This window comes from Haliotis rufescens, unplaced genomic scaffold, assembly GCF_023055435.1.
Source record: "Haliotis rufescens isolate VD_foot unplaced genomic scaffold, xgHalRufe1.0.p SCAF_10, whole genome shotgun sequence".
Taxonomy (NCBI): Eukaryota; Metazoa; Mollusca; class Gastropoda; order Lepetellida; family Haliotidae; genus Haliotis; species Haliotis rufescens.
In genome coordinates this window covers 39,342,541-39,466,891 of record NW_025963780.1, presented here as the reverse complement: position 1 = coordinate 39,466,891, position 124,351 = coordinate 39,342,541, and the positions used below count along the sequence as shown (strand labels likewise).

Sequence of the window (124,351 nt, the reverse complement as noted above, 5' to 3'; positions counted from 1 at the left end):
TGCTTGTTACTTCTGTAGCTCGTGTGTAGGGCTGCTTGTTACTTCTGTAGCTCGTGTGTAGGGCTGCTTGTTACTTCCGTCCCTCATGTGTAGGGCTGCTTGTTACTTCTGTACCCCATGTGTATGGCTGCTTGTTACTTCTGTCCAACGTGTGTAGGACTGCTTGTTACTTCTGTACCTCTTTTGTATGGCTGCTTGTTACTTCCGTCCAACGTGTGTAGGGCTGCTTGTTACTTCTGTAGCTCGTGTGTAGGGCTGCTTGTTACTTCTGTCCCTCATGTGTAGGGCTGCTTGTTACTTCTGTCCCTCGTGTGTTGGGCTGTTTCCTATTTCTGTACCCCATGTATAGGGCTGCTTGTTACTTCTGTCCCTCGTGTTTAGGGCTGCTTGTACGTAGGAATGCGTGTTTCCTCTATCCTGAATATGTATCTTGTATCTAGGGCTCCGTGTATTTTCTATCCCATGAATCAAGTCTTTGAAAGCCATTTATGATAGTAAATTTGTGATACACATAAGGAAGAGAATTTATGGATGTCAACTTCATTATGAGGAACACAACGTTTCGGAGTATATGCTTACTCCTCCATTACTTCTGTACCTCGAATGTGGGGCTGCTTTTTACTTCTGTCCCTCGTGTGTAGGGTTTCCTGAAGAGGAACTGACAAAGCATAATATAACATAGCCATTATATGTAAGCATCACTACTTTAATTGTTTGATAAAAGAAATTGAATCCGTTCATTCATACGCTTGTAAAAGAATATTTGGTGTTGGAACATAGCACTTCTAATGTAATTGTTTATGATGAATATGGTCTCATACCCTTATATATATAATGAGAAAACAATATGTGAAATGCCGCACATCCTCACTGATAACATCTACGTCAAATTTAGGGGTGAGAAAAAGGCATCCCCATGGACACCAATTGTGCCTGCCTTCTTGCGGATCGGTTTCTTTATGCATTTGAATCCGAATTTCAGCTGGGATTGGAAAAGTCAAAACAAGGTAATGTGGCCAAGAAATTTAACTTAAGCTTCAAGCACATCGATTATTTGATATCGTTCAATAACAATCAAATTACCAATTCCTTTCCACTGATTTACCTACCTGAACCAGAAATAAAGGAGGCCAGTTACACCGCCTCATCTGTTTCATATTTAGATCTATGCATAAAGTTTCAGAGTGACACAACACTCTGCACAAGACTGTATGACAAGAGGGATAATTTCAACTTTCCAATCGTCAATTTTCCATTCATGTCGAGCAATATTCCAGCAGCTCCAGCCTTTGGTGTTTACATTTCACAACTTTTAAGATACAATCGAGCATGCTCCTACTATCAAGATTTCAAAGAGCATCATGCGACTCCTGTTCAGAAGTTGTTTGATCAAAGTTACAACATTCAAGACCTCAGTAAAGCTTTCAACAGGTTCTATAGTAGACATGTGGAGGACATTTCCAGATTTGATGCATCATTGGCAAAAATGATGTATTGACTTGTAACTTATGTTCCCGTGTTGTTTCAGGTAAACAGTTGACATGCCTTTGCATGTGTTTGTGACGGGTGCCACCGGTGGAGTAGGATACTTTAATTAAATATATATATGATGAATGTGGATTTGCTGACAAATACATTATTAATGAAACCTTATTGGAACAAAATGTTAATCATGGTATTCTTTTCCTCTGGGGGATTGCAATAATTATGAGTGGTTAGTTTGAAAATTAAAACTTAAAAACAATGTATTTCATAAAAGGAAAACTTGATTCATCAACATATGAATACCACTCAGAACCTACACCACATACACACACACGATACAGTATACGTAGTAAAACCCTTGTAAAGCATTAATGTGCCATTTTGTATTCCTTTGTGTTTTACGAGGGCTGTTCTAAGCCTTACAAACAAAACCAACAATTGTAAAAGTGTTTTTCATTTCATTTTTCAACATCATCTCGCTGCTTTTCAATACACTTCTATATATCGATAGTGAAGCTTTTCGAGTTCTAGTCAGGACGAGTGAGTGAGTAAGTGAGTATTGTTTTACGCCGCTTTTAGCACTATTCAAGCAATATCACGGCGGGGGAACACCAGAAATGGGCTTCACACATTGTACCCATGTCGGGAATTGAACCCGGGTCTTCGGCGTGACGAGCGAACGCTTTAACCACCAGGCTACCCGACCGCCCCTTAGTCAGGACGAAGTTTTCTGAAGCCACCCTGACAAATCCATTCACGGCAGCTTTGGGGTCATGGTGCAATGTCTGGCGAGTATGAAGGGTGAGGAATCTCTTGGAACCCACATTGTCGCACAGCAGCCTTTGCGAGTCGAGGTGTGTGAGAAGAGGCATTGTCATGAAGGAGTACAACTCCAGCAGTCAGCATTCCTTGCCGCTTTTCTTTGACATAATCTCTCAGGCGGTGAAGCAAATCAGCATAGTAGAGACTGGTATTCATCTATTGATTTTCTAAGTAATCAACCAGGATCATGCCCTTTGCATCCCAGAATACAGTGGCCATAACTGTCTTACTGATCTTGAAGACTTGAAGTTCTTTGGTGCCGAGAATTAGAATGGTGTCATTCCATGGATTTACGTTTCGACTCGGAGTCATAGTGGTGGACGCATGTTTCTTCATCCGTTACTAATCTCTTTTTGAATTTGATGAAATCCTCCTCAATAAGCTCTAAATCTTCTCTAGAAATGTCAGTTCTTTTTTCCTACAGATCAGAATTTAGAAACTTTGGCACCCAACGGTCAGGTGTCTTATTCATCTGTAAATGTTCATGAATAATACCTTCGATGAATCCATGGCTTAGTCCTGTGTCTTCTGTTATGGTAATACGTCTATCTGACAGTATAAGTTATTCTATCTCCTTGATTGAGTCTTTATTTATGAAAGTTGAAGGATGTCCATACCTAGGGTCATCATCATGTTCTACTAGCCTTTAACATAGCTGCCAAACGTTTAACAGCGGAAAGCAAGGGCACTTATCTCCATACACTTGTGACATGCGGTCATGAACGTCTTGGGGAGTACTTTTCTCTAAAGTAAAAACCTGATGACTGCTCGGCAACTCTTCATTTTAATTTCTGTGTCCATTTGGACCCCTATCACGTTCAACTGACTGTATTGTTTGTTGTTTAACGCCGCAGACAGTTGAACGTGATAGGTCCTCAACAGACCAAATACACTTGCAATGAACTACGCAAACAATGTACCGTATTGACTAGTTCACTTTATGGCCCATAGTTGAAAGTTAGTCAGGCTTATAACTTTTTTACCAGCCCTCGTATTATTTTGCATTCTTCCTTGGGGTGAGTCACTTGAACCTGAGTGGGGTTGATTTTATCCTGAAGGGAATGAGGTGGACTATAGGCATACAATAAATGGGGATATTAAAATTCAGGTGTTATTCATATAGGACGATTTATTTCAAGTGTAAATGAAAAGCAATAACTGCTAGCTAGCTTTTGAAAGGCTGAAGGTATTCCGTGTACGACGCCTGGCGAAGACGCCAGCATTATTCGTGTTGACAAAAGAGAACGCATCGAAGTTTTTTTTATTGTTGTGAATTTCACTCTTTGAAATGTAGCATGTTTACAACTTTACACATGCTTTGACATAATACCATTCAAAAGATTCATAATAGCAGATAAAGCTGAAACCATCGAACACTGTTCACATGTTTTGCTGTGACAACACCAACCGATTCAAACACCGTACTCGTATATCTCAAATGACAACAGACAAAGCTGCACGTCTGTCTGTGGGCGTGGTGATATTTGTGTGAGGTCGAGTTGTCTGCACATTGTTTCCTTCAAGGTTATATTTGCATATGACCCAAAATCTTCTGAATATAACGAATACTTGCTGTCCTTTATCGTGGTGTGCATGACTAGGACATAGCCCACAAGTAGCGATACGATTTCTTAATACAAACTTCATGAGAAAGAATAAATCAGAAGTAAAACCCAATACAGCCGCAACCAATCTATATATCTGAAAACGGTTAGTATTGTGGCTTACACATCTTCAGACCAGATCCGTATAGGAAACCCGATCCCATGTGTCCACATCGCCATTACTTCACAGTTTAAATTATCTTGTGTTTACAGTGGCTGTTCTGCCTTGGTTGTGTAAAGATCGAATAATACTTCTCCCAAAGAAAGTTGATTTGACTGATTCCCCAAAACTTTCGCTCTATTACTTGTCTGAATACACTGTAGAAAATATTTACAGGGTGTCCAACAGATCTTGTGCCATCATACTGCGCTTCCAATTACATTATTTACATGGAGGAGAAAGGAGCCAGAAAGGGCGGCTGGGGTTGTAAGGATCAATTGGTTCTTCAATAAATGATCCCTGAAGAGGCTAAAACCACCGCAACCACTCAATGTGTTGGATGTGTTTGGTTTTCTGTTTGTCACAAAATCCTTTAAGATTTTTGCTCAGCAAAGAGGAAGATTATCATCCTGGACCTCCTCAACACAGATACCCAACACCCCTTGCTCACCTCCTTTACATGGATGACCTTGAACTTGTTGCCAATGAAGGATCCACAGTAGAAGAATAGATTCTCCTTTGGACTTGACAAATGCAAGTTATTGAAAAAATCCTGGTATTGACACCCTAACGCGAAGGATAATATCAGACAATAGATCCCTACACTCTCGCCCGTCCCTCAATCGTTTTACGATACCAATTATACTGGGAGGGCGTGGTTTGATTAACGTGAAGGCTCTTCGTGATACAATTGTATTGTGCAGTTTTGAACACATTTATTTATTTATTTATTATTTATTATTTATTTATTTATTTATTTATTTATTTATTTATTTATTTTTCCTCTTGTAAAGCATGTCAAGAATAATGATGAAAACAAGACATTCGAGTTTTCTTAAACAAGCTAAGGATGTTTGACATAATCTCAATGTCAGTGTTGATTTTGTTGATAGTTCTGTACTGCTTGACGATACAGAAATGCGTATCAACCAAGCGAAGTGCCATATCAAATCGGCCCAGACCCAGTTATGCAAGGAGAGGCTATCTGAACGACCACTGCATTGAGTTTATGTGCAGTGTGTATAGATAAGCAACCCTGCAGAGTCATTGGCTTGGATGAAGTCGACTGGCCTGAAAAGGAAACAGAATGGTTTTCTGCTTGCTGCTCAGGACCAGTCACTTCCCAATAGAAATCGTCAATGTTTGATTTTGCATCAAAATGTAAATATGAAATGTAGATGATGCAATGAATCAATGAGACTGTCCAACACATTGTCAGTGGATGTCCAGCTTTGACACAAACACAGTATCTTAAGCGACATGATTAAGTGGCTCGATCATTTTATTACCGTCTTTGCAATGCTTGTGATTTTGACATAGAGGTCCATCAATGCTACGACCCAGAATATGTAGAGGGCGTCATGGAAAGTTATAAATACAAACATTATTTGGAATAGGCCCATATACAACCTCACACGTATCCAGGCCAACAAACCTGATCTTGTCCTTTTTGATAAATCCAATGAAATCATTTATATCATTGAATTTTCTGTCCTTTTGACACTAATGTGGTTGACAAGATTCAAAACATGGCAAAATATGCAGATCTCGCTTTGGAAATGTCAGGCTTGGATCACAAGTAACAAGTTCTCCGACTATCCATTGTTCTCGGTGCCTTAGGTTTGGTACCTCCCAATCTGTTGATAGACATTGGGAGAGTACCCGTGTTTGCTACCAGGAATACAGCCCTTCTGACAATCTGGGTAATGCAGAAGGCTATTTTCCGAAAGGTTCTGGGAGGATTTGACTAGGCAGCGCTTCCAGGGAGAAGTCCCATTCGCTGTCTGGACTGCGTGTAGAGGGGACAGGGGCCCTGAGCTGATGATGAGCCTAACCATCCTAACTGTGCCAGGATCACCCAAACCCTCTTTGCTGCATTTTTCATTTTAATCTGTACATGTATAGCCTGATATGTACACAAAAGGGAAGTAAACATATGACCAGCGAAGTCAGTAATATAATGAATGAGTGAGTGAGTATGTTTTAACGTCGCTTTTAGCAATATTCCAACAATCCCACCAGAAATGGGCTTCACACAAAAATAGAACCCGGATCTTCGGCGTGACGAACGAACGCTTTAACCACTAGGCTACCCGACCGCCCCTCAGTAATATAAGCAAAGGTTTATTACTGACTTCGCCGGTCAATATGTTTACTACCCATTTGTGTACCTAACACACTTCTCCATTCCAGTGTAACTACATCTGATATAAATCTACAGTATAAACACTCCCTCCTACCTGTATACATACTTGTCAACCATACTCTGTACATCACGTGCTAACGGTGTTAGAATCTACACCGAAACGGCGCTCCTAATTGTAATAAAGTAATTGTTCTTCCATAAATCTTAGCCCTAATTTGTACTTATACTTCTAAATGCTTCTCATAGAAGTTTCACAACACTGTTTTCAGTATCACACATCTTTTCCCATGGTATGGAAAGTTTATCACACCCCCATCATTGTTTTCCCTGTGTCTTTCGCTGCTTCCACTAGTTCACGACGTTAAGTGATTATTATTATGATTGTGTTTCACTTCGGCCCCTACTGTATGTAAGCATGTCAAATGCTCTTTTAATATCATGTTGGTCTTTGGCTGAATTTTCGAACTATTTATGGCATCACTAACGATTATAATTATATAATATATAATCCGTCAGGCGATGGTGAAGGGTTAGACAATAGGGATTAAAAGGTATTGCACAAGATTGTGTTATTTGCAGCAAGTTGATCAACTAATTTTGCATTAATCTACCTCTTGGACGTCTTGCGAACTTTTCTCTAAATCAGGCAGGTGTCTTGTTTAAACCGGATTAAGAGGGGGTCGTCTCCAGAGCAAATAGCAAATAATTCACAGTTCGCATTAGACGTGTTATCAAGTGCCCTACATAAGCGTACAACCCGTGAAGATCCGGGGTAGAATAGATTTTCATCGTATCCCAATTGCGTGGATTAATGCTCATGATGTCAATCACTGGATGTTGTGGTCCAGACTCGATTATTTACAGAGCGCCGTCAAATAGCTGGAATATTGCTGAGTGCGGTTTAAAACAACAAACAAACAAACATACGCAACAACATTGATGTACGTCAAAGTTCATTTTCAATAGTTTTTATTACAATATCCATATACAAATACACACCAATGCCGGCAAGGTACTGAACCGCAAAAGAAACGTCACCATAGATAGATTTATGAGCAACCTGATTTGTCCAAACATTGTAAACATACTTTGAAACGTATTGAAAAATGAAACGTGGCAAAACTGATCATCAAGGTTGAAATTAAAGTGTCAAATATTCTTAAAGTGAAACACAACACTTGTCTCTGAGAAAATAGCATCACAAGTCAGTATCTCGTGTGTCCGCCATGTGCATTGATCACTGCCGTGCAACGTCGATACATGGAATGGATGAGGCGGTTGATGAAGGCCATAGGCACTTGAGCCCACACTCTGAGGGACGCCTGACGCAGTTCAGCTGCAGTTGTCGGCCTTGGTCGGACGTCATTCAGCTGTCTTTGAATCTGGTCCCACAGGTGCTCAATGGGATTTAAATCGGGACTGACGTCAGGCCACTGCATGGTTCTGATGCCATTCTGCTGCTGGAAGTCTCTTGTTGCTCTCGCAGTCTGGGCATCATGCTGAAACTGGTGGTTGCGGCGACGTGCCAAATGAGGTATAGCGTGTGGTCTCAAGACTTGATCAATGTACCGACCTGCTGTGACACAAGTGCTTCTCCCTGGACCGTTGTTCTGGAAGACCACAGGGCCGACCCTCTGTGCAAGACCAATTCCACCCCACACGATGATGTCCGGACCACCCCACGAGTCTCTCTCAGCAACACAAGCATCCGAATAACGTTCCCCACTGCGTCGCCAGACTCTCCATCTGCCATCTGCTGTTGAGATACAGTAACGGCTATCGTCTGAGAAGAGGACTCTTCCCCACCGCTGATGGCGCCAATGCTGGTGCTGTGTTGCCTACTGAAGACGATCCCGGCGGTGCCGTGGTGTCAGAATGGGTGCTCGTTGGGGCCTGTGACAGTGGAGGTGTCTGCTCGTCAATCGTCGACGCACGGTGTCCGCACTAATGTGTCGCTGGTGTGTCCCAATGGTCTGTCGAGCAGTTTCCGCAGCAGTAACACAGTCTCACGATCCTGACGTCGGGTGGTGACACTTGGTCTTCCACTACGTGGCCGGTCATCTGTAGTGCTGGTGGTCTGGTACCATTGCTGGAGCCTGTATATGGTCCTTACGTGGATTTGAAATGCATTGGCTACTTGCCTGGCGGTTTGTCCAGCGTCCCAGGACTTGGTGTCGCTGATTTCTTGTCAATCTTGGCATATGGTGAGTGAGTGAGTGAGTGAGTGGGTGGGTGAGTGAGTGAGTGAGTGAGTGAGTGAGTGAGTGAGTGAGTGAGTGAGTGAGTGAGTGAGTGAGTGAGTGAGTGAGTGAGTGAGTGAGTGAGTGAGTGAGTGAGTGAAAAATTTAAGTCACAGCGGCAATATTTCAGCCATATCGTGACTATCAAGGGTTTGATATAATAAATACTATTAAATGTATAACAAAAACCTGCCAACGAAGGACAGTAAAAAAACTAGATTTATCACAGAAAGAGATATAAAACTAGTATGGAATCATAAAAAAAAGAACTAAAACGGGCTATAAATCGCCAGACACCGAAGGTAGATCACCACACTGGGGACCATGGGGACTTACAATACCTTTGCAACCTGCATGGACCTTGGCATATGGTAGTAATTCAATAACGAATGAATGTTTTCCGATCTTGGTGGATTTATATAGGGCATGAAATGGGGGAACGCATGTGCATTCCAGTTTGCACGGAACTCACATGCATCGGCTTACCATGACCGTAGCCGTGACGCGTTTGGGCGATCGGTTTTATTGTCATCTGCTTTTGGTTTTATTTCATCAAATTTCATTTTTCAGGACAAGGTAATGTTAAATTTCAGACACTTTGACACAAATTACCCAGATATTTAAATGACAACTTTTCATGCAATATTACTTGGGGTGACGTTTCTTTTGCGGTTCAGTATATATTTGATTAGTCTGTTATGGGAGACACTTTCAAAGTGAATATTTTAAATGGTAGTTTTCTTTGTGCTCGCAGTATCCAGGTTTTTCGATCTGGACCAGACAATCCAGTGATAGACCTCATGAGCATCGATCTACGCAGTTTAGATACGATGACATGCATCAACGAAGTTGAGCCTGACCACCCGATTCCGTTAGTCGCCTCTTACGACAAGCATGGGTTCCTGAAAGCCTGTTCTCTCCCCGGATCTTCACGGGTCAGTAAAAGAAGTAGTATTAGTTTTGTAATAGTGGCACCAGCTGTTAGGACAATATATATATATATATATATATATGACAGTTTGACATTAATTGATATAAGAAACACAACCACTAAAACCGCTCACTAGATGCCCCCACAGTTAAAACAACGGTTGAGCGAATTAAGCATCAAGGGATACTGCATTGGAACTTAATAATAACAAATAAAAGGGCCTGATTATAAGGGCCTGTCTGTGGTGGGCCTAGATAGGGAGGATATAATCCCCTGAACTAAACGTACATTACCAAGTTAGGACTAACTCCCCGAAGCTGGTTTACTACTGTGTTACAGATCATCGTCCAATTCTGCAGCCAAGTCAGCCTCCCGCCTGTACACACACAAACCAACCACACTGGAGATGGGACTTGTCACAGGGGGATTCACAGAAACCACGCAAGAATATCTTGGACGCACCAACTCATGATCAAGTCCACACTTCTTGAGTATGCGAAAGCAACAGGGTGGACAGCAATACCACGAGTAAATGGCAATATCTTTAAGCAGCATTGGGACAAAGACATGCAAATGTATGCATACCTGACAGAACAAAACATCCGTGACCAGCTCAGGGGAAAAAATGATATATGCTCTGTGATCCTGACGAGCTTACTGCCAACACTCGTCAGGCACCTTTGCATGAAATCCCAGGTCTAACAGTAGCAGACTCGAAATTGCAAATGGAAATTCGCATTACCTGATACAATTGTCACTGATGACCCATTCATTAGCTCACAAAATGAAATTCCTGATGGTGGCCACGAAGATTTTGAGTCTTCTCACGACTCCGACCCCTCTTTCTGATGATACGTTGTATATTTTGTTTGTGTTATTCTATAATTAAATCAGTGAATTACCGAATAAGAAAGGGAGGACAATTAAACAATTCCGATTCCGACTATATTATGAACGTGTGTTTATGAATCACTATCAAATATCAAATAGTGATGATACCAGGTGTTCGCGAAAAGGTGAGCGTATCCTGCCCCACCGGTGACACCCGTCACAAACACATGCAAAGGCAAGTCAATTGTTCACCTGGAAAAAACACGGGAACATATGGTTCAAGTCAAATAAGCGAATTGCATCCGACACCAAATTTGGAAATGTCATCCACATGTCTACCATAAAAAACTGGTTCCAGGTCAAACTAACTGAAAAACGTAAAGATGTGTCCTGGATAGAAATTTTCTTGAAATTACGTTTCTCAGGGCAATCAATGTCAAAACGTTAAAAGTCAATTTTGAAAAAGCTAGAAACAAAATATAAGACAACAGATAATTCTCAATCAAATTCTTGATTCCTTAAAGGCAAAGGAAAGGAAACTGGGACAAAAGAAATTTCATAACAAAATAAGCTGTTAAAAATTGATGAAACTGGCATTGATAAGGAAAGACCAACCGTGGATTCCATTGAAAGGTTTTGGAAATAGCCGTGGTCTATACCCTCGATGAACCAGGGGTAGTGGATAAAAATATTAATATATATGACAAAATAAGTCCACCATTGGAGTGTTTCAATACACACGACTGCCTTCAATAAGTTATTCAGACGTCTAAATCTAATACGGCGTCAGAATCTGATGGTTTTCGAAACTGGTATTGGAAAATGTTCAATATGTCCAAACACCTTTACTTCACTGTTTTAATTCGCTTGTGGATACAGGGAATGTTCTGCTTTGGTTGTGCAAAGTTCGAACAATACTTCTCCCAAATGAAAGGTGATCCCAAAAACTTCCGCCATATATTTGTATGAAAACAATTATATTATAAATATAATATTATAATATTTACATAGTGTCTTACAGATCTTCCAATGGCATTATTCACATGGAACAGAAAGGAGCCAGAAATGGATGTTCGGGCTGCTGGTTAAAATGATCTTTCAATAAATTCTAAAACTTACCAACTTCACCTCTCAATGTGCTTGATACAGAAAAGCCTATGATTCTGTATCTCACGATTGGATTTTGAAGTCTATGGAATATGTGATCCCCCATAGCGGCTACTTGTTTTACTCAAGTCTTTAATGATTTGCTGGTCATCTCAACTTGAGATGTATTCGCAAGGGCAGGTGGTAACTTCGAAACCCTATTTCCAATAAGAGATGAATATTTCAGGGCAATTCTTTTAGTCCTTTGTTTACTGTTTACACTAAATATTTTAAGTCTTTTGCTTAGCAAAGAGGAAGGTTATCATCCTGGACCTTCTCAGCACAGATCTCCAACATCCCTTACTCACATTCTTTACATTGATGACCTTGAACTTATTGCCAAAGGAGAATAAACTGAATACAAAACCAGATGCTCCTTGTCGAGTCCAGTAATATCGGCCTGTTCTTTTGACTTGACATATGCAACATTCTTCATCACAAACGTGGCAAGGTTGAAGAGGGAGGATCTGTCCGTTTACTTGGGGGAGATGTCATTGACGATATCGTGCATAGTCAAGCCTTTACTTTCTTAGTGATGCAGTTTAGATACAAAGTCAAAATTTAATCTGTTTATAAGTTTAATCAATCAGCCATCGCTTGTAATTCTGTTTGGCTGAAAGTATGATATATCTATACTTGTTGCATATCAGTTGGTGATTATAAGGGAGACAAATACGTGCAATTTGAACTTTGCTGTTACAAAAATGTAGGGAATCATGACACATACATTTTAATTCCAAGTATTAGAACAAGGATAAGCGTTGAACTACACAATAACGTTTATGTCTGTAAACCGTAACACCCAAAAACACCCGTTAGTGTGCCGACTCCTACGAATCGTCATATTGCCAACAACGACAATGGACAATGTTTACACAACGTCGAAACTGGGGTAATCGCTGCTCGTCACGTGCCATATTTCCCGAAGAGTCCTGATTCACTTTGCACTTCCTTGACAGGCGAGGTAGTGTCTTTCAATGTCGAGATGCACGTCAACCCAATGTCAGCCAATGTCCTTTTGTATTGGTCTTTATTCATATCAAACGGGCAGGCATTATATTCGTGTACAAGAAAGCTACGCGATAAATCGCAAAGGGCAAAGAAGATCGAATGGTGTTCTGTCATGACGTCATTTCTGGCGATTAGAACATGATTGTGCTCGCAACTTGATAACGTCGTATATTTACGACGTTGTCTTGGAGATGTAGATGTAGCTTGGCTGAGCAGATAAGCACAGTGGCCGAATATATCATCCCAAAGAGGGAGAGATATGCCAATAAGTATGAGGAGATACGGTACAGATAAAGCTTCAATTTCCGTGTCAGTGAATCAGTGAAACATTTGCAATCGTATATTGTTTTATTAACATTTATATCGAAATGAAGAAATAAATGAAGAACAGACTATCACCCAATGAGGATTAATTCTTTGAAACGTCTAAATGATATTGCAATAATGTTGTACCCGTGATTAATATTGGTAAGTAAGTGGTGGTTATGAGAGTGCCTCGGAATATACAGTAGAACCAATAAATCATTCTGCAGGTCTTTCCATTACAAGCTGTAAATCAGTATCTATAGATTACTTCATTAATAAGTATAAAACTCTTATTTCGAGGTCACAATCTCTGCAATGTAGTCTGTAAGACGAAACTATAGGTCATCATGCAACATTATAGAGAAACTGTATATCAACTATAAGTCAGAGAAATCACTCGAATCTAGGGCGCATTGCAAGCCACCAATCGCTTAGAGAAAGCAACTTACTCGCTCACACCGGGGTCTGCAACAGCTCGAAGCGCTTGCGCACTCTTCCAAAATGGCGGCGCAACAACCGCTTGGTTGCCTTGACGTAATGAAGAACGTAACAGAAGAGGCTCGATGACGAGCTGATCAAATTTATTACGACCTTGAAGATGTGGATCTGGCCGAGGATGATGGGGTGTCAGCTGCCTTTGCGCATTTCCTCGTTGATCCAGTCAAGAATTTCTTCTTCCGCGGTCAAAGTCAGCCGCCATTTTGGTTAGACAACGAAGCGACCTCAGCCAGCGATTGTTTCGCTTGTTAGCGGCGGAAAGTTAGCGCACTGTTGTTAGGCGAATCGCTGTACATCGCTTGCAAGCGATTGACGCTTTGCAACGCACCCCTAGATTCCAGAAGTAGTCTCAGACGTTTACCACTTCGGTGAAACCCACTAGCACGGGTATGGAGCTGACAAACCTAGAAACACAATCGGGGCGAACCGGGATTCGAACCCACAATCATAGGTTTCTGGCGTGCCCAAGGGACACAACTCAGCACAGCGAATCGTGGCGCCTTGGACGACATGTTGTTAGAAACGCTGAAGACACAACACATGATTTCTACCGCAGTACAATACCACTTGTTCAATAAAAGCTGCGTTCAACAGCAATCTAGGTGTAGTCAACCTGATCAAATAAAGACCTCTTATTCAATAAGAACTTCCTCAATTCAGCTTCCGAACGACACAGTAATATACGTCATGGAGTTTCTCGTATAAAAAGTACCCACACTCGCCTCTCTACAGTCGGTATATAGCCGCACTCTATTCAACAGTCTGTTGATACAACAGTGTTAGCGTCCGACGTATCGGGGGTGTTGAGGGCAGCTTGTGTAGAATGAAGATACACTTCCTTCTCTTGGTTGTCCTTCTGGGAGTACTTGTCAACTTCAGCGTCCAGTGGTCTGGGTAAGCGACTTTCAGAAATGCGATTCATTCACTACAATCAAATAATGGGACATAGTGGACTGTTCTGTTATTATGACATTGTAAATTCAATGAAACGCTTGTTTAATTTCATTATTATCAAACAAACGTTTGTCTCTTAACAAATGTAACGAGCGAAAGCATTATCTCATCGGGATGAGCGTAGTAATGTGAGGCGTATACCCTCTCGATGTCAAGTATTTGTCCGCATGTCCTGCATTTAATCAAAGCCAACTACATCAACCCACGGACTAATCCAAGCAAACTATCTTCAAATGCACGAATTTTCGAGTGAATTCATCGCTTGCGTTTCTTGAAAATCAGATTAGATTAGACAGTTTGTACAGATGCGCCGTCCTACATACATCCATATTAAAAGGAGCAGTTGAGAGTCCCAGCCTCTCGTTATGCATTTTAAGGCTTGACGTAGTATTTGGTGACGTTCGTCGGCTGATGAACAGGGTGATCACGCGAACAAATTCCATAATGACAAAGCAGGGTAACTTGGCAAAATAGCTGTATGAGTTCAGATCCTTGAGCTCCTTGAATGACTTGAATGAGTATATAACCTTAAATTGCCACATCCCTCTTTAACCTTGACGTCAGCTACTACAAACGTAAACTGAGTTTAAACATCTGCATGTTTTGTGAGCTCCACATGTATGATAATACTTTTTATCATATAATGGGTAGGTTTCTCGGCAGGATAAAGCCAACGGATAAAAACGATATCCGTTTGGGTCATATGCGGATAGAGATGCAAATATCAAAGGAAAGTAGGGACTACTTTCACTGTTTATGAACAAACATGGCGTCGCCCTCGTCATTAGGCGATCGAGTCAGAATTAACCCTCGGGAATCTGGATTAATTACAGGGATAATTGCTATCATTATCAAAAGAACAGTCTAATATACTGAAAATCAGTGTCTAACTGTGACGTAGCTCAGGCATTTTATATGTTTGGGCGACTTTTGAGATATAATTTCGAAACAATTTTGCGAGGGCACGAAGCCTAGCCAAGCGGAATCAGTAGCCATATCTACTATCATTCTGCCTGTCCTAAATCGCGACTATAATTTTGTCATGTGCCTCAAGTATTCCTCTCTGAAAACCCTTAGTGCTGCCTGTGGTATTTTGCAACCTGTCAAAGCTTGCACTTTGTACATTACCTAAAACATAGCAGGGAAAAGATGCACATTTGAATCCACAGAATGCCTTTCAACCAACCTGTTTACATATGGATAATTTCGCTCTCCTTTTTGTGATGGTATTATAAAATATTTTGACCTCATGACCGACTGTCGAGTTTGATGTTTTCACGTGTTAGGTTATCTGGTACACATATCTTCTCTGTATGGGAGTAGATGGGCTCTTACCCTATCAGATAAATAAAAGTGATAGGGACATGCATCATTTTGTTAAGTCCTCCATGTTTCAACCATAGAGCTCTTTGAAAGCTGTTCTGAAAACTTGAATGCTATAGGTCTGATCAAACAACTTTTGAGCTGGTCGTGTACCGTTCATTCAAATCTTTGTTTAAAGAGCATGCTCAATTGTACCTAAAAAAGTTTGAAATTTTAAATTCATCAAGCGGTCTTTTTCTTAATAGTTGGTTTCTGGTATGGACATATACTTCTTATTGTGGACATATACTTCTCACTTTGGACATATAAATCTCACTGTTGAAATACAGTTTTCAATGTGGATATACACGAGGGGCGTTCAATAGGTTTTGCAACTTCAATATAAGACCAAGTCGCAGAATATCTTTTGCACTTTTATTTTTCAATATACAGTAAACTACGGTTATAACGAACTCAAAGGGACTACTATTTTAATTCGTTATAACCGTATTTCGTTATAAGCATATATATAAGTTAGTTCGTTATATCCGTCAGTTCGTTATAAGCGTGTTCGTTATACCCGTAGTTTACTGTAATCTCCATTCACCTCAATGCACTTATTCCATTTGTCCTTCAAACTTTTAATATCACTTTTATAGAAATCCGCAGATTGGCCCTCTAACCTCTGCCGGAACAGGAAATAGTCGCTGGGGGCTTAGTCTGGGTTCGAACAGTTAAATCACCCACCCTACAGCCCAGACTTAGCCCCCCAGTTACTATTTTCTCTTCCGGCAAAATAAATCTGCCCTACGCGGAAGACGCTTCCAGGATGACGAGGACATAAAGGCTGCCACAGAGACGTGGTTAGGGGGCCAATCTGCGGATTACATAGAGGTGAATGGAGATAACATTGAAAAACAAAAGTGCAAAAGACTTGGTCTTATATTGAAGTTGCAAAACTTCTGACTGTGGACATATAAATCTCATTGATGAAATACAGTTCTCAATGTAGGCATATGCTTTTCACTGTGGATAAATACTTCTCACTGTGGACATAATTCCCACTGTGGACATATACTTCTTACTGTGGACATATACTTCTTATTGTGGACATATACTTCTCACTGTGGACATATACTTCTTACTGTGGACATATACTTCTCGCTGCGGACATGCACTTCTTACTGTGGACATATCCTTCTCGCTGTGGACATATACTTCTTACTGTGGACAGATACTTCTCACAGTGGACATATACTTCTTACTGTGGACATATACTTATCACTGTGGACATATACTTCTCACTGTGGACATATACTTCTCGCTGTGGACGTACACTTCTCACTGTGGACATATACTTCTTACTGTGGACAGATACTTCTTACTGTGGACATATACTTCTTACTGTGGACATATACTTCTTACTGTGGACATATACTTCTCCCAGTGGACATATACTTCTTATTGTGGACATATACTTCTTACTGTGGACATATACTTTTTACTGTGGACAGATACTTCTCCCAGTGGCCATATACTTCTTACTGTGGACACATACTTCTTACTGTGGACATATACTTCTTACTGTGGACATATACTTCTCGCTGTGGACATATACTTCTTACTGTGGACATATACTTCTCGCTGTGGACATACACTTCTTACTGTGGACAGATACTTCTCACAGTGGACATATACTTCTTACTGTCGACATATACTTCTCGCTGTGGACATACACTTCTTACTGTGGACATATACTTCTCGCTGTGGACATATACTTCTCACTGTGGACATATACTTCTTACTGTGGACATATACTTCTCGCTGTGGACATGCACTTCTCACTGTGGACATATACTTCTCACTGTGGACATATACTTCTTACTGTGGACATATACTTTTCACTGTGGACCTATACTTCTTACTGTGGACATATACTTCTTACTGTGGACATATACTTCTTACTGTGGACATATACTTCTCGCTGTGGAAATACACTTCTCACTGTGGACATATACTTCTTACTGTGGACATATACTTCTCGCTGTGGACATGCACTTCTCACTGTGGAAATACACTTCTCACTGTGGACATATACTTCTTACTGTGGACAGATACTTCTCACAGTGGACATATACTTCTTACTGTGGACATATACTTCTCGCTGTGGACGTACACTTCTCACTGTGGACATATACTTCTTACTGTGGACAGATACTTCTCGCTGTGGACGTACACTTCTCACTGTGGACATATACTTCTTACTGTGGACAGATACTTCTTACTGTGGACATATACTTCTTACTGTGGACATATACTTCTTACTGTGGACAGATACTTCTCACAGTGGACATATACTTCTTACTGTCGACATATACTTCTCGCTGTGGACGCACACTTCTTACTGTGGACATATACTTCTCGCTGTGGACATACACTTCTCACTGTGGACATATACTTCTTACTGTGGACATATACTTCTCGCTGTGGACATGCACTTCTCACTGTGGACATATACTTCTCACTGTGGACATATACTTCTTACTGTGGACATATACTTTTCACTGTGGACTTATACTTCTTACTGTGGACATATACTTCTTACTGTGGACATATACTTCTTACTGTGGACATATACTTCTCGCTGTGGAAATACACTTCTCACTGTGGACATATACTTCTTACTGTGGACATATACTTATCGCTGTGGACATGCACTTCTCACTGTGGACATATACTTCTCACTGTGGAAATAAACTTCTTACTGTGGACATATACCTCTCACTTTGGACATATACTTCTTACTGTGGACATATAAATCTCACTGTCGGCATATACTTCTTACTGTGGACATATAAATCTCACTGTCGGCATATACTTCTTACTATAGACATAAACTTCTTACAGTGGACATATACTTCTCGCTGTGGGCACATACTTCTTACTGTGGACATATACTTCTTACTGTGGACATATACTTTTTACTGTGGACAGATACTTCTCCCAGTGGCCATATACTTCTTACTGTGGACACATACTTCTTACTGTGGACAGATACTTCTCGCTGTGGACGTACACTTCTCACTGTGGACATATACTTCTTACTGTGGACAGATACTTCTTACTGTGGACATATACTTCTTACTGTGGACATATACTTCTTACTGTGGACAGATACTTCTCACAGTGGACATATACTTCTTACTGTCGACATATACTTCTCGCTGTGGACGCACACTTCTTACTGTGGACATATACTTCTCGCTGTGGACATACACTTCTCACTGTGGACATATACTTCTTACTGTGGACATATACTTCTCGCTGTGGACATGCACTTCTCACTGTGGACATATACTTCTCACTGTGGACATATACTTCTTACTGTGGACATATACTTCTTACTGTGGACAGATACTTCTCACAGTGGACATATACTTCTTACTGTGGACATATACTTCTCGCTGTGGACGCACACTTCTTACTGTGGACATATACTTCTCGCTGTGGACATACACTTCTCACTGTGGACATATACTTCTTACTGTGGACATATACTTCTCGCTGTGGACATGCACTTCTCACTGTGGACATATACTTCTCACTGTGGACATATACTTCTTACTGTGGACATATACTTTTCACTGTGGACTTATACTTCTTACTGTGGACATATACTTCTTACTGTGGACATATACTTCTTACTGTGGACATATACTTCTTACTGTGGACATATACTTCTCGCTGTGGAAATACACTTCTCACTGTGGACATATACTTCTTACTGTGGACATATACTTATCGCTGTGGACATGCACTTCTCACTGTGGACATATACTTCTCACTGTGGAAATAAACTTCTTACTGTGGACATATACCTCTCACTTTGGACATATACTTCTTACTGTGGACATATAAATCTCACTGTCGGCATATACTTCTTACTGTGGACATATAAATCTCACTGTCGGCATATACTTCTTACTATAGACATAAACTTCTTACAGTGGACATATACTTCTCGCTGTGGGCACATACTTCTTACTGTGGACATATACTTCTTACTGTGGACATATACTTTTTACTGTGGACAGATACTTCTCACTGTGGCCATATACTTCTTACTGTGGACACATACTTCTTACTGTGGACATATACTTCTTACTGTGGACATATACTTCTCGCTGTGGACATATACTTCTTACTGTGGACATATACTTCTCGCTGTGGACATACACTTCTTACTGTGGACAGATACTTCTCACAGTGGACATATACTTCTTACTGTCGACATATACTTCTCGCTGTGGACATACACTTCTTACTGTGGACATATACTTCTCGCTGTGGACATACACTTCTCACTGTGGACATATACTTCTTACTGTGGACATATACTTCTCGCTGTGGACATGCACTTCTCACTGTGGACATATACTTCTCACTGTGGACATATACTTCTTACTGTGGACATATACTTTTCACTGTGGACCTATACTTCTTACTGTGGACATATACTTCTTACTGTGGACATATACTTCTTACTGTGGACATATACTTCTCGCTGTGGAAATACACTTCTCACTGTGGACATATACTTCTTACTGTGGACATATACTTCTCGCTGTGGACATGCACTTCTCCCAGTGGACATATACTTCTTACTGTGGACACATACTTCTTACTGTGGACATATACTTCTTACTGTGGACATATACTTCTCGCTGTGGACATATACTTCTTACTGTGGACATATACTTCTCGCTGTGGACATACACTTCTTACTGTGGACAGATACTTCTCACAGTGGACATATACTTCTTACTGTCGACATATACTTCTCGCTGTGGACATACACTTCTTACTGTGGACATATACTTCTCGCTGTGGACATACACTTCTCACTGTAGACATATACTTCTCGCTGTGGGCACATACTTCTTACTGTGGACATGCACTTCTCACTGTGGACATATACTTCTTACTGTCGACATATACTTCTCGCTGTGGACATACACTTCTTACTGTGGACATATACTTCTCGCTGTGGACATACACTTCTCACTGTGGACATATACTTCTTACTGTGGACATATACTTCTCGCTGTGGACATGCACTTCTCACTGTGGAAATACACTTCTCACTGTGGACATATACTTCTTACTGTGGACAGATACTTCTCACAGTGGACATATACTTCTTACTGTGGACATATACTTCTCGCTGTGGACGTACACTTCTCACTGTGGACATATACTTCTTACTGTGGACAGATACTTCTTACTGTGGACATATACTTCTTACTGTGGACATATACTTCTTACTGTGGACATATACTTCTCCCAGTGGACATATACTTCTTACTGTGGACATATACTTTTTACTGTGGACAGATACTTCTCCCAGTGGACATATACTTCTTACTGTGGACACATACTTCTTACTGTGGACATATACTTCTTACTGTGGACATATACTTCTCGCTGTGGACATATACTTCTTACTGTGGACATATACTTCTCGCTGTGGACATACACTTCTTACTGTGGACAGATACTTCTCACAGTGGACATATACTTCTTACTGTCGACATATACTTCTCGCTGTGGACGCACACTTCTTACTGTGGACATATACTTCTCGCTGTGGACATACACTTCTCACTGTGGACATATACTTCTTACTGTGGACATATACTTCTCGCTGTGGACATGCACTTCTCACTGTGGACATATACTTCTCACTGTGGACATATACTTCTTACTGTGGACATATACTTTTCACTGTGGACTTATACTTCTTACTGTGGACATATACTTCTTACTGTGGACATATACTTCTTACTGTGGACATATACTTCTTACTGTGGACATATACTTCTCGCTGTGGAAATACACTTCTCACTGTGGACATATACTTCTTACTGTGGACATATACTTCTCACTGTGGACATGCACTTCTCACTGTGGACATATACTTCTCACTGTGGAAATAAACTTCTTACTGTGGACATATACCACTCACTTTGGACATATACTTCTTACTGTGGACATATAAATCTCACTGTCGGCATATACTTCTTACTGTGGACATATAAATCTCACTGTCGGCATATACTTCTTACTATAGACATAAACTTCTTACAGTGGACATATACTTCTCGCTGTGGGCACATACTTCTTACTGTGGACATATACTTTTCATTGTGGACATACACTTCTTACTGTAGACATATACTTCTCGCTGTGGGCACATACTTCTTACTGTGGACATGCACTTCTCACTGTGGACATATACTTCTCACTGTCGACATATACTTCTTACTGTGGACATATACCTCTCACTTTGGACATATACTTCTAACTGTGGACATATAAATCTCACTGTCGGCATATACTTCTTACTGTGGACATATAAATCGCACTGCCGGCATATACTTCTTACTATAGACATAAACTTCTTACAGTGGACAGATACTTCTCACAGTGGACATACACTTCTTACTGTGGACATATACTTCTCGCTGTGGACATACACTTCGCACTGTGGACATATACTTCTTACTGTGGACATATACTTTTCACTGTGGACATGCACTTCTCACAGTGGACATACACTTCTTACTGTGGACAGATACTTCTCACTCTGGACATGCACTTCTTACTGTGGACATATAAATCTTACCGAGGACGTATACCTCTCACTTTGGACATATGCTTCTTACTGTGGACATCTCAATCTCACTGTCGGCATATACTTCCTACTATGGACATAAACTTCTTACAGTGGAGATATACTTCTCACTGTGGACATATACTTCTTATTGTGGACATATACATCTCACTGCCGGCATATACTTCTTACTGTGACAATATACTTCTCACTGTGGACATATACTTCTTATTGTGGACATATACTTCTCACTGTGGGCACATACTTCTTACTGTGGACATATACTTTTCACTGTGGACATATGCTTCTTACTGTGGACATATGAATCTCACAGTGGACATATACTTCTTACTGTGGATATATACTTCTCATTGTGGACATATGCTTCTTATTGTGGACATATACACTACTGCCTAGAAGTTCATTCCCCTTACACGCATGGGCAACGCGTTACGCAACCAGTGTGCATCGGGTTGGTCACGCGTGTGAGACCCGTGTGCAACGCGTTGCACACGGGTGTGCACCCCGTCCGCCACTCGTGTGCAACGCGTGACACACTCATTAGAGGGGGAACAAACTTTTGACCAAAGGAGGACCCGTCTTAAGCTGAACCTGGAGGTGGTAACAAGGAGAGAAAATTTTGTTATCCTGACGAAAAATGATAATACACATGTATTTCCTAATGTCTCCTTTCTTTATGTGATTTTGTGGGAATAACATGAATACTGTTGCGATTAAATAGATCTGTTTTGTTTTATACGACCATTGCTTCTAAATCCGATGGTGTTAATTAAGAGAATACATGGTCCTGGAACATGTTATTGCAATTGAAATGCTTTTATTGTGATTTGACATTAACCGTCTGTAGTACGACTTTCAGTGATAATATGTATGAGGTTTGGCGGCGCATTGTTTTTATTGGACCCTGATTACTTTATGATGACTTGGACTCTTTATCACAGCTCCATAGCCGTGAGGCTGGAAAAGAGCAGCATGTAATTAATGAGGGTGGGTTATATCATTGAGGATACACTTGAGGGAGAGAATACTAATTACCGTACTACAGGAAGAGACCTGTAGACGTAAGCGCGGGGTTGTGTTTTAGCTGGCCGTTTGATAATGGCCGCCAGGAGAAGTGAGCTTTGCCTGCATCATCTAAAATAAATAATAAGATACAGCAGTGTTATTTTCACGGTCTGTTGAATAAACTCCCAGCGCAACGGTCAATGTATCTTCTACTTGATCCTTGATACATCATTTTGTCTTTCACAATATATAGTATTTCAACGTACAAAGGAGCACTGATCTAAAGCAATTCCGCGGGAGTAGTTGTTACCTGTGCATTACTGTATTTTCCCAGTGAGTACCCGGATGATATAGCAGAAATCTAGACTTGTTCGCGACCTGTGCTCGCCATTCGTAAGCGCATTTTAATTGAAAGTAGAAGGACGTATGGTCACACTGATCAACAAAAATGAAATACAGTTTTTGAAATGTAGGTATATTTGTGGGGAGCATCGGTAATGGTGATGCAGTTTTGATAAGTCACTTGCTTAGTAATTGTGCAATCTTCGTGTACACTATTTTGACTTGCAACACAGAGTAAATATTTCACTGAACATTGCTTATTTTACCGTGTGTATATGTTTACATTCAAAATGTAAACAGATTTCACTAAGGAAATGTATTAAAACGCCTAAATATTCAGTTTATTTCACAAATTAACTGAAAAATATGTCCATCTTTATTAATATGATAACGAATTCCAAATATGTTTAATACCATCACCAAGTACAGTTCTGTATTGTTTGGCTTCTTTTCTTAGCATAATTAATATATTGTGATGTGTTTAAGCTCTCTTGGTCGTCTTTATCATTTTTAGTCAGTCGGTTAAATAAATGAATGGATTATTCAGTCAATTTGTAAAATGACTGAAATATTTAGATATTTAATAAATTGCCTGAGTGAATCATATTTTACACATTGACTGTAACATATACACGCTTACAAAAGAAAATACTTGTGAAACACCGTCTATCGCGCATCGAAAAACTTCCCAACCAAACGGAAAGGAACAAGAATGATTCTGTTCAAAGCTGCAGCGAATGAATGAAAACAAAATGCAAATATCATTATAACAACCTACCAAAGTTATAATGTATCCGGGAATATCAACATACATGAACAATATCCATTGCGTCTGCAGCTGTACAAAAATACTTATTCGATGTAAAATGTCTTTGTGAGAATCAAATACTTTAATAATAATTATTTGGAAACAATATTTGGAAACAATATTTGGAATATATATGAAATATATTAAAATATTTAAATATATCGTTTTTAAACGTTATTTAAATGTATCGAATAGTATAACCCGTGTTTGTTTCTTAACTGATCACTTATTTTGTTTCAATTGTTTCACATAGGTGCCAAGTTAGCTGAGAAAGCCCACGTGACAACTATTTTTATAATGTCCACGGTTCTTAAAAACATACATTGAGTTAGATAACAATGAACAACTAGTCAGTGTATTATCGGTTACCCTTTGAACAAAGTACATTCGATGGTCCTTCAGCATCAACATTGTCGAGGTGTAATTTCATTTGTTTCTTATAATAAAGCTTGAAATTCTTTATGATCCTGGCATCTAGTGTTAATTGTTAAAGTTAATCTCTGCAGCCGGTGCGTGTCAAAACACGGGGTTGTGTACTCGCGGGCAGATGACCACGGAGTAAGCTGACCACTGTGTCGGATTAACGAGACTGATTAATGAGTGATTTCAGTAATTCGTTGCAAATTAGGTGTGTCGGAGTCGGAGTGCGAGAATGTCGGATTAACGGGACTAAATAGCGCTGAATCAATCGGTTCCCATCATTTGTGTCGGATAAAGCCGAGCGTCGGATTAACGAGTGTCGGATTAACGAGACTTGACTGTATGTTGTTTTAACATCTGTACTTCATGCCATGATATGAGTATTCCCTAGGTTTAGTAACCCTACCTTCACATGTAAACACTTACTTTTGACGTATCCACTGTGCAAGATAACAGTAATTAATCAATCAACGTATTTCCTGTTGATCCTTTGATGTCTGGGAATGATCAGTTGATTTACAAAAAAAGTAAAGCAACTGATCATACATCACTTGCTGGGCTGCGACGTGCATAACTCACATTCCACCTCACTTCAAACCTGGATTTAGATTAAATAATTACCCCACGTACAAGAAAGACCAAATTTGAACCTTTATCGGGTAATCTGAGTTGTGCTACAACTAAGTATACATGTTATAAATTCATTAACTGAGCAGCAAGTGAATTACGACAAATACACAAGTGTAGGGTTATACCAGAAAATGTGGATGACAACAAGGGAGTAGTAATTGTATCATCCACGCAATCCGAAATCCGCAAATGCTTTCACTCAGGGATACTTTTTTATTATCAAACTGTAACAATCAGGCGTATTTCCAAATGACGACATCCGATGAGCTTTCGCCGTTATTTGTCTGTTTGTTTACGCTGAAGAAATTAATTACCATGCGCCCTTTGTTGAAATCTTCATAGATCACGGGTAACCAATCAGTTTTCAAAAATGCGTAAGTTTATTTAGCTGTCCTTGCAGACTGGTAGCCCAGTCTCTTGTCACGCTCGGTTGCGTTAACGAGCAAATTGACTCACGGCAGCTAGTAAGCCCAAGCGGAAATCCAAAGGTCGTGCTACCTGAAGAATCAACCTTCATTTGCGAAATATCTACTGCTCTCAAAATCAATATTTCTCCCAATACTAAAAGTCAGAACTTTCTAACCAAGGAGTACCAGTTGAAACTGGTCGATGGCTGAACATTCCCAGGGAAGACAACCAGTGTCCACTCTGTGATTCTATCGCCGTGGGAGATGAATTGCATTACATCCGATGTGAAGCTTTTCACCAACGGCGATATGAACTCTTAAATAAGCAATATCTTAAGTTTCCAAACATTTAAGAAAATTATGACCACTAACAGTGTAAGAAATCTTAAAGGCCTATCTAAATTCCTTAACAATGTGTACAATACAATTGGTAAATTGTATTAGTATCCACGTATCCTATTTTTATTAAATTGTACATAATAAAAATTGTAGATAATTGTATGTCATGTTATTCTAAGAATAAATGAGTTTGAGTCCGACACCCGAGAAGAAGCCAGAGATTAGTGCCCCTTTTTGAATAGTTTACAATCATGTGTTTTACCGTTAGCTGTGTTGGCTTAAACGTATTTTTATTTCAAAAGAAATCTGTATCGGTAAAAAAGCAAAACATGCTTATGTAATACCTCTCCAGGTAACAACTTAACAACCGCTGGATATATATAAGAGAGTGATGAACATAAACATACAAAATGCACAAATGAAAGCAAGCAAGTGGTGTCTTTGAAATAAGGTAATGCAGTTTTCCTTTACTACATGCATAAACTTAAGCTACTCAAACCTTTTGCTTTTGACAATGATGTCATGAACTGATTTAAGAAGAGTCATGTTTGTAGAACTGCTTAACTACTGCCATGTAATATAATTTTTAGACCAAACCCATGTGTGTAGAAATACACAGTGTTTCTGATATTATCGTATTTTTTAACAGTTATAGAAAAAGTGAATTGCATCTTCAAGGTGATATCCACAAGTGCAGTCTGGTATGTCTGATACATGTCGTCTAAACTTATCAGCGTTTAAGTCACTGCAGCCGAGCCTAAGGCGACAGTGGACAATTTGGCATGATCTATGAAAATATTTGAAGTCAAAATTATTAATAATTGCATCAGAACGATTAATTAAGGATTTGATTTCTTTTAATGAGCGAGCATTAGTTACTTCATCGGATAGAGGGTTCCGCAGGTTGATCATATCCAGAAAAAATGATAATAAGCATAGGACTGTGTTCTACATTTGATTGTTTGTATGTTGAATCTTTTCCTAAGGTTATATTTCCTGTTATCAGAGAATTGAATATACACTTTTCAAATAATTTGGCTAAGCAACTTGTGAGTGCTACAAGTCTATAATTTGAGCATTCATGTTCATCGCTGACACTGACACCGCATCAGCCCGGCAGTGGACTTGACACAATTATTTGCGCACCGATTATATAACTCCTACAGACAGGTGGGGTGGTTGTTCAAAGCGAAACGGACGACCCCGTCTGTTATCTAATAAATGCTGTGCGGCGCCTTTGATCTTGCCTCCAACCATACACCTTATAGTAGTAAACGACGATCAGGATGGCCTGGAAATAAACACAATTCTGTCTGCCCGGTGCATCCACAATTAACTAGAATGCTTCATATCTACAAATATATATAGAAAATAGATTGCACTTCTTTATTTAATCATTACCCTTTTTTACCCTAATAGTACAAGTGCTTCCCCGTGTGCGAGATAGGCTTAAGTCGGAAAGCGCACGTTATATCTCCGAGGTACCTATCTACCAGAACTCTATTTGCTGTTCTGGCCATACATAAATATATGTAAGTTACGTACATGGGGAGGCTAGATTATTTACAGCTTACAGCAATATAGTGCAAATATTATGTTCAATAAAAGAAAACGTTGATAGATCTATAACACACTTTTTGTACTATTAAACCAACTGTGGACTTTTAAGACATTTTCGCTTATTGTAATAACATCTAGCTAACCAATCATGTCTATCTCTGAAATCCACAAGCATAGTTGCTGTCAAACCTAAAAAACATATTCAGGGAGGTCAGTTTTGATTTGCCAAGCACCTTAAGGTGAGTTTATTTTTAAACTGTCAAAAGCGATTGTCCCTTCAATACTAGTATATGTCTGGAAGCTGTCTCTCGGACTGTTATGGGTTATGATGTATTTTATGATATAACTGGGGAATGTTCAAATTAGTTACTGTCGTTTAATCCAACGTTCTAACTGTCAACTGTCTCAACAGGATCATAGGTTTGGTTATATATCTCCTCCCTGTCTCTATGTCTTAAGTTGTTAATCGGTAACTGCGGTCCAAATGTATCAACTTATTCATCTATTGTTGCAAACTTGACTGATTTAAACATATCTTATTGATCATGAACTACTCAGTCAGTCAAGCACCTGTATCAGAAATGTAAAACCAGCCATGTTTCATGTAGTCCCAATATCACTGAAAAATGCCGATGTAACGTGACAAATAAATTTACTCACAGGCAATATATTTTTCGTGAGAGTGAAGCACAATTTTATTAAAGTTTTATTAACAATTTCATAAACTATAATAATATTAATATTAAAATTCATCATCACTTGCCAAGTTTATGAAAATGTCCCCATTTGGGAGATGTCACATATAAACAAGGATTCGAACTAAGTTTGATCGTCTTTGACACTGAGGTTTATCCCCACTTTGCCAGCAAACTGCAGAAGATTAACAGTGAGTGAGTGAGCATCGTTTCTATGTTTATACAAGAAAAGATGTCATGCCAAAAACGCTCACAGTAGTTAGTAAGTAAACTCACGACCTGTCATGACCTGGTTGAGTGACTTCCTCAAATGAACGTGAAAGGATTACCCACAGAGAAAGAAAGGATTAAAGTCACCCATAAATCTTATCCTAACGTAGTACTCCAACTTCTAAATGCCTCTCAAAGAAGGATTAAAATCCTAAAGATATCCTATCTACGTGGTATAGGTACTCACAACCTCTAATAATAAACTGTTACGTTTGGTATCCCCAGCAATACTCACTATGGTAATTGGGCAAATGTAAAAATCACAAACCCTAACGAGATTCTGTCTACATGGTCACACCCGGTGATTGTGAAGATCTCAAATTTTATCAACTGTCAGACAGCATGGCTGTTCATATTCATTTACAACATCCTCTTATAATTAGTATAAAAGTGTCCCACACAAAACCTTCTTTTATTTATTTTTCAAAATACAACACAGAAAGTTGGGTGTGGGGAAATGGGACATATTCCTACGTGAAATAATAAGACATTAGTAGTGGTGACGGCTATGTCATAATTGAACTGTCTAAAGCATAAATTTGGCGAACGAAAAACGTTATATTTGCAATCAAATGGAATGACTCGTGTGGGCAAATGAATATGTTCGCAATCCACAAACAATTATTTTATTAATGGCGAACATTTACCAACCCGCGACAATCGTGTCAACACGGGGGTTTCTTAGCAATAAACTCGCATCTAAATTCACTACTGTTCTACTGTCGGCTAGCCACAATGGCTAGACTGGACCCTAGTGGAATGGTTCATGCCATAAAAGTCTAGCAACCGAACACTAATTAAGATGGGCCGACCTTGTATTTACGGTCTGGTGAACACAGCTCAATGGCCGCTCATTAACTCAAATTTCACATCTCACTGTTTTGTTTTATTTCACTATTCATTTGATAAATTTGTCAACTTCAACTGGAACCCGGTCCCGTGTTACACGCGTGGCACACGCGTGTGCAACGGGTTGCACACGCGATTCACACCCGTTGGACACGGGTGTGCAACGGGTGTGAATCGCGTGTGCAACCCGTTGAGCACCCGTGTCACATGCGTGTTACACGCGTTCTCAACGCGTGTTAGGGGAATGAACTTTTAGGCAGTAGTGTACATCTCACTGTGGGCAAATACTTCTTACAGAGGACATATACTTATCACTTTGGACATATGCTTCTTATTGTGGACATATGCTTCTTATTGTGGACATAGATATTCTTTATTTCCTCCAGATATTGAAGATACATATCATATATGATATTATGTATAATTACAGAGCTGTACAGTAGTACAATTGAACAATATTATTAGAAATGATAACTACAAAATGCATGACAATCAAGCATTCTTATAACTGTTTTGTAACAGATACAGCCATTTCCTACAATGTCTTGACACAATAACCATAAGGTCACCCCATAGACTTTGAGATAAAGAGCTAACACACTCAGGCATACCGCCTAGTAGTACAGACAGGATTATATCATCGTCCTAACTACATAGTCTTGCAAATGTAGAGACATCTATCACATCACAAATGATTTCAAATAGTTCATTTCTGTCATTCATATTCAATGTACAATACAAAAAGACATGCTTAATAATATCATGAGCTACAATTCCACATCGACATTCCCTGGATTCTATATTTATGCATCCCAGCCGTACAAGATGAGACAGGTTTGGGAACTGTTCAGGACGTTCAAGTGCAAGTAGCCAGAGTCTGTGTTCTTTATCATTACGTAGCGAAACATATCTATTTAAGTTAAGTCTAGATAGCAGCTTAGAGCATACAGCTTCCTGGTCTGCAGAAATAATCCTTTCCTTAACAATATCAGACCATGCCTTTTTACTTGGGAAGCTACATTTAATTAGATAATCTTCTATTTCTGCATTAAGATTGTATTTTTTGACAAGTCTGAGCATGTTATATACAGGTGACAAAGCACATCGTTTTTTGAGGTTATCCAACGCTATTTCGTATCTAAACTGCCCAAGGCGAGTAATGAATACCCTTTTAAAGATATAGCTGTAACTGGATCGGCATAGTTTTCCAAGTAGTAACAGTGACTGTTTGTCAATAAAGGATTGGAGAGATATCAAACCCATGTTGTCCACAGCAACAGTACCTGATGTACATTTTGGAAGGCCCTGTATTTTTCTACTGAAATAACGTTGAATAACTTCCAGCATATCGTATTCTTTGAGGGTTAATAGCCCCCAGACATTACATCCATAGAGTCCGCATGGGAGTATCCCTCGTTCCCAGATCCTTTTTGCTGGGATTGGATTCATGCCTCCAAACTTAAGTCCAGTATCATTATTACTATTTATTAACATTTTTAACTTTTCACAAGCTAATTGCGTTCGTTCTAAGGAAGACTTATCAGAGCTAATCCTGACACCTGCATATATTATAGATTGCTGAAGTGGAACACGCATACTGCCCAAGTACAGTGATTGAGAGCAGATAAATTTACGCTGCACATCAAATATTAGAACAGCGCTTTTCGTGACATTGTACTTAAGCTGCCAATTATATGCATACTGATTTACAACATTGAGAAGATCTTGAAGGCCTTTTGGTGAGCTACTAAATAGTGTTGTATCATCTGCCAAGAGCTGGCCTGGAGTATGTGCCCACGGCAGATTTAATCCTTGCTTAGAGCGTTCCAGCTCGCATAACAGATCATTTATATATAATGTAAAGAGCCAAGCAGATATAACTCTGCCTTGACCAACTCCTTGGCGTACATGAAACAAGTCTGATCTATAGCCTGCAAAGCTGACATAGGAGTACATAGACATATAAGAGCTACGTAGTATTCGCCATGTTTTACCCGTGATACCAAGGTCATAAAGTTTTAGAAAAAGGCCATCTAGCCATACCCTGTTGAAGTCTTTTTCATTATCTAGAAATGCACAGTAGACTGGAGAACTTCTTTCATTGTAATATGCTATTGCTTCTAATAGTGTGAGGGCCGCAGTGTCTGCACCTGCATTCTTGCGAAAGCCAAATTGGAGAAGATGTGGGAAATTACAGTTTTTAGTTACCCAGGATTCGATTCTGTTGAGTATGAGCCTTTCCAAAAGTTTACCAAAAGCAGATGTCATAGTTATTCCCCTGTAATTAGCAGGATCCGACTTGCTTTTACCATGACCTTTATGGATTGGGAGGATTTGACCTATGTTGTACTCACATGGTATATATTCATAGTGCACAATTGCATTGAATAAAACCATGAGATGGTGATGAATAGATCTACCTGCTTTTTTAATATGCTCGTTTGAGATTCCGTCATGCCCTGGTGATTTACCTGTTTTCGGGGATTTGACAGTGTCCATCAATTCTTCAGCAGTGAAGGGTTTTGAAAGGGGAGATGCTATAGCTACACCATTATTGTCATAAGAATCAGTGCTATCTAATACCTCATTTTCAAGGTCATTAACACGTTGTTTGACGTAAGAGGAAAATAGAACATCATGTTTCAGATCAATATCCGGGGCAGCTAGATTTCTGTAATATTCACCAAACATATCACATATATCCTTCGGGTCATTAGATGATTTATCTGAATAGACAAGTTTTTGAGTATGACCTTTGTTTTTACGATAACGTTTAGCTACCATGAAGTATTCGTGACCATCAACCTCAGCAGCTTCATAAACTTCTTTGTATCTATCATCTATCAGCTTTTGTTTTGAGATCCGATGCTGTTTTCTAAATAACCGTTTGGCTTCTTTGTATCTAGCAAAAAAGATGTTGCTTTTATCGCGAGTTTTACCATTTTCCTTCCATTCTGGACATATACTTCTTATTGTGGACATATACGTCTCACTGTGGGCACATACTTCTTACTGTGGACATATACTTTTCACTGTGGACATATGCTTCTTACTGTGGACATATGAATCTCACAGTGGACATATACTTCTTACTGTGGATATATACTTCTCATTGTGGACATATGCTTCTTATTGTGGACATATACATCTCACTGTGGGCAAATACTTCTTACAGTGGACATATGAATCTCAAGGTGGACATATACTTCTTACTGTGGATATATAAATCTCACTGTCACATGTTAGAATATAATTTACTTTCATCCTGGGTATGTCAGAATATAATTTACTTTCATCCTGGGTATGTCAGAATATAATTTACTTCCATCCTTGGTATGTCAGAATATAATTTACTTTCATCCTGGGTATGTCAGAATATAATTTACTTCCATCCTGGGTATGTCAGAATATAATTTACTTCCATCCTGGGTATGTCAGAATATAATTTACTTCCATCCTGGGTATGTCAGAATATAATTTACTTCCATCCTGGGTATGTCAGAAATATAGAATACTAAACGAGCTCCCGTGTAATACCAATTTTATGAAACTCGTGAATAGTTGTGGTATCTGACGAGCTTTCGCTCGGGTATGTGAGGATATAATTTACTCCTATCCTGGGTATGTGGGGGTATGTGGGGATATAAGGGACCTCTAGCTCCTATGTCACCACAGTTCCAGTCATCCAGATACATCGAGTAGTAAGATTTGTATTGTAAACAAAAACAAGCTGTTACAGCCCTCCTAATAGACGTTGCACACGGACAACAAACAAAACCTGAAGCATTCGTAAATGGAGACACGAGCACGGTTAAAGGTAACTAAATCATTCATAAAATCACTTTAGTCTGCATTCATCTGTTTTATTGCAGTCTTAAAATGGTACGTCTTGTTACCCTGTCTGACACTCGGCTTAAGAGGCTAAAACAAGGCATCGGAGTCGGTATACTTTGTCTGAGTGGGGTAATCATGTTAAACTGTACGCAGTGATACACATGTGCGCATCGTTATGTAAGTGCAAAAATCTTGGACGTTACATTAGACCCCATCTCACCTCACCTTACTATTTTGACAAGGAGAGGCTCTAGATAAACACCTTATGGAATGTAACATAATTTGACTGAAGTTTAGTCTGTATTCTTCTGTTATACTGTAGTCTTATAATGTTGGCACGGAGAGACTATAGGTTGTATTATGCTATGTAACATAATTTATGCGCAGAGTCATATAGGGTAAGGTCAGGGTTCAAAGATTCGGCAGCACGAATTAGGTCGTATCCTGTCAGAATAGAGATGACGGTCGGCGAGGAAATGTTTCTTATCTTCAAGAGCACCATAGCAGCTTGTACCGTATTTACATGTCCTTTGCATCAAAGGGGTGGGTAGCTTGGCATAGCGTCCGGTTTCAATGAAGTGTGGAAGGTAACCACACCTGATCTTGGAAATAATACTTATTTCGTCTCTTCGTTTAATACTTTTAAAATACGAGCTGGGAGCGGACTCAAATTTAAAACTTCTGAGTGTTGTTTTTTTCCCATTTACTTTTTCTTCTCTGTATTCCAAGATTTCAAATGACCACTGTTGTTTGTCTATATGACTCAGAAAATCTTTTAAGAACCTTACTTTCTGCTTAGAGCTCGAGTTCTCTGCTATAGTCCAACTTGTATCATATCTGTGCAGGAAGTTTATAGTTTTACAAGTCGCTTATTTCTGTTCTGATAATGACCAGGTGTATATTCTGTGAACAGGCTTTCCTCTGTTAGACTTTTCCCTTTTAATAATATAGTTCAGAGCCCTCACATGATTATGGAAATGGCATTGTCGCTTTTATTGTTCATAAATACACAAACATCCTTCACTTGTGTACAATGTCCCTGGTGCACGTGGACTTTGCTATTTTTTGTCTTCATGTCAGGATGACAAACAACTACACCTCATCCGTTGTGTGATAACCATATAAACGTACGTTCGTAATAGAGAATAAAACAATATAATTGAAAACAATATACATAGTTCATGGGAGGTGGGTTAGGTAATAGTAATGTTCGACAGAACGTAACAAATGACAGATCGTCGCAAGTTGCTGCGTTTGGGCGATGCTGCATAAAATGACCCTGTGAAGAACATTTGCAATAGTGAGGCATTATATTCGTGCACATAACAGTATTAAAACAGTGGCATGGCAAGCGAACGTTATCAGTCAACAGTAAAATACCAGCGAGCACTAATCGGTATACTTTCCAAACATCGTCAGTTTAGCTATAAAATGCCGAGCAGAATAAAGTAACATCGTTATCATGACACATATCTCATCAGTACGTTTCCTCCAGAAACTTTCCTCCTTCCCACTTCACCCGTATTGCCCTGTTCCAGCATTGACAAACAGGGTATATTGTCACTTTGAAGCTATTATGGAAATATCTGAATCGTGATTCATCGTATTTACCGAGGTGGATAACACAGTAAGGAAACTACGTCAGCCGCTTTTATGAAATGTCTGTATTATTTCTAAACGGTATAACTTGTCAATGCAAGAGAATATATAAAAGCGACAGAACACGTTCGATAATCATGAGAATCCGTTGTACACACAGTATACTCCGTGACACTGATATTCGCTGTGAGAGAGCTGGCAGACAGAGTAGCTCTTTTAAAACAACACGGTTTGTGAGACAGAATTGTTTTAACATTACGGACACAAATATCTTCACAGTTATGTCGATTAACCGACTGAACGTGTTTAGATATGAAGAAGTAAAGAAGTAATCCAGTAGAAAGTATGTGTTTGCATAAGTTATTTACGTTATAGTTTCAAAGAAGCAGTTACCGCGTGCGTGCGTGCGTATGTGCGTGCGTGCTTGCGTGAACGCGGCGTTTCAGAATCAATACTGGGCAGGAAATAAATAACTTCAGGCACAGGGGTGTTCATTTTCTGACGTTTCATGGTAGTTATCCTTCCAAAACTAATAACAGTTGATATACAACGAGCTGAACATTATTTCATGAGATATGTAATACCCGATTTGATTCTGAGTACCACCTAGCTGTACGGTACTTACTGAAAACCTGTGTTCAGTGCAGAATATCATAGTGCGACGTAATGCCGTGGAACTGAAACCTACACTCAGCGATATTGGCAAAACATGTATATGTATGTGACAAACTACCACGAGCAGGTGTCACTTTATACACCGACATCATATCGCACTGGAAACTACCTAAAATGACAGCATAAACTGCCTACGGAAAAGGTACAATGACTACAAGGACACTGTAAAGCAATGTCGGACAATTTATTCATAAATTCACAATGTGTATAGGCGTTGTTTCAGACTCTATTCAAGGCAGGATAATAAAGATAAGAAAGTCTGCCAGAGCGCTAATTGTTCTTCGAATGTTATTAACGGTTGATTTTAAATATAAACAGGATTTTATCAATATATTTCTAAATTGACTGTTTTCAATGACATAGCTTCCTGAATACCACACTGCGTGCGTGCGTGTTTGCTTGCTTGTTTGCCTGCTTGCTGACCCGTGAAGATCTGGGGTAGAATAGGTCTTCAGCAACCCATGCTTGCGGTAAAAGGTGACCATGCTTGTCGTAAGAAGCGACAAACGGGATCGGGTGGTCCGGATCACTGACTTGGTTGATGCATGTCATCGTATCCCAATCGCGGGATGGTATCAATGAACGTGTGTTAGATAAATATTACAATGCACATACACAATGATATCAGTATATGTACAGAATAACGATTGTCATGAAACGTGGGAATTTTGTAACCATGCACGTTTGTATGATAATAGAGGGGCATTGTGTAGAAGTCACAGTTTTTCCTTATAGAGTGTAACATTAACTTTCCTCCACGCACGCTGGCACGCGCCCCCTTAAGCATACATTGGGTAAGAGCATGCGTCCATACATACACAGCATAGAGGAAACAAGCAGCCCTACATACACAGCATAGAGGAAACAAGCAGCCCTACATACACAGGATACAAGTAACAAGTAGCCCTACATACACAGGATAGAAGAAACTAGCAGCCCTACATACACAGGATAGAAGAAACAAGCAGCCCTACATACACAGGATAGAAGAAACAAGCAGCCCTACATACCCAGGATAGAAGAAACAAGCAGCCCTACATACACAGGATAGAAGAAACAAGCAGCCCTACATACACAGGATAGAAAAAACAAGTAGCCCCACATACACAGGATACAAGAAACTAGCAGCCACACATACACAGGATACAAGAAACTAGCAGCCCTACATACACAGGATACAATAAACAAGGAGCCCTACATGCACAGGATACAATAAACAAGCAGCCCTACATACACAGGATAGACGAAACAAGCAGCCCTACATACACAAGATAGAAGAAACAAGTAGCCCTACATACACAGGATACAAGAAACTAGCAGCCCTACATAAACAGGATAGAAGAAACAAGCAGCCCTACATACACAGGATAGAAACAACAAGTAGCCCTACATACACAGGATAGAAGAAACAAGTAGCCCTAGATACACAGGATAGAAGAAACAAGCAGCCCTACATACACAGGATAGAAGAGACTAGCAGCCCTACATACACAGGATAGAAGAAACTAGCAGCCCTACATACACAGGATAGAAGAAACTAGCAGCCCTACATACACAGGATAGAAGAAACAGGTATCCCTACATACACAGGATACAAGAAACTAGCAGCCCTACATACACAGGATAGAAGAAACAAGCAACCCTACATACACAGGATAGAAGAAACAAGCAGCCCTACATACTCAGGATAGAAGAAACAAGCAGCACTACATACACAGGATACAAGAAACAAGCAGCCCTACATACACAGGACAGAAGAAACAAGCAGCCCTACATACACAGGATAGAAGAAACAAGCAGCCCTACATACACAGGGTAGAAGAAACAAGCAGTCCTACATACACAGGATAGAAGAAACAAGCAGCCCTACATAGACAGGATACAAGAAACTAGCAGCCCTACATACACAGGATAGAAGAAACAAGCAGCCCTACATACACAGGATAGAAGAAACAAGCACCCTACATGCACAGGATAGAAGGAACAAGCAGCCCTACATACCCAGGATAGAAGAAACTAGCAGCCCTACATACACAGGATAGAAGAAACTAGCAGCCCTACATAAACAGGATAGAAGAAACAAGCAGCCCTACATACACAGGATAGAAAAAACAAGTAGCCCTACATACACAGGATAGAAGAAACAAGTAGCCCTAGATACACAGGATACAAGAAACTAGCAGCCATATACACAGGATAGAAGAAACAAGCAGCCCTACATACACAGGATAGAAGAAACAAGCAGCCCTGTAGCTACATACACAGGATAGAAGAGACTAGCAGCCCTACATACACAGGATAGAAGAAACTAGCAGCCCTGTAGCTACATACACAGGATAGAAGAGACTAGCAGCCCTACATACACAGGATAGAAGAAACTAGCAGCCCTACATACACAGGATAGAAGAAACTAGCAGCCCTACATACACAGGATAGAAGAAACAGGTATCCCTACATACACAGGATACAAGAAACTAGCAGCCCTACATACACAGGACAGAAGAAACAAGCAGCCCTACATACACAGGATAGAAGAAACAAGCAGCCCTACATACTCAGGATAGAAGAAACAAGCAGCCCTACATACACAGGATAGAAGAAACAAGTATCCCTACATACACAGGATACAAGAAACAAGTATCCCTACATACACAGGATACAAGAAACTAGCAACACTACATACACAGGATAGAAGAAACAAGCAGCCCCACATACACAGGATAGAAGAAACAAGCAGTCCTATATACACAGGATAGAAGAAACAAGCAGCCCTACATACACAGGATACAATAAACAAGTATCCCTACATACATAGGATACAAGAAACTAGCAACACTACATACACAGGATAGAAGAAACAAGCAACCCTACATACACAGGATACAAGAAACTAGCCGCCCTTCATACACAGGATACAAGAAACTAGCAGCCCTACATACACAGGACAGAAGAAACAAGCAGCCCCACATACACAGGATAGAAGAAACAAGCAGCCCTACATACACAGGATACAAGAAACAAGTATCCCTACATACACAGGATAGAAGAAACAAGCAGCCCCGCATACACAGGATAGAAGAAACAAGCAGCCCTACATACACAGGATACAAGAAACAAGTATCCCTACATACACAGGATAGAAGAAACTAGCAGCCCTAAATACACAGGATAGAAGGAACTAACAGCCCTACATACACAGGATAGAAGAAACAAGCAACCCTACATACACAGGACAGAAGAAACAAGCAGCCCTACATACACAGGATACAAGAAACAAGCAGCCCCACATACACAGGATAGAAGAAACTAACAGCCCTACTTACACAGGATAGAAGAAACAAGCAGCCCTACATACACAGGATAGAAGAAACTAACAGCCCTACTTACACAGGATAGAAGCAACTAACAGCCCTACATAAACAGGAAACAAGAAACTACCAGCCCTACATACACAGGACAGAAGAAACAAGCAGTCCCACATACACAGGATAGAAGAAACAAGCAGCCCTACATACACAGGATACAAGAAACAAGTATCCCTACATTCACAGGATAGAAGAAACAAGCAGCCCTACATACACAGGATACAAGAAGCAAGCAGCCCTACATACACAGGATAGAAGAAACAAGTATCCCTACATACACAGGATAGAAGAAACTAGCAGCCCCACATACATACACAGGATAGAAGAATCTAGCAGCCCTACATACACAGGATAGAAGGAACTAACAGCCCTACATACACAGGATAGAAGAAACAAGGAACCCTACATACACAGCATAGAAGAAACAAGCAGCCTTACATACACAGGATACAAGAAACAAGCAGCCCCACATACACAGGATAGAAGAAACTAACAGCCCTACATACACAGGATAGAAGAAACTAGCAGCCCTACATACACAGGATAGAAGGAACTAACAGCCCTACATACACAGGATAGAAGAAACAAGCAGCCCTACATACACAGGATAGAAGAAACTAGCAGCCCTACATACACAGGATAGAAGAAACTAGCAGCCCTACATAAACAGGATAGAAGAAACAAGCAGCCCTACATACACAGGATAGAAAAAACAAGTAGCCCTAGATACACAGGATACAAGAAACTAGCAGCCATATACACAGGATAGAAGAAACAAGCAGCCCTACATACACAGGATAGAAGAAACAAGCAGCCCTGTAGCTACATACACAGGATAGAAGAGACTAGCAGCCCTACATACACAGGATAGAAGAAACTAGCAGCCCTGTAGCTACATACACAGGATAGAAGAGACTAGGAGCCCTACATACACAGGATAGAAGAAACTAGCAGCCCTACATACACAGGATAGAAGAAACTAGCAGCCCTACATACACAGGATAGAAGAAACAGGTATCCCTACATACACAGGATACAAGAAACTAGCAGCCCTACATACACAGGACAGAAGAAACAAGCAGCCCTACATACACAGGATAGAAGAAACAAGCAGCCCTACATACTCAGGATAGAAGAAACAAGCAGCCCTACATACACAGGATAGAAGAAACAAGTATCCCTACATACACAGGATACAAGAAACAAGTATCCCTACATACACAGGATACAAGAAACTAGCAACACTACATACACAGGATAGAAGAAACAAGCAGCCCCACATACACAGGATAGAAGAAACAAGCAGTCCTATATACACAGGATAGAAGAAACAAGCAGCCCTACATACACAGGATACAAGAAACAAGTATCCCTACATACATAGGATACAATAAACTAGCAACACTACATACACAGGATAGAAGAAACAAGCAACCCTACATACACAGGATACAAGAAACTAGCCGCCCTTCATACACAGGATACAAGAAACTAGCAGCCCTACATACACAGGACAGAAGAAACAAGCAGCCCCACATACACCGGATAGAAGAAACAAGCAGCCCTACATACACAGGATACAAGAAACAAGTATCCCTACATACACAGGATACAAGAAACAAGCAGCCCCGCATACACAGGATAGAAGAAACAAGCAGCCCTACATACACAGGATACAAGAAACAAGTATCCCTACATACACAGGATAGAAGAAACTAGCAGCCCTAAATACACAGGATAGAAGGAACTAACAGCCCTACATACACAGGATAGAAGAAACAAGCAACCCTATATACACAGGACAGAAGAAACAAGCAGCCCTACATACACAGGATACAAGAAACAAGCAGCCCCACATACACAGGATAGAAGAAACTAACAGCCCTACTTACACAGGATAGAAGAAACAAGCAGCCCTACATACACAGGATAGAAGAAACTAACAGCCCTACTTACACAGGATAGAAGCAACTAACAGCCCTACATAAACAGGATACAAGAAACTAGCAGCCCTACATACACAGGACAGAAGAAACAAGCAGTCCCACATACACAGGATAGAAGAAACAAGCAGCCCTACATACACAGGATACAAGAAACAAGTATCCCTACATTCACAGGATAGAAGAAACAAGCAGCCCTACATACACAGGATACAAGAAGCAAGCAGCCCTACATACACAGGATAGAAGAAACAAGTATCCCTACATACACAGGATAGAAGAAACTAGCAGCCCAACATACATACACAGGATAGAAGAATCTAGCAGCCCTACATACACAGGATAGAAGGAACTAACAGCCCTACATACACAGGATAGAAGAAACAAGGAACCCTACATACACAGCATAGAAGAAACAAGCAGCCTTACATACACAGGATACAAGAAACAAGCAGCCCCACATACACAGGATAGAAGAAACTAACAGCCCTACATACACAGGATAGAAGAAACTAGCAGCCCTACATACACAGGATAGAAGGAACTAACAGCCCTACATACACAGGATAGAAGAAACTAGCAGCCCTACATACACAGGATACAAGGAACTAACAGCCCTACATACACAGGATAGAAGAAATAAGTAGCCCTACATACACAGGATAGAAGAAACAAGCAGCCCTACATACACAGGATAGAAGAGACTAGCAGCCCTACATACACAGCATAGAAGAAACTAGCAGCCCTACATACACAGGATAGAAGAAACTAGCAGCCCTACATACACAGGATAGAAGAAACAGGTATCCCTACATACACAGGATACAAGAAACTAGCAGCCCTACATACACAGGACAAAAGAAACAAGCAGCCCTACATACACAGGATAGAAGAAACAAGCAGCCCTACATACACAGGATACAAGAAACAAGCAGCACTACATACACAGGATAGAAGAAACAAGCAGCCCTACATACACAGGACAGAAGAAACAAGCAGCCCTACATACACAGGATAGAAGAAACAAGCAGCCCTACATACACAGGATAGAAGGAACAAGCAACCCTACATACACAGGATTGAAGAAACTAGCAGCCCTACATACACAGGATAGAAGAAACAAGCAGCCCTACATACACAGGATAGAAGAAACAAGCAGCCCTACATACACAGGATAGAAGAAACAAGCAACCCTACATACACAGGATAGAAGAAACAAGGAACCCTACATACACAGGACAAAAGAAACAAGCAACCCTACATACACAGGATAGAAGAAACAAGCAACCCTACATACACAGGATAGAAGAAACAAGCAACCCTACATACACAGGATACAAGAAACTAGCAGCCTAACATACACAGGATAGAAGAAACTAGCAGCCTAACATACACAGGATACAAGAAACCCTACATACACAGGAGAGAAGAAACCAGCAGCCCTACATACACAGGATAGAAAAAACAAGCAGCCCTACATATACAGAATAAAAGGAACAAGCAGCCCTACATATACAGGATACAATAAGCTAGCAGCCCTATATACACAGGATAGAAGGAACAAGCAGCCCTACATATACAGGATACAAGAAACTAGCTGCCCTACATACACAGGATAGAAGAAACAAGCATCCCTTCATACACAGGATAGAAGAAACAAGCAGCCATACATACACAGGATAGAAAAAACAAGCAGCCCTACATATACAGAATAAAAGGAACAAGCAGCCCTACATACACAGGATACAATAAACAAGCAGCCCTACATACACAGGATACAAAAAACTAGCAGCCCTACATACACAGGATAGAAGAAACAAACAGCCCTACATACACAGGATACAATAAACAAGCAGCCCTACATACACAGGATACAATAAAAAAGCAGCCCTACATACACAGGATAGAAAAACAAGCAGCCCTACATACACAGGATAGAAGAAACACAGGGGCTACATAAACAGGATAGAAGAAATAAGCAGCCCTACATACGCGGGATAGAAGAAACAAGCAGCCCAACATAGACAGGATAGAAGAAACAAGCACCCCACATACACAGGATAGAAGAAACAAGCAACCCTACATAAACACGATAGAAGAAACAAGCACCCCACATACACAGGATAGAAGAAGCAAGTATCCATACATACACAGGATAGAAGAAGCAAGTATCCCTACATACACAGGATACAAGAAACAAGCAACCCTACATAAACACGATAGAAGAAACAAGCAGCCCTACATACGCGGGATAGAAGAAACAAGCAGCCCAACATAGACAGGATAGAAGAAACAAGCACCCCACATACACAGGATAGAAGAAGCAAGTATCCATACATACACAGGATAGAAGAAGCAAGTATCCCTACATACACAGGATACAAGAAACAAGCAACGCTACATAAACACGATAGAAGAAACAAGCAGCCCTACATACGCGGGATAGAAGAAACAAGCAGCCCTACATACACAGGATAGAAGAAACAAGCAGCCCTATATACACAGGATACAAGAAACTAGCAGCCCTACATAAGCAGGATACAAGAAACAAGCAGCCCTACATACACAGGATAGAAGAAACTAGCAGCCCTACATACACAGGATAGAAGGAACTAACAGCCCTACATACACAGGATAGAAGAAACTAGCAGCCCTACATACACAGGATACAAGGAACTAACAGCCCTACATACACAGGATAGAAGAAATAAGTAGCCCTACATACACAGGATAGAAGAAACAAGCAGCCCTACATACACAGGATAGAAGAGACTAGCAGCCCTACATACACAGCATAGAAGAAACTAGCAGCCCTACATACACAGGATAGAAGAAACTAGCAGCCCTACATACACAGGATAGAAGAAACAGGTATCCCTACATACACAGGATACAAGAAACTAGCAGCCCTACATACACAGGACAGAAGAAACAAGCAGCCCTACATACACAGGATAGAAGAAACAAGCAGCCCTACATACACAGGATACAAGAAACAAGCAGCACTACATACACAGGATAGAAGAAACAAGCAGCCCTACATACACAGGACAGAAGAAACAAGCAACCCTACATACACAGGATAGAAGAAACAAGCAGCCCTACATACACAGGATAGAAGGAACAAGCAACCCTACATACACAGGATTGAAGAAACTAGCTGCCCTACATACACAGGATAGAAGAAACAAGCAGCCCTACATACACAGGATAGAAGAAACAAGCAGCCCTACATACACAGGATAGAAGAAACAAGCAGCCCAACATACACAGGATAGAAGAAACAAGGAACCCTACATACACAGGACAGAAGAAACAAGCAACCCTACATACACAGGATAGAAGAAACAAGCAACCCTACATACACAGGATAGAAGAAACAAGCAACCCTACATACACAGGATACAAGAAACTAGCAGCCTAACATACACAGGATAGAAGAAACTAGCAGCCTAACATACACAGGATACAAGAAACCCTACATACACAGGAGAGAAGAAACAAGCAGCCCTACATACACAGGATAGAAAAAACAAGCAGCCCTACATATACAGAATAAAAGGAACAAGCAGCCCTACATATACAGGATACAATAAGCTAGCAGCCCTATATACACAGGATAGAAGGAACAAGCAGCCCTACATATACAGGATACAAGAAACTAGCTGCCCTACATACACAGGATAGAAGAAACAAGCATCCCTTCATACACAGGATAGAAGAAACAAGCAGCCACACATACACAGGATAGAAAAAACAAGCAGCCCTACATATACAGAATAAAAGGAACAAGCAGCCCTACATACACAGGATACAATAAACAAGCAGCCCTACATACACAGGATACAAGAAACTAACAGCCCTACATACACAGGATAGAAGAAACAAACAGCCCTACATACACAGGATACAATAAACAAGCAGCCCTACATACACAGGATACAATAAAAAAGCAGCCCTACATACACAGGATAGAAAAAACAAGCAGCCCTACATACACAGGATAGAAGAAACAAAGGGGCTACATAAACAGGATAGAAGAAACAAGCAGCCCTACATACGCGGGATAGAAGAAACAAGCAGCCCAACATAGACAGGATAGAAGAAACAAGCACCCCACATACACAGGATAGAAGAAGCAAGTATCCCTACATACACAGGATAGAAGAAGCAAGTATCCCTACATACACAGGATACAAGAAACAAGCAACCCTACATAGACACGATAGAAGAAACAAGCAGCCCTACATACGCGGGATAGAAGAAACAAGCAGCCCTACATACACAGGATAGAAGAAACAAGCAGCCCTATATACACAGGATACAAGAAACTAGCAGCCCTACATAAGCAGGATACAAGAAACAAGCAGCCCTACATACACAGCATAGAAGAAACAAGCAGCCCTACATACACAGGATACAAGAAACTAGCAGCCCTACATACGCGGGATAGAAGAAACTAGCAGCCCTACATACACAGGATAGAAGAAACAAGCAGCCCTACATCAACAGGATAGAAGAAACAAGCAGCCCTACATACACTGGATAGAAGAAACAAGCAGCCCTAAATACACAGGATAGAAGAAACAAGCAGCACTACATACACAGGATACAAGAAACAAGCAGCCCTACATATACAGGAAACAAGAAACTAGCAGCCCTACATACACAGGATACAAGAAACAAGAAGCCCTACATACACAGGATAGAAGAAACAAGCTTAAGCAGACCTACATACACATGATAGAAGAAACTAGCTGCCCTACATACAGAGGATACAATAAACAAGCAGCCCTACATACACAGGATACAAGAAACTAGCAGCCCTACATACACAGGATAGAAGAAACAAGCAGCCCTACATATTATAAATATTATTAATTATATATCAACCATAACATGGTTTAAGTCAGAGAAATCACTTGATATTCTATATTCCGGAAGTAGGGGCAACAGGGTATCATGATTTCTCTGTCACGAACCCAAGTGACGATAAGTTCATGTTTTATTCTCTCGCACAATGGCAACATGCAATTAGTATAGGGGAACGTTTCAAAGCTACTTGGCGACTTCATTCAACTTGACCGATCGCCCAACTTGAATATATATACCGACACTGCTTCATGCTTCACTCTACTTTACGTTCAACCGTATTTTTTTAAACTTTAAAACAGAGTGTTTGCTTTCTCTTTGGCCTACAGATATCATAGGTGTTGCAAATAGGTGTGAACAGGCTTTACATATCAATGTCATACAAACATTGTTTGTGTTTCTTTGTTTGCTGTTTAACGCCGCTCTCAGCAATATTCCATCTATATGACGACGGTCTGTAAATAATCGAGTCTGGACCAGACAATCCAGTGATTGGTATCATGAGCATCGGTCCACGCAATTGGGATACTATGACATGCATCAACCAAGTCAGCGAGCCTGACCTCCCGATCCCGTTAGTTGCCTTTAACGACAAGCATAGTCGCCTCTTACGACAAGCATGGGTTACTGGAGATCTATTCTAACCCGGGATCTTCATGGGTACTATAGTTAGATCGACATTTATATTTACATGTATATATATGCATCAGACATATTTTTAGAAGTCATCCATAACCATACAATACATCTAGTCTGTACTTACCTGTATGGCTCACCCTACAGATCATAAAGCGGAATGTGCAATAATTCAGTTGATTGAGTATGTCAAACTTTTCATCACCTTTACTGCATGTGACAATACTGAGTGAGAGTTAAACTTTAACGTCGCATCGGCATTATTCAAGCCATATAGCGACGAGACCAAGTTTAATATGTTAACAATTGAGTCATCTATGCAAAGTAATGTTTAAAATCAATTGTATGCTATATTTGAAAACAATTTATGAAACATATTTGAGCATAACAATATAATTCTATAATTTTAAAACACGGGCTATAGGCCACCAGTAACCAAAGCTAGGCCACCTCGCTGGGGATCATGGGGACTCACAGCACCTCGGCTTCCTGCATGATACCCCAGCAGGATTTACGTCATCACTTTAGCTACTGGTGGTTGTGTGTAATACTAACCAATATTAAAAAATGTCATATTAAATACATTGTATGTGATATAGCCAATACATTGAACGAGGTCGATGCCGCGTTTTTACCGCAGTCAAATGCCACGTGATAAATACAAACCATAGATACAACCAACCGTAATGCAGATCTAAATGTTTTCCAGCTGATAATATTGGATAGGGCTTCTACAATGTAGATGTGGCCGGAGTTTGTTTATCTTGAAGCATTGAAAGATATGTGAACACGAAATATTTCCACACCCCACAGTAATATACCTCCTGGATTGTCGTGTATAAACCACCCGCTATCGCCTCTCTCTCCAGTCGGTGTACAGCCGTTCTGTATTCAACATCCTGGTGAGAGAACAGTGTTAGCTTCTGAGGTATCTGAGGTGTTAGAGTCGGCTGGTGTAGAATGAAGATACACTTCTTCCTCCTGGTAGTCCTTCTGGGGATGCTAGTCGACATCAGCGTCCAATGGTCTGGGTAAGTGACTTCCGCCATGTTAATTTGTGTCTGTCACAATAAGGTTTATTCAATGAGAAATAGTTTGGGTGGCATTGTAAATACTGGGAAATGCTTGTTTAAATTCGTTTCTATCAAACAAACGAGTTTATATTACAACGAGTGAAAGGGAGTTGTAATTGCAATATTAATTAATGGGGATGAGTGTAGTAATATATTAATTATGTAACATTTCAAAGTTAAAAGAATAAGTGCCATCGAATTATTCAAACAACATTCTTATCAATTCTATAGGAGCAAATAACCCATCGGGTGCAAGAGAGAGAGAAAATTAATGTAACATTGAACACAAACATATTGAATTCCGGGGTAGAATAGGTCTTCAGCAACCAATTCTTGCAGTAAAAGGTGACTATGCTTGTCGTAAAAGGCGACTAACGGGATCGGGTGGTCAGGCTCGCTGACTTGGTTGATGCATGGCATCGATCCCAATTGCGTGGATCGATGCTCGTGATATTAATCACTGGATTGTCTGGTCCAGACTCGATTATATACAGATCGCCGTCATATAACCGGAATAATGCTGAGTGCGGCGTTAAACAACAAACAAACAAACCTTGCTTGCTTGCGGCGAAGTACCTTGGACGCTTAGCGGGTAATATTGGGTAAACAGTTGCATGTCTCTGGCAAACTGCCAAGAACTATTTTCACTTTATACACCGACATGAGATTGCATTAGAAATGACCTAAAATGGCAACATGAGCTGCCCACGGGGACAATGTATTTCAATTTCACAATGTGTTTATGGTTTTACCTTTGCAATGTGACCTTATCTACCTCTGCAGATAACAGCATGGTTATTGAATGTTAATTTCATGTTTACACTTGTCCTCTGTATCAATACAACGAGGACGGTCTTCCGTACACCAGGGGTGAGGAAAATTACAAATTTAACATTAACATAATGTACAGACGGATGTTTGAAAAAATAACGATGGTATCAATGACCTCGTGTTGTGATATTACAATACACATATACAATTATATCAGTATAAATATTATGATTGTGATGAACCGTGTGTATTTTGTAACCATGCACGTTTGTATGATAACAGCGCGGCATTGTGTAGGAGTCACAGTTTTTCCTGTTAGAATGTTATCATTAACTTTCCTCCAAGCACACTGGCACGCGCCCATGCTAGCATGCATTGGGTAAGAGCATACAGCTCTACAAACACACGATAGAAGAAAAAAGCAGCCCAACATAGACAGGATAGAAGAAGCAAGCAGCCCTACATACACAGGATAGAAGAAACAAGCAGCCCTACATAAACAGGATACAAGAAACAAGCAACCCTACATACGCGGGATAGAAGAAACAAGCAACCCTACATGTACAGGATAGAAGAAACAAGCAGCCCTACAGACACAGGATACAATAAACAAGCAGCCCTACATACACAGGATAGACAAAACAAGCGGCCCTACATACACATGATAGAAGAAACAAGCAGCCTTACATACACAGGATACAATAAACAAGCAACCCTACATACACAGGATAGAAGAAACTAGCAGCCCTACATACGCGGGATAGAAGAAACAAGCAGCCCTACATGTACATACACAGGGTAGAAGAAACCAGCAGCCCTACATATACAGGATACAAGACACTAGCTGCCCTACATACACAGGATAGAAGGATCAAGCAGCCCTAATTACACAGGATAGAAGAAACAAGCAGCCCTAATACACAGGATAGAAGGATCAAGCAGCCCTACATACACAGGATAGAAGAAACAAGCAGCCCTACATACACAGGATAGAAGAAACAAGCAGCCCTAATACACAGGATAGAAGGATCAAGCAGCCCTACATACACAGGATAGAAGAAACTAGCAGCCCTACATACACAGGATACAAGAAACTAGCAGCCCTACATACACAGGATAGAAGAAACAAGCAACCCTACATACACAGGATACAAGAAACAAGCAGCCCTACATACACAGGATACAAGAAACAAGCAACCCTACATACACAGGATACAATAAACAAGCAGCCCTACATACACAGGATACAAGAAAGTAGCAACCCTACATACACAGGATAGAAGAAACAAGCAACCCTACATACACAGGATACAAGAAACTAGCAGCCCTACATACACAGGATAGAAGAAACAAGCAACCCTACATACACAGGATACAAGAAACAAGCAACCCTACATACACAGGATACAATAAACAAGCAGCCCTACATACACAGGATACAATAAACTAGCAACCCTACATACACAGGATAGAAGAAACAAGTATCCCTACATACACAGGATACAATAAACTAGCAACCCTACATACACAGGATAGAAGAAACTAGCAGCCCTACATACACAGGATACAATAAACAAGCAGCCCTACATACACAGGATACAAGAAACTAACAGCCCTACATACACAGGATAGAAGAAACTAACAGCCCTACATACACAGGATACAAGAAACAAGCAGCCCTACATACACAGGATAGAAGAAACAAGCAACCCTACATACACAGGATACAAGAAACAAGCAACCCTACATACACAGGATACAATAAACAAGCAGCCCTACATACACAGGATACAAGAAACTAACAGCCCTACATACACAGGATAGAAGAAACTAACAGCCCTACATACACAGGATAGAAGAAACTAGCAGCCCTACATACACAGGATACAATAAACAAGCAGCCCTACATACACAGGATACAAGAAACTAACAGCCCTACATACACAGGATACAATAAACAAGCAGCCCTACATACACAGGATACAATAAACAAGCAGCCCTACATACACAGGATACAAGAAACTAACAGCCCTACATACACAGGATAGAAGAAACTGGCAGCCCTACATTCACAGGATACAAGAAACAAGCAGCCCTACATACACAGGATAGAAGAAACAAGCAACCCTACATACACAGGATACAAGAAACAAGCAACCCTACATACACAGGATACAATAAACAAGCAGCCTTACATACAGAGGATACAATAAACTAGCAACCCTACATACACAGGATAGAAGAAACAAGTATCCCTACATACACAGGATACAATAAACTAGCAACCCTACATACACAGGATAGAAGAAACTAGCAGCCCTACATACACAGGATACAATAAACAAGCAGCCCTACATACACAGGATACAATAAACTAGCAGCCCTACATACACAGGATAGAAGAAACAAGTATCCCTACATACACAGGATACAATAAACTATCAACCCTACAAACACAGGATAGAAGAAACAAGCAGCCCTACATACACAGGATAGAAGAAACTAGCAGCCCTACATACACAGGATACAAGAAACTAGCAGCCCTACAGAAACAGGTTAGAAGAAACAAGCAGCCCTACATACACAGGATACAAGAAACAAGCAGCCCTACATACACAGGATACAAGAAACTAGCAGCCCTACAGAAACAGGTTAGAAGAAACAAGCAGCCCTACATACACAGGATACAAGAAACAAGCAGCCCTACAGAAACAGGATAGAAGAAACAAGCAGCCATACAAACACAGGATAGAAGAAACAAGCAACCCTTCATACACAGGATACAAGAAACTAGCAAATCAAAAGATGGCAACTTGATCACTTTAAACCACTTTAACCTAGAACATGCGCTTAACGGCCAAAGGCATCAATAATCATAAGACATATCTGCAATTACGCCAAAATGATATTACGTCACGCTATTCTTTTTACATTTAGAGAACTAACGATTAGTCGGTATGCAATATTATAGAGAATCATATGTCAACCATAACATGGTTGAAGTCAGAGAAATCAATCGGAGCTATACTCCGGAAGTAGAGGCATAAGGTTCTCGTGCTTCCTCTAATACGAATCAGAGTCCATTATAAGATTCTGACTGTATCTTCACCATCTCTTAGAATATCAACTATGTGTCATCCAAGCGAATGAGTTCATGCAACATGTCATTAGCATTAGAGAAAGTGTCAAAGCTACCTGGCGACGTTATTCAACTTGCCTGATATCCAGACTTGACGTATATATTAACATTGCTTCATGCAGCAGTAGGAAAGGCAACTTACGTTCAACTGTATCGTTTGCAGACTCCAAAAAACAGAGGTTAGCCTTCAAATGATATAGGTGTGGCATATAGGTGTGAACAGGCTTTACTTAATAGTGTGCACGTACATGTAAATGTCATATATATTTATATTTATACATATGTTTATGCTTTGAACGTATTTGTAAAAGATACATGCAAAACCTAGACTGTACTAGCCTGAATAGCTCACCCTATAGATCATGTCAAACTTTCCTTATTGCTATCATCACCTTCGCTGCATGTAACAATACGGAGAGCCCTGTTATAGCATGGTATCTATTATACCATGGCACAAAGTCATATACACTGTATGTGATGTAGACAATACATTGAACGAGATGTAGTAAACATCTGATACACAGATCGATGCCGCGTTTTAACTGTAGTCTAATACCACATGTTCAATACAACCCATGCGCAATGTGGAGCTAAATGTATTCCAGATGATTAAATGACGACCTCTTATTGGATAAGCGCTTCTACAATGTAGGTGTGTCCTGAGCCTTTTAATATTTCTACACCACACTGTAATATACCTCCTGGATTGTCGTGTATAAACTACCCGCTATCGCCTCTCTCTACAGTCGGTGTACAGCCGTTCTGTATTCAACATCCTAGTTAGAGAACAGTGTTAGCGTCTGGGGTATCGGAGGTGTTTGGGCAGGCAGTGACGAATGAAAATACACGTCCTCCTCTTGGTAGCCCTTCTGGGGATACTTGTCGATCTCAGCGTCCAATGGACTGGGTAAGCGACTTTCCGAAATGAGATTCATTTATCACAAACAATTAATAAGAAAAAGTAGTCATTTCTGTGGCGATGATATGGTTGATAAAGCCAGATGCCTGTAAAATGGCATTAGTATCATATTAATGAGCGAAAGCGAGTAACAGAAACATCTAATCGGAATGAGCATAATAATGTAAATATTATTCAAGTATTTTAGCTAATATATCTTATCAAATAGACATTATCATAATTTCAACGTCACAAGGAGACGTCATTGGAAAACAGATGGTATGTGAATACAACATTTGAAGCTGAATCATTTAATCATTGCAAGAAAGTGCGTTATCTTCTCCGAGATCGATAAAAAAAGAAATGGCATAGATTCTGCAATCATGTTCATAATATCAGGACCATCGCTGGTGTAATTTTTCCCTCTTGTAATGACCAGCTGACAGTTCCGTCCGCTCGTGACTCTATTTAAGGATTGACGTTGTATTTGGGACGTGCATCAGCTGATGAAGATAGTGGATCACACGTACATAGTCCATGATGACAAAGCAGGTATCTTAGCAGAGTTGTTAGGAAGTTCAAAATTTACTAGAGTGTCTTGAACGGATATCTCAAAGATCATTTATATGAAGCTTATATAGGTGACTGTATGTATCCTTGCAACACCCCCCTTTCAACTTGGTACCAGCTGTACTACATTCATACAATGTAATAAAAAGAAAACTATACTCTTCCAAAAAAGAAACTTGACATAGATGTAAAACCACTTTTTGCCAAATATCTAAAATAATTACATTAAATGAGAACCAAATAAGTCAAACAGAAAGATGATGTGTCTATAATTCGCGAAAACACATGCAAAGCTCATAAATGTAGCGTTTGTGGATCAATTTTACAGCTTCATCCAAACGCTACCGCCTGTAAAAAACGTGCAGCACAGGATCCTGCATTTAGGCATGCAGGCCCCCCTTGTTGAATGGGTATAAAAATCCAAATCAACGGCTATTCATACAGTCCTTATAACGGCAGTAGAGGCGGTGACAGAATGCCAAGACTGAATGCAGCTCAACGGAACAACGCCATTGGGAGATTACAAGCTGGAGCAACTCAGCAAGAAGTGGCCAGGCGCTTTGGCGTATCCAGACAGACAATCTCCGCACTGTGGACCCGATACAACAACACCAACAAAGTTGACGACAGACCAAGGTCAGGAAGACCAAGGGTGAAAACCCAAGCACAAGATCGAAACATCCGGCTGCGACACCTCCGAGATCGCACTACCACAGCCACATCTACAACCACACAGATCCCTGGGATACGCAGAATATCAGATCAAACGGTACGCCACAGACTGAGGGAGGCTGGACTTTTTGCACAAAGACGTGTTCGACGTCATGTATTGACCCCACGTCATCTGGCGGACCGTCTGCTTTGGTGCCAACAGAGGGTTAGATGGGCACGTGCAAGGTGGAGAAATGTACTGTTTACTGACGAGTCCCGTTTCCTACTCACACGTGCTGATGGGCGCGCACGTGTCTACAGACGTCGAGGTGAACGTTACGCCCCCAACTGTGTGAAGCAGGTTGTCCCATTTGGCGGCAGGAGTGTCATGGTATATGGGCCGGAATTCATCACGGTGGTAGGACGCCTCTCGTGCATGTGGCAGGTGCATTGACAGGTGTGCGTTTCACAGACTTGATCCTACAGCCTTACGTTCTTCCTCACGTCAACGTTCATGGCGGACAGTTCCAGCAGGACAACGCTCGCCCGCATATTGCACGTGTTTGTCAGGACTTCTTACAGCACAACAACATCCAGACATTACCTTGGCCAGCCCGGTCACAAGATTTGTCCCCGATTGAGCATCTGTGGGACGAGTTGGGTCGACGCGTTCGCAGAAGAAATCCACCGCCCCAAACACTTCCGGCGCTTCTTGATGCACTTCAGCATGAATGGCAGCACATCCAACAGCGTGTTATTGACAACTTGATTGCATCTAGGGGTCGTCGGTGTCAAGCGGTGATTGATGCACGTGGTGGGCACAACCGACACTTACATTGTCTGTACCCCTGTGACATTAACTGTATCGTGTACGTGTGTCTGTCTAGGTGACACGATTAATGTTTTGAACATTGTGTACATTGATCTTCAAACAGTGTTTCAATCATGGTTTCTGTGTCCTATTTTAAAACAATCGCATTATATTACATTTTGAAAGTCAGTGTCAAGTCATTTTTTTGAAGAGTATATTATTCCCACATTATATCTTAAGCACGTGTTTATGAATCACTATCCAATAGCGATTATACCAGGTGTTCGAGAAAACGTGAACCTATCCTGCCGAACCGGCGACACCCGTCACAAACACGTGTGCAAACGCGAATCATGTGTCCACAGGACCAACATAGGAACACATGGTACAAGTCACAATGGGGAATTGCACTTGACATTATTTTGGTCACTGATGCGTTATATTTGGATGTGTCCTCTACATGTCTACCATGATTTCAACTTGCTTTCTTAGGCCTTAAATTCTGTAACTCTGATCAAACACATTTGCGGAAGAGTCAGTTGACGCTATTTGGAATCGAAGACAGAGCATGACCGATTCTACCTAAAATACCCAAAAACTGAAACAGCTGATATTTTGCTCGACATAAAAGGACACAGTCGCTCTTATCGTACAGTGATATGAATAGTTTCTTGTTACTCTGAACCTTTATGTATGCTAAATTTACTTATGAAACAGAAGAGGCGGTAAATTAATGACAGGGAATTGGCTGATTGATCTATTATTGAGTGATATTCGATCACCGATAAAACCGAAGCTTAAGTTAAACGTCTTGACCAAATTATCGTGTTTCGATATTGCAAATCCTAGCAGACATTCTTATTCATGTTCAACAAGAAGCAAAGCATAATTGGTGTCCGTTGGAACGCCAACACCTTGCTAAATGTCTTATCCCAATGTTGCACATATATCAGTATATTGTCACATATAGGTTTCTCGGGAAACTTCAGATGATGACATATGCTTTTATTTTCGCACAACGGCTTGACTGGTATTCCATTGGCAGAGTCAATACCGACCCAGTTCTGGTTAGGGACTACAGGGGTCGTACCGAACAATGGCTCTAGGGGGTTGTTCTAAAAGCGTTAGGTCCTGTGACTTACAAAGTTCAGGTAGATAACTTTGAGTGGAAGTGCCATGTTGATCAGCTGATAACTATGCCAGGTACGCCTGATCTATCAGTAACATCCACTACTGAGGACATAACAATCCCTGATAGGTCTGAAAGTATGCCAATGTCTGGGGTAGAGAAGATTCCAGTTGAAGGTACCAAGCGGTCATTTCCTGGGGAAATCGGGGTGGAGAGTGTTCCACCTGGGACAAGGCCCCCAGGGACTGAAATTGTACCTGTGACAGAAACAGCGACTCGAAGATATCCTGTCAGGGAGAGGAAGAAACCAGAAAGACTGTCTTATTGAACTGTTAGTGTTACCTTAACACTGCTAGGATCTTAAATACCTGGGTTTCTACGATAAACATTGATTTGGATACTTTGCTTTTAAAACGGCAGTAAGATCGTTCTATTTTTTATGATACGTTTTTTTTGTATAATTTTAAGGGGGAAAAGTGTAAAATGTTAGGTTTTGTTTGATCAATTCTGATGGTAATTGAAGTCGTAATGTGGTTAATGTAACCCGTGGTTCGGAAAACGTTCTTACGTAACGCACGTACAATGCGTGCTCGGCTTGGCTACCGATTGGCACTTGTCGTCTGATGAATAAACGAAGTCGGAAGTTGGCAGGTTGTCTCTTGGCTTTTGAAAGAACACTACATTCTTTATAAACTCCCTATCAAAATTTAAAAAAATACTTCTACAACTTTATAACCAAATTGGGATATCCAGAACAGAGCAAATCAGCCAAAGTGGGATCGACACTTAAGCCAGGGAAGCTAGCAAATGAACCGGACTCATATCGTCACTCCACATTTGCAAAATTGTGGAATTTTTCATTGATAGCAGACTGCAGTTCCGATTTCGAAACAAGAGCTAAACATAATTAGCCTCGATCAGAGCGGCTTGACTTCAAATTGCTAAACTTTAGATCACCTATATTTTGAGCAAGGTGTCAGAACAGCACAGCTATACCCGATCACATTAAAGTTATTTCCTAAGCCACAGTCCAAAGGCTCCTCTCCCTGCTCCAACAGGACCGACTACACTGGCAAGCGGATTGTGAGGTCACAGGACGTTAAGGATGGGGGAAGAAACTCTGTTGCATGACTGTTTATATAGTCCCGTATAAATGCAACAGCAGCTGGTTCCTTATAGACTGTATGATATTAATAATTTAACTCTTAATGAAAATCAACTCACTCGATAGCCACATATAATATAAAGTCCAACAGTAGTTCCATTCTTACTTTAGATCGTGTTTTGCATATAGAGAAAGGTGTCAGAACAGCACAAGCACAGAATCATTCTGATTATATTTATTCATTTTAGCAAAGTTATGGTATGGTTTGGCAAAATGGCCTAGTGATACACAAAATAAAAATGGGCGAATAGCAAATTTCATTCGTTCCTTCTTAACCGACAGACCTATGGCAGTGAAATCAAACTCTGATTCTTATTCGTTAGATAACGGTACCCAACAAGGAAACATGTTTTCGCCGACACTCTTTAACTTCATGATCGACGACATTTTTCTAAATTCTATCAAAAACGACGCAGCAGCTACATTTGCGCACTTTTCACTTTGGATTACATTAGCGGACCAAGAAGTGCAAAGTAAAGGGCTTTAATGTTTTATAATGCCAGTGACAAATTTCACGGATCAAAATGATCACAAGCACATGCAAACCATTAATCGGGAAACAAGTACAATTCCGAAAAATGCACCAAGTGCATCAGCACTATGAACGGCATCAGCAAAAGGGCAAAGGAGCTGCACGTACTGCACGTGCAGCAGCACTATGAACGGGTTTTTAATTGCCTGGCATCTGCGGCAGTCGCACAGTGACCCGATTTGATTTAATCAATAATATTTCACATATAACTTCCTTCCGTCCTAAAACGGATACATAGCTATGAGAATTTAATGAATTATTTGCATATAATAAATTACAATACCATTTCTTAAAAATGTAATATCTTTTTATGAGAACAACGTAAATTTTCTTTTTAATTAATTTCTAACATATGTCACGGTTTCTGCCAACAATGTAACTGAGGGAATTCAGGCGGTGAAGATGGGTTACCAGAGGATTTATTACCTTAAAAAGATATAAATGACATCAACATGAATTGATCAGTCTTCCATTAAACATTAAAAAGTAACACTTTTATGATCTTTTATGTAATAATAAAATATATATACATGATTAAAATGGAACAACCAGATATTTCACTCACAATCTTACTTACAGGATGGTGCTTTAACATTGTGCAACGCGATGCCTGTTTACGGAGAATTTACGGAGATATTCACAATTAATTACATTTATTATTTAGTTTCTACAATCGCGTTACCTATTCTATTGACTAGATTACCATAAAGAGAGTAGATATATAAGGGTACATACCTGTAAAAAGATATAAATGACATCAACATGAGGTGATGAGTTGTGGGAGAAAGAATGTCTTCCCTCGACAATGGCGTGACATAAAGTGACATTTGAAAGTGTCCACGTCACCCCCCAGGTATCAGCACGAGATACTGCTGGTAAGACAACCAGGAGTAAGACTGAGAGATAAAGCATCCTTAAAATGAAACAGAGATAACTTTTGGCAACTAACCCTAAATATATCACACAAAGTTTTTCCCTGTGATACCGATTTTTTATTATCCGGCGACACATGGGTTCTCCCTTGGATACAGATTTTTTAATACGACTTTTCACGATGTCTGTTTTTCCGTAAACCCACCTGATCAAGTGTACGAATAAGAACTTTTGGAGTGGACACTAAAACACTTTAATGATGATGATGATGATAATTCAGTCTTGCTTAAAACGGTATATGGATCTATACCGAAACGGCGCTATAACAATAAGAATGTTTTCCATACATTGTCTTCTGTAAGAAACGCCATTCAGACACTCCATGTTCAGCTGACGTCCAAAATTCTGTTCTCGTCTTTGTCCAGGTGAACAGGTCACTTGCCTTGCTTGTGTTTGTGAAGAGTTCCACCGGTGGGGTCGGATACACTCACAGTGTCGCGAACACATGGTATCATGACTATTTGATATTGATTTACAAACACATATGTATAACATATGTAGCGGCCATAAAATTTCCGAGTCCCGTGATTGGATTCGAAACACGGACCTTCTGATCCGAGGTCAGACGCCTTGTCCACATGACCGAAGAGGTTATACCCGTCAGCAAGCTGACAAGGTAAGGATGTCATCTGTGAGATGACTCCACGCCCTGCTACACATATACGGGACCACAATGGAACAGATTCTAGTATTTCTCATTATCATAAAGAGAACAGATACATAAGGGTACATACCTGTACAATTATAAACATGAATTGATGAGTCGAGGGAAAGACGTGACATAAGTGGCATTTGAAAGTTTCCACGTCACACCCCAGGTATCTGCACGAGATACTGCTGGTAGGACAATCAGGAGTAAGAGTGAGAGATATAGCGTCCGTATGAAATGAAACAGAGCTAACTCTTGGCAACTAACCCTAAATGTATCACACAAAGTTTTTCCCTGTGATACAGTTTTTTTAATACGACTTTTCACGATGTCTTTTTTTATGTAAACGCACCTGATCAAGTCTACGAATTAAAACTTTCTGAAGTGGACGCTAGAACACTTTAATGATGATGATGATCTATACCGAAACGTCGCTATAACAATACGAATTTTCTCCATAAATTGTGTTATCTAGGAAACGCCATTCAAACACTCAGTTGACATCCAAAATGTGTTCTCGTCTTTGTCCAGGTGAACACGTCACTTGCCTTGCTTGTGTTTGTGAAGAGTGCCGCCGGTGATGTTTTGTTTATTGGTGTGCTTTTAGTAATAAAAATATTATTTCTGTTAACAAAATTAGCTTTATACACGTACCAGAAAACTTATAAACAATAAACGTCTTGTCTAATCTTGTCTTTTGTGGCTCTATGAATTCAACTTTCATTATCACAAATATATTCCAACTTCGATTTTTTAATTATTATTTCCTCGTCACAATAAGATAAGTATTTGGTGTTTAGTATACATGAGTATTGAGTGTAACCTTGACATTCATTATCTATACGTCTTTGTTTCAGACAGGTTTGTTCTCGTACAATCTGTAGTTACAGACGTGAGCGGCGATGTGTGTATCGGACGTGGCTGGGGTAAGTGCACCCTGTGCATGTGATAACAATCATTCACATAATTTGTTATATGGTGAAAAATAACCTGCAAATTAATTCATTATTTGTTTCAATAGTTTACTTTGATTACACCCTAAATTATCCCTACACAACATTCCTAGCGTTTGCAGCACCTTGCTCTATTAATGGTTTATAGTATATTAACAGTATCAAAATATTTGCTTTATATATACTGATGACAAAAAATTGAAACCTTACAGTGCCTGTACCTTAGCATGTGGTATAATTATTCTTGTCATCAATATGACGGTATTCTGCTTCCTTTGTTCAGCTGCTGCGCATGGAGATGGTACTGGGTGCCGGATTATCGGGTGCAATATTTCTGCTGCAAGGGCTGGACAACCTCCTCTTACCAGAACTGTAACCGACGTAAGTCTGGTCCCTGTTTGTACCACGTTATCACACTTTGTTGCGTAACTTCTCACAAGCGCATAATTCATTGACTGAAGTTTGTGAGGATCGTGGCAATTCCAAATCGAATAAAATTACCAAAAACTTGCAACATGCATGCTGTCGTTAATATACGTCTTTTATTGTTGGTTTGTATTTCGGTCAGGCCGCAGTGAGAGTAATGTATAAGTTTGGTATTGTATTTCCAGCAATCTGCAACCCTTCCTGTCGGAACGGAGGTACCTGTGTGCTACCCAACTGCTGTCAGTGTAATGATGGAGCTATAGGACCGACGTGCAACACGTGTACGTATCGTTAATGCAATATTGTTACAACCTCCATATATGGGTAAAACCAATAGCAGGATACACTTAAAATAGTGAAATATTTACTGCAATTGTTTTCATAAGTGAATTGAATTCTTACTGACACTACAGAAGATTCACAGTGAGGAAATCAGTTATTTTCTAAAGGACAAGGTTTTGCCTGATCTTTTGAACTGACGCCTGTTGCCATGACAGGGAAAATTTTACAATCAGAAATGTCACTGTGTGCACAATGCTAAGGCCATATCCTTCAAGCAAAACTATATCCGTTACACTGGCAAGGACTAAAGAGACGAGACTCTCGAATTCTCTTCAGCCACTGCAAACTGAAAGTTATTTCATCTTCAAAATCGGTCTCCATTTTATGACATGTTTTTGAAATATGCCTGCTCGCGCGTTTATCAAAGACCAACGCTACGTGCAGGTCCTTTATTTTGAGATTGCCACAATTCGTCACCTGGCACTTTTACTTAACTGAACTGAAGCTCACAGATCCCAATCTGCATATACTACCCCAGAGATTACTATCACAGGTATGGCAGGTAGATATCCTCTACTTACTATTCACAATAAACCATTCTTATGATCCTGTCATTCAGCTTACAATACCAGGTCTGCAGGTCGCAATAGCCTGAAGTTTATGGAGCTTTTCCAGTGAAGGACTGGTTTTGAAGTACATATACCTGTTCTTTCCTGGATCTTGTATACAAAATAATCAGGTTGTATCCTAGAGGTCATCATCCCAATTATAGCAGGACCTACCTTCAAGTTTACCTGATGGCAATTCTGCAATCTAACGTCCTTTCCTGGGGAGTACAATTTCTCAAGTTTACATTCTTTAGTTTACAATTGAACTCTGAAGATTCTGTCATTGATCTGTCCATAACACGTGTGCATGCACTACCATTTTGAAAGTCCTCGACTGGAGTTACTTATCCAAATTCTGCAGATCCTGTCCCATATTAATCATCACAAGTCATATATCCTGGATCTAACTAAGTAAAATCTGAAGGTCCGTTCCCGGAACCTACCACCCCATGGGTACAAAGTGATTTTGGGAAGGGTTAGAGGGCTGCCGGACTGGATGGAGTTTTGATGGCACTTCTGGGTAAGTGCCGACCTTGAAATACAATTGCAAATCAACCTCCCAGATGACCTTTTGTTCCGGTCCAATCAATCAAACGATAGGTTTGAAGTATGAGAGAAATTGAATTACAGGAAACTGACCAACTCTTAATGATCAGCCCCAATATCTGTTTAAACATGTCATCTGGTTCTGTATTTGTTTTGTATTATTTCAGTGGTATGTAACTACGTGCGGCCCTGTTTCCCCGGGAGCTGTACCTCAGGCGCCAGTGTCAACTGTGACTGTTCATCAGGATTCCAGTTTCTATCAAGCAGTCCGAGTGACTATTGTAGAAAATGTACTGGTTCATTGTCATTACATAGATACCTTAGATCAATTACAAAGGCAATAAGGTTCCAGCGCCGTATTCCTCCTCACAACCAAGTAAAAACTTACGAAAGGACCCCACAACTGTTCTCTCAAGAAATCAATTCTTTGCTTATGCCCTTTTTCTTGGTATAACTGGGTAAATTTGAAAACAGTATATTTCATCATACATTGAAAAACAAACGACGGTAGGTCTGTTAACGTTGTAAATACAGCATTAGATTTTTTGTTACAGTGGAATCAACCGAGAAGCCAGAGATATTTGAGATAGCCGCCAGATTGTCCTTCTGGCAGAGGGGTACCGGGATGCCGACCATGGAGAAGTATTCTTTGTACGTGGACTCAACCATGTCCAATGTCTCCGACTCCGTGTGGACAAACAGGAAACAATTTAACTGGGTGAACGTCACTGCGTCTGCCCATTACATGGCTTCAAACCTACCTGACACACCTGCCTTCATCAAGAGCTATGGCATCGGGATTGCAAAGGCTGAAGTAGAAATTCAGCATGAGAAGCTGCCTTTAACAGTTAATGGTATATGTTGATCAAGGAATATCTTAATAAGATGAAATGATAGAATTACGAACAAATATGTGTTACAAATGATGTTATTCTATCACTTTCTGGTAGCGTAACTTCTGATTTCTTATTTTACCATATTTAACTGTCCCATCAGACATTGACCATGGGCATTAACATTTGTCATCATATTGGTAATACGAAATGTCTCTCGGGGCAGACGTTTTACCAACATTATTTATGATGACGTCACACTATTGTTCTTAGAGTTCTTAGAGTTGATCCTGGGCAAGGAATTCACAGCCCATTCTGAACGTGCATTTTAAACGAGTAAAACTATACGTCATTATGTAAACTTATAGAGAAATTATACAACGACATGGTTTAAGTAAGTAAAATCACTCGAATCCGTTAATTCCAAAAACATGCGAGTGCGAAATCGGCAACACCGGAAGCGCTCGTTTAATCTCCAACATCATCATCATCATCCAAAAGTAGACTCAACTTGTCCCTTTTAGGCTCGACGTTTGAACGTCCGTAATCAACAGAATTCTCATGATAACATTTGAGCACTATTAATTCACAAACGGTAGCTCGTTCCTGATGAGCACCATCAGTGTATTTCATTCTAAAAACGTTTACATCTTGAGGCTGACAACGAGCTCTAACGTTCTTTCATGTGCTAAGCAGCCTTCCTCTGTGGAAGCGGAATAAGTCACCATTAAAAAAATATTATCGTTATTGAATCAACAAATATGAGGGCTGGTCAAACAGTTTTAATCCAAAAAAGACAAAAACAAAAATTGTGTTTTTAATTATAATTTTCAACATTAGTCTCCCTGCTTTTCAATACACTTCTCATATCGATAGTGAAGCTTTTCAATCCTGGTCAGGAAGAAGTTTTCTGAAGGCACCCTGAAAAATCCATACATGGAAGCTCTTGAGTCATCGTTATCGTTACAACGCTTTCGACGTAGGTGTTGTTTTCAATTAAGAAACAGGTGGAAATCACTTGGTCCCAGGTCTGTTGAGCGTGGAGGGCGAGGAAGCCCTTAGAACCCACATTGTCACACAGCAGCCTTTGCAAGTCGAAAGGTGTGAGAAGAGGCATTGTCAGGAAATGGTAGTCATTATTCCTCGCCGCTTTTCTTTGATATTATGTCTCAGACGATAATGCAAATCAGCATTGTAGGCACCAGTAATCATCTTTTGTCTTTACAAGTAATCAAGAAGGATCACATCCTTTGCATTTCAGAATATAGTGGCCATAACTTTCTTCACTGATCTTGAAAACTTGAATTTCTTTGGTGCCCGAGAAGAAGAATATCGTATTCATCTGTAAATGTTCATGAATAATAGCTTCAATGATCCATGACTCAGACCTGTGTAATCCTCCGGGTCAGCAGTGGTAATTCGTCTTTTCGATTTTTTCTATCTCCCTGATTGAATCTTCATTGATGTAGGTTGAGGGACGTCCAGACCTAGGGTCATTATTAAGGATTGTTCTCTCAGCCATACATATAGCTGCCTAAGGTCTAACAGTGGAATAGCTAGGGCACGTGTCCCTTTACACTGGTGACATGCGGTTATTCAGTTCTTGTGAGTTCTTTTAAAAAACTTGATGACTGCTTAGCACTCGTTCTGTTCCATTTCTATGTCCATTTGGACCCCTACCAACTGGCTGACACTATTATACAAACGACTTAAACAGATCAAATATTCTTGCAATTAACTACTCACGCAATGTACTACATTGACTAGTTCACTTTGTTATTTCCCATAGTTAAAAGTTAGTCATGCTTAGTACTTTTTGACCAGCCCTCTTATAAACACAAATGCCATGTTATACTATATTAAGCTGAAACCTTTGTTGGAATTACACGACTGTTTAAAAAACCTACTCACTGACAATGTTTCTTCTAGGGTCAGCTCCGATTGTCAGTCTTGACATAACTCTGCCCTGTACACCGGCAGTATCTGATTTCAACCCAACCTCCGACACCTACTACTGTGACATTGCCAAGCCGGACTATGACAGATCTCTGGAAAATGGAGATAGGTAAGTCAAGAGCAATAGCGATAATTATTTCAGTGCATTTATTCTTACTGATATTCTTATTCTATTGGTTATTGATTACAGAATATGTCGGGCCCTTTTATTCATAATGTGTTTCACTATGAAAGATGGAAATATTATAAGAATTTATGAATGTGTATTTTCGATAAGATAGCTGTCAAATTTGATGTCATAACAATTGTATGTGCAATGAATTAAATGTGATTCATAGTATTTCTGTATTTGGAGGTGTCCAGTTCCTTCATTTGCTGTAACAAGCAATAAACATATTCGATATTCCGAGATTATTCAAGTGTGCATATGAACAGTCCTTCCAAGTCTCTGTGTGCATGTGCGTGGCTCATTCAAATATATGTGTGCATATGCATGGCTCATCCAAGTTTATTGGTGCATGTGCGTGGCTCATTCAAGTCTATGTGTGCATTCGCGTGGTTCATTGAAGTAAATGTGTGCATGTCCATGGCTCATCCAAGTTTATGGGTGCATGTGCGTGGCTCATTCAAGTCTATGTGTGCATTCGCGTGGTTCATTGAAGTATATGTGTGCATGTCCATGGCTCATCCAAGTTTATGGGTGCATGTGCGTGGCTCATTCAAGTCTATGTGTGCATTCGCGTGGTTCATTGAAGTATATGTGTGCATGTCCATGGCTCATCCAAGTTTATGGGTGCATGTGCGTGGCTCATTCAAGTCTATGTGTGCATTCGCGTGGTTCATTGAAGTATATGTGTGCATGTCCATGGCTCATCCAAGTTTATGGGTGCATGTGCGTGGCTCATTCAAGTCTATGTGTGCATTCGCGTGGTTCATTGAAGTATATGTGTGCATGTGCGTGGTTCATTCAAGTATATGTGTGCATGTGCATGGCTCATCCAAGTTTATGGGTGCATGAGCGTGGCTCATTCAATTCTATGTGAGCATGTGCGTGGTTCATTGAAGTATATGTGTGCATGTGCGTGGCTCATTAAAGTATATGTGTGCATGTGCGTGGCTCATTGAAGTATACGTGTGCATGTGCGTGGCTCATTGAATAATGCGTGTGCATGTGCGTGGTTCATTCAAGTCTATGTGTGCATGTGCGTGGCTCAATCAACTTTATGGGTGCATGGGCGTTGCTCATTCAAGTATACGTGTGCATGTGCATGGTTCATTCAAGTATACGTGTGCATGTTCCTGGCTCATTCAAGCATGTGTGTGCATGTGCGTGGCTCATTTACGTCTGTGTGCATGTGCGTGGAACATTCAAGTTTATATGTGCACATGCGTGGCTCATTCCAGTTTATGTGTCCACATGCGCTGTTCATTTAAATCTATATGTATGCACATGCACGGTCCATTTAAGTCTATATGTGCACATGCCTGGTTCATTCAAGCATATGTGTTCATATGCGTGGTTCATTCAAGTATATGTGTGCATGTGCATGGCTCATCCAAGTTTACGGGTGCATGTGCGTGGTTCATGCAAGTATATGTGTGCATGTGCGTGGCGCATTCACATCTATGTATGCATGTGCGTGGCACATTCAAGTTTATATGTGCACATGCGTGGCTCATTCCAGGATATGTGTGCACATGCGCAGTTCATTCAAGTCTATATGTATCCACATGCACGGTCCATTTAAGTCTGTCTGTGTGCACATGAGCTGGTACATTCAAATATATATGTTCAAAGAAGCGGTTCAATCAAATTTATATTATGCATATGAGTGATTCATTCAAGTACATGTGTGCATATGCGGGGTTCATTCAAGTGTGTGCGTGCCTACTAGCGGTTCATTCAAGTATTATATGTGCACATGCACGTTTCATTCAAGTATGTGTGTGCATATGCGCGATTCATTGAAGTCTATATGTGCACATACAAAGTTCATTGAAGTCCATATGTGTTTATGCGCAGTTCATTCAAACATACGCGTGCATACGCGTGTTTCATTCAAGAATATCTGTGCATATGTGCGTGGCTCATTGAAGTATCCGTGTGCATGTGCGTGGTTGCTTCAAGCCTATGGGTGTATGTGCGTGGCTCATTCAAGTCTATATGTGCAAGTGCGTGGTTCATTCAAGTACACGTGTGCATGTGCATGGCTCATCCAAGTATATGTGTGCATGTGCATGGCTCATCCAGCTTTATGGGTGCATTCGCGTGGTTCAATCAAGTCTATGTGTGCATGTGCATGGCTCATATAAGCATGTGTGTGCATGTGCGTGGTTCATTCAAGTGTATGTGTCTATATGCAGGATTCATTCAAGTCAATGTCTGCATGTGCGTGGTTCATTGATGTATACATGTGCATGTGCTGGTTCATTCAAATAAATGTGTGCATGTGCATGGTTCATTCAAATGTATGTGACTTCATGTGCGTGCTTCATTCAAGTCTATGTGTGCATGTTCGTGGTTCATTGAAGTATATTTGCATGGCTCATTGAAGTATACGTGTGCATGTGCATGACTCATTCAAGTATATATGTGCATGTGCATGGCTCATCCAAGTTGATGAGTGCATTCGCGTGGCTCATTCAAGTATATGTGTGCATGTGCATGGCTCATTCAAGTCTATGTGTGCATTCGCGTGGTTCGTTGAAGTATATGTGTGCATGTGCGTGGCTCCTTAAAGTATACTTGTGCATGTGCCTGGCTCATTCAAGTATATCTGTTCATGTGCATGGTTCATTGAAGTATATGTGTGCATGTGCGTGGCTCATTCAAGCAAGTGTGTGCAAGTGCGTGGTTCATTCAAGTTTATGGGTGCATGTGCGTGGCTCATTGAAGTATATGTGTGCATGTGCATGGCTCATCCAAGTCTTTGAGTGCATGTGCCTGGCTCATTGAAGTATACGTGTGCATGTGCCTGGCTCATTCAAGCATGTGTGTGCATGTGCGTCGTTCATTCAAGTATACGTGTGTATGTGCATGGCTCATCCAAATCTATGAGTGCATGTGCATGGATCATTCAAGTATATGTATGCATGTGCGTGGCACATTCAAGTTTATATGTACACATGCACGGTTCATTCAAGTATGTGTGTGCACATGCGCGATTCATTGTATATGAGTTGTTCATTGAAAGTATGTGTGAGCATATGCGCAGTTGCTTCAAGTATATATCTGCACATGCCTGGCTCTTTCAAGCCTATATGTGTTCATATGCATGGTTCATTCAAGTACACGTGTGCATGTGCATGGCTAATCCAAGTATATGTGTGCATGTGCATGGCTCATCCAGCTTTATGGGGGCATTCGCGTGGTTCAATCAAGTCTAAGTGTGCATGTGCATGGCTCATTTAAACATGTGTGTGCATGTGCGTGGTTCATTCAAGTGTATGTGTCTATATGCAGGACTCATTCAAGTCAATGTCTGCGTGTTCGTGGTTCATTGATATATACATGTGCATGTGCGTGGTTCATTCAAATATATGTGTGCATGTGCATGGTTCATTCAAATGTATGTGACTTCATGTGCGTGTTTCATTCAAGTCTATGTGTGCATGTTCGTGGTTCATTGAAGTATATGTGCATGGCTCATTGAAGTATACGTGTGCATGTGCGTGACTCATTCAAGTATATATGTGCATGTGCATGGCTCATCCAAGTTGATGAGTGCATTCGCGTGGCTCATTCAAGTATATGTGTGCATGTGCATGGCTCATTCAAGTCTATGTGTGCATTCGCGTGGTTCGTTGAAGTATATGTGTGCATGTGCGTGGCTCCTTAAAGTATACTTGTGCATGTGCCTGGCTCATTCAAGTATATATGTTCATGTGCATGGCTCATTGAAGTATATGTGTGCATGTGCGTGGCTCATTCAAGCAAGTGTGTGCAAGTGCGTGGTTCATTCAAGTTTATGGGTGCATGTGCGTGGCTCATTGAAGTATACGTGTGCATGTGCATGGCTCATCCAAGTCTATGAGTGCATGTGCGTGGCTCATTGAAGTATACGTGTGCATGTGCCTGGCTCATTCAAGCATGTGTGTGCATGTGCGTCGTTCATTCAAGTATACGTGTGTATGTGCATGGCTGATCCAAGTCTATGAGTGCATGTGCATGGATCATTTAAGTATACGTGTGCATGTGCGTGGCTTATTCAAGTATATGTGTGCATGTGCGTGGCGCATTCCAGTATATGTATGCATGTGCGTGGCACATTCAAGTTTATATGTACACATGCACGGTTCATCCAAGTGTGTGTGTGCACATGCGCGATTCATTGTATATGAGTTGTTCATTGAAAGTATGTGTGAGCATATGCGCAGTTGCTTCAAGTATATATCTGCACATGCCTGGCTCTTTCAAGCCTATATGTGTTCATATGCATGGTTCATTCAAGTGTATATGTGCACATGCGTGGTTCATTGAAGTAAATATGTGTGCTGATGCGCGGTTCATTCAAACGAATATGTGTGCACATGTGTTCATTCTAGTCTATATGTGCACATGCTTGGTTCATTCAAGTTTAAACGTGCACGTGCGCGGTTCATAGAAGTGTCTATGTGCACATATGCCTGGTTCATTCAAGTCTATATGTGCTCATATGCATGGTTCATTCAAGTGTATATGTGCTCATATGCATGGTTCTTTCAAGTGTATATGTGCACATGCGTGGTTCATTGAAGTAAATATATGTGCTCATGCGCGGGTCATTCAAACCTATATATATGCACACGCGCGGTTCATTCAAGTCTATATGTGTGCACAAGCGAGGTTCCTTCACGTCTATATGTACACATGCTTGGTTCATTCAAGTTTAAACGTGCACGTGCGCGGTTCATAGAAGTGTCTATGTGCACATATGCCTGGTTCATTCAAGTCTATATGTGCTCATATGCATGGTTCATTCAAGTGTATATGTGCTCATATGCATGGTTCATTCAAGTGTATATGTGCACATGCGTGGTTCATTGAAGTAAATATATGTGCTCATGCGCGGGTCATTCAAACCTATATATATGCACACGCGCGGTTCATTCAAGTCTATATGTGTGCACAAGCGAGGTTCCTTCACGTCTATATGTGCGCATGCGGAGTTCATTCAAGTCTATATGTGCACATGCGTGGTTCATTTGAGTAATTATGTGTGCTCAATTGCGGTTCATTCACGTCTATATGTGTACATGCGTGGTTCATTGAAGTAAATATGTGAGCACTATGCGTGTTCATTCAAGGCTATGTGTGCATATGCGTGGTTTATTGAAGTAAATATGTGTGCTCATGTGCAGTTCATTCAAACCTATATATATGCACATGCGTGGTTCATTCAAGTACAAACGTGCACGTGCGCGGTTCATAGAAGTGTATATGTGTGCACATATGCGCGGTTCCTTCAAACATACACTTGCACAGGCGCAGCTAACTTCTGTCAGGAGCAACTACTACACATCTTGAAGACATTTTGGTCATAATCCCTTTTTTATTCCACAAACTTTGTACATAAAAAAATAACAGGGAAATGCATATTGTGTAAAATCATGACAGGGAATAGAGAATGTGTTTATTGAAAGAAGTTTCATCATGACAAGTATGGCTGGTCAACGTGTTTAGTTTATACACTTGCCTGAACATAAAAAGAATAGTACGTTCACCTAACCAACATAATATACGTATCTTCTTTTCCCCAAACCCAGACTGACTTTCACATTCAAGACATGGAGCGGAGGTTACCGAGAACTCCAGGAATTAACTGTAAGCGGCCTTAGAGACAGGGGGAACCAGTCGTACACGGGGCATATGGTTGAACAGTCAATGGAGTTCCGTTTTGACTTCATCAAACCAACTCACAGCTGCCTGGGACCAGCGTCATCCTGTACAGATAGACCATTTTCATTAAGCCAAGATGTGACGAAGGTAATATCATTATTTCGTAAGAAAGGGTACCAATCGCACTGCTTGACACCAGTCAAAACTAGTTTCATGTCACCGTCATTGCTTATGTCAAAATGTGAGTTTGGTTAACGTGTCATCGTAACTGTACTTACATACATACACACATACACATACTCAAGTCTAGCCTGCATGCAGTAGGTATTTCAATAGCAGTTGACCACAAGCATACGCATAAACGCACACACCCGTAAACACACACGCACATACAATCACACATATATGCACACAAACAAATGCACGATTGCACGAACGCATGCGGACATTTACGTCTCTCATCTATTACCAGATATTTGAAGTGATCATTGACTTTTCTCTCTGTCCTGCTAATAATCATGATAAAGCATGTCAAGTTGGTGATAGTACCCAGATAGTAGTCCAGATAGAAGTCGCTTTTTGAAAGTCCATGTAACGAAAATGAAAATAGACGAATACTGACCTGTTATACATTGCATGGTACAGATTTTTGGATTTAACTGTGGAGGATCTCGGACGTCAAACTGTAGTACTGCTTATTCTACAGCGTTCGTTTTATTTATCTTAAAAATCTACAATAATCTACTTGTAAAACGAAGTAAAAGGTAGCTTACTGATGTTCGTCGTGAAATAAGTTCATGTTCGTCGTTAAATAATTTTCACTGTCCCTCGCTGTATCTCAGCTCACCTAAACATTTTTCACGTGGAACATAAACCGGGTATGAAATAATATTTCAATTCGCAACTTTTTATCATGACAGTTGTCATAGTGTCATAATTCAGAAGGCTGTTCATGAAGCTGTTTGGCAACCTCAAGCGTATCATCGTTATTCAAGGTGAACTAATGGATATCATATCTAATATTCATTCATATTGCACGAAAAATGTGTCCAGGAAAATATTTGTCATTATTACGCAGATGGGTGGGCGTAAACAGGTACAAGAACGAACGTTATGAAACACGTGTGTCTCAAAGCTTGGAGTGGAATTGGATTATCTGACCTTTGGCGTTTGATCTTTCTGGTTCTATGTTTCATTTATTCATTTCTGATAAATAAGTTTCATTGCAAAGAAAAACAAGACCATTTTGAAGGTTTATCAACTGAATCAAAGTAGTAGTTATATTCATGTGTCATAAATGTCATACACCTTTCATATAAACTTGGATGTTCTGGGCCCAGAAAGAATTAAATCGCAATACGAATGTAATCATCATTATTTCTTAAGAAAAAGCCCTAAAAACCGGGTAGACACCTGTCAAAACTGGTTTGATGTCACTATCATTGCTTATGTCAAAAATGTGATTTTGGTTAATGTGTCTTCGTAACTGTACTTATATACTTACACACATACACATACTCAAGTCTCGCCTGCATGGCGTAGATATTCAAAATAGCAGTTGACCACAAGCATACGCATAAACTCACACACCTGTAAACACACACGCACATACCATTACACATGTGCGCACACAAGCACACGCACGATTGCACGAACGCACGCACGCAGAGATTCAGGTCTCTCATCCATTCATTAGATATTTCTGTCCTGCTAATAATCATGATAAAGCATGTCAAGTTGGTGATAGTACCCAGATAGTAGTCCAGATAGAAGTCTAATCTAATTGTAAAACGAAGTAAAAAGTATCTTATTGATGTTCGTCGTGAAATAAGTTCATGTTCGTCGTGAAATAATTTTCACTGTCCCTCGCTGTGTCTCAGGATACCTAAACATTAGTCCACGTGGAACATAAACCGGGTACGAAAAATAATATTTCAATTCGCAACTTGGAACAGGTACATGTTATATGTATATTTCCTTCTCAGAATCCAATAAGTCTCCGCTGGTCCAGCTGGACTGATGTTCCTTCTGGCATGCACCGCTACGCCTGGGAAGTGTTCAAACTACAGGTCGACGGGAATCAGGTGCTGAAGGAGTTTAAACCCTTGAAGCCTATACATGGACCTATTGAAGTCAATCAGTCCTCATCTGCCTCCAACTCCTTCCAGGCGACCTACACACCTCCACAGCCTGGAGTGTACTCCTTCATCCTTGAGGCCTCCGACAAGGCCAATAACTCTATCTTTGTAAGAAGGATCGCCATATACGACCCTGTTTCTAGCGTTACCATAGATACAGACGCAGACAGCCGACTGTACATATCTTCGGCTGATCCTAAAGGGGGATACAACTGGCAAGATGATCCTTTTCGAGATATCAAGGTCACATGGACCAACCACTTTGTGAACCTGAAGCATGAGGAGGGCAAGTGGTTGAACCAAGTCCTCGCCTACCCCCCACAGCTCGAGGACTTCTTGAAGAAGATCCCTAAAGACTCCGGACAGGATGACCACGAAGGACAGAGGACAGTAGACGCAATACCAAACAAGAGAGGTGTTGTCAAGTTTGAGGTTGTTTTGAGGAAAGACAGCAATGGTGGCAAGAATCAGCAGGAACCAACCTCAGGCTGGGTGGATATCGGAGTCAATGAAACATTCACTATATCTGCAGGTAACTTTTTTGTCACAGCATAATATTTGTGCAGCTCAAATTATCACTGTGCTATTATAAAAAAATTTTTGCAGGGCATGACATGTTACATTGAACGCGCATTATAATCGCGATAAATGTGTTATGTCACAAAAAATAATGCTTTCGTATCAAGTAAATACCCTTTGGATCTGACATAATGAATATACATGTATGATTTATAGGTTCACACGGAGCTCCATTGACGAACAGGGACACAGTAACAGTTTGGGTGAGAGCTACAGATGTCCTGGGAAACACCCGGATAGATTCCACCAGGGTTCACTTTGATGATACACCGCCTGGCGCTGATCAGCCTGTATTCAAGAGGAACACACATAAGAACAATGTACCATTTAGTTCTACGTGAGTAGATATATAAATATTCATTTTGTGTAAGTATTTTCGATTGTTGCTCTATAACACTGTGTTGTTTGTTAACGCATCAGTCAATGGCATGTCGGAATCTTTCTCATAGACACATGATGGTCTGAGAATCTGATTTGGTTTCTCGTAAGAAGTAGGGCCAGAATCACTTGTGGAAGTTGGATTAGGAAATTAAGATCGAGCTGATATTTGATGTAAAAGTTAATGATTTTCACTTTCGTTTCTGCACGAACATCTGCACTGAACATTTGCTATGTTTTGCGAACATAAAATATCCTTCATCACCGAAAATACGTTACTTTTCTGTTTAATACTTTAACAATAAAATAGTTTTACAATAATACGACATTGTCCTCTCACATAATATGTTTCTTGTTCTTGTCTTTATCAAACGGTTGTTTTGTTTTATGTGAATTTTGTAGTGACTTCATATTTAACATCAAGCTCAATTTGATCGTTCCTGATGAGCAACAGTGTCTTTATTCCAGAACAAATCATCCATCTCTCCCTCCTTTGATTTCAGTGTTGAAATAAATGTTCTGGACATGGAGAGTGGTCTGAAACGTGTGGACCTATTCGTCAGGAAAGTGAACAGCAGCCTGGTGATCGTTAATGAAACTTTGCCCTTCACAACCATAGATGTAAGTACTAGTACATGGCGTACATCGTTTAACATCTATTATTTCCTTGAATCATAGTAGCTTCAAATTCCATTTCCAAACGCTTTACCATTTCAACACAACTTTCTCCACAGTCGTGTCCAGTCTTTACAACGTGTTACTGTGCTACCGGCAATAAAGTCTGTTTCAACAAGAAGCAGTTTCTGTCCATCAACAACTGCTGGCTAAAGCAACCAATGTTGGAAGATCAGACGGTGACAATGGAAATGAACTTCGTGAACATGGCGGGAATCCATACAACAAGGAGCTTCAACGTAAGTGTGGTTGATATCAGGTCTTAATGTAGGTCAAACGGTAATTATACAAAAGATTATATTATGTGACATACAACATTATTTTAAGATTATGGAAACAAATACGATATGGCAAGACGTTTAATACAACTACCAGGAATGAGACATTTCATGATAGCCTGATGGTTCTTCTCACCACGATCGTTAATTTATACAATATATTTTATATTCCATTAATGTCAGCAATATTCCAGCCTCATGACAGCTGCCTGTATTTAGAAATTTATCCAATGATCAAGATTTTGAACAATAATAAACACGATCGGAGCGCGATGACATGTAGTCTACCAAGTCACCGAGGCTAACCACCCGATCCATTTGCTAAGGACGAATGTTTCCCCGGAATTTCCACTGGTTAATCTACGCATGTGACTCTATTCTTTTCACAGGTTGATAGCCTAAATTCACTGACTGGAACTCAAGCATGTAAGTATGATATGAGTTCAACAATTTAACTGCCCCCCTCCTCCGTCCAGAATTCTTATGATTATGGAAAGTGTCTTGTTGGACTTGTGATTCCAGTATCTATGCCATACCTCGGATGCATCTTCTTTGTTGGCAGCGCTATCACCTCAAGGCGTGACTGTCACAAAAAAAGAAGCACATTTAGTGACTGTGGCGTGGAAACACTCCCCCAGTTGCTACAGCCGGACAGAGATGTGGATCAACTACGAGGTAAATGGACAGACGGAGATGATCCGCCTGCACAAGACAGCGACCTCCTACAATTTGGTCGGCCTCCAGCCGGACACAACCTACACCATCGTGGTCATCTCCCAGTATGGGGAGCTGAAGAGCAGGGCTGTCCCGGTGACCGCCACAACAGGTAATAACAGGAATTGAATGCAGATGTAAATTGTTCTTTTTATGTTGTGTCGTGCCGCATCGCATCGCATCGCATTGCATATGTTTGCAAAGGTATACGACTACTCGCTACGGCTAAAAGGATGTTTCTAGACAAGGACACGTTTAAATCTGAATCAAAACTAAGTGAAAAAGCAATACCTATTACCTTGAAACAACAAGGACCAACACTGTTTTATAGTAATTCATAAATAAATGCTCATGATAATTGGCTAAATCGTACAATGGACTTTTGTGTTGTCCACTTATGCTCATTCAGACAGCAAAGTTGATGCTGGTCATCGTTTAACAAATGCGGAGATCGATGCTCATTATGTCAGTCACTGGATTGTCAGGTCGGACAGTAACACGTGACAAAGACAAATGGTGTAAACACACAAGTACGGGAGGGTATCATCAGATTACAAACTTATACTGATTCGTACTGTAAAAAATATGTCCTGGGTGGTTAAGATATATACTGGCCACAAAAAAACTTTACCGCCTTAAAAATGAAGTTGCAAAAAAAAACCACAAGTTCAAACTAAATCAACGCAATGCACATCGTCCAAACACAACAATGCTCTATGCAGCACGTCTTGTTAAAGAAATGCGAAAAGTGAAAACACGTGCCGCGTAGGAAGCCGAAACGTCACGTGTAATAAAGATGTGTAAATGATACAAATGCCTCGACTGACACCTTAACAACGCGAGCGGGCCATGGGTATGATGGGATGAGAGCCGCCCAAGCCCACATTGCTCGAACATGTGATTGCTCCCGTGTTCCTGTGACTAACCTGATGCAACGTTACAGACAGGTCAGGAACATGCAGACCCAGGGTAACTACGCCCAATGAAGACCGGTACATGCGTACTTTGCATCTCCGGAATCGATTCCTAACAGTGACGTCATCAAAGACGAATGCTTTAGGTCATATGGTTCGTCGACGGACCTTGGCCAGGCGACTGAGGGCTCAAGGATTTAGGGACTACAGACCTTACGGAGGACAGTTATTGACAGGTCAACATCGTCATCAGAGATTGAAATGGGCCCGAACTGTTCGTCGTTTGCAGCGACGTGACTGGCAGAGGGTCGTCTTCACTGATCAATGCCAGGTGTATGTTCAGAGCTGATGGAAAACGGCGTGTTTACGGCAGAAGAAAACAGACGGCGACATGTTGCGTTCAGGAGATCGTGCCTTATAGTGGAGGGGGTGTCAAATCATTTCTGCAACATCTGCCACGTGGTGTCCTCTATCAGCATGACAACACCAGGCCCCAAACAGCCCGAATCGTACAGGACGTCCTTGTAGCCAACAACGTCAACGTCTTGCCGTGGTCTGCACGCTTCCCAGACATGTCCTGCATAGAACACCTCTGGGATGTCATGGGTCGTCGTGTTAGATGTGTGTTTCTTTGTCCATTACATTGAAAGCTTGTTTGCTACTCCACCTCAATTCGGGCAACGGTCCTTCCAATATAGGATGCTGAATGACATTTAAATTATTGATTTCGTTGAGAAATTTTAAACACATTGTACTTTGTGCAATCGTTTGTGGTTTTTAAAATAGAGTGATTTAAAAGTATTGTAAAGTTTCTTTTGGTCCTCAGTTTAGAAAATGATTGATCTTTTTTCCTAGTCTCTGATTTTTATGATTGTGTATTACTGATGTATTATATTTTTCACTGTTCCAGAGTCGGGTGGACTTTCATCGGGAGCCATTGTTGGAGTTGTTATAGGTAGGCGACTGATTTTCATATCCTGGCAACTTCCAAACATTCATATCATCTCTCATAAAACATACTTGCATTTTGTTTCACAACAATCAAGTTTGCTTGCCAGTAGTTTGTTTGGGAATTTTTGTATGTAAGAAGAATTACAAATTTATACACAAGATTCATAGCAGCTGAACGTAATGAGCGATTTTTGTTTTGTTTTGTCCAGGAATGTTGTTGCTGCTCGCTCTCATACTCGTTATTGTGGGCCTGATTCTGTTCAAACTTGGGTTATTGGCTGGACTCCTCGGGCGTCGAAACACTTACAGAGAACGACCCCGTGTTGCGACCTCAACAGGACAAACAACGGGCTTCAAACGGAACGACCGCAGGAGTAGATGGGCGTTTGATGTAAGATTAGTATTTGTCATACATAGTTGCACTACTCTCATTTGATTAGAGATGTGAATGCATCCTACCGCCTTGGATATTTTTACTGAATACATTTTCTTATATATTACCAAATATAAAATAGATTTCAGTTTCGAAACCAAAGTGAGAACAGATTTTTGTGTTATAGCAATTTTCCTAAACTTTAAAGTATGGTGGGTTTATACAACATTCCAACTTTGCATCAGAACACGACATACAACAAGGACGACGACATCTACATCTACGGCAGCATGGACCTTGGGGAACCCTGGTACATTCCCCCCGAGGACATCAGCCTTACCGAGGTCATCGCAACCGGCAAGTTTGCCAGGATCTACACTGCCAAGTGGATGGAGACACCCAAGAACGTCCAAAATGTGGTTGCGAAGGTTCTCAAAGGTAAATCGTGTAAAATAACACTCTGAAATATATTCAAATGTTTTGTTCTGTATTGTTGGTGTTGTTCGTTACTGTGAAATAAGTTCATCTGATATTCAATCAATATGTCGATCTGTGTTTCCCCAGTGAGGGAGAGTCAGGACGACATCTTGCTGATGCTGGCTAAGATCAACTTTGCTGCCACTCAGATGGGCAAACACACGAACCTGTTGGGCTTCCTTGGGGCTGTCATGGAGAACGAGGCGCGTGAGTAGAAATCAGCATCATAATTTTCAAAACACGACCTTTGGTTTCGTATATCAAGTGGTCCATATAACTACTGGAATGTAAGCTAGAAGAATATTTGGAAGTAACAATTTCAGAAGAACAAAGACACATGTATATCTGTTTGGTGTCTGCCAGAATAACATGCATGTGACAGCAATTCAATTACGAATGAATGTTATCCGATCTGGGTGGATTTGTATAGGGCAAGAAATGGGGGAATGCATGTGCATTTCAATTTTCACGGAACTCACGTGCATCGGGTTGCGTGCGTGTGTGCGTGCGTGCGTGCGTGCGTGCGTCCGTGCGTGTGTGTGTGTGTGTGTGTGTTGTATATGTATATGTGTGTGTGTTTGGTGTCTGTCTGTATAACATGTGTCTGAGTCTTCCTTTGATCTCACCCAGTGGGCCCCGTCATGGTGCTGGAGTACTGCGAGATTGGCCAACTGGACAAGTGGCTGACCAAGCAGAGATCAAACATCAATGAGGACACCCTGGACAGGATACAGAACTTCGCCCTGGACATCGCTCGTGCCATGGAGTATCTGGCGTCCAAGAAGGTGTGTGTATGTAGTATGTGTGCCATGGCTACCCAACACGCTGTAGTGCGATTTTATACAACAATATTCCTCTAACCTGAGGATTCGACCGGATGAGGGAGAGGGGAGTTAGTGGGGTAAAGATGTTCTGGGTAAAAGTATCCAATGCTTGTCTCCGGAGGTGATCAAATGAATTGGGTGGACAGGCTCGGGGACTTTGTTGCTAGCATATCATCGTATCCAAATTGCATGGATCGACGTTAATGATCTATTGAGTCGGTATATCTTTGGAATATTTTCGAGTGCTGTTGTGGTGTTTCTTCAGATCGTTCACCGTAAATTGGCTGCACGTAACTGTTTGCTGACCTTCCTGCTGGAGATCAAGGTGACTGGATGTGGCCCAAGCAAGGCTGATGAGTCTGCTGATGATGCCAAAGGGGTAAGTGTGCAGCATGATGCATCCTGGTTTCTGTCTCAACATAATCACATTGGTTCATTAGTAACATAAAGTTGTAGTGTCTATGTGTTCATATAGAAACTGGTCTGGAATATTCATGTTTCCTAAAATGTCGACAATAGTATCATGTTTTCAATAACCTTCAATCATACCCCTTAGGTATTTTACTTATATTTCTTGTTTGCGATTTAGGACCGCATCCCCATCAAATGGACAGCCCCAGAGTGTCTGAGGTCCTTCAAGGATGCTAACGAGAAGAGTGACGTGTGGTCCTATGGTGTGACAATCTGGGAGATCTTCAGCATGGGTAGGTGTTTGGCTGGGTCTTGCTGTTTCTGGTTGTGTCTAGATATGGCTGGTTGCATCTGGATGAACTTGGATGTGTGTGGATCAATCTGGTTCTTTTGATTTCTCCTGTTGAGTCCAACGAGGAAAGTGACTGGGAGATTTTCAGTGTGGGTGGTGTCTGGCTTTATCGGGTTGAGTTGGGATGGGTGTGGTTGTGTCCGGGTATATATACATAGTTATGTCTGGTTCCGACTGTGTCACGATGACTTTGGTTGTGTCTAGATTAGTCAGGTTCTCTTAATGCCGCCTGTTGAGAGAGTGACGCGTGGTCCTATGGCGTGGCTATCTGAGAGATCTTCAGCATGGATAGATGTGCTTTGACTAGCTGATTCCGGTTGTGTCTGGATGTGTCTGGTTGTATTTGGATGACACTGGTTGTGTCTAGATGAGTCTGGTTCAGTTAATGTAATTTGTAGAGTCTAACAGGGAGAGTGACCCATCTTTAGCACGGGGAGGTGTCTGGCTGTTTCAGGCAGTGTCTAGGTCACTACCATTTCCTCCTCTTAAACAACCATTACCGACTTGAATACCACCACAACTAGATATATTAAAATCAGGAACGATTGTGTTATCAGCCTGCATTTCTAATCGTCTATATAACTACCATTAACGACTCCATACCTATCACAGCCGACTGTTTAGCTGCCATTGCCGACTGTATGACTCACAAAACCGACAAAACTTACTTCACCAACAGAAAGATAAGGAGGTACAGACAATCTTAAATCCAGTTTCTGTCCTCCCTAGGTGAGAGTCCTTACTCTGACATCAGAGGTCGTGACATCCCAACGAAGGTCAAGGGCGGGCACAGGCTGTCAAGGCCGGAGTATGCGGAGGACATGTAAGTAATACCAAGTAAATGTTTGTGCAGGTATTCTTTTTATAGTACAATGTCAAGTTAGACGGACGTCCTACTTCAAATTTTCCGGAATGAGTAAACTTTGATTGTTCATCAATAGATGTCAAGACAAATATACATTTAATCATGTAAATTTCAATATGAATTGTCGTTATACTTCGGAAACTCTTTAATAATTTTAAAATGTCCAGAAGACTTGAAATCCAGTGCTATTTCATTTGAAATGTATCGACTACTTGATTTAAACATACTTTATTGACATGTCAATCTAGATTGGGAAAAGGCAAACCTTCCTTACTGAACCCTCTGTATTTACAAATGTAGCGTAAGATAAAGAGAAGACGTATAATGAATCTATCATATCATCACTCAAATGGAATGTTGACTTTTTAAAACAAAGCTTCATTTTGACTCCCAGAAAAGTTTGTATTACCAACAAAATTGTACCAATTTTAATGCTTACACCAGTTTTACGAATTCTGAAGTTAATTAGAAACGGATCTTCTTATAGAAGTACCCAGGGCTTTCTAGAAAATAAAGAAAAACATTTTCACTTTCTTAACCATAATACCATGGTTGGGTGTCACTAAGATTAACATGAAAAAAATCAGGTTTCAGCGAAATATATATCTAACTATTGTTATATTTGGGATAACACTTTCTTAGTAAAGTACAGATTCTCGTACTTTTTTGGGTTGAGTCCCGTCCAGGATTCGAACCCACACTTGCCAGAGTGAGGCACCTAATCGCCAGCACACAAAGTCAGAGATCTAACCCACTCAGCCACCGAGGCTTCCACAAAAAATGAAAGTCCGACAACTGGTAGTCAAGATCCCGTACTTTTGGCGATTGCAAGTGTGGGTTCGAATCCCGGACGGGACTCAACCCAAAAAAGTACGAGAATCTGTACTTGACTAAGAAAGCGTTATCCCAAATATATAACATTTGTTACATTTGACCACTTTCTAAATGGCATTTTGGGGCGGTCGGGTAGCCTAGTGGTTAAAGCGTTCGCTCGTCACGTCGAAGACCCGGGTTCGATTCCCGACATGGGTACAATGTGTGAAGCCCATTTCTGGTGTCCCCCGCCGTGATATTGCTGGAATATTGCTAAAAGCGGCGTAAAACCATACTCACTCACTCACTCACTAAATGGCATTGTGTATTCATAGAAATATATATCCTCGTATGGTACGAATATCGTAACCGAGTATGAAGAATATTAACGTTTCTGTCACACTTTTGTTGATCACACATTGTGTCAAACTGTAAATGCATGCCAGTTTATACTTTAACATTATTCACATTTAAAATCTGTAATGTTCGCAAATGTCGCAGGCAAATGTTTACGTCATTATAGAAAAGTTTAGAGTGAGTGAGCGTGTTGGGTTTAACTCCGCTTTTAACAGTATTATCACGGCTTGTCAGCTTAATGTGAGGAAAGCCCAAGGGATGCAGGTCTCAGACGTTTACCGCCCACGAGCACAGGTATGGTGCTGACAAACCTAGAAACATAATCGGGGCGAACCGGGATTCGAACAAACAATTATAGATTTCTGGCGTGCCCAAGGGATGCAACTCTGCACAGCGAATCTCATTACTTTTACTTTCTATATTGCTGTAACTGTTACAGTAGTATAAAACACTTACAGTAGTATAGAACACTTACAGTAATATAGAACACTTACAGCAATATAGAACAGTTACAGTAATATAGAACAGTCATAGTAATATATAGAGTTACAGCAATATAGAATAGTTACAGTAATATAGAACAGTTACAGTAATATAGAACCGTTCTAGTAATGAAGTGCAGTTACAGTAATATAGAACAGTTACAGTAATATAGAACAGTCATAGTAATATAAAACAGTTACAGCAATATAGAATAGTTACAGTAATATAGAACAGTTACAGTAATATAGAACCGTTCTAGTAATGAAGTGCAGTTACAGTAATATAGAACAGTTACAGTAATATAGAACAGTTACAGTAATATAGAACAGTCATAGTAATATAAAACAGTTACAGCAATATAGAATAGTTACAGTAATATAAAGCAGTTACAACAATATAAAACAGTTGCAGTAATATAGAACAGTTACGGTAATATAGAACAGTCATAGTAATATAGAAGAGTTACAGTAATATAGAACCGTTCTAGTAATGAAGTGCAGTTACAGTAATATAGAACAGTTACAGTAATATAGAACTTACAGTAATATAGAACAGTCACAGTAATATAGAACAGTCACAATAATGTAGAACAGTCATAATAATGCAGAACAGTTATAGTCGTTGTTGAACATTTATAGTAATGTAGAACCGTCACAGTAATGCAGACTCAGTTAGGTGTAACGGTATCAATAATATGTAACACTCATAATAAGGTGTAACAGACACAGTAATCTGTAACAGACAGTTAGGTGTAACAGACACAGTAAGGTGTAACAGACACAGTAAGGTGTAACAGTCATAGTTATATAGGGCAGTCGTAGTAATATGGAACGCCACAGTTATGTAGAACGTAGTAGAGTAGAACACAGCAATGAAGAACAGTCACGGTAATATGGAACAATCGGAGTAGTACTACTGTACAACAGTCGTGGTAATGTCTGTAAAGTCATGGCTGACGGCGACCCTCGGCAATATGTAATAAAGTGATGTCTCGATGTTTTCAGTCACTATCGGCTGATGCAGGAGTGTTGGTCCGAGTCTCCAGGCAGCCGACCCAACTTCAGCACCATCGTGGGCAGCCTGGAGTCCTCTTTCGGACTGCGACCTGATGGCAACGACCAGAACTACTACTACCAGAGATGAGCTACTCTGGACAGTTGGTGTGTTACCACACATGAGGAAGCGCTATTTTTTGCATATTTTAGATCTTATTTTACTTCCTTACGTACATATTGATAGAGCCATTTTTAACATCGCGTTCTTGTTCCTGTTATAGATGAGAGATTTTCAGTAACTAAAATGTTTTAGAAAATACAATACATACACACACTTAATGTTGTAGTGACAAAGCATGGATCAATATTCTCTCCAACTTTGACGAGTGTCTTGCTGAACAGAGTTTAAAAGATTCAGTTGTGAAATAAAAGCGTCAGGGAACTGAATAGAGTCTGTTGAGGACGTGCCACCATTTCGGAAAGTTGTTAACTTTGTCTCGTTTCGTAACTAATTCGTTCTTTCTTTTAATTATTTTGTTTATGTTTTTTTCATATAATTCAAAATGATACCTAGTTTTTTACGCACATCTTGAACTATTTGATTAAACGAATTTATATTAGATTGATATTGAAATGTGAGCACCTCAGCACTTTTTCCTTCTTCTAATGATCAAGAATATATACGTAGCTTAGATATGACTGTGGTGATTTATTGTGGAGAATTCACTAGACAAGGGTAAATTTGTGTTATTGTTGGGTACTCATGATCACTGTAAAAGGGTAAATTTGTGTTTTATCGTTGGGTTCTAACTTGACAAGGGTAAATTTGTTTTTTTTATTGTGGGGATCTCACGGGACAAGAAGGGTAAATGTGGGTTTTATTGTGGGTTTTGCATTAGACACGGGTACATTTCTGTTTTATTATAGGGAATTCACTGGACAAGGATAAAATTGTGTTTAATTGCGTGGATCTTACGGGACACTGGTACATGTGTGTTTTATTGTGGGAATCTCACGGGACAAGGATAAATATGTGTTTTATTGTGGATATCTCACGGGACAAGGGTATATGTGTGTTTTATTGTCGGGATTACACTGAGGTATGGTAAATTTGAGTTTTATTCTGAAGAATTCAATGGACAAGGGTGAATCTGTGTTTTATTGTAGGGATCACACTAGACAAGGGCGAATAAAACGACAAAACCCTTTCCATAGCCACAGGAAATATCTGCTAAAAGCAGTTAGTGTTTTCTAGTTGGAATGTTGAGTGCCAAGGAAAGTAAGTGTTAGGTTACTAAATGCGAGACTAAACCCTTTCCCGTGGTGCAATACCGCTCCGTTCTGGGGAGAGAGATGCAGAACTCCTATAATTTGTCATGTTCGTCTATTTTTTAGACTATTTTCGTCTGTTTTATTTTTATTCTCCTGCACGTTGTACTCAAAAGTTTGCTTTACAGTCATGCGACAAACATACTCATGTTATTTTGTTATGGGGCGGTGCGGTAGCCTAGTGGTTAAGGCGTTCGCTCGTCGAGCTGAAGGCCACATGGGTACATTGTGTGAAACCCATTTCTTGTGTCCCCAGCTGTGATATAGTTGGAATATTGCTGAATGCGTCGTAAAACCCATACTCACTACGCGTTTGTTATACTTTTTCAATATAAAGCACCATAAAATACCATTTATACACTTTTTGTTATGTTTAGCCTTGCGTACGATGGATGTGACGATTAGAGCTTGGTGTGGTAGTGGTAGTCAATGTTACATAGATAGTTATCTTCCCTACCACTTGATCAGAATCACGAAAGACCGTGATGATTAATTAAAGAAGATGGCTGCATGTGGGCTAAAACAAGACATTTCATCGATTAGGAATATAACTTACAGTAATGAAACATATTGCGCTTTTCAAGACATATCCATTTATCGATAAACATCATCATTGTGTTTTGATCACATGATTACTATCCGGGTAAGCTTCGGCAATCGGGTGACTATATTGCGGCGATATTTACAGTGTGTGCAGCGTACGTTCATTACCAGCACGAAACGGAAAGAAAACTAACGTGCAGATGTAGTACCAGTACTTAAAGCGCTATTAGCCAGGTTCACTGTTAAATATTGTCATGCACATATGGTGTCAATGTATTCCCTGCATAATGGCCAGTGTTGAAAATCATAAACACATCCTTTATTATTATCTACATCCTTCCCTAAGTTTCATCACTTTTCACTCTTCAAATAACCTGTTTTATTACATTTTATACACATAGCCACCTTTCTACAAAAGTTGAAATCATCGAACAGGGGTTTGTATGTTCGAATGATCATGAACGTGGTATTTATGTCATAAACATGTCATAATAGGTATAAATATAAAGAGTGTATTGAGGCATTCAATATGTGAACTAGAATGCACAGTTCGGAAATGCCTGTGTTGTCCACGTCTTCTTCCGTGTGAAACATTGTATTTACAAGAACAAATACAAACAAGACATATTGATGTGACAAAAAACTCTTTAAAATGATCTTAAGTGACTATACAACAAAAGCAAGCCAAAAGAAAACCAATATACGATTATTCACCAGACGTCTATGGCATTTTGTACTATGACTCCAATCCTATAATGTTATACCCGAGTAATGAGCATAAATAATTAATGAAGACTACATGTGAGAATTCAAATAGAATCCCTCATAAAGCACATGGATTTCCTCCCTAGAATTTTATCAGACGACATATTGTCCTTTCCGATGGTACGTGTAATAAAATACTGCTTAAGCGTGTGAAGTGGGATTTTGTGGTATTATTACACAATTGAAGATGTAAATACAAGTAAAAAAGGGATATTTCTAATTAAGACAGGAATGAATGAATCAATCAATATCTGTATTTCCTCCAGAGATGAATCCAAAGAAGATACATAGGTAACTACATGTGTTTGTGTGTGTGTGTGTGTGTTCATATAGAGAGCTCAACCTATTTTAACATGTTTATTATTGACAATGACAATCCTTTATTTTCGTTTAGGCCTACAGACCCATATCACATTCATTTACTTATATACGAAAATGAACACAAATTGCCCGATTATAGCTTATTATTCTATATTTCCATGAGTCTTGAACATATTATATATATCTATATTTAGGAAGCTTAAACATTGTTGGTATTTTTATGTTATTTGACAAAGAAATAGATCTAATATCATGACAATTAATAATATTTGAGAAAAAACATGAAGAGCGTATATCATTATAAGTGTGGGACAGTTAAATATGTTTTGTAAAATATTGAACGAAACGTAAAACAAAAATAGAACTTACCTTTTCCAAGTATTGTGTTGATAACAAAGCGTGACTTCCCCTTCTTCTCCCTGTGCGTCTTCCCGTATGGAACCAGGTTTATTTGTCCACATTCTGATGTGATGTCTATGATGTCTGCAAGCGATTGGTAACGTCCGTGACCTTTTGGATATCTCAAGGGCAGCTAATCTTAGATTATACTCTAGATGGGAGTGGTTTCCCTCAGCATGAGCCCGAAGAGTAAAATCTACCTTGCCCAGTGTATACATGTTGTAGAATCGCTGAGCTTCCAATGTATTTCTTTCGGGTCACATTTGTGTCTTTTTTTTGTCTCAAGTTTATCATCAAATTAATCTACAGATACACATAAGTTGAAGTGCAAAATCATACATGTTTCAATCTGAAATCGAGTGGGACGGGGACGAGCGGTTGTAATATATGAATTTAAAAGAAAAGAAGTACAAGTATTCATCAAACAAGCAAATTCATATGATGAGACATTTGATTTTTTTTGTAAAACATCCCATGGATTAGCAAAAGTAAAATTCACACTTTTAAAAATATTTATCAATATAATTAATACCAAGTAAATATATAATGAGCAACTGCTTTCCCGAAATATTATTTATTATTCTTATTTCCCGTCCATTCATTCTTGAAATCCTCCGCCTTTCTCTGTTTTGAAAAGGTAGTCATGACATCCTTTGTTATAGCAGCGAAACGAAAGTATGAATGATATAATTTATTTAGGATTTTACGAAAAGCATGACTAAATAGATTACGATCATACATTTACGTGTAATGTTATTAGGACATATTATTATTATTATTATTATTATTATTATTATTATTATTATTATTATTCTGGTAATTGTTTCCTAATTGGGACCTTTCTTAAAACTGTACAAGGTGCGATGGATGGAGGTACGTTTTGTGTGTCGTAACCGGTTCCACTTATTGTATGCGCAACTAGCTATGCGTGTTTGCAGACAACTGAAGTCGAAGTTAAGATATTCGTAACTCCACCGTTGAAGATTTCAATTTTAGCTAAGATAGCGATCTTAAAATTCAAGCCGTCTTATAATCGCGCTAAGATCGGTTTGTGCAAGTGGAATAGGACAATTGTATGTTGATTGACATGTAAAGTTGTAGCCGCCTAAGATCAATTGTAACTAATATTGTTCTGTGCAAGAGGATCCTGGCCTCAGACTACAATTAGTTTCCTTCTTTGCTGTCTACAGTGACATGACAGCCCACCATGATTAATATCAGTCGTAGGATGTTCTCCTGCTGCATCATGACCAACTTGCAACTTGTCACTTAAAGTATCGGCCTGGATCCACCACCTAGATTTCGCAGTAACCACTGTCAACAATGCTCACCGGATATTTCGAGCCGAAACACACACAGTGGCCTTCAACTTGGGGTCAAGTAAATGGAAGCTCGAATTAATACCTTGCACAGGTTGTGGCTAGAAAAAAGAATTTGCAACAAAGTAAAATGTCTTATCTTTCGTTTAAGCTATCACAAGTCACTCGAAACCAATTGGCGCCGAATGAAAAGCCCATTTAAACAGGGGACTGTATTCTATTTGCCTTCCAGGTCATGGTCAAACTGAGGCCACCTGTCTCTGACAGTCGCCATTTTTGTTTACAATAAGGGGCATAACGCTTACTCGGTTTTACGTCGCTCGAACTTTGCCGATGTACGCACTCCCCGATGCGGTTCATACTATCAATGTAGGCAGCAAGAGGTGTGGTTCAAACTATCCATGTGGGCGCTTACCGATGTGGTTCATGCTATTAATGTAGGCACTCGCCGATGTCGTTCATACTATGAATGTAGGCACTCACCGATGTGGTTCATACTATTAATGTAGGCACTCGCCGATGTGGTTCATACTATTAATGTAGGCACTCGCCGATGTGGTTCATACTATTAATGTAGGCACTCGCCGATGTGGTTCATACTATTAATGTAGGCACTCGCCGATGTGGTTCATACTATTAATATAGGCAATCGCCGATGTCGTTCATACTATGAATGTAGGCACTCGCCGATGTGGTTCATACTATTAATGTAGGCACTCGCCGATGTGGTTCATACTATTAATGTAGGCACTCGCCGATGTGGTTCATACTATTAATGTAGGCACTCGCCGATGTGGTTCATACTAATAATGTAGGCACTCGCCGATGTGGTTCATACTATTAATATAGGCAATCGCCGTTGTGGTTCACACTATTAATGTAGACACTCGCCGATGTGGTTCATACTATTAATGTAGGCACTCGCCGATGTGGTTCATACTATTAATGTAGGCACTCGCCGATGTGGTTCATACTATGAATGTAGGCACTCGCCGATGTGGTTCATACTATTAATGTAGGCACTCGCCGATGTGGTTCATACTATTAATGAAGGCACTCGCCGATGTGGTTCATACTATTAATGAAGGCACTCGCCGATGTGGTTCATACTATTAATATAGGCACTCGCCGATGTGGTTCATACTATTAATGTAGTCACTCGCCGATGTGGTTCATACTATGAATGTAGGCATTCGCCGATGTGGTTCATACTATTAATGTAGGCACTCGCCGATGTGGTTCATACTATTAATATAGGCACTCGCCGATGTGGTTCATACTATTAATGTAGGCACTCGCCGATGTGGTTCATACTATTAATGTAGGCACTCGCCGATGTGGTTCATACTATTAATGTAGGCACTCGCCGATGTGGTTCATACTATTAATATAGGCAATCGCCGATGTGGTTCACACTATTAATGTAGACACTCGCCGATGTGGTTCATACTATTAATGTAGGCACTCGCCGATGTGGTTCACACTATTAATGTAGGCACACGTCGATGTGGTTCATACAATCCATGTAGGCACTCATAGTACACATTAACTCACCGATTATGTGACAAACATATGCTCTCTCTGCTGTAGAAATTACTGTCGACGTAGGCACGGATAGGTGTGTACATACCACCGGTGTAGGCAATCACTGACGTCATGCTTACAACACATATACCGTTATCCATGTAAAGCACTGTTTTTCACCAGTGCGGCAGATTAATGTATCCACGCAGCCAATCAACTGTAAACAGGTTTCAGGTGTGCTCATTCCCAATAGAACCAGACAATGAATGTCACTGTTGGTATGGCCGGGACGCCAACATATGACGTATCGTGAGGCGTGAAAGTATAACTCGGACAAAGCCATTGTTGACCGGGGCAGGGACGCCAACATTTGACGTATCATGAGGCGTCAAAGTATAACTCGGACAAAGCCATTGTTGGCATGGCCGGGACGCCAACATATGACGTATCGTGAGGCGTGAAAGTAAACCTCGGACAACGCCATTGTTGACAGGGCCGGGACGCCAACATATGACGTATCGTGAGGCGTGAAAGTATAACTCGGACAACGCCATTGTTGACAGGGCCGGGACGCCAACAAATGACGTATCGTGAAGCGTGAAAGTATAACTCGGACAACGCCATTGTTGACAGGGCAGGGACGCGAACATATGACGTATCGTGAAGCGTGAAAGTATAACTCGGACAAATTGATTGTTGCCCATCAGGTACATTTAAACTGAAATGAACATGTAGTGATTTTTACATCCACAACATTGTCATGGTAACAAACATTGATATAACGTATCAACACATATTGTAAATCTGAGGAAACGGTTCTTCAAGATTTTCAATGTTTTCAAGCCTTAAAAACTGAAAACTGTTTTTGCTTTTAATTTACTAGCATGAAAAAATTTCTATCACATTGTGTTGGTACACAGAATATCTATGTTCCTTATTTCAAGACCCTTTTTGTTTCTTAGAAGGATATTCCAAAAGACCTTTCAAAATTATATTGTTTAAAGTCTTATTTTGATGAGATGAAAATGTAACAATACAAAACAAAAGAAAGTATTGATGATAGGATGATGCTATCTACATCCGCAGTACAAATACTTATCTTTAGGTTCTGAGGCAAATGGTGATATTTATTTCCCCCAGAGTAGAACCGTTGTCGTGTCGGGCATCTCAGGCTGCCAGTAATCAGTAACACATGACGAAATTCTGTATTTTCGTTGTTTAAATGGCTGCTATCATTTTTTGTTTATATCCAATGTCTTTTTTTGATAGATGTGTGGGTAAAACAGAAAATATGATACTAGTAACAGTTTAGTAAATCAAAACAGCTAAACAAGGTTACACTTCAATCCTTTGACCCTGTGCTTTAATCGGAACATGCCCACCGTGTATAAAAAGAGATATAACTCCGTACCCGTTATCCGTAAATGCAGATATATTTTGTTTAGGATCTGAACGATTCACACACAGTGTTCCTGAGCGTTGCCATCACATGTCTCAACATCTACATAACGGTGTGTGATGACGTTGTCCCAACGTTCGAAATACCGGGCTTTCCCTCATGCAGTTAATTACCTAATTCAGAAGCTCAGTCTTGTGAGTAAATGGGTTCAGTGTTTCTCATTCCAAAGTTCAATTGATTTGTCACGTGGGCGTTATGTCAAACCAAGTGCGCGAAACAAAGTATGAAAATACTGTTGTGATTCGGACAAGCCTGTGGTCTGCTACCTTGACACTGTTCACGAAAAAAGTAGGTGTGAACTAGATTAGTTAGACACATGACAAGAATTCGTCTCCTACCAAATACAACCAGCACTTAACACATGTGTCAGTCTCGATGCCATCTGTTTACACACAATAGTGTGACAAAACAATTGGTAAATATGAAAAAGGCTCAATATGCGTCGTGACGAGTAAGGCAGGTTATGTAAACATCGTGACGAGTAAAACAGGTTCCATATATCGTGACGAGTAAAACAGGTTCTATACATCGTGACGAGTACAACAGGTTCCATACATCGTGACGAGTAAAACAGGTTCTATACATCGTGACGAGTAAAACAGGTTCTATACATCGTGACGAGTAAAACAGGTTCTATACATCGTGGCGAGTAAAACAGGTTTTATACATCGTGACGAGTAAAACAGGTTCTATATATCGTCACGATTAAAACAGGTTATGTAAACATCGTGTAGAGTAAAACAGTAAATATACATGCTGAAGAGTAAAACAGGTCATAAACAGCATGACGCGTAAAACAGTCTCGATGTCACCAACTATTTACCATGTAGAGTAGAGCGATACCCAATTTACCAATACTCAATACTTATAAAAAAGCATTCACCGCCAAACCTACTAAGGCCATCATTATATGAGGTTTGGCTGAAAACTCTCACATGAGATATTTGAAATTAAGTGGTTTTGACGCACTCTGGTTTTCGTACCTTTCTAACAAATAAAGCGACAAAACCCTTTCCATATTCATAAGAAATCTCTGCCAAAAGCAGGGTCGACAAGGAACGCCATGTATTCTGTTAAATCGTAAATTGCTGAAGGTATGAAATCACATCCAGGTGTCATTGAAACTGTAAGTGGTATTGTCTGAAAATTCACTGTCGTCTTCACGGAGAATACTTGATGCAAACCATGTACCCGTCCCAGAGAGTGGTCATCATTGCTATCTTTTTTCAACTTCCCAGTGAAAGGCCTCTTTCTTGAATGTTGAACATGTACAGTCCCCAGTCTTTATATTGCAGGCGACGGGGTCAAACTATACCTCATAATTTGACATTCTTGCAAGACGTCTTTGGTAAACATCACTTCATCCGCTAGATGACAAGATGTTTTGATATAAACGTTGGATGAAATTGGTTGATATGAGTATTTTAAACGAATACTGAGAAATTGACACACAATTACCAACATATTTGCTACATTCTCTATCACATTCTCGGTAATATATGCCACCCGTTCGCATTGCTACCGTGTGCAATCCATCATCACAACCCCCTTTTTTCTTGGCGACAATAATCGCCAACAGCAATTTTGTCGTTGTTAAATACCTCAATACTCGTCGATTAATGCCAGAGACATGACGGAGATTGCACCGATAAAGAATAAGGCGTGGGCTAGAAGAGACGGTTGCTGTCGTTATCTTGCTGCCATTGAGATGGGTGGGTCATTCCCGGGGGTAGATAAGCCGGCTGCATGGGTCCAGCGGGAGGTGGGTGCTTGCCCTGCGTCTGCCCTGGAAGTGAGGAGTAAGGTGGTGGAGGCCCGGGGGGTGCGGCTACATACGTCCCGGGGGGTACGGCAACATATGATCCAGGATAGGTTGGGGTTTGGATGAACTGCTGGGTTGTCACTGTAATGTTCGGAAGGTTGTATTAGAATCTATCTGTATCAGGATATGTTTACATTGTCATCAACGCAAAGGCATCTTATTTAAAGTGAATATAGTACAACGATTGTGAACAGGGAATGAACGATTTGAAAGTAAACATAAAAGCGACAATATTGTAAAATCAGAGGGGATTTCTGCGAAAAACGAAGGTCAATTGTACGATTATATTATAAGCACTTATCTATTAATCACTTTCAAATAACATGTTCAAGTGTATTGCACAACGCGCTTTGAAAGGTAGTATAATGCACACACAACGTTTGTTCGCGACAATAATAAAATAAAAGAGACTCTTTAGTGTTTACAATATAAAGCGTAATTGTTCGACAGACATGGTGAATGAATAAAAAAAATTGTCTTGACGCTGCAAAGGAAATAAAAGCCTGTCTTTAGCACGAATCGCAGCCCTCCCACAAGAGACAGTTTAGCACATTTGTAAAACCCACATGCACGGACATGGTGCTGACAGAGAAAAGAACTGATCGAGGTGAATCTGCTATTTGAACCACGGATCATTCGATCCTGATAAGACTATGGGATGCAACTCTGCAGTCATTTCGGCAACGTTCACTAAACCAGCCGTTACAAAAAATTGAAACCGTGCATTATATTGTAGTGTATAGGCATATGCACGAGGTTATATACACATCCCTAAGTTTGAGGACCAAAAAGCCCGCCTAGACAGCCAATATATGTAACTGGAATAATTACTGACATATTGCACTGAAATGAATTTGTGGAACCTGGCCTATAGGTAAATCAGTTAAGCATATCTATCTGCACAAGTTATGTACAGGCTGGTTAATACCCAACACCAATAGATTGACCGAGTGAGTAAGTTGGGGTTTACGCCGCTTTTAGCAATATTACAGCAATATCAGGCGGGTGGACGACAGAAATGGTGTTCACACATTGTACCCATGTGGGGAATCAAACCTGGGACTTCAGGCTAACAAGTCAATGCTTTAACCATCAGGCTAGCCAATCGCCATTCCAACAGAGTGAGTCTCTTGATGTATATGAACGTCGCCGGGTCCTATGCATCGCCTACCAATGGAGCGAGTCTCCACTTACCTGTATACATATGAACAGCGCTGCGTCCTATTTATCGTCTACCAGCATAGTCTCCACCTACCCGTATGCATATGGACATCGCCGGGTCCTATACATCGCCTACCAACATAGTCTCCACTTACCTGTATGCATATGAATAACGCCGTGTCCTATACATCGCCAACCAACAGAGTGAGTGAGTGAGTATGGTTTTACGCCGCTTTTAGCAATATTCCAGCAATATCACGGCGGGGGTCACCAGAAACGGGCTTCACACATTGTACCCATGTCGGGAATCCAACCCGGGTCTTCGGCGTGACGAGCGAACGCTTTTACCACTAGGCTACCCGACCGCCCCTCACCAACAGAGTGAGTCTCCACCTACCTGTATGCATATGAACAGCGCTGGGGCCTATACATCGCCTACCATCAGAGTCTCCACCTACCTGTATGCATATGAATAACGCCGGGTCCTATACATCGCCTACCATCAGAGTCTCCACTTACCTGTATACATATGAAGAACGCCGGGTCCTATGTATCGCTCAGCAACGGAGCGAGTCTCCACCTACCTGTATGCATATGAACAACGCCGGGTCCTATACATCGCCCACCAACGGAGCGAGTCTCCACTTACCCGTATGCATATGGACATCGCCGGGTCCTATGTATCGCTCAGCAACGGAGCGAGTCTCCACTTACCTGTATGCATATGAACAGCGCCGGGTCCTATTGGGGCAGGATGGACTCTCAAAACCCGACCGTAGTAGCGTTTCTTGTACCATGTGACTGATGCTAGCAGCAAGAAGAAGGCAAGAGCCAGTATCCCAACCCTGAAACACATAACAGTAAATCTGATCAACACGTCCACGTAATTCTGTACAGCTTCGAGTCCTTTGCTGTACTTCAGCACTGCTCTCCCGATACTCTTCTTCACTTCAGGACCGCATTTGTGGTCTAGTGTGAGAGCGTCTGCCCGGAGAGCCGAAGGTCCGGGGTTCGATCTCCGGCCGCGTCATACGAAAAGACGTTAAAAGATGGTACTTGTTGTTACCCTGTCTGGCGCTCGACATTAGTGACATTAGGGCTAAAACAAGGACTGGTCGGCTCGGAGTCAGTATACTGTGTCTGAGTGGGGTATTCATGTTAAACTGCGGCATGGTATCTCAGTGTGCTAGCACTATAAATCGGCACTACTACAAGCAGCCACACACACACACACACACACATGCGCATGCACGTCGCTATATAAGTGCAATAATCTTGGACGCGACGTTAAACCCAATTTCACCTCACCTCTTCACTACAAATATCATTGTCGTCTTCACCACCAGATTCGCCTTCCTCGCCAACCCTCGCACCTCTCGCACATTCGTATTTCCTCCCACACCTGCATTCCGACATCACAACAGCTAACATTATCTGATATAGTCGAACACTCACCAGAAGTACCACAATCTGTGAATCAAGACTGGATAGTGACAGCAGACTCCGGAACAACAGTACTCCCAGTCATGACACCTGTAGCGAGAACAACTACAATATACAAAAGTACTCCCAGTCATGACACATGTAGCGAGAATAACTACAAGTAATATACAACAAGACCCCCAGTATTTACACCTGTAGCGAGAACAACTACAAGTAATATACAGCAAGACCCCCAGTCGTGACACCTGTAGCGAGAATAACTACAAGTAATATACAGCAAGACTCCCAGTCATGACACCTGTAGCGAGAATAACTACAAGTAATATACAGCAAGACCCCCAGTATTTACACCTGTAGCGAGAATAACTACAAGTAATATACAACAAGACTCCCAGTCATGACACCTGTAGCGAGAATAACTACAAGTAATATACAGCAAGACCCCCAGTATTGACACCTGTAGCGAGAATAACTACAAGTAATATACAACAAGACCCCCAGTATTTACACCTGTAGCGAGAACAACTACAAGTAATATACAGCAAGACCCCCAGTCGTGACACCTGTAGCGTGAATAACTACAAGTAATATACTGCAAGACTCCCAGTCATGACACCTGTAGCGAGAATAACTACAAGTAATATACAACAGTACTCCCAGTCATGACACCTGTAGCGAGAATAACTACAAGTAATATACAGCAAGACCCCCAGTCATGACACATGCAGCGAGAATAACTACAAGTAATATACTGCAAGACTCCCAGTCATGACACATGCAGCGAGAATAACTACAAGTAATATACAGCAAGACCCCCAGTCATGACACCTGTAGCGAGAATAACTACAAGTAATATACTGCAAGACTCCCAGTCATGACACATGCAGCGAGAATAACTACAAGTAATATACAGCAAGACCCCCAGTCATGACACCTGTAGCGAGAACAACTACAAGTAATATACAACAGTACTCCCAGTCGTGACACCTGTAGCGAGAATAACTACAAGTAATATACAGCAAGACCCCCAGTATTGACACCTGTAGCGAGAACAACTACAAGTAATATACAACAGTACTCCAAGTCATTACACATGCAGCGAGAATAACTACAAGTAATATACAGCAAGACCCCCAGTCGTGACACCTGTAGCGAGAATAACTACAAGTAATATACAGCAAGACCCCCAGTCGTGACACATGTAGCGAGAATAACTACAAGTAATATACAGCAAGACTCCCAGTCATGACACCTGTAGCGAGAACAACTACAAGTAATATACAGCAAGACTCCCAGTCATGACACATGTAGAGAGAATAACTACAAGTAATATACAGCAAGATCCCCAGTCGTGACACATGTAGAGAGAATAACTACAAGTAATATACAGCAAGATCCCCAGTCGTGACACATGTAGCGAGAATAACTACAAGTAATATACAGCAAGACCCCCAGTATTTACACCTGTAGCGAGAACAACTACAAGTAATATACAGCAAGACTCCCAGTATTTACACCTGTAGCGAGAACAACTACACGTAATATACAGCAAGACCCCCAGTCGTGACACCTGTAGCGAGAATAACTACAAGTAATATACTGCAAGACTCCCAGTATTTACACCTGTAGCGAGAACAACTACAAGTAATATACAGCAAGACTCCCAGTCATGACACCTGTAGCGAGAACAACTACAAGTAATATACAGCAAGACCCCCAGTATTTACACCTGTAGCGAGAACAACTACAAGTAATATACAACAAGACCCCCAGTATTTACACCTGTAGCGAGAATAACTACAAGTAATATACAGCAAGACCCCCAGTATTTACACCTGTAGCGAGAACAACCACAAGTAATATACAGCAAGACCCCCAGTATTTACACCTGTAGCGAGAATAACTACAAGTAATATACAACAAGACCCCCAGTATTTACACCTGTAGCGAGAACAACTACAAGTAATATACAGCAAGACCCCCAGTATTTACACCTGTAGCGAGAACAACTACAATATACAACAATACTCCCAGTCATGACACCTGTAGCGAGAATAACTACAAGTAATATACAGCAAGACCCCAAGTCGTCACACATGTAGCGAGAACAACTACAAGTAATATACAGCAAGACCCCAGTCGTGACACCTGTAGCGAGAACAACTACAAGTAATATACTGCAAGACTCCCAGTCATGACACCTGTAGCGAGAATAACTACAAGTAATATACAGCAAGACCCCCAGTATTGACACCTGTAGCGAGAATAATTAAAAGTAATATACAACAAGACCCCCAGTCATGACACCTGTAGCGAGAATAACTACAAGTAATATACAACAGTACTCCCAGTCATGACACCTGTAGCGAGAATAACTACAAGTAATATACAGCAAGACCCCCAGTATTTACACCTGTAGCGAGAATAACTACAAGTAATATACAACAAGACCCCCAGTCATGACACCTGTAGCGAGAATAACTGCAAGTAATATACAGCAAGACTCCCAGTCATGACACCTGTAGCGAGAATAACTACAAGTAATATACAGCAAGACCCCCAGTCATGACACCTGTAGCGAAAATAACTACAAGTAATATACAACAGTACTCCCAGTCATGACACCTGTAGCGAGAATAACTACAAGTAATATACAGCAAGACCCCCAGTCATGACACCTGTAGCGAAAATAACTACAAGTAATATACAGCAAGACCCCCAGTCATGATATGTAGCAAGAACCAAAATGATATGCGTCCATAATGGGTGTATGAATGCTTCATTAGTTATTTAATCTTATAGCACTCACACAGCATATGAAACGGGTTATTTTGCCATGTTACTTACTTGTACGTGAGGACCCTTGAGTGGCCGTAGGTGTAAGTGTGGTATGTGCAGACCTTGTTGCCACTCGCAATGCAGATCTGAAACACAGAGATAGATAGATTTGTTTGTTTGTTGTTTAACGCCACACTGAGCAATATTCCAGCTGTACGACAGCGTTCTGTAAATAATCGAGTCTGGACCAGTCAATCCCATGCAATTGGGATACGACGACATGCATCAATTAAGTCAGCGAGCCTGACCACCCGATCCCATTAGTCGCATGCATAGTCGCCTTTTACGACAAGCATGGGTTGCTGAAGACCTATTCTAACCCCAATCTACACGGGTCGATTGAGTGAGTGAGTGTGGTTTAACGCTTTGAACAGTATTCGAGTTTTTCAGCTAAATGTGAAGAGAAAACACGAAGTGATGCAGTTCTGAGGCGTTTACCTCTTTGATGACACCCGCGAGAACGGGTATGGTGCTGACAAACCTGGACACATAATCTAAAATTCGAACCAATTTACGGCAAGCATGGATTGCTGAAAGCATATTCTACCCCGGATCTTCACGGGTCAGATACATAGATAGGCAGACACACACAAACATAGATGCATTACATGTACGAGGAGTGGCTGAAACGTTCTGATCCTAACTATGATGGACTGCGTTGGTGAAGTTGGTCGCTGTTTGTTCCTCAAAATAATCCCCTTCGATGTCAACATACCTCTGCCAACGATGCTAGAGAGCTCAAACAGGCATACTTTGCGACAAAAAAATTCTGCACAGATGCATTGTCCTGAAAAACACGCCTTCGGTGAGTTTTCCGATATGTTTAGCCTTGAAATTCTCGCGCCGTTGCCAAAACAAATTAACATAATATTGGTCATTAATGGTCCCACCTTTAAGGTAGACCACCAGAAGGATCCCTTTGGAATCTCAGGTATCACCTTGCTGATTCAATAAACTTTGCCTTCTTCGGAAGAGGAGGCGTTAGATGTTTCAAATTCTTTGAATGTTTGTCTCTGGCTGATGGTCCTGAACCTAAAATCCACCCATTTACAAATCGTGTCTCACAATAAGATGAGTCTGCATCACAACTACGTAAACGTTCACGAGAGATTATCAACATTGAGCGTGTCAGATCTGGACTCAGTATCCTTGGATCGCAGCGTGCTGAAACCTTTGTCGTGCCAAGTTCATTCCTCAGAATGTTCTCAGCTCTCTCGTGACAGATATCTACTCTATTGTCTGTGTGACGTGCATCATCCATAATCATGCCATATGTTTTATCAACATTTTCCTTTGTAGTGTCTGTTGAAGATGTTCCTGATCTTGGATATCTTCGAGTCTCTCTCTTCTCCTCTTGAACTCCGCTGCCTACGTCTAAGCAGTGGCAGATGAAGGAGCATCATGGCAAATGTTGTCTACATTAACCTAGTTACTTTGATACCTGTAGAAATATGCAGTCAGGTTGTGTATTTGGTTCATATGAAGCCTGTACGCATGGGAAGTAATGTACTCAATATACTCTGCAAAAAAGAAATGCAAAAGTGATTTGATGTATATTTCATATATCATATAAGTAATCAACATATGGTAATCGATTGTTCACAATTGGCAGGTTCCATATGGCACACATGGAACAGTAGATATTTAAGGTGATTGGCCTCTGTTCTCACTATCGTATATGGCCACTATTAGAGCCAAAATATGAACTAGCATCGGACATCCTATGGAAGCAATCAGATCCCGAATTGTGGCCTGGAATGTTCACCCACTCAGCCTGCAATGTTTGTGCCAATTGCCTGAAGTTCTGTGGTTGTTGCTGACGTGCTCGCAGTCGTTGATCCCAAAAATGTTCGGTTTAAATCTGGGGATTTGGAGGGCCATTGCAGGACCTGGATGTTGCGGTTCGTGGAGAAGGATGTTGTCAGTCTTGCCGCGTGGCGTCGGGCGTTGTCTTGTGGAAAAATGATGTTCGCTTGTTGCATAATGGACGTGTGGCCGAAGAATCTCATCCGTGTAACGTTGTGCTGTTTAATTCCCCAGAACTTGCACCAAGTCTGTTCTGCGAGTGTAGGAGATGGATGATCACATCATAACACTACCGCCACCAAATATGTCCATTTCCTGTATGCAGATGCGTGCATAACGTTCCCCGCCACGCCTGTCAACACCATCCGCACGGCGAAGCATAAAACGTGACTCGTCACTTAACCAAGCTTGTCTCCATCGCAGTTGTGGCCATTATCCGTGACCTTGACACCACTGACGTCGCAGCCGACGATGCAGGTCCGTCAAAATGACGCCTCGAACTGGTCGTCTAGCGCGAATGCCTTCAGCACGTAAACAGTTCCTCACTGTCTGGGCTGATATCCTACGCAATCTTGGCATTGCCGTAGTTGTAGAGGTGGCCAAATTGGTTCTTTCAAGTAAGTGGCGTAGCCGTATGAATCTGTCCTGTGCTCTAGTAGAGATACGTGGTCGACCGGATCTTGAAAGGTGGCGTGTTGTCTCTGATGACGTTTCCACACGTGCTATGTGAGAAAACCTGGGTACAGCTGACTATGAATCTCCTGTTTGCAGGTGGCCGATGACGTTGCTGCGTTGGGCTTCCGTCAGTCGTGGCATGTTATCGCTGTTCACGTGCTTTAAGATTGTAATGGCGGGCACATGAAAACCCAACATTTACATAGCCCAACAAGTGATGTTGCACGTGCATGTGGTGTTGGTGTGTTTCGGCGCCGGGCTTTATGGTTGTGTTTTTCTGCAGTACCTCATTCGTTCTACACAAATCACTCCCGATCCATACAGAAATGACTCATTTATTTTGGTATTAATTTTGTATGGATGTCGGCAACACTCTATCAGATATTTAACGAGTTTTACTACTTTTGCGGTTCTTTTATTTTGCAGAGTATAATATTCATATTGTGATGGCTGTGTTGTCTTTCTTGGACCTGCACTGTGCATTCTCCTCTCTTTGGGTGTGATAGTGAAACGGTACGATTTCCGCACAATCAATTCTAGCCCCTCATGGTATTTTCTCCTTGTAGTGTTTTATTGTACGTTAAACAATTCTCACACGGCGTTTATTTCTTAAATAAACACCTGTCGACCTCCACACAAAAGTGAAACACTGCCAGACTGATTAACCCTATATAAACCATGAATACCAAAAAACAAAGAGAAACATTAACAGAGAGATAAATCATTTATAGACACTCTCTGAACCTACATACAAAACAAACACTGGCAGAGGGATAAACCGTATATAAGACATGAATAATTTATTGCTTAATGCAAAACAGAAGCACTGTGAGATGGATAAACCTATAAACTATGAAATCGTAAATACAAAAGAGAAGCACTGACAGATGGATAAACCTGTAAACCATGAAATCGTAAATACAAAAGAGAAGCACTGACAGACGGATAAACCTGTAAACCCCGAAATCCTAAAATGCAAACAAGAAGCACTGAAAGAGGGATTATCCAATAGAAATCTCTGCATAAAGCAGAGTCGATTGTACGATTACGACTTTATCATAAGCATATGTGTTAACAAATCACTATCAAATAGTAATGATACCAGGTGTTCGAGAAGAGGTGAGCGTATCCTGTCTCACCGGTGGTACCCGTCACAAACACAAGCAAAGGCAGATCAATTATTCACATTAAAAAACACGGGAACATGCGGTACAAATCAAAATAGGGAATTGAATTGGACATCGTTTTTGCCACTGATGCGTCGGATTTGGAAATGTCCTTCACATATCTCCAATATAACTTTTTGAAAGCTTAACTGAGGCCTTGAATGGGTTTTTTTAGCAAGAGTTGCGTGACGCTCTTTGAACGATTGGTAAAAAGAGCATGCTCGATTATAGCTCAAAAGTTGTGAAATGTAAACACCAAAGGCTGGAGCTGTTGGAATATTGCTCGACATGACAGGGAAAGATGTCAATGGAAAGTTGAAATCATCCACCTTGTCATACAGTCTTGTGGAGAGTGTTTTGTCATTTTATGCATGGATGTAAATATGAAACAGATGAGGCGGTCTCACTGGTCTCCTTTATTTCTAGTTCAGGATGATAAATCAGTAGAAGGGAATTGGCTATTTGATTGTTATTTAACGATATCAGATCATCGATATACCTGGAGCTTAAGTTAAACCTCTTGGTCAAATTAAACCATGTCCTCCTCCATACAAAAGTGAAACATTGACATGGTGGTTAACCCTATATAAACCATGAAAACCACTGAAACATTGACATCGGGTTAAGCTTTATAACCACCATGTATACCCCAACACACACGCAACGGGTAAAGGGTGAGGTTACAGCCTTGTTACTACTCTACAAAAATCACAGTCTGGCAATGAAAACTATAACGTCAATGCAATAGAATAATCCGTCAGGATTTTGTGTTGAAACATTTGGTTTAAATGGCAAATTGTATGACTAGATCACCGTAAAAACCTACAATCGACATGGGGCTTAATCTTCAATAACAGTGCTACTAAGCAAGAGTGCACGTGTTGCACTAGTCAGTCTGAGAAATGCATACTTATGTGGGTAAAAACAGGGACGTTACTGACATCACCTACTACACTGCAACAGTAAAACGACTAACGACGACTCTACTCTCCAGTATCCTCACCTGCCACAGAGCGACGACGACGACGACACTGCTGCGAGTCCATCCGGCCATTGTCACACCTGTACCATCAACTCCATGAACCTTCGTCGTCATCACAGAGCACGTGATCGCGCCTTTCTCCGTTACCATGGTTTTCAAGCGCTGTGATCGATACCCGCACATATAACAAGCAGTGAGTCCTGGAGGTCGGGGTAGGGATAACACATACACAGTCCATGTGTATACTGGAATATAAAGGTTACCATGGAAACGTGATAATTCACCGTGTTTCGAGGATAATGATACTAATTATCAATAGACGTCACAGCATGTGATCCGATTGTGTTATTACAGTGTGTATTGCCGCCAGCTGGACGAACAAAAGTGAATTAAATATAGATTTCTGATGTTGTGTTTGGTGGACAAGGACGGATGTACATTATTAGCAGTCAGTCCCGTGTACACTGAACAACAAACATTTCTGTAATATACGCTAAGTGGTAGTGAACAAGTCATTACCATTTTATTCTGATCTGTAGCATGTACATGGCAAAGGGAAGATTTGGCACAGAAAATAAGAACTGTGGTTCAGTTATTGGGGAATTGCATACAGTAAACAACGGTTATAACAAACTAAAAGGGACCATTAATCTAGTTTGTTATAACCGTAGTTCGTTATAGGCACATATACAACCAATATACAGGAAATGGACGGGACCAAAAAACAGTTCGTTATATCCGTCAGTTCGGTATAAGCGGGTTCGTTATAAACGTAGTTTACAGTATATGAACACCACAACATTTCGGTCACAGATCAGTGACGCGCATGCCTTCAGAGGAATGTCTTCACGCAGCATCCCTCGAGACAGAAATGACATGAATGCAGGCACGATGAAGCTGGATAAATACCGCACTGTCTCACATTGTAGCCATTTCAATTACCGTAGGATGTTTTGTTATATCATGTCAATATCGCCTCAAGCCAAACATTTATAAATTTAGTAACATGTTTAATGGTAGAAAGTCAGTGTTTTACGAAACAGTAACTCTGTTATACTCCAACAACGTGCGTTCCTGGTAAGAATGTAGAGAATATAGGTCTCCATCAACCAATGCCTGTCATGAGAGGCGACCATATGGATCGGATGATCATGTTCCGTGACTTGATTAATTGCAATTGTATAGATCAATGATCATGATGTCAATCACTTGATTGTATGGTCCAGGCTCAATTATTTACAGAGCGACGTCATATAGCCAAAATATTGCTGAGATGGCGTCAACCAACAAAGAAAATAAACGTATGTTCCGTCGTGTTCGTATTCAATACTGTTTACTTCATTGACCGCTACACACTGCATGAAACGCAATCAAGTTGTGTTCTGTTCCTGGACGATGGTCGGCAAAAGTAAGGAATGGTCAGAACTGGGTGTAGGTTGAGGCTTATGACGCACACGTGCAGTTGGAAACTCCAGAAACTTACGATGGAGTAGAGAAGGTAATTTTAATGTCTGTTTTTTTTCAGTGCGGGCATCTGAAGATGTTTGTTCTATGACTTTTGGAAATACTTTGAAATGTACTTTGTGTTTTATATTTGTGCTAAATGTGTCTGTTTGAACTACCAATAAAGCACTTTTATAGGTTTAAGTGAGTGGATCTACGAAAAATCGCGTTGTTGTCTAACAGTGTTTGTGTAACGGGTAATAAAGTATGGTCTAGTCTACTGAGGATAGGTTGAAAGTACTTTGTGTTTTAAATGAGTTTGGTTGAACTACGAATGAAGTTATAAACGTGGGTAAAACCATCGAGTTTGGAAATTCCAGGTTCGTTGATATCTCACTAATGTTGACAATAACACCAACGTTAGCGACTTCCGTTGTTTGTGGGTGCACGGGTGGCCAAGTCGTCTAAGCCGCCGCAAGTAGCTGTGTAGAGTTGCGTCCCTTGGGGAAGTCAGAAACCTGTGATCGTGGGTTCGAATTCTAGATTATGTTTCCAGGTTTGTCAGCACCATACCCGTGCTCGCGGGTGTCATCAAAGAGGTAAACGCCTGAGAACTGCATCACTTCGTGTTTTCTCTTCACTGAAATAGAGTGAAATAACTCGAATACTGTTCAAAGCGTTAAACCGCAATCACTCAATCGACCCGTGAAGATCCGGGTTAGAATAGGTCTTCAGCAACCCATGCTTGTCGCAAAAGGTGACTATGCTTGTCGTAAGAGGCGACTAACGGGATAGTGTGGTCAGGCTCGCTGACTTGGATGATGCATGTCATCGTATCTCAATTGCGTAAATTTCTCATACTATCAATCACGGGATTGTCTGGTCCAGACTCGATTATTTACAGACCGCCATCACTCAATCACTCCATTGGGTGACACAGGAACAACAGAAGGAAGCAGTGGCCTATGTAAAATCCCCTGTGTATGACGAAAGATAACTCTTGTCAGCTTATCGGCAATATCACCTGATGATTCCAATTCGGTGTGGTGAAGGTTTTCCTTCTTCTGAACAACCTGCATCAGTTCACTTCAGTTCAGATTGTTAAAGATTAAATAGGAAGTGTCCCTTACTCTGTCTGGCTACTGTGGTATACAATCGGGTTTAAATTTGTCTCATCATGAAGCTACTGTGATACGCAGTTAGGTTTAAATGAGTCTTTATTACATGGCTACTGTGGTAAACAATCGGGTTTAATATGTCTCATCATGAAGCTACTGTGATACGCAGTTAGGTTTAAATGAGTCTTTATTACATGGCTACTGTGGTAAACAATCGGGTTTAATATGTCTCATCATGAAGCTACTGTGATACGCAGTTAGGTTTAAATGAGTCTTTATTACATGGCTACTGTGGTAAACAATCGGGTTTAATATGTCTCATCATGAAGCTACTGTGATACGCAGTTAGGTTTAAATGAGTCTTTATTACTTGGCTACTGTGGTAAACAATCGGGTTTAATATGTCTCATCATGAAGCTACTGTGATACGCAGTTAGGTTTAAATGAGTCTTTATTACATGGCTACTGTGGTAAACAATCGGGTTTAATATGTCTCATCATGAAGCTACTGTGATACGCAGTTAGGTTTAAATGAGTCTTTATTACATGGCTACTGTGGTAAACAATCGGGTTTAATATGTCTCATCATGAAGCTACTGTGATACGCAGTTAGGTTTAAATGAGTCTTTATTACATGGCTACTGTGGTAAACAATTGGGTTTAATATGTCTCATCATGAAGCTACTGTGATACGCAGTTAGGTTTAAATGAGTCTTTATTACATGGCTACTGTGGTAAACAATCGGGTTTAATATGTCTCATCATGAAGCTACTGTGATACGCAGTTAGGTTTAAATGAGTCTTTATTACATGGCTACTGTGGTAAACAATCGGGTTTAATATGTCTCATCATGAAGCTACTGTGATACGCAGTTAGGTTTAAATGAGTCTTTATTACATGGCTACTGTGGTATACAATCGGGTTTAAATTTGTCTTAATATGAAGCTACTGTGATACACTCATGGGTTTAGATGTGTCTTATAATGGAGCTAGAGTGGTACACTCATGGGTTTAGATGTGTCTTATCTTGGAGCTACTGTGGTACACTCATGGGTCTAGATGTGTCTTATGTTGGAGCTACTGTGGTACACTCATGGGTCTAGATGTGTCTTATCTTGGAGCTACTGTGGTACACTCATGGGTTTAGATGTGTTTTATCTTGGAGCTGCTGTGGTACACTCATGGGTTCAGATGTGTCTTATCTTGGAGCTACTGTGGTACACTCATGGGTTTAGATGTGTCTTATCTTGGAGCTACTGTGATACACTCATGGGTTCAGATGTGTCTTATCTTGGAGCTACTGTGGTACACTCATGGGTTTAGATGTGTCTTATCTTGGAGCTGCTGTGGTACACTCATGGGTTCAGATGTGTCTTATCTTGGAGCTAGGGTGGTGCACTCATGGGTTTAGATGTGTCTTATCTTGGAGCTACTGTGGTGCACTCATGGGTTCAGATGTGTTTTATCTTGGAGCTACTGTGGTACACTCATGGGTCTAGATGTGTCTTATCTTGGAGCTACTGTGGTACACTCATGGGTTTAGATGTGTCTTATCTTGGAGCTAGAGTGGTACACTCATGGGTCTAGATGTGTCTTATAATGGAGCTAGAGTGGTACACTCATGGGTTCAGATGTGTCTTATCTTGGAGCTAGTGTGGTACACTCATGGGTTTAGATGTGTCTTATCTTGGAGCTACTGTGGTACACTCATGGGTCTAGATATGTCTTATCTTGGAGCTACGGTGGTACACTCATGGGTTTAGATGTGTCTTATAATGGAGCTACTGTGGTGCACTCATGGGTCTAGATGTGTCTTATCTTGGAGCTACTGTGGTGCACTCATGGGTTTAGGTGTGTCTTATCTTGGAGCTAGTGTGGTACACTCATGGGTCTAGATGTGTCTTATTTTGGAGCTACGGTGGTACACTCATGGGTCTAGATGTGTCTTATCTTGGAGCTAGAGTGGTACACTCATGGGTCTAGATGTGTCTTATAATGGAGCTAGAGTGGTACACTCATGGGTTCAGATGTGTCTTATAATTGAGCTACTGTGATACACTAATGGGTTTAGATGTGTCTTATCTTGGAGCTACTGTGGTACACTCATGGGTTCAGATGTGTCTTATCTTGGAGCTACTGTGGTACACTTATGGGTTCAGATGTGTCTTATCTTGGAGCTGCTGTGGTACACTCATGGGTTCAGATGTGTCTTATCTTGGAGCTAGGGTGGTGCACTCATGGGTCTAGATGTGTCTTATCTTGGAGCTACTGTGGTACACTCATGGGTTTAGGTGTGTCTTGTCTTGGAGCTAGTGTGGAACACTCATGGGTCTAGATGTGTCTTATCTTGGAGCTACGGTGGTACACTCATGGGTCTAGATGTGTCTTATCTTGGAGCTAGAGTGGTACACTCATGGGTCTAGATGTGTCTTATAATGGAGCTAGAGTGGTACACTCACGGGTTCAGATGTGTCTTATAATTGAGCTACTGTGGTACACTCATGGGTCTAGATGTGTCTTATCTTGGAGCTACTGTGGTACACTCATGGGTTCAGATGTGTCTTATCTTGGAGCTACTGTGGTGCACTCATGGGTCTAGATGTGTCTTATCTTGGAGCTAGTGGGGTACACTCATGGGTTTAGATGTGTCTTATCTTAAAGCTACTGTGGTACACAGTTGAGTTAAGTTTCTTTTCAAGTTGTCTTAAAATTAAACTACTCTGATACACGCACTTACTTTGACGTATCTAAGCATCACTGTGATTGAAAGATAAATACTAACTCGTATAGTGCATACCTTTCAAAAACATTCTTGTTCCATTCATTCACACACATCTTGCATTTTTTTAAAATATTTTGTGATTTTTCTCCAGTTCATTTCCCTACCCTTTGTTGATGTTATGAAATATATAGCACAGCATCATGAACTATTGTGTCTTTATTAATATTTCCACCAGTTTGCAAATGCGAAATGCAGTGAATCATTTAACTACACAACATGTTCATATTATGCAACTGTATTTTATTGTCTGCCTCCACACACTGATGAGGAAAGTTGAGTTATTAAACGGTAGCGTGATGCTGGAGACAGACAATTATATTCCGGGGTGTATGTTGACATGAGTGATCGCGCCGGCTTGCCGTGTGTGGATCACTCTGTCCGTCTTATATGTCTGGGAGCATATAGGATTGTTGATAACCATGGCAACAAAGACAATCCTGTTTAGTGTCAGTGTGGTATGTCTGCATCATTGTATCCACCCCATCCATGAATGCGCTGTGTGAAACAGATAGAGCAATATTCCAGTTGCATCCCGGCGTGTAGGTTGAAGTTGAAGGAAATCCCAATGAAACAAGGTATCGGATGTTTACCATTTGGTGACGCCGTGAGCACGGATATAGGGATAAGCCAAGGTTTATAATCAGGGCGAATTAGGGAATCGAACCACCGATCAGATTACCCATACAGCATAATGACCGCTGGGTCACCCAACTAGGCCACCAAAGCGGCATGGAACCCAACTCCATCACTTATATATTTTGTCAAATATATATTTATCATCGTATAGAGAGAGTTTGAAGTTATTCCTTGCGAATTGACATTTGCATTTGTATTTGAAACTTCGTGATCGTGCATCGTGGTGGTCCTTTTTGTTACCCTGCCTGGAGCTCGGCATTAAGGGGCTAAAACAAGGACTGGTCGGCTCGGAGTCAGTATACTCTGTCTGGGTGGGGTATTCATGTTAAACTGCGGCATGGTATCTCAGTGGGCTCTATACAATCGGCATTAGTACGGACTCGTACAAGCATCCACACACACACACGTGCATGCATGTAGCTTTAAAATGTAATAATCTTGAACACGACGTTAAACCCCATTTCACCTAACCATTTGGTGTTTCTTGGGAAATAAGTACATTTACACATTCAGCAGAATCCATGACTGTTTTGTTAAGGTACGAAAAGCTTCCATGGTTTGGTGACGAGGGCGTCTGCACGGATAGCGGAAGACTGGTTGTTCGATTCCCGCATACCAAAGACGTTACAATGTTATTCTCTTACCCTGCATGACACACACAGACATGTACGTTGCTATATTAGTAAAATAATAATGAACGTGACCTTAAACGCAATTTGGTCTCGTCTCCTTCATTAACATGTAATGGTTACCCTGCCCTCGATACTATCGACCCACAAAGAGCATCCGTGTGTGTCTGACTGTTTAGGAGTACAGCAAAATAAATGGTCTATGAATCGTTTATTACCCGTTTGTGATATTCTATAAAGGCTCATTACCATGCGATATGACCTCCATCTGACCTGCAACATATATGCAAAGGTTGACCTTTGCTGTGTCATTACAAATGTATTGTATACGGTGAAGTGTAGCGCGGTAGAGCGGAGAGAACTCTCAGCTGTGTTTGTCAGACTGGTTACGCTGTTTGCTCATAATAAGCGGATTATTTTACTTCTCTACGTTCAGGCACACGGCGTAAGGGAGAAGACTGGGTGTGCATATGCATTTACCTTCTCGGGGGACATCGCCCACTGCTGACCGTGCATACTAGGTCAGTCAGGGTTGCTAGTGAAATATGATGAGGATTTCTGCTTGGTATAAAAAGATTTTTTGTCGGGTATTGTCAAGGGTGTGTGTTATGCACACTGCATTAAACCAGAGGTGGGTGAAATTAATGGTGATGCAGGTATTGTGGCGTGTCGGATGAATTGTTTGAGGCGGGTATGATTTCGTGTATGTTGTAGATAGAGGGGTGGGGGAGTTGGGCTGAGGCTCTCTAGTCACACAGTTAGCACTCACATTAGAGCACTAGAAGACGCATTAAGCACTAGCATGGGCACTGAATTCACACTTTGGGGACACATTAGAGCACAAGTAAAGTATTAGTCCCTGGAAGTGGCACTGAATTCGCACTTTGGGGACACATTAGAGCACACGTAGAAGTATTAGTCCCTGGAAGTGGCACTGAATTCACACTTTTGGGACACATTAGGGTACTAGTAGAAGTATTAATCCCCGGGAGTGGCACTGAATTCACACTTTGGGGACACATAAGAGCACAAGTAGAAGTATTAGTCACTGGGAGCGGCACTGACTTCACACTTTGGGGACACATAAGAGCACAAGTAGAAGCATTAGTCACTGGGAGTGGCACTGACTTCACACTTTGGGGACACATAAGAGCACAAGTAGAAGTATTAGTCACTGGGAGCGGCACAGACTTCACACTTTGGGGACACATAAGAGCACAAGTAGAAGCATTAGTCACTGGGAGTGGCACTGACTTCACACTTTGGGGACACATTAGGGCACATTTGGGCACTAGAAGTATGAAGCACTAGCTTGGTCACTGTAGACCCACATTCAGGGCACACATCATTTAAAGCACCAGTAGAAGCATTGGGAGATGTTCAACGTACAATTCGATTTTCTGTCTACAATAACCTTTTCAAACCCGACTGGGAGGAACATGGCTTACATAATATGCACTGTGACATGATAGCCGCCAGAAGAATGACATGCTGATAGGAAGCCTAGGGGACGTAATTCTACCATACATGTATATGGAAATAAAACGTCTGATAGCGAGTTCAGGCGATTCAATAGGATTGCCAAAAGGAGATATAGTAAAGAGGTGCTGAATATGTTAGCAAAGTCTTGTGAAGCTGAAATTAACACTTTTCATGAAACTGTGATCAGTAACTAAAACTGTTACCGCGACCAAACGGAATCTCCTGCTTAACTTCTAGCCTATGCAAACTATGGGGAAAGGACTACGCTGACCTATCGCAGTGTTACTACTCTGATAGTTTTAATGATAATTTCAAATGTCGCAATGACAGGATTAAGGGAATCAAGGACAACCAGATGATCAAACTGATATAGATGAAGAGTTCTACAAAAGTATCCCAGAGAAATCTCCTTACAAATACTCACCCTGTGTAAGAATAAAAGTACAGGTCCAGATAACGTGTGCAGTGAAAGAAAATTGTTGTTTGCAAGCCCTTATCTTCTCGCAAAACCAGAAAGTAGAATAGAATTCTCAAAACGGAATATTTTACAAAGAACTTTAGACTGGGGATGTTATCTCTATTTATGAGGGTAAAAACTGACAATGCATATCCTGAGGACTAAAGGGGCATTACTCTAGCATCGTGGAAAAACTATTTGAAACAGTAATTTTACAACGTTTGGAAGAATAGTGTGAGATACCTTGTCCTTCCATCCCCAACCTTCTACAATTCGGTTTTCGAAAAGAGTAATGTCTGTCTTTACAAAACATGAAGTGTGTTCATTATTACGTATCCAGGAAATCACCCCGCCTTTGGTCTTTTTTGGCATGCGTGCCTATTTGTAAAACTGTAAGACTTAGGCATTAAGGGAGGTATGTAGAATGTAGCCTATCAATGTTGCAGCAGTGGTTGTGCATATGTCACCTACTGTGGTGAAATATCACATGCTTATCCTATTAGGCAGGATGTCGGGCTAGGTCGGGTGCTTTCTTCGTGGCCCGCTCCTGTCTATAATGTTAATGATCTGATCTATGAACTGAGAAGAAAAGATTGTGGTATATTTGTTTATTGATTACATCTCCCAGTTGTGATGTTCGCTGATGGCACTACACTCCTGCATTCATGATATCAATACTAGCACTAGCATATATGACACAATGATATTAACGTCTTGTGAATAGAACACAAAACAGATCCACCTTTATCAGTACTGGAATATGTCCTTGCAAAATGTAACGGAGAAGAATTGAATCCGAGGCAATATCCTTATCTGAGGCAAATCGATGGAAACTCAAAACTTAAATAAACTATATGTATTATTTAATTGGCAGTAACTTATCCTCGTCTCAGATATTGCATCTGGTACTTCCTTCAGATAGCGTCTAGTCCTATTATATGTGAAAAAATCATATCGTTTCTTCATTTTCAATTAGCAAAAGACGATTTGATGCACTCAAGCATAAGGTACTAGGAGGTGCACTTTAGTCATACCTTGAGGACACATACTAAGGCACTAGTAGAATCATTGGGGCACTGTAGGCACACTTTGAGGACACATTAAGACACTGATAAGAGCATACGGCACCAGGAGGGGCACTTTAGTCACACTTAAGGAACACACGTATAGGGTCGCTGTACAGGTATTGTCAGGACTTATGGGGACTCACTAACATCGGTTGAAGAGCACACATTAAGGTTTTAAAAGGGTATTGTAGAGACACATTAGGAACACATATGAAGGCAGTAAGAGGGTAATGTAAGGATACGCAGTTCGGCACTAGGTGTTCTAGGGTTCTAGGTCAAGGTCGAGGCACTTTAGTGACACATATTAAGGCATTAGAAGTGGTATTGTACGGGCACTTTAGTGACACATATTAAGGCACTAGAATCGGTATTGTAGAGGCACTTTAGTGAACCATATATATATACACTAGATCGGGTATTGTAGGGGCACTTTAGTGACACACACTAAGGCACTAGAAGAGGTATAGTAGAGACACTTTAGTAACATATATTAGGGCACTATAAGGAGTATGGTAGGGGCAATTTAGTGATACATATTGAGGCACAAAAAGGGGTATTGTAAAGGCACGTTAGTAACACACACTAAGACACTAGAAGATGTATAGTAGAGGCACTTTAGTGATACATATTAAGACACTAGGAGGGGTATTGTATGGCCACGTTAATGATACATATTAAGACACTAGAAGGGGTATTGTCGGGACACTTTAATGATACATATTAAGACACTAGAAAGGTTATTGTAGGGCCACTTTAATGATACATATAAAGACACTAGAAAGGTTATTGTAGGGCCACTTTAATGATACATATAAAGACACTAGAAGGGTATTGTAGGGCCACTTTAATGATACATATAAAGACACTCGAAGGGATATTGTAGGGCCACTTTAATGATACATATAAAGACACTAGAAGGGGTATTATAGGGCCACTTTAATGATGCATATTAAGACACTAGAAGGGGTATTGTAGATGCACTTTAGTGACGCATATTAAGACACTCGAAGGGATATTGTAGGGTCACTTTAATGATACATATTAAGACACTAGAGGGGGTATTGTAGATGCACTTTAGTGACACGTATATATACACTAGAAGGGGTATTGTATGGCCACTTTAATGATGCATATTAAGACACTAGAAGGGATATTGTAGGGTCACTTAAATGATACATATTAAGACACTAGAAGGGGTATTGTAGGGTCACTTTAATGATACATATTAAGACACTAGAGGGGGTATTGTAGATGCACTTTAGTGACACGTATATATACACTAGAAGGGGTATTGTAGGGTCACTTTAATGATACATATTAAGACACTAGAAGGGATATTGTAGGGTCACTTAAATGATACATATTAAGACACTAGAGGGGGTATTGTAGATGCACTTTAGTGACACGTATATATACACTAAAAGGGGTATTGTGGGACCACTTTAATGATGCATATAAAGACACTAGAAGGGGTATTGTAGGGTCACTTTAATGATACATATTAAGACACTCGAAGGGATATTGTAGGGTCACTTTAATGATACATATTAAGACACTAGAGGGGGTATTGTAGATGCACTTTAGTGACACGTATATATACACTAGAAGGGGTATTGTAGGGCCACTTTAATAATGCATATTAAGACACTAGAAGGGATATTGTAGGGTCACGTTAATCATACATATAAAGACACTAGAAGGGATATTGTAGATGCACTTTAGAGACACATATATATACACTCGAAGGGGTATTGTAGGGTCACTTTAATGATACATATTAAGACACTAGAAGGGATATTGTAGGGTCACTTAAATGATACATATTAAGACACTAGAAGGGGTATTGTAGGGCCACTTTAATTATACATATTAAGGCACTAGAAGGGGTATTGTTGGGCCTGTTAGTGACACATATTAAAATAGTAGTATAATCATCGTAGACGTACTTGAAGGACACCTATCACGCACTGTTCAGACACCGCACATACAGTCATTAAGTGAGTTTGGGAGCACAACTTGAGATTCCTGTAACGTCATTGTACAAATACTGTTATGGACACATGAAGCACTGGGGATAGACTAACATCTAGTCTCTGAAATGAACATTTTTTACAGAAAAAAAGTTGTTAAATTGTAGTTATAAATTATAATAAAAAGCAGCCCAGAGACTTTCAGAATGATACTGCAGTAATCTAGACTTGCCAAACATTATAGACTTGCATGAGCTGTATTGGATACATTTGTTTCAGGGTCTGTATGACACACGACACTGGGGACAATGCAGAAACACTAAGGACACATACCAGAGCACAAGTACCTGTTGAGACAACCTGTGAAGGTAACTGGGGTAGCGGCATTGTGTAGTCAGGCGCTGGGACACGACAATGCACGTGTAATTAGTCAATGTATAGCAGCTAGTTCTGTCGATACATTATGTATTACATGAACAACACTATGTCCATACATGGAAAACAAAGTCAGCCCCAAGCGTAGGAAAATATTTTCTGTTATTGATTGCTGTGCTAAGTAGCGTCACCAGCAGGAGCCGACTCGGTAACCAACTCCCTGACGTTTGCTTCCATTGAACGTTATTGATGGAAATATCTGCTACCCTAGAGGTTCCCTATATCCCCTAGCTGTCGTTCCTCGGCGCTAATAATACCGGTCACCCTTTCTGATTATCTGCTAATTAGTTAATAGCTACAATAAGTTGGCCTTCTCACTCGGGATATTCCCGCGCTGGTGTATCCTTGCGCCAGACGACACACCTGTGATTGAGATTTGTGTGTGCAACAGTCGGCAGGTATTTCCGTGTGAATCGCTTGGATGTTAGGGGGAGTGTCGGGGGAGGGCGGCATGAGAGGGGGAGCGCCACGTCACCGGCATTAGTCATTCTTGATGTATTTGAATATACAAAGAGGTTTGCAATTCCGTGCCTGCAGTACTCGTACTGGTTTTTCTCTCTCCTTTAGAAAATATGATGAGTGTGACGAGGTTGTACACACATCTATTAACGTGTCACGCAACCAAGGCAGCATGGTCGTAATTCCTTCAAATGGATGCATCTTAGCACTCAGAATTCAAATTTACAACCGGCATTGTGTTTTACTGTCGGTTTGTATGTGTGTTGGTACTAGGGCATGACTAGCCTCGTTGCAGCTCCACGTAACGGATTGACAAAACTGCTGAATATGTCAACCTCAGACCAGGTGAATTGAGGATGAATATTGATAGCGTTACTGAACCGTGACCACAGTACAACGAGGTGCCCGAACAGTATCTAAATGCCTGTATACACCCAGCCGTCTGTCCCCTCGACTGTGTAGAGTACGTGTGGGACTAGTCTGGAGTTCAGTGAACTGCGAACCCTCGTTAATCCGGACGGTAGAACCCCAATGAAACTATTCGGATAAACAAAGTTCCGGATTAATGAATCGTGGGTACGGAAGAATGTAACTGTCTAAGTACGTTCAAAGCAGTAATTGTTCGAAAAGTCAGGCGGTCGGATTAACAGGGTCCTGACTAGCGAGGTTTCGCTGTTTCAGTTAGTTTGAACCGATATGTCTCCAGGGTCCTGGGGGTATACTCTTTGCCATAAAACAACTAAAAAACTGTCGTAAACGTAAGGTGAATATTTTTTATTGTAAAAGATCAACATTAAATGCCATAAGAAATGCTTCCCGTAAATATAAACTTTAATGGTTGTCGCATTCGAGCTAAAATCCCGTAAAAGGCGTCTATAACTAGATCTAACAAAGCCGGTCAGTGTTTGCCTGGTACGTATTTGCAAATCACGAATTGCAGAAATGAACCAAAATGAGAATAAGCTGCCCCCAAGTTTTCCCACAGAGAGACTGACGAATCGCATAGAGACTATTCCGCATTTTAGAGTCAACTTGAGAGCATGAGAGTCCGACTTTCGCGTGATTGTTTTACTGACGAAAGGACCCAGATTTTATTGACTACTGACGTGTGACCTCCCCCACCCTGTCGTGCCCTGATCAATCAGTTTGAACAGTGTACACAAGCTGTGTGTCAGCACGCCCATGGTATGTCAGGGAAGTGTCTAATAATACATACACGTCGTTTTTGTCTATATGCCCAGCTTACATCAGCAGTGGGTGTGAGTAACGCGGAATACCGACGAGGAGTAGTATTATACACGAATTGTTATCAGTACGGCATGTCTAGGCATGTGGTCGCTGGGATACTTGAAAAGAATATAACACGTGTGCCACGTAAACCTTGTGTTATGAACGTTGTATGCTGTCCGACTGCGATGTGCACATGGTATGCAATCAGTGTGACATACATAAGGGTTGTAACATGTCATTGGCGGATCCAGAGGGGCGGGGGGTCCCCTTTTTTTGAAAACCAAATTAATTATGTTGTAGACAATCTCTTTCCAGCCCCAAATCCCACCGAGAGAGGATTTGGACATTTTCGACTCACTTTTATAAATGCTGGACCCGCTTTTGCACGTATGTTATGTACAAGGTATGCTGTATTTGTGATATAAGCAAGGTGAGGTGAAATGAGGTTTAACGTCGCGTCCAAGATTATTGCACTTACATAGCGACTTGTGTGTGTGTTCGTGTGTTAGTGTGTTTTAGTTTTTTAGTGTTAGTGTGTGTGTGTGTGTTTGTGTTAGTGTTAGTGTTAGTGTGTGTTAGTGTGTGTGTTTGTTAGTGTGTGTGTTAGTGTTAGTGTGTGTGTGTGTGTGTGTTAGTGTGTGTGTGTGTTAGTGTTAGTGTGTGTGTGTGTTAGTGTGTGTGTGTGTGTGTGTGTGTGTGTGTGTGTGTGTGTGTGTGTGTGTGTGTGTGTGTGTGTGTGTGTGTGTGTGTGTGTGTGTGTGTGTGTGTGTGTGTGTGTGTGTGTGTGTGTGTGCTAGTCCGGACTGATGCCGGTTTATAGTGCTAGCACACTGAGATACCTTGCCGCAGTGTAACATGAATATCACACTCAGACAGAGTATACTGTCTCCGAGCCGACCAGTCCTTGTTATAGCCCCTTAATGCCGAGCGCCAGAAAGGGTAACAACAAGTACCATCTTTTAACGTCTTTTGGTATGACGCGGCCGGGGATCGAACCCCGGACTTTCCGCTATCCGGTCGGACGCTCTACTACTAGAGCACAGAGGCGGTGATATATGCAAGGGTGAAACATGTTCGATATGTACAAGTGATGTTATCTGTGCCATATCCACAATATATGTAACCTATACAATGGGTCCAACTTGTGCAATCTTTGTGATATGAAACACTGCGTGGTATGTGCAATGAGTGTAGCCTGTGATATGGAATCCAGCTGTTCGTAGGGGGCATAGGTGGCCCAGTTATCTAAGGCGCCGCGAGTAGCTGTGCAGAGATGTGTCCCTTTGGCACGCCAAAAACCTGTGAATTTGGGTTCTTCGCCCACTTCGCCCCAATTATGATTCAAGGTTTGTCAGCACCATACCCATACTCGTGGGTTTCACCAAAGTGGTCAACGTCTGAGATCTGCATAACTTCGGGCTTCCCTCCCCAATTAAGCTGACACGCCGGGATATAACTGGAATGCTCACTCACTCACAACTCATCTACTCACACCAGCTGTTACTACTTTGTAAGCGTTCCCTACACTATTGACCTCCAACTTCAGAGACACCCACAAACCAAACATTAAAACGTTGGGATAGATATGACGTTGAACGTACTTATTCTTGCATCGTATTGCCACAATAGCCATAACACTGTGTGGGGACGAGTGTTTCAATGTCTGAAGTCCGTATCGACTCCACAATAGGGTCCCTGCAATGGCCTGTTGGTTCCATTTTAACTGTAATGTGAATATTCATATGAGAACCCGCTATTACTGTTCACGGGCAGTGGGGTAAGCTAGTGGTTAAAGCGTTTGCTCGTCTCGCCGAAGGCCCGGGTTTGATTCCCCACATGGGCACAATGTGTTAAGTCCATTTCTGGTGACCCCGCCGTGATATTGCTGGAATATTGCTAAAAGTGGCATAAAACTCACACACTCACTCACTCACTCTAAACGTGAAGGCGGAATCTGGTTTGTTTTCATATTCTTGTGTTTTAAGCTCGGTCATCATCAAGAGTGAGTGAGTAAATAGCTAACCTCACGTCGGCAATATCTCACCCATAATTATGCTTCAGTAAATGTGTAAAATCAGTCATTGTGTGAAAATGACTGAACTTTTAACTGAGGGAAAATTATTTTTTCCGTTTATTACAATATAATAATGAATTTCAAACATTTATCATCCATCGCATCGTCCAGTAACTGAAAATGATAGGATTACGCAAATGATAGTAATCTATATTTTTTTCTTTTGCTTCAAATCCAAGCATATGTAGTTTATTATGATGTTTTAAGCCCTTTTGAACTTCTTAATAACACTGAGTGAATCTGGCGGAAAAATAATTGTTAAATGAATGAAATATTGCCTAAGTAAATATTCAGTCATTTTACACAGTGACTGTAACATATATAGCGACTCGGTACTTGACATGACGTCTATTGGATCATAAATAGTGTGTGAGTTAATAGTTGACGTCGGTTCGCAGATGATGACTAGCGTTAACAACTGGTCGCCTTCCAGTTGGAACGTGACCCCTCCTACGAGGAACTACACGGTAAGGGTGACTAATCGGGTGTGACTTCTAAAAATAGACTCATCGGAAGCGAGGCAGGGCATGGCATTCAATCCTAATAAGGAGAAGTCGTGTGCGAGGTGGGCGTGTCATGGCTCAAAATAAGGAGTAGTAGTGTGCGAGGTGGGCGTGTGCATTCACTCCTAATAAGGAGTAGTCGTGTGTCATGGCTCATACTAAGGTACATTCTGGTGCAAAACGAGACTTGTGGATTCTCTCCTGCAAAGGAAAAAGTCGGCTGCGAGTTGGGACGAGCGTATTGAATCCTACAAAGGAAAAGTCGGCTGGAATGCGGCTCCTGTGTACTCAACCACGCAAGGGAAAAGTCGGCTGCGAGTTGGGACGAGCGTATTCAAATCCTACAAAGGAACAGTCGCGTGAAATGCGGCGCCTGTGTACTCAACCACGCAAAGGAAAAGTCGGCTGCGAGTTGGGACGAGCGTATTCAAATCCTACAAAGGACATGTCGGCTGAAAAACGGCTCCTATCTATTCAACCATGCAACGGAAAAATCGGCTGCGAGTTGGGACGAGCGTATTGAATCCTACAAAGGAAAAGTCGGCTGAAAAGCGGCTCCTGTGTACTCAACCATGCAAAGGAAAAGTCGGCTGCGAGTTGGGACGAGCGTATTCAAATCCTACAAAGGAACAGTCGCGTGAAATGCGGCTCCTGTGTACTCAACCACGCAAAGGAAAAGTCGGCTGCGAGTTGGGACGAGCGTATTCAAATCCTACAAAGGACATGTCGGCTGAAAAACGGCTCCTATCTATTCAACCATGCAAAGGAGAAGTCGGCTGCGAGCTGGGACGAGCGTATTCAAATCCTACAAAGGACAAGTCGGCTGAAAAGCGGCTCATGTGTATTCAACCATGCAAAGGAAAAGTCGGCTGCGAGTTGGGTCTTCTAAACCGGGCTATGAAATCCAGCTATTGACACAGGGCAAAGTGAATGAAGTACAACGTGTATATAGATATAAATAGACGCCCCAGTGCACTGCAATAGTGCTGTGTTGGCTTAATAAAACATTTACACCAAGGTAGCCGGGGACGATAAGCTGCACGATCAATACCGGTTTGTGATTATATTGTTGAATGCTCGTTAGTTGTTCCATCATGTATGACTGCAGAAGTGTACAGGAAGGGGAGGGGTCAGGCTGGGTACACGGTGTGGTAATGCCACGCACTAGGTGCCGTCCACAAACACGGCTGATGTCACCGCCATGGTTTAGACCTTACAGTGTAGAGATTGAAAACGGTCGCCAACATCGCACCTGGTACCGTTACGATAATAATAATAATCATAATAATCATAATCATAATAATAATAATCATAACAAGGCAGTCCACAGTTTTCTAAAACGAGCCAAGGATGTGGAGCATATTCTCAATGTCAGTGTTGATTAAGTTGATGGTTCTGTACTGCTGGACGGTACAGAAATGAGCCAAGCGAAATGCTATATATCAAGTCGGCCCAGCCTTTTTCAAGGAGAGGCTTTCTGAACGACCACTGCATCGAGTTTATGTGCAGTGTGTTGAGAAGGTCAGCAACCCTACAGAGTCCTTCGCTTGGATGTGGTCGGCTGGCCTGAAAAAGGAAACAGAAGCTTTTCTGTTTGCTGCTCAGGACCAGTCACTTCCCAAGATTCAGGAAAAACATGGCAAATATGGGGACCTCGCTTTCGAAATGTCAGGCTTGCATCCCAAGTACCAAATTGTCCGACTCCCCATTGTTCTCGGTGCCTTAGGTTTGGTACCTCCCAATCTGTTGACTGACATTGGGAGAGTGCCCGGGTTTGCTACCAGTAATACAGCCCTTCTGACAATCTGGGTAATGCAGAAGGCTGCAGTGTTGGGGAGACTTCACATTCTCCGAAAAGGTCTGGGTGGGTTTGACTAGGCAGCGCTTCCAGGGAGAAGTCCCATTCGCTGTCTTAGCTGCGTGTAGAGGGGGCAAGGGCCCTGAGCTGATGATGAGCCGAACCAGCCTGACTGTGCCAGGATCACCCAAACCCTCTTTGCTGCATTTTTTATTTTCTCTGTACTATTAATACTTCAGTGACCTCCATTGAAGCTTTATCTAGAGCTAAAGCACGCTCTATTGAGACATCAATCATCTTCACTGAAGGTATGGCTAAAGGTATATCACTGAGTATACCTATAAGATTGTTCTTTCTTGAAGCAGCTATATCCTGCAATATATTACTCATATATAACGCGGTACAATATCAGTTATCTACCTTGAAGCTATCACAGGAGATGTATCCTTCTTTTATATCAGTGATCGTCCTTTAAAGTACAGAGAAAGAAATATATCATTCTTTAAAATGCATTACTGTGTGAGAGGTATAGCAGTACTCCGATGTCAATGATCTTTAATGGCGCCATAATTATACGGCTTGTACTCTTATGATCAAATACAATTGACACACCCGTATCCATATGAAACATGTAATATTTCACTGAACTCATGTGAGGTCTTGGATTCATCCTTTGTATATTACAGTTATAAATACAAGCTACGAAACTATTTCCATGTTAAGGAAGAGAATGTATGGATGTCAACTTCTTTATTATGAGGAACGGGCGGTCGGGTAGCCTAGTGGTTAAAGCGTTCGCTCATCACGCCGAAGACCCGGGTTCGATTCCCACATAGGTACAATGTGTGAAGCCCATTTCTTGTGTCCCCCGCCGTGATATTGCTGAAATATTGCTAAAAGCGGCGTAAAACCATACTCACTCACTCACTCACTATTATTAGGAACACAACGTTTCGGAGTATATGCTTACTCCTTCATCAGGTGAATGAAGGAGTAAGGATGAAGGAGTAAGCATATATTCCGAAAACGTTGTGTTCCTCATGATAAAGAGGTTGACATCCATATATTCTCTTCCTTGTGTGAATCACTTCTAAATGCTTTTCAAAGACCTCATTTCAATGTTCATCAGAAAGCTCTACCAAAAGCCGAGTTGATTGTACGATTCCGACTTTATCATGACACGTGTCAATGTACCAGTCAGCAGCAGTCTAATATAAGAACGCTGTAATACACTTCATTATTATTTTAGTGGAAAAAGGAAACAGTTTCATCTCGTGTATTGTTGTTGACCTCCGGTGTGTACATCAGTCACTCTGTGATGACATTAGTTTCGGTTGTTGGTTTCCGCCTTTAAGACTCGTGTGTTGATGACTTTGAGCCGGACATCTGCAGGATGAGTCTGTATCTGTACAAAGTGGACACGCTGAGTCATTCCCCGTCATTGCCATGCGGAACATCACCGAGTAGTAATCCACAGTTCAAACACTTTGTAACTCGTGGGGATCCCCTTGTGGAATTTGTAACCAAGGTTTGCAAAGTAACCAGACCGATACACTAATCAGGTCCTGGGACTTGGATGACTATTTATCATCCAAAACTGGCTCCCACAGGAGATATCGCTTGGATGAGATCAAGCGATATCTACACTGTAGATATCGCTGCAATGAAATTACATCACAATGCTTTGCAGACCATTGTGACATCACTGGTTACCATGACGTCACAATCAAATGACATCACTAATGGCTCTGCTACTGAAGCTGTTTGCAGTACTTTTTACACTGAAGACACTGCTAATTACTGTCTACAAATTGAAAAAGTTGAAAGAATGATGTTGGATGATAAATAAAATCTCACCCTCGTGTCTTTTGATATCAAATATATCAACACTCGTTGATAAAAGTGGCAAAAATCCTCGGCAAGCCTCGGATTTTTCCACTTTTTTCAACTCGTGTTGATATATTTGATATCAAAAGACACTCGGGTGAGATTCTCTCTATAACATCCTCCCCAGAAGGCATTGGTCATTGTATATTATTTTATGATGACGTGACTGGGTTATGAACCTGACTGGATTATTTACAGGCCACCCTGATATAGCTGGACTACTGCTGCGTAAACAACATTCACTCACTTACTCCAAAATGTGTTGCTGGCATGACGTATAGCAAACCGATCGGGAATGTTGGGAATAAACCTGCTATGTAACGCTTTGTTACCTGAATAATCAATTTGAGACAGTACGTTGTGTCTGTTATAAATGTAATTCAGCTTTTTCTAACCCATAGGATAAACATAATTCTGTATTCAAATTACAGGTAGATTTATCTATTATGTTCCCGAAACGCTGTTACTACAAAATATTGCAAATGACATTTCTAAACTTCTTTTCTTTATTTTACACTAAAATCAATAATATAAATACACCATAGTGTATGCACTATACACACATTCCATACACATATGAAGAACGAATGCCCCAGATTACGAATACAAACGACTATCCATGTCCTGTTTTGACTGTTCTCATTTGACATGTTGTTTTTCCTAACAAACCGGTGGACCATGAAATATTTGTGACAAAGAAAAGGTCAGTGATGCGCACTAGTGGTAAAAGGAAGTTTAATATAATGGCAGGTCTGTGTTGCCAGACAGTTATGAGTAAGAATAGAAAATGTATAAAACAAGACCCTCCGAGGTAAACTGTCTGCTGAATGGTGTGATTATCCTGCTAATCAGATCGTAACTATGTGGAGAGGTGAAGTGAGGTGAGGTGAGGTGGGGTTTAACGTCGCGTTCCAGATGATTACACGTTTTTAGCGACGTGCATGCACGTGTGTTTGCGTGTGTCTCTGAGTACTTGTACTTGTCCTGGCGTATGTCGCTTCTATATTTTGCTTGCTGATTGCGATACGATGCCACAATTTAACACTGACTCCCTTCTTAGACACACAATACTGACTCCTTGTGAGCAGTCCTTGTTTTGTCCCTTTAATGCTGAGGGCCAGACGGGGTAGCAACAAGAACCATGTTTGAACGTCTTCGGTTCGCCCCGATTATGTTTCTAGGTTTGTCAGCACCATACCCGTGCTCGTGGGTTTCGCCGAAGTCGTAAACGTCTGAGACCTGCATCACTTCAGACTTTCCTCCAACATTAAGCTGACACGCCGCGATATAACTGGAATAGTGTTAAAAGCGGCGTTAAACCCAACTCACTCACTCACTCATTAGTTGGGATAACATGAAATATTGATAACGAAAGTATGAAACCCTGGCCAAGGTGGGAGATGGAGACACAGTAAAGTTAACCCTGACCAATGTGGGAGATGAAAACACAGTAAAGTTAACCCTGACCAAGGTGGGAGATGAAGCGCAGTAAAGTTAACCCTGACCAAGGTGGGAGATGAAGCGCAGTAAAGTTAACCCTGACCAAGGTGGGAGATGAAGCGCAGTAAAGTTAAACTTGACCAATGTGGGACATGAAGACACAGTAAAGCTAACCCTGACCAAGGTGGGAGATGAAGACACGGTAAAGTTAACCCTGACCAATGTGGGAGATGAAGACAGAATAAAGTTAACCTTGACCAATGTGGGAGATGAAGACACAGTAAAGTTAACCCTGACCAAGGTGGGAGATGAAGACACAGTAAAGTTAACCCTAACCAATGTGGGAGATAAAGACACAGTAAAGTTAACCCTGACCATGGTGGGAGATGAAGACACAGTAAAGTTAACCCTGACCAATGCCAATGTGGGAGATGAAGACACAGTAAAGTTAACCCTGACCATGGTGGGAGATGAAGACACAGTAAAGTTAACCCTGACCAATGTGGGAGATGAAAACACAGTAAAGTTAACCCTAACCAACGTGGGAGATGAAGACACAGTAAAGTTAACCCTGACCATGGAGGGAGATAAAGACACGGTAAAGTTAACCCTAACCATGGTGGGAGATGAAGACACAGTAAAGTTAACCCAAACCAATGTGGGAGATGAAGACACAGTAATGATAACCT

General features: G+C 40.8%; 2 protein-coding genes across 3 annotated transcripts; one reads left to right on the top strand and one right to left on the bottom strand.

The window, feature by feature from the left end:
* Window positions 1–13,947: 13,947 nt before the first annotated feature.
* Window positions 13,948–84,382, top strand: LOC124142642. Of its 2 annotated transcripts, XM_048390465.1 has the most exons (24): window positions 13,948–14,074; window positions 47,249–47,410; window positions 59,558–59,626; window positions 59,937–60,034; window positions 60,265–60,360; window positions 61,683–61,805; window positions 62,070–62,369; window positions 64,278–64,413; window positions 70,050–70,269; window positions 72,108–72,792; window positions 72,996–73,176; window positions 73,721–73,838; window positions 73,952–74,131; window positions 74,560–74,596; window positions 74,733–74,996; window positions 76,709–76,753; window positions 76,959–77,140; window positions 77,368–77,560; window positions 77,687–77,806; window positions 78,230–78,384; window positions 78,689–78,802; window positions 79,013–79,127; window positions 79,916–80,009; window positions 82,709–84,382. In XM_048390465.1, the coding sequence occupies exons 2-24, from the start codon at window positions 47,340–47,342 to the stop codon at window positions 82,845–82,847; spliced, it is 3,735 nt and encodes a 1,244-aa protein (XP_048246422.1). In that variant the 5' UTR covers window positions 13,948–14,074; window positions 47,249–47,339; the 3' UTR covers window positions 82,848–84,382. The 2 variants fall into 2 exon arrangements, with proteins under 2 accessions (XP_048246422.1, XP_048246416.1); XM_048390459.1 differs by lacking the exons at window positions 13,948–14,074; window positions 47,249–47,410 and adding an exon at window positions 52,108–52,269.
* Window positions 84,383–89,598: 5,216 nt separating this feature from the next.
* LOC124142641 (WW domain binding protein 1-like) lies at window positions 89,599–102,449 on the bottom strand. The gene is made up of 5 exons (XM_046511216.2): window positions 102,273–102,449; window positions 97,632–97,708; window positions 94,797–94,874; window positions 94,056–94,186; window positions 89,599–92,261 (listed from the first exon to the last, which is right to left on the bottom strand). The coding sequence occupies exons 1-5, from the start codon at window positions 102,432–102,434 to the stop codon at window positions 92,026–92,028; spliced, it is 684 nt and encodes a 227-aa protein (XP_046367172.2). The 5' UTR covers window positions 102,435–102,449; the 3' UTR covers window positions 89,599–92,025.
* Window positions 102,450–124,351: the final 21,902 nt, after the last annotated feature.

Bases quoted from the DNA above. Each gene is read 5' to 3' on its own strand.
- LOC124142642 (XM_048390465.1), top strand. From the start codon at position 47,340: ATGAAGATACACTTCTTCCTCCTGGTAGTCCTTCTGGGGATGCTAGTC. The intron at 61,806-62,069 runs GTACTGGTTCAT...TTTTTGTTACAG, and splicing joins GAGTGACTATTGTAGAAAAT to TGGAATCAACCGAGAAGCCA. The intron at 72,793-72,995 runs GTAACTTTTTTG...TATGATTTATAG, and splicing joins AACATTCACTATATCTGCAG to GTTCACACGGAGCTCCATTG.
- LOC124142641 (XM_046511216.2), bottom strand. From the start codon at position 102,434: ATGTGCGGGTATCGATCACAGCGCTTGAAAACCATGGTAACGGAGAAA. The intron at 94,187-94,796 runs GTGAGTGTTCGA...TATGTGTTTCAG, and splicing joins CACAGATTGTGGTACTTCTG to GGTTGGGATACTGGCTCTTG. The intron at 92,262-94,055 runs GTAAGTGGAGAC...CGAACATTACAG, and splicing joins CGCTGTTCATATGCATACAG to TGACAACCCAGCAGTTCATC.